This window comes from Haliotis rufescens, unplaced genomic scaffold (genome assembly GCF_023055435.1).
Source record: "Haliotis rufescens isolate VD_foot unplaced genomic scaffold, xgHalRufe1.0.p SCAF_12, whole genome shotgun sequence".
In the NCBI taxonomy this organism is placed as follows: domain Eukaryota; kingdom Metazoa; phylum Mollusca; class Gastropoda; order Lepetellida; family Haliotidae; genus Haliotis; species Haliotis rufescens.
This window is the reverse complement of record NW_025963802.1, coordinates 18,831,569-18,975,747: the sequence shown is the minus strand read 5'-3', so window position 1 is coordinate 18,975,747 and position 144,179 is coordinate 18,831,569. Positions and strand designations below refer to the sequence as shown.

General features: G+C 40.5%; 2 protein-coding genes across 5 annotated transcripts; one reads left to right on the top strand and one right to left on the bottom strand.

Moving 5' to 3' along the window:
• Nucleotides 1-67,794: 67,794 nt before the first annotated feature.
• LOC124145657 (exocyst complex component 4-like) lies at nucleotides 67,795-105,909 on the top strand. 4 transcript variants are annotated; one of them, XM_048393428.1, is made up of 30 exons: nucleotides 67,795-67,860; nucleotides 68,133-68,173; nucleotides 68,560-68,648; nucleotides 69,427-69,489; nucleotides 70,794-70,932; nucleotides 71,649-71,737; nucleotides 72,570-72,646; nucleotides 73,394-73,526; nucleotides 75,353-75,501; nucleotides 76,069-76,139; nucleotides 76,643-76,772; nucleotides 78,620-78,643; nucleotides 84,269-84,340; nucleotides 85,241-85,378; nucleotides 86,591-86,671; nucleotides 87,814-87,898; nucleotides 88,295-88,364; nucleotides 89,290-89,381; nucleotides 92,166-92,192; nucleotides 95,190-95,263; nucleotides 96,384-96,522; nucleotides 97,918-97,999; nucleotides 98,302-98,512; nucleotides 99,021-99,110; nucleotides 99,586-99,617; nucleotides 101,357-101,471; nucleotides 102,013-102,131; nucleotides 102,547-102,642; nucleotides 102,811-102,922; nucleotides 103,729-105,909. In XM_048393428.1, exons 1-30 carry the CDS (start codon nucleotides 67,828-67,830, stop codon nucleotides 103,903-103,905), a joined length of 2,850 nt encoding a protein of 949 aa, XP_048249385.1. In that variant the 5' UTR covers nucleotides 67,795-67,827; the 3' UTR covers nucleotides 103,906-105,909. The 4 variants fall into 4 exon arrangements, with proteins under 4 accessions (XP_048249385.1, XP_048249383.1, XP_048249384.1 ...); XM_048393426.1 differs by having other exon boundaries at nucleotides 92,130-92,192; XM_048393427.1 differs by lacking the exon at nucleotides 78,620-78,643 and having other exon boundaries at nucleotides 92,130-92,192.
• A 9,177-nt stretch (nucleotides 105,910-115,086) lies between these two features.
• Nucleotides 115,087-137,282, bottom strand: LOC124145658. The gene is made up of 4 exons (XM_048393425.1): nucleotides 136,908-137,282; nucleotides 120,232-120,443; nucleotides 117,712-119,218; nucleotides 115,087-116,440 (listed from the first exon to the last, which is right to left on the bottom strand). Exons 1-4 carry the CDS (start codon nucleotides 137,134-137,136, stop codon nucleotides 116,187-116,189), a joined length of 2,202 nt encoding a protein of 733 aa, XP_048249382.1. The 5' UTR covers nucleotides 137,137-137,282; the 3' UTR covers nucleotides 115,087-116,186.
• Nucleotides 137,283-144,179: the final 6,897 nt, after the last annotated feature.

Sequence of the window (144,179 nt, the reverse complement as noted above, 5' to 3'; positions counted from 1 at the left end):
AAGCATCAAGCGTCGGGTCTATGCCCGGATTTGGGGTTCATGTGCTTCGTGGGCCAAATTTACGCTCTAGATCGTGAAATCATCAACTGTATCTGATTTGTTTGTCTCATGAAAGAAATGAGAGATTCTCATTCTCCGGAAAAAGTCTTTAAGATCTGTATATATTTTGCTAAGATCCATATCTAACGGTGTCAGGCTAAAAGTAAGGCCATTGCTAAGAACACTAAGTTCTGTCTCATTAAGTTGATAATCAGACAGATTGACAACAAAGGCGTTTTTGTAAGGTTCAGGATTTTTATTTGAACTATTATTGTTCAGATTCAAATGTGAAAATTCATTGCTATGTATTGTTATTGCCGCTCACATTGAGGGCATTGGCGAGCTGCCTGAGGACTTTTTCCAGTTGGAGATTTCCTGACTGGTTACGAGTCTTCTTTTTGAATGTCTGTGTAGATCTATTGTTGAACCGGTTGAGAGGCCTGGAGTTTCTGGGCTCTTGGCGGTGAGGTCTCCCCGTGGGGTTACATGGGGTGGTGGTAGGTTCCATGAACAGTTTGAGATCATATGGATTCCTATCGTTGAACTCTATTTTGAGTTCGTTAAAACGTTTATCCAGTTTGGTGTGCCAGTTGGTGGATTCTCGAGTGGATATTGTTTGGCACGCAGCAAGTATAGTATCCAGTGATGTTTTGTCAGCATCCTTTTGGAGTTTGTTCTTCTCCATGGTGGCTAGGTCTCTAAGCTCACATATGTTGACTTGTAATTGGGAAATATGTGTTTCCATAAGTTTTAAGGCGCATGTTTTTGCTGCCTCACTTCTGATGCTGTCCAATTCTGGGTTGTAATTGGTCTGGTGTTGTTGAATAAATGGTCTAAATAACCTTGGAATTAGACTCTTCTCTTTGCATGCAATTGTAAATTCCAGTTGCATATTGTTACGGGCGATTTTGCTCGTGAGATTCCTATATGTTTTATATGGGTTCGACTAGATTGTCGGGTAAATCCACCACTTTTGCGATGTTATCGGTTGATTTGGATTCTGTGGTTCCAAATTCAACCCACTTCCTTTTACTAGATGGTTCTACCTGAACCGCCGTAGAAATAGAGAGGCTTTCTAGGCTGCTGAGGTAGGAAGACAGAGTAATTTCAGCCATTACTCTTGGGTGTTAGGGAGATGTGATGAAGATAGAGAGTTTGGGGCTAAAACCCAAGAGCAATCTAAGTGACTAGTTTCGAGCGGAGTGCTCTCATCAGACCTGGTCTTGCTCTTGGGTTTTAGCCCCAAACTCTCTACCAACATCTAAAACAGCATAACTTTCTATAGCTCCTTCAGGGCCATGAAGTAGTACAGGAATAACCTTCAACATTATACTGTGAGGGCTAGTAGGCTGATCAAGGTATAGTGACCTTGTGACCCAGTGAGACTGAGCGATTGGAATCAGAATTTTTCGTTTAACCTACCTTACTCAAATGTCTAGGGCTGTGAACGGAATTTGTTTGTTCCAAATCAACTTGTGCCGTCTTGATGAAATCGGACTTCTTTGATAACCGAGTCTGACATGTTTAGGCTGTTGTTCTTGGTTACTTGTGTTTGGAGAACTTCAGCAATTGATTGAATGATTTTGAAACAGGAAATTCTCACTCGTTGAAATGAGTGTGTCAAATCTCACTGATGTGTCCAAACAACTGTCTTAAGAACTATAAGACCTACATGGTCTAGTGGATAGAGCGTCTCCCTGGAGAGCGGATGGTTGGGGCTTCGAACCCCAGCTGTGTCATACCAAAAGATGTTAAAAGATGGTCCTTATTGTTACCCTGTCTGGCGCTTGGCATGAAGGGGCTAAAACAAGGACTGGTGGGCTCGGAGTCAGTATACTGTGTCTAGGTGGGGTATTCATGTTAAAACCTGCTTCATGGTAACTCAGTGGGCTAGCACTTTAAAATCGGCATTAGTCCGGACTTGTACAAGCGCACGCACACATACGTGTCACTATATAAGTGCAAAAGTCTTGAGCGCGACGTTAAACCCCATTTCACCTCACTGCACCTAATTAATTGTTCCTGTGTGCATGCAATCTGTATGTGTACAGGTTCCCTTGCTGTGATGCACACTGCATCTGTCTCCGCGCTTGTCAGGGTGAGCGTCTGCACGCTCGGCCACTGCAGCAGCATACACGATGAAGATTACAGACCTCTAGGACGCTGCTATGGTGCACAACACCATCATATATCCATAGGCAAGTAATTATATCAACATAGTAATATAGCAAATTATCAATTGGGGCAAGGATATCTGTACAAAGTCCAGCAGTTGTCGTTCAGTGTCATTGCATTGTGTGTTAGAGAATGAGTGACCCAACTATTTCATTCTCTACTGATCTAATGGCACACTCTCCGTGGTAGAATAGGTTTTCAGCAACCCATGTTTGCCGTGAAAGGTGACTATGCTTGTCGTAAGAGCGACTAACGGGATCGGGTGATCAGGCTTGCTGTGTTGATCGATGATCATGATGTCAATCACTGGATTGTCTGGTCTAGACTCGATTATGGCCACTCCAAAACCAAGGGGCTGGTGGGATAGCCTGGTGGTTAAAGTGTTGGCTTATCACACCGAAGATGCGGGTTCGATTCCCCACATGGGTACAATGTGTGTAGCCCATTTCTTGTGTCCCCCGCCGTGAAATTGCGGAAAATTGCTAAAAAGCGGCATAAAATACAACTCATTTACTACTTCTAAACCAGCATAAGAAATTTATTTAAATATATATAAAGCTTACATAGATCAAGCATAATGGTTTGGAATTTTAGTATAGTTTGGGAATTCAAAGCCACACTGATAAAAGTTTAGTGTTTATCCCGCGATATGCCAAGGAGAGGCTGGGCCACCGAGCCGTGGATGCCCGTGCCTATAATAAAAACAGAAGATGAGATTGGGTTAAATGGCCGAGGGTGTGCAGGTACTAGTGGGCCACTTAGCTGCTAATTGTGTATACCAAAATGCTACCGTTGCCATGGCTGTCCGGCCCCCACGGTAGCATATTTAAACGCTACCATTGCTTGGCAACTCCCACGCTGCCAAAAGCAGCTCCACGCTGCTGGCCTAAGTCAGACTACCGCTGCCTGGCCCCAGGTAGCCGGCCAAAGCAGATCCCACTGCCCGGCCCCATTAGCAAAACCATTGTGCGGCTCCTGCCGCGGACCCAACTGTCAGCTACTGCTTGACAAGACGACTTCTGCCGCCGGGCCCATATACGTGGCAATTGTTTGCCCCAACGTATGTTATTTTACGATTCCCCGGCTGAAGAGTCGGGAAAGACAAGGTTCCCACTGAGAAGCAGGTAACCCCGGAAAGGTTCCCGCTGAAAAGCAGGTAGCCTTAAGCACGAGTATTAATTTGGAAGCAAGTTAATTTGTTACTAGCAGTGTAGCCCACAAGAACCCCGCCACAAAGCACCAGAGTGCTACCCCACACCCACGGCCACGCGATACGCGGAGATAGCATTGTTGCCCGGCTTGCCTATGTACTGAAAGGAAACACTAACCTGTGGAGAAAACGAGCGCCAGGGCATGCAATAAATTGTCCGTAAACACACACAGTCCTTTGTCACTGAGGTGGACGCCCTTCCAGGCGTACCATGTCTTGTCTGATGCTAGGATCTGGGGATGTGGCACCATTGTACCGCCGAGCTCTTTGACTCGGTTGGCCAGTCGGCGGTTGATATTCTTCCGCATCCCCTCGATCTTTAGTGGGTCCCTGGCATCATGCCAGTAGCGCCTGGGCAGCATTGAGGATACGATGATCTTGGTGTCAGGAAGCTGGAGTTGTATCCGAAGGATTGATGCCACCATGTCAAGGTAGAGTTGGCTGCCCTTGACCGAGCACAGGTCGTTGGAGCCCAGGTGAATGATGAGGGCTCTGGGGCTGCGCCGTGTCGCCTTGACCTGTGCATCCAGAATGGTGTCCAGCTCCTTCCACCTCATCCCCCCTCGTGCCAGCCATAGCATCCTCGGTTGCTTCGGACTGGTGCCCTTCAGGAGCAAGTACTGCCGTGCCCTGGCCATGTAGCTGGATCCCACCATCCAAACTGTAAACAATCAGAAGTGTAGTAAGTACCATGAAAGACTATTTGAATTAATTGTGCAACATTGAATTTGTTGGTAAGCATTGTAGCAATCTGATTTCCACCTGCCGTATTGTTGTATGAGGTGTTGGGGCACCCCGGTCATGGCTGCTGATGTAGCTGCCCCAATGCGGAAGGAGTGCGAAGAATAGCAGGCCGTGTTTATGTTGCTGTGTGCTAAGGCCTTTTTTAGGAGTGCCTGGAATTGGTACCTTGTAACGGGGGAATGGTCAAGGTGAACGAATGCATGTAGTGGCGACTACCGGACATAGCGGATTACCTGGTATAGATGACATTGTAACTGTTGTCATTGTAACTGTTGTCTCCATCCTGTACTGATCAGACTTTGAGTGTGGTAAATGGATTGAAAGCTGCTGGGGGTTGCCCGAGAAGCTTAAATTCTGGATGGCGCAACCTGTTTTTGAGGGTCCAGTTTGGACCAGTTCGCTAACCCTAAAGAAACCGAAGAAGGCTGTGCAGTAGACTGCCTTGAACAGCCTGGCTTCATATGCTGATGAGCATACGTGAGGCAGATTGTTGGTTACTACCTGCAGCAGATCTGCAGTGATCGGTTTTCTGGTGTCTGGTCGGCCCGCTGATTTGTGTAAGCCGGTTAAAATCTTGCCTACCAGGAAATGGTTTGTACAGTCGGTGAGCCCGTGGAATTTGTGGTGTGAAGATAGCGCTGCAATGTAAGTCTTGACTGTGTTAGGGGAGTGGTGAGTGACTGACAGATAAGCAATAAAGTTTATGACCTGATCCAGCGGGACTGGCCACACCTCTTGTAGCTGGTGTGCGGACCTGTTTGGTAAGTGGCCCATGTATTAGTAGACAGAGATTGTTGTAGGAGTCTGCCGGCTTCCTGCCTCAGATCAGCCATATGTTGCACGGGATAGGTGTGGGGTTCTGGTCCGCGGCTGGTGCTGCCTCTCGGAAGCGTTTGAGCTGAAACCTCGAGAGAGCATCGGCAATAGTGTTAGCAGTGGAACATACATACTTTGCCTTAAACATAATATTATATCGGAGACACTGCAGGATTAGGCGATGGAGTAGGCTCATCACTCTGGGGGCCTTGGTTGACTGCTTGTTGATTATTGTTACGACGGCTTGGTTGTCGCAGTAAAAGAGGACCTTTTTGTTTGCGAGTTGCTTGCCCCAGATTTGGATGGCCAGTGTGATGGGGAACAGCTCCAGGAGCGTCAAGTCCCGTGTAGTTCCATCCGTCACCCACTGGGGTGGCCATGCACCGTTAAACCATTTGCCCTGCATGTAGGCCCCAAAGCCGGCGCCACCCGCTGCGTCTGAAAACAGCTGGAGGAAATCGCTGTCCACCCATAGTTGGTCCTGAAACACTGAAATGCCGTTATAACTCGTGAGAAATGTTAACCACATTTGTAGGTCTTCCTTGACCCAGCTGGTAATCCTAATGTGGTGAAATGGTTGCTTACCTTTGCTAAGCAGATCGATTAGCCTGCGGCTGAATGCCCTTGCCATTGGTATAGCCCTGCACATAAAGTTAAGCTTGCCTATGAGGGACTAAAGGGCCCTTTTTGTGACCTTGATGTTACCTGTTGACAGGATGTCTTGGATTTCCCTTGTTGCCTCCTTGATCTTGGGCTCTGGGATTCTGATCTGCATTGCAATAGTGTCGATTTCCAGCCCTAGGAATGTCAGTTTGGTTGTGGGGCCCACCGTCTTGTCGTGCGCAATAGGAACCCCAAGCTGTTCTAGTGTATTCATGCATCCATTGAGGTTGTCTGAGCAGTGGCTGGTGCCTGCTGTCCCCCCCCGTTAGGAGGTCATCCAGGTAATGCATTATCGGACACGTTGGAAGATGCGATTGCATGCACCATTGCAAGAAGGTACTAAACGTTTCAAATATGGCGCAAGATATGGAGCAGCCAAATGGTAAGCATTTATCGAAATAGAACTCACCTTCGAATCTGATGCCTAGCAGCTCGAAATCGGATGGGTGGACTGGTAGAATTCTAAAGGCCGACTGAATGTCGAATTTTGCTAGTAGTGCTCCCTTTCCCAGTTGTTGGACCATATGGGTAGCTTCATCAAATCTGGAGTACACAACGGAGCAGGCCTCTGTGTCTATGAAGTCATGTAAAGATTTACCCCTGGGATAGGATAGATGGTGAATTAGAAGGAATTCCTCCGCATGCTTACCCAGGTGCTGGCCATATCCTGGCTGCTTCTTGGGCACCAGGCCTATTGGGGATACTTGGAGGTTGTCTAGGGGGGTGTCCTTGAAGGAGCCCGCCATCCTGCCAAGGTCGACTTCCTTTTGTAGTTTTGTTTCACGTAGCCTGCCGTATCTTGGTGCGTGGCTGATCGCAAGTTTCGTGCCAGGCGACCCGTGCGGCTTCCCTGGAACTCGAGCTTAAAGCCAAAGCTAAAACCTACCCATAAATAATTTGCATCTCTGTAATTGACCCTAGCATATTGGCGTAACCAGGGTGCCATTTCATTGAGATCCACGGGGGAAGGGGCCATTGAATTTACCTGCCTTGACGGCTGGTTTTCTGTTAGGAAAAGGCTGATTGGGCTTGTATGGGGTCGGTTGGACCCCATTCCCTCGAAAGCAGGTCCTAGAGCTATGGGAATGTTTGCCACACTTACCGCATTTGTGAGTGTACTTACAGTTGACCCTGCTACAGCCAAATTTATTCAAATCCCAGCATACCGGACTGGCGATGTCCCCCTGTACGCGTGTCATTGCGCCCCGTCCGCCTGATTCTGGTTGTAGTACCAGCTGTGTTACCATGTACTTCAGCCACAACTCCCCGTCGATGTTGTCCCAGCGTCGTGAGGGGTCCCTTGACATTCTGTGTCGGAATTGTTGGTCGTAGGTTGACCAGGCATCCCCCCCGAATCGAAGTGCCGCCGTTCTTATGGTTTCTATGTAGGACAGCAACCCCTGGGTTATGCGGACCTCGGAGTGCCTACTAACATATATACACATGAAAATGTGGAAAGCTGAAGTCCAGCTTGCCAGTGACAGGCGCTTTGGTTGCTGCTTCATTGGTTTAAAAATTACCTTACCTGAGGAGTCATACGCCATGGTAATCGTACCGTCCTCGTGACTTCCCTCGTTGTTTGGTAGTATTGTGCCGAGGTCGACATACTCGCCACGCCAGATTTTTTCCCTCACCTGTTGTCTATTCCGTCTGCACGGAAGGAAAGGGAATCCCCGTATCCTGCGATGTGATTGGCTGGCCAAGCCGCATCACCGTCGGCCTTGTTGTTAGCATCGGGGATTCTCCCTATGTTGGGCGAAATGGAGGGAGAACTAAAACCAAGCCTTACCTGTTGGTTTGCGCTAACCGGGCCGGGCGCTGAATGTTCCAGCAACTGGAGTATTTTTTCCAGTTGCTCGTTTACCTGGGTAGCCGAGTTGGCAGCCTGCGCGGCATTTACAAGCTGCGCCGATTGTACGTTAATTCTGTTGCCACCTTCGATATTTCCGTAATTGGCACACTCACCATCAGCTGTTGCCTCCTGTACAATGTGTACTCCCGGGGTTTGTCTTCTGGTTGTCCTGGCCTGCTTGGCTCCCCTCACAAGCTTGTGGTTGACGGCTGCTCTTCTCTTGGGAGGCATCACGAAAGGTCGAGGTGGTGAGTTGGTATTCCACAAGCGTAAATTGTCCTGAGGGTGAAGTTCGGGAGTAGAACGGAATAAATGCGTTGCGGCGAGTGCTGAAATAGATGGTATTCAAAGCGTAATCGGCGAAACGGTCGCGATTGTGTAAATGCGATACGGCGAGTGTTGGAATAGATGGTATTCAAAGCGTAATCGGCGAAACGGTCGCGACTGGGTACAAAGGAAACATACAAAGCGAAAGCGATTAGATACAGTGACACACGTGTGTACTTGGGGAAGGGCTGTTCGCGAATGACGGACTAACAAAGGGCGGGATGATGCTTGCGCGGGATTATTCCCCGGGCACGGTGCCGAGTGGTGGCCCAGGGGTGATTGAGTTACGAGGGGTGATTGGGTTACAGACGTAATTAGCCCATGGTTTGGATACGCGCGACAAAGTCATTTAGTAGTTAGTACTAAATGTAATTATAGCTGTGAGGGTACACGTAGGTTTCTGCCATGTTTCAAATTCAGTCTGCCTTTGTCATATTAAATTTGAAAATCTATTTCGGCCTGTCACGAGAATGGATACATACAGATGTGGTTGAGCCATGCTGCTCTGGATGTATTCATTTGATACTTCTAAACAAGCCTAGGATTCTTCAAAGAAGGAGTATAGACAGTATTTTGTTAATTTAAGAATTTATTCAATTACTTCCATTAAATGCCGATCAATTCACATGTGTGTGCCACCCTCTTTGAAGTTTTGTTGCGTAGTGGATGGACGAATATCAATTAAATTTAGGCACCAACAATGACAGCTGTTCAAGTGAGATTTAGAGTAGAAACTGTAGATATTGTACATAAAAATTTATTCCTATAGTGTTAATGATTCGTTTAAACCTTCTGTAAAATAGGGTCAAATAGGTATCAAAAGGAATCACACGCCTCATGGAAGTTGCCATTTATTCGTCTAAAAATGGGATTTACAAAAACTTAGAATCAACAGGAATCAGGTAATCAAAAAACGGAATAGGAATCAAGGTGCTTCAAACACTGTAACAAAATTTGGGGGCGGCTGTGAGAAAAATTTGAGGTGCAAAGTCACTTGACATTGTCTATTGCGCGATACATCAGTAAACATAAACAATCAATTGTTGTCAAGGTTTGGAAGTTTGACTAGTCTTGACACGGGTCTGGTGTATTCCTTATCAACCCCGAACTTTTGCAGTTCGAACTCTACCATCCGCGCTCACACAGGTCTCAACTACACGACCAACCAACCGTTGAGCCCGAATCTGCTTAGAATCAATGATTAGCACCACATCATCACCACACAAGTCACTTCTTCTGGTTCTCCATTTTTGTCGAATTTGAAGAGTGGGCAAATAGTACCTCACATATCTCTTCCAGAACTGATCGGCAATCACCTGACTGTACGGCCAGCGCTTCCTTCCCAAAAGCCCCTCATACACTACCTGTGGCAGTGCGGGGTCAAGCCCCCCAAAAAGGAGGGTGTTTGGTGTCACAGGATCAAGGTCACTCACATCGGTCGGGACATAACCTAGAGGTTTTGAGTTCATTATGGCTTCAACTTCTATGAGAACAGTTGCCACCTGCCTCAGTTGCCACCAGCATCAGTTCCCGCCAGCCTCAGTTATCACCGGCCTCAGTTGCCACTGGCCTGAGTTGCCACCTGCCTGAGTCTCAGTTGCCACAAGTTACCTGCCTCAGTTGCCCCTAGCCTCTGTTGCAACCAACCAGTTGACAACGAAGAAATTTCACACATCTGATCTATAGTGGAATTGGTTGTTTTAAATCTGTATCGATTTTTGTTTCGCTACAACATGGTCTGTATGTAAATGAAAGCCACAAAAACCTTTTCATAATCATACAAAGTCTTTATCAAAAGCAGAATTGATTGTATGTATTTAGTGATTCATAAACACATGCTTTTGATATGGTCCGAAATATGAAATGGACTCTTCTTTTAGTAGAGATTTCTTATGATTATGGAATTGATTTTGTCGCTTTTGTTTACATTCAAGTCATCAACACATCAGGGTCCCTCCACATTGTAATTTCGACGGTGGAGGGAGTTCCATGAAGGTGTGTTGATGACTTGACATCACCTCAGGGTCCCTCCACATGATATTTCGACCATGGAGGGAGTCCCATAAAGGGGTGCTGACAACAACCTGAATGATCCAGGTCTCCTCCACATTGTCATTTCAATGGCGGAGTGAGTCTGTTCCCACCTGTCTCAGTTGCTACCAGCTGCCATCCCCAGTTGCCAGCAGCCTCAGTTGCAGCCAACCTGAGCTGCAGCCAGCCACAAGCCTCTGTTGTCACAAGTAACCTGCCTTAGTTGCCACAAATAACCTGCCTTAGTTGCCACAAATAACCTGCCTCAGTTGCTACCAGTTGCCGCCACTCTCAGTTGCAACATGCCACCACCTCAGTTGCCACCCGCCTCAGTTGCCACAGTCTCAGTTACCACTGCCTCAGTTGCCACAGTCTCAGTTACCACCGCCTCAGTTGCCACCACATAAGTTGTCACCTCCTTCAGTTGCCACCGGCCTCAGTTGCCCCCACATAAGTTGTCACCTCCCTCAGTTGTCACCTCCTTCAGTTGCTACAGGCCTCAGTTGCCACCCGCCTCAGTTGCCACCAGCATCAGTTCCCGCCAGCCTCAGTTATCACCAGCCTCAGTTGCCACTGGCCTGAGTTGCCACCTGCCTGAGTCTCAGTTGCCACAAGTTACCTGCCTCAGTTGCCACCCGCCTCAGTTGCCACCAACCAGTTGACAACGAAGAAATTTCACACATCTGATCCATAGTGGAATTGGTTGTTTTAAATCTGTATCGATTTTTGTTTCGCTACAACATGGTCTGTATGTAAATGAAAGCCACAAAAACCTTTTCATAATCACACAAAGTCTTTATCAAAAGCAGAATTGATTGTATGTATTTAGTGATTCATAAACACATGCTTTTGATATGGTCCGAAATATGAAATGGACTCTTCTTTTAGTAGAGATTTCTTATGATTATGGAATTGATTTTGTCACTTTTATTTACATTCAAGTCATCAACACATCAGGGTCCCTCCACATTGTAATTTCGACGGTGGAGGGAGTTCCATGAAGGTGTGTTGATGACTTGACATCACCTCAGGGTCCCTCCACATGATATTTCGACCGTGGAGGGAGTCCCATAAAGGGGTGCTGACAACAACCTGAATGATCCAGGTCTCCTCCACATTGTCATTTCAATGGCGGAGTGAGTCTGTTCCCACCTGTCTCAGTTGCTACCAGATTTAAGCAGATTTAAAACAACCAATTCCACTATGGATCGGACGTGTGAATTTTCTTCTTGTCAACCTGCCACCGGCCTCAGTTGCCACCACATACCGGTAAGTTGTCACCTCCCTCAGTAGTCATCTCCTTCAGTTGTCACCTCCCTCAGTTGCCACAGGCCTCAGTTGCCACCAGCATCAGTTCCCGCCAGCCACAGTTGTCACTTGCCTTAGTTTCCGCCAGCCTCAGTTGTCGCCTGCTTCAGTTGCCACCAGCCTTGGTTGCAACCAGACTCTGTCGTCACCAGCGTTAGTTAACACTAGCCTCAGATCCAAGCCACTGCCTCAGTTGCCACCGTCAGGGACCACGTCAACCTGGTGTTACCTCTCCACATGCAGTAAGTAAAACTGAAGATATAAACCTATAATTTGTTCTATAGGAATGATTTTTTAATGTGTAATATTATATTTTCTACTCTATATCTCACTTGAACAGCTGTCATGTTGGTGCCTGCATTTAATTGATATTCGTCCGTCCACTACCCAACAAAACTTCAAAGAGGGTTACACACACATGTGAATTGATCGGCATGTTATCGAAATTATTGAATAAATACTTAAATTAACAAAATACTGTTTCGTCTTCAGGTGTGATGACAGGTTACCATCTCCGTCACCTCTGCCAATTACACTGCTTCATGTACAGGAATTGACACCCTCTGATACACTCACCATATCATATTGGTATTTTGTTAATTTAAGTATTTATTCAATAACTTCGATAACATGCCAATCAATTCACATGTGTGTGTAACCCTCTTTGAAGTTTTGTTGGGTAGTGGACGGACGAATATCAATTAAATGCAGGCACCAACATGACAGATGTTCAAATGAGATATAGAGTAGAAACTGTACATATTATACATAAAAAAAAATCCTATAGAGTTAATGATTCGTTTATACCTTCTGTAAAGTAGGGTCAAATTATCAAGGTCAGCCTTATCGGTCGGGACATAACCTAGAGGTTTTGAGTTCATTATGGCTTCAACTTCTATAAGAACAGTTCGCAGGACTGGCTCAGCCACTGACTGATCTCCGAGGACAACTCTAAGGCCATGTATAATATACTTTATTTCACTCTCCCAGCAGCCACAAAAGTGAGGTGCATAAGGTGGATTATACTTGAAGCGTATCTTCTGCTTGGTCAACTGCTGGGCGATCTCAGGGCTCATTGAGGTAAATGCTTCAGTCAACTCAAGGTCACCATCCTTGAAGTTGGTACCACAGTCTGAAAGTATTTCATAGGGTTACCCTCTGCGGGCTATGAATCGTCTCAAAGACATGAAGAAAGCATCACTGTCCATACTCTCGAGCAGATCCAGGTGAACTGCCCTGGTTGTGAGACACTTGAAGACTATATCCCAATGCTTTCCTCTTCTGCAGCCAATCTTGGTCCAGCCACACTGGTCCAAAACAATCCACGCCAGTCAAACAGAATGCAGGTTTGTACAGTCGAAGGCGTGATGGGGGGGAGATCTGCCCTCTGGGGTATCTGAGGAGATGCACATGATCTCTGACATGCTGTACAAAGTCTCTGATGGCGTCTGATTGCTTCCCATCCCCTCAGTATCCATAACTTTCATCGAACTTCTGCGAAGTAGTATTCTGGTCCATAATGGTGCAAGATTTCATCAAAGTCCTTGATGTTGAGCCTTGTTATGGGAAGTTTAGGGTCAAGGACTTTAGGGTGTTTGACATTGTCTGGGTGTCCCTCAGCCTGTCTGAGTCTACACGAACTCCTACCATGCCATCAGATGGGTCATATTTTGGATTGAGTTCTATAAGTTTGCTTGTACGGGTTATTGCTTTGCCTTCTCTTAATGATGCAATTCCATCAGGAAAGCATTCCAGCTGAATTTGTTGAAACAACAGTGTTTCCACTTTCTCTATGAGTTCAACTTCATCAAATTGATCACTTATGGCTGCCCTGTCAAGGCACTCCATGGTAGCCTTGACTAGTGATTCCCAGTTGTTGTACTGAGAACAATCAGGAAGGTTCACAGCTGAGATATTGCCACAGAAACTTTTCTTCAGTTCAACTGCTACCTCAGCAGCTAGAAAATGCCGCGAAAGTTGCGCTTATGCTGCGAAGTTTCGCGTAAGTGGCGCCAAAGTGCCGTGATAGTGCCGCGATAGTGCCGTGAAAGTGGCCCGATAGTGCCTTAAAAGTCGGTAATAGTGCCGAGAAAGTGGCGCCATATTGGTACACTGCATGTACACTTCAAAAATGCTGTCGTGCGTTACTTCCCCATGTATGTTGGATGTATGTTCAATCTAACCTGGAGCTATATAAGCCTGTTGCTCATATTATATTAAAAGAGGTGTAGGTGGTAGGTCCATTAACAGTATAAAGCTTTACATGGATATGTTCTTAAAACTGTATTTTTTCCACAAGGATGCATGACCTATTCTATATTAATCAATAAGAAATTCATTGACAAATGTTTATATTCCCTGATGTGTGTAACTCATTTGTATAAGTTGTCAATAGTCTTCCGAATTGGGAGTAGTGTATGAGAACGCAATTCCCAGTGGTGCCTGAATACACTTTTTTTCTAGATTCACCCCGATTTTGGTCCTCAGTTCATCTGATTCATACACAATAAGGACTTGGGTTCGTCCGTAAATGCCTGAAATGCTGAGTGTTAACAGTGGCCATCACAGTCTCTGTTTAGCATTTAGCATTCAGGATTAGATATATGAAACTACATTTCGGTTTGATGTGCTTATGAAAACGGAATAACTTTCCTCAAAACAAAGTAGAAACCAGGTGATACACGGATGATACATACATGTAAGGAAAAGAATTTATGGATGGTAACTTTATTATGAGGAACACAATGTTTCGAAGTAATATTTACTCCTTCATCAGGTGAAGGAGTAAGTATACACTCTGAAACATTGTGTTGCCCAAATTAAAGATGTCTTCCTTATGTGTTGAACTTGTAAATGATTTTCAAAGACATGATACATAGACGGTTTTAAAATGATAGGTCAAAGATGAGTTTCTGCTCGTTAATCAGACAAACAACTGCTACACTTGGTTTGTGCAAAAGTTGATGCACGTATACACATGTCGAGTGTCTCAAATACGCGGGGTCTGCTTACTTACTTACTTAAATTGGGACTTTCACGTGCGCTTTCCGACACATGCGTATTTCGCGCACGGGCCCGCCAGGCCATTTAGTGTTTGGTCGAAAAGGGTATGTCCGAGAAGGTGGGGCAACCTAGGGGGGGGCTTTTAGGGTTGTTTACTTAATTTGGATAACAAATTTGGAATTTTGAAATATGCCATGCAAAAGATGGAGGGGGTACTAAATGTAGTTTTAGTAGTTGTAGTTCTAAGTATGTTTTTGTAGGTTTAGAATTTTAAGGTTTATTGGCAGCTTGTTTGTTGTACTTTGTTAGATGCGGCCGAGTAGGCCTGTTTTGATTAGATATATGCCTAGTGCTTTAAAGGTTTGTAAGTCATTTAGGGGGTTTAGTACCGTTGCTAGTGTCATTTGATTGTTGCAGTTTAGTGTGGATTGGAGTGTTGTTCTATGTTGCTGGTACTGTGTGCAATATAGTATGACGTGTTCAGGAGTTTCTTTTAAGTTGCAGTGGGGGCATTTCCTGGATTGGTGTTTTTTTTAATTTTGTGTAGGTGGGAGTTTAACTTATTGTGGCCTGTTTGTAGTTTAGTTATTTCTGATAGTTATTTTGCCACTTTTGTGTTACTTTTAATTTATTTTTTTTACATTGGTAGGTTGATGCTTACTTCTTCTAATGTTAGTGCTGATTTGTCTGCGTGTTTGTTGCCAAACACTCCAACGTGGGCAGGGATCCGTACTATTTCTATGTCTTTTCCTAGTTTACGTAGATTGTTGGCGCTTTTAATAATCTGTTGTATTAGTTTTGGGCGCTTTTTGTGATTTAGTTTTTTTTATAGCCTGGAGCCCACTTAATGAATCTGAAGGGATTAGGGTTTTTGGTGGCGGGGTCTGCAGATATAGTTATGATTTGATGAATTCTTTACTCTCTAGACATTCGAGAGCAAACCAGACTGCAGCATTATTCACAATGAAAAAAGCACCCCACAGTTTATTATGTAACTTATAGCGAGACAACTCAGATAGTTGATTACATTGTCTTCTCACAATGCTAAGCAGGTGCACAAAATAACAGGAAGAGTCATGTGTTATATAACATCATAAACATGGAGGATGAAATCCACCTTCCAGCAAATTGTATTCATTAGGAGTAGAGTAGAATCAGCTTTGCAGACAATTGAATACATGTAGTAGCGTTAACCAGTGGCATTTAAGACGTTTTTACATTTAAGAACATATGTAATACTCATGGTCATTAGGACGGAAGCGCAACAGATATGAACGATATCGATAGGTTTGTGCGAGGATCAAGGATTACCATCTATTTGCGACACAAGATCTATACTGTATTTTTCAGTTTGTGGGCCTATGGCCTTTATACTGAAAAATAAAGAATTGAATTGCATTGACACACGATCATATTTCTTCGTCAGCAACATCTCACATATCCTGTGGTATCGTGTTTGCTTAGAATATAGAACAATGACTTCAAACACATTACACTATGCAGTCATTTTGTCATCTTGTTCTTAACATTCCTTTACTGAAATAGGATTGCTACGCAGTATTTAATTAACTTGTTACGTTGATTCGAGACCAGAGAATATGTTATGTATTGATACCGGTTGTTCATTAATGTTCACTAAAGGAGGGAGGGCTACAATTGACAAGGACCTCTTGGCTACAGGTCATGAAAATATGTTTCTCATGTCGTTGTGTTTAGTTGTACGTGTGCGCCTTCACTAATGAAGTAAGTGAATGTTAGGAAGACGAGATAACATGTACCTGTATCATCCATCACACAAAACAATGTAGGTATGGTTTGACACTGTTTTATATCGTTTTGTAAAACGGATAGGACAAAACAAGCAAGTGGTGGCTTCTGTTTCTGCCTCTCCGAAGATCTGAATAAAAAGGTTATCATACTCATTGCCACATATTACGTTCTAAAATAGGAACATTTACAACGCGGGATTGTTGGCTCATTTTTTATGTACCACACCATATATTTAAGGAGTGTGGGACATTTCCCCAACACTGACAGTCCCCTACTCGGACAATATCCCGTACTGACATTTCCTCACATTGAATATATTAATAATTTATATTACAGTTTCATTTACAGTTTGACAAACTATTATAATATAAACATGAAAAGTCATCATCACATGTCAAGTTCACTTCATGTCACCAGCTGGAAGTGACATGGGAAATAGATTTTACTCTTTGTTCAGCTGTCCTTCATTTAAAGACATATTTGACAAAAAAATGCACAAACTGGTTGAGTGACCTCCTTTCATCAGGTTGAAAGGATTACCCACAGAGAAAGAAAGGATTAGAAATCGACATGCTATTACGTATTCACTACCACCGTCCTCTAATATTAAACTGATACCCTTGGTATCCCCTAATGAGACCAAGTATACTTTGTCACACCCGGTAATTGTTAAGATCACAAATCCTATCTACAGCCAGGCAGTCTATACATGTTTGCAATATCCTGTTATAATTAGTGGTGAATGCTAGAAAACACATCATGAAAGATATCCTGAGACGCCTCCAAATGTCCACTTCATAATTCTTACAAAAAGTGATATTCTACAGTAATAACATTTGAAGGCTAATCCACAAATACCATCGCATCAATTGTTACGGAGGATGGAATGCACTTTAAAGCGAGCTGCAATCTTCTTTGAATATTAGATATTCGTTAAGGAGATATTCATGATAATAAAAATTATTATCGAAATAAAATCAACTAAATTATCATTTTTAAAGCCTTAAATATTCTAGATTATGTCCCGAACTTACGTTTAGCATCTGACAGTTATAGTTATAATTCACCCAATATGCTGCTGATAAGACAATAATATTTGAATGCGCCCCGGATTTAATCGGAGCATATGTTAATGTTGTATAGAGATCTGACGTAAATTGTCTATGGGTCCGCTTATAGCACCTGGTCGTGTTTAAAGAACAGTTAACATTTTAGATATAATGGAGGGTTTACTACCGCTACGCCCGAACATAACAGTTGTCACAAGCATGATGATCATGTCAAGGATACATAAGCGATAATTCAAATACGAATGTACATATGTTGCTCTTTCTAAATAAGCACATTTACATTTACAAGCAGACATAATTTGACACAGTGTCATGATATTGCTGAATGGTTGCTTGGCCATCCATAGCGGGTGTTGGGTTGTCTGCAGGGTGTTATCAGGCGCCCTAATTTTTCTTCTTAGGTGTCAGGCGACCCCCGGCATTCAGCTGCATGATCAGGGTTTCTGTAGCTTTTTGTTCCGTCTATAAATGCGTGTCTGGTCGGACCCCGCTTACTTTTATTAGAATGTCAGCCTTCGACCTGGTTGGTTGTTTGGAATCCTGTGGAGCTGAAACCTCTGCTCACCATGCAGAGCTTCGCTCACTTGCCTGTGAGACGGCCCCTATAATCCTCTATTGTTTTACAAATCAACAGGCTTCATTGGCTATCGTTTCACAAAAACGCTTTTTGCAATAGAGTGATTTGGTTTTCTTTTGACACTGTTTCTGGTAAATATTCCCTGGATAGAGAAGATATTGGCGACATGGGTTCCATGCATCGTTTGATATTTGTAAACAATTCATTTCATTAATTTGAGCTCGAACATATCTTTAAGAAAGTAAGAGAGGTTCTGATTACTCGCGAGTGTGTTATCGGATATGTCAAGTTGGCTTGTTATTAGCTATAAGCTATAAATGTTTCGCCGACAAATAGATTCAAACTTCAAATGGTATATTTCGAAATTCAAGCGTCTATACTGACTGCACTAACACCCGCCAACAATGTTAGTGAATTATTTAATATGCTACAGTTTCATAATAAAAGCGACACAATCCTTTCCATATTCAAAAGAAAATCTCTGCTAAAAGCATTCCGACTGTATCGTGAGCATGTGTTTATAAATCACTATCAAATAGTGATGGTATCGGGCGTTCGTGAAATGTTTATTCCATGTAAGAGGAAAATTATACAACACAATCGTCTTGCCACCTACCATCCCAGATAATATTTCCCCCGGGCCCCTTTCAAGGATGTTCTTTTAAACACATACATGCGTATCTAAAGAAAGAAGTCTGTGTATTGCTTTAATAATAATATTGCATATAATTAAGGCAAAGCCCGTACGTTATATACCTACATTAAACTGACACTTTTGCTATGTACACATGTCACAAAATGAACCCGTTAGACCACTTCAGAAATTGATTTATGAAATTGCGAAATGTCCGCGTCCAACGGGTCGATGAGTATGTGAACCAACTATTTAATTATCTGTTTTAGAACATTGAAATGTTTCTAAGACTGACAACAGGTATAATAAGTGAATAGTTAGAAGGGGCACTACTTATCAGAACGAATCACTGAAATCAGTGAGTGACTTGGGTTTAAAGCAGCTAATCTCTAGCTTCTTCTCGGCAGTCTGACATTGGCCGCTTGGGCACACTAGCTGCCGTGAGTCGATTTTGCTCGCTAGCGCAACTGAGCGTGACAAGAGACTGGGCTATCGTCTGTTTTACTCATTTTTCAACACTGATTTGGACAAAGGGCGCATGTAAATAAATTTCTTCAGCCTAAACAAACAGACAAAAAGAACGACTGAAGCTCATCGGATGTCGTTATTTGGAAATACCCCTGGTGGTTATAGTTTATAATAAGAAAAGCATCCCTGCAGTGAAAGCATTTTCGGATTTCGTATTGCGTGGGTTAACTACTCCCTTGTTGTCATCCATGTTTTCTGGTATAACCCTACACTTGTGTATTTGTCGTCATTCAATTGATGCTCAGTTAATTTATTACAGGTATAATTACTGGAGGCACCACACAGATTACCTGATAAAGGTTCCCATTAGGCATTTCGTGTGTCTGGGGTATTTATTCAATTCAAATCCAGGTTTAAACCGAACCCCGGTTTGAAGTGAGGTGAAATGTATGTTATATAATATGCACGTTTCAGCCCAGCAAGAGGAGTGATCACCATCATTCCTCGCCATCAAAGGATCAGCAGAAATTACGTTGATTGAATAATGACTGTTATTTTGCACAGTGGATTTGTCAAAAGTAAGCGTTTACATGTGTGTTTACTTAAGCAGATGGAATACCCCAATATCTGGGCGTGAAGTGCCTATGTGAAAACAACATACTTTGTTCAAAGCCGATATAACCTTGATTGATTGCTCATTGTTATCTAACTCAATGGATTTTTTTAAAGAACTGTGGACATTATGAAAACAGTTGTCACGCGGGCTTTCTCAGCTGACCTTCTAGACTTGACACCTATGTGAAACAAATGAAACAAACTAAGTGATCAGTTGAGAAACCAAACACGGGTTATAATATCCCGAAACGATAAATATATTTTGAAATATTTGATTGTTACAGAGACACGTGACATCCAATAAGTTTCTTTGTACAGCTGCAGATGTGTGGAATATTGTTCCTTTATGTGAATATTTACGGTTGCATTCCTCGAACAAGGCAGCTCACTAAAAATATACATATAACTTTGATAGGTTGTAATTATGATATTTGCATGTTGTTTTCATTCATTTGCTGTAGCATTGAACAGACACATTCATGTTCCTCTACGTCTTGGTTGGGAAGTTCTTCGATGCGCGATAGACGTTGTTTGCACAAGTCTTTTCCTTTGAATGCGTGTATATGTTACAGTCAATGTGTAAAATATGATTCACTCAGGCAATCTATAGAATGTCTAAATATTTCAGGCGATTGACTGAAAAATCTCTTCATTTATTTAACAGATTGACTAAAAATGACCAAGACGGTCAAAAGGGCTTAAAACATCACAATGGATTAATTATGCTGGGATTAGAGTCCAAACAATATAGAAATGTACTTTCAATATCCTTACATTTTCAGTCACTTGGTGATGATATTAAACATAAAAATGTTTGGAATTCGTCATCATAATAATACAGATGGGCATATTTTTCAGTCAATTTGTGAAATAACTGAATATTTAGGCGTTTAATAAATTTCCTAAGTGAAACTTTTGCACATTTTGACTGTAAAAATATAAACACCATAAAATAAGCAATGAGCAGGTGAAATATTTTCTTTGTGTTGCAAGTCAAAATAGTGTAAACGAAAATCACACAATTACCAAGCAAGTGACTTATCAAAACACCGTCACCATTAATGATGCTACCCACAAAGATACCTACATTTCCTTATTATTTCCAAAACTGTATTTCATTTTGTTGATAAATGTGACCATACGCCCTTATACTGTCAATAAAAGTGACAACTGTGTTTACGAATGGCGCAGCACAGGTCGCGAACTAGTCTAGATCTCTGCTATATCATCCGGGTACTCACGGGGAAAAACAATAACAAAGGCAACAACTCTCGGGGAATTGCTTTAGGTAATTGCCCATTTAACTGTATTCCAGTTATATCACGGCGTGTCAGCTTAATGTGGGAGGAAAGCCCGAAGTGATGCAGGTCTCAGACGTTTACCATTTCGACGAACCCCACGAGCACGGGTATGGTGCTGACAAACCTAGAAACTTAATTGGGGTGAACCGTGTTACGAACCCACAATTAGAGGTTTCTAGCGTGCCCAAGGGATGCAACTATGTACAGCGAATCGCAGCGCCTAAGACGACTGGGCCACCCGTGCCCCCCACTGAAATCAAAATCGGGGCACCATGTTATAAATCCCGAAGACGCTCAAATAGCAGTTCATGGAAGATTTACATCTACTCATCAATTCTAAGAAAAATACGTCTGATTGATAAAAATTTCTCAATCAAATCTAGTTATAATCAGCCTGATAAGTCTATGTAAATACATACACGTATATTCTAGTGTCTTCCTCTAAAACACGAAACCAGCTCTTCCCTAAGTTTATTTCAGAAGCTTCTTATAAAGTTGTGTTATTTCAATGTGGTAACTGTACATGTATGTCCTTGACTTGCAAATACCTGACTTGCATTTGCATGTGTTTGTGGTGGATACGCTCTAACCTGATTCATGAGTATCATTCATTAACACATGCTTATGATATAGTCGGAATGGAATGGAAAAGAAGTAAATTATTGAAATGGTTTATTTTGTTTCCAATAAAAAGCCTCAAGAACAAGTCATTGTGTAATACAAATACCTAACGACGTAATATTTGTGAAGGACTTCGTTTATCATAGGAAATCTTTAATAACACCAAACGATTTTGTCCAGACTATTTCACATTATATTCAGAATGAAACTTATCACGAAACATTATGGGATACTAGACATGCACAAAACATTAGTTGGTTATGAGGTTTCCTGACGGTCATTTTGGCCGACACATGATTGTGTTTGATTCTGTTCTAACTTATTACGTGCCGTGAAAATCATCTCAGCTAATGTGTGTACGAGTATTTGTGATTGGAGTCATGACCACAAGATCACCTTACATTTGCAGTCTAAATAAAGTATAGATATCGGTATTTGTAAAAGGAAAAGAAGCTTTACACTATGATCTTAAATAATGCAGACTAGCATGCCATGGAAAATGGAACTCAAAATCAGTCAAGGAAAAAAGTAATACAATATATTGTACTGTACCTTTAGCACAAATGTCACAAGATAGCGTGACTATAACTTAATATGGTCCGATTTTCACAGGAGTGGTGTTGCATAGTGCTTACCATCGCTAACTTTCACTCGCACTGTTTTAGCTTCAAGTTTGGATATAACGTCTTGATCCTGTTTGGAAAGAGTTACTTTTCGCTCATTGAAAGGCAAAATGTCAACTTGCCATAGTCTTTCAACATTGTTCATCACCTGATCTGGACTGGAACCTGCCGTGAAATGGCATTGCATGTCTTTGGGATTCATGAATAGCTGACTTGGTCCCTGGAGGGCCCAGTCCAGCTTGGTATGCACTGCCACTGGAGCTTGTTCCGGATCATTAGATTGGTTGGGTTGGCAGTATGAGATCTGCATGATCAGAACCCATGAGGATAGTAGTGATAGCTTTGTCGATCATTGGCAAAGGTGTATTTCTCAAATGAAGGTAGTGCGTCTTGAGGGCTTCCACTGGATACAAGTACTCTGACAAGGATAGCTGATCTGAGGTGAAAGCGTTGAAAATCGGGAATCTAACATCGGGTCTGTCTCTGGATGAGATCAGAAGGTTCACGCTGTGACCTTGGCAGTTGAAAGGTCCTTCATGAACTGTCGTGAGCATGATATTATCTGGCGTCTTCAGAAGGTTCAACTGCTTCACCACAGAGGTCAGTTTCATTGTCCTCATCGAACCAACATCTAAAACAAAAAAGGTAAGTGGGTTGGGAATTCCAGGATTAGATCTTGTCGTTCATGCCTTGCGGGTGGATGGTTTTCAGATCGAATATCCATTTGAGTTCAATGGATCGGCGTCTAGCCGTGCTCTGAGCTGACTCAGGGTCTGTTTTGAGCTGTTGTATGATTTGATAGTGTAGGTCTCTGGTTGAGTGACCTACAGACTTGAAGTGTTAAGCGACAGGTTTGTCCCTCTGATGGTTTGTGTCTGCAGAATGTTCTTTGAGTCTGGTGCCGAGGTGGCGTTTGGTTTCGCCTATGTATTGTTTACCACATTTAGTGCAGCTTAGCAAGTATATTATGTTTCTGCTTTTGCAAGTGAAATGCGAATGGCATTTATATGTCTTGCCTGTTGTGTGGCTGGTGAAGGTGTTAACTGGCTTCATATTTATGCAGATTTTGCATGATTGTTTGTGACAGCTGTCATCTAGGTTTGGTACAGTGCGGCCACTGATTTGTGGTTTAGGTGGTGGATATGTGATTGCCGCTCTCATGAGGATATCTCTGAGTGTGCGGTTCTTCCTATATGCTGTGATGTGCGGGATTTGGAAGGTCTTTGCAGATGTCTGTACCATGAAGTAGGTGCCAGGACTTTTTTATCATAGAGCTAACCTTGAGTGCAGTGGGGTTGTAATCTGTGATAAAGATCACTGGTTTAGTGTCTTCTGAGGGTGTCTGTTTTTGTATTAAGAGGGACATTCTCTCTTTAGCGTTAGCTTTCGTTTCGTTGTCCAAGAGAATTTTCTTGGGGTAACCTCTCCTGAGGTAGTATTTTACTAGATTGTTGCTATGGAACTCATATTGTGACTGGGAGCTGTATATCTTTTTGAGTCGGAGGAATTGGCTGTATGGTCCTTTGACTTTGATGTGACGCAGGTGGCAGGAGGTATATAGCAGATAAGAGTGTGTATCTGTGGGTTTACAGTATAGGTCAAAGTCCAGTTTGTTAGTAGCTTGGTTAATGTGACCCATGTATCTGAGAAAGCCAATTTTTCCCTGGAAAATTCGGCCGTGAATTTAATGGTGGGATGTGATCGGTCCATTTCTTCGATGAAAGATTCTAACCTAGTGTTACCCAGAGTCCAAATGTGGAAAATGTGGTCTATAAATCTTACGTATAAGTTTGGACTATCGGTGATTTTTTTTAGAAGTTTTTCTTCTAGTTCTCACATGAATATGTTTGCGTATGATGGGGCTAGTTTGGTACCCATGGCCGTTCCTCCGGTTTGTACAAAGTGTACATTGTTGAAGACAAAATTGTTTTTGTATAGCACAAGTCTAAGTAAAGAAAGTAAGCTTGTGGGGCTAATGGACCAGTCAGGTTTGAAGCCCCTAATGGCCTGAGCTACTGAACGAAGGCCTTCCGTGTTTGGTATTTTGGTGTAACGGGATGTGACATCCATAGTGACAAGAATGATGTCACTATTGGGTGGGAGGTTGAAAGTGTCTACGGTCTGGATAAAGTAGGTGGTGTCCCTGATGTAACTGGGATAATGTTTGACGAACTCTTTTATGTGTTCGTCAACGAAGCTGCTAATCAGTTCAGTGGCCGTACCGTTCCCCCTTATGATAGGGCGGCCCGGTACTTTACCTAGTGTTAGGTTTTTATGAATTTTGGGCAGGAGGTAAAACTGGCCGGGTTTGGGGTGTTTGGGTAACAGTCCATTGAATATTTTGTAAGTGATCTCTTCTTTGGTGAAGAATTTGTTGAGAAGTTGTGTGATTTCATTGGCAAATTCCATGATGGGGTCATGGTCTATTTTGAGATAAAAGTTGGGAGTCAGTGAGTTGACGTGTGGCCTCTTGTATGTAGTCAGTAGTGTTTAGAATACCGACTGCTGATCCGTTATCTACTTTTTTTATCACGATTTCTGAGTTGTTTTTGAGACTGTTGATGGCTGTTCTCTGTGCACGTGTAAGGTTGTTGCGTATGAACGGGATGGTGTTCATTTTGAGAAATTGGTGTTTGACTGATTTGATAAAAGCATCAAGCGTCGGGTCTATGCCCGGATTTGGGGTTCATGTGCTTCATGGGCCAAATTTACGCTTTAGATTGTTGAAATTATCAACTGTTTCTTATTTGTTTGTCTCATGAAAGAAATGAGAGATTCTCATTCTCCGGAAAAAAGTCTTTAAGATCTGTATATATTTTGCTAAGATCCATATCTAACGGTGTCGGGCTAAAAGTAAGGCCATTGCTAAGAACACTAAGTTCTGTCTCATTAAGTTGATAATCAGACAGATTGGCAATGAAGGCGTTTTTGTAAGGTTCAGGATTTTTATTATACCCCTGACAAAATGTCGGGGGTATATAGTTATACCAAGATTCCGTCCATCCGTCCGTCTGTCCGTCCGTCCGAAAACTTTGTCCACGTGATTTCTCTTAAACTATTCAGTGGATTTATCTCAAACTTAGTACATATAATCTGTGTCATATGGAGGGGTGCAGTCAAAAGAAAAAAATAGTTTTATTAATTTTCCATTTTTTTATGAATTTTTTAAACCCTAAACGTCCGTCCGAAAACTTTGTCCGCGCGATTTCTCTTAAACTATTCAGTGGATTCATCTCGAACCTAGTACATATAATCTGTGTCATATGGAGTGGTGCAGTCAAAACAACAAAAATTGTTTTTATTAATTTTCCATTTTTTATGAATTTTTCAAACCCAAATGTCCGTCCGAAAAAACTTTGTCCGCACGATTTCTCTTAAACTATTCAGTGGATTCATCTCGAACCTAGTACATATAATCTGTGTCATATGGAGGGGTACAGTCAAAAGAAAAAAATTGTTTTCATTAATTTTCCATTTTTTATGAATTTTTAAAACCCTAACGTCCATCCGAAAACTTTGTCCGCGCGATTTCTCTTAAACTATTCATTGGGTTCATCTTAAACTTAGTACATATAATCTGTGTCATATGGAGGGGTGCAGTCAAAAGAAAAAAATTGTTTTTATTAATTTTCCATTTTTTTATGAATTTTTCAAACCCTAAACGTCCGTCCGAAAACTTTGTCCGCGCGCTTTCTCTTAAACTATTCAGTGGATTCATCTCAAACTTAGTACATATAATCTGTGTCATATGGAGGGGTGCAGTCAAAACAACAAAAATTGTTTTGATTAATTTTCCATTTTTTTATGAATTTTTCAAACCCAAACGTCCGTCCGAAAACTTTGTCCGCGCGATTTCTCTTAAACTATTCAGTGGATTCATCTCAAACCTAGTACATATAATCTGTGTCATATGGAGGGGTGCAGTCAAAACAACCAAAATTGTTTTGATTAATTTTCCATTTTTTTATGAATTTTCAACCCAAATGTCCGTCCGAAAACTTTGTCCACACGATTTCTCTTAAACTATTCAGTGGATTCATCTCAAACCTAGTACATATAATCTGTGTCATATGGAGGGGTGCAGTCAAAACAACAAAAATTGTTTTTATTAATTTTCCATTTTTTTATGAATTTTTAAAACCCTAAACGTCCGTCCGAAAACTTTGTCCTCGCGATTTCTCTTAAACTATTCAGTGGATTCATCTCAAACTTAGTACATATAATCTGTGTCATATGGAGGGGTGCAGTCAAAACAACAAAAATTGTTTTGATTAATTTTCCATTTTTTTATGAATTTTTCAAACCCTAAACGTCCGTCCGAAAACTTTGTCCTCGCGATTTCTCTTAAACTCTTCAGTGGATTCATCTCAAACTTAGTACATATAATCTGTGTCATATGGAGGGGTGCAGTCGAAAAAACAAAAATTGTTTTTATTAATTTTCCATTTTTTTATGAATTTTTCAAACACAAACGTCCGTCCGAAAACTTTGTCCTCGCGATTTCTCTTAAACTATTCAGTGGATTCATTTCAAACCTAGTACATATAATCTGTGTCATATGGAGGGGTGCAGTCAAAACAACAAAAATTGTTTTGATTAATTTTCCATTTTTTAATGAATTTTTCAAACCCAAACGTCCATCCGAAAACTTTGTCCGCGCGATTTCTCTTAAACTATTCAGTGAATTCATCTCAAACCTAGTACATATATAATCTGTGTCATATGGAGGGGTGCAGTCAAAACAACAAAAATTGTTTTGATTAATTTTCCATTTTTTTATGAATTTTTCAAACCCAAACGTCCGTCCGAAAACTTTGTCGGCGCGATTTCTCTTAAACTATTCAGTGGGTTCATCTTAAACTTAGTACATATAATCTGTGTCATATGGAGGGGTGCAGTCAAAAGAAAAAAAATTGTTTTTATTAATTTTCCATTTTTTTATGAATTTTTCAAACCCAAACGTCCGTCCGAAAACTTTGTGCGCGCGATTTCTCTTAAACTATTCAGTGGATTCATCTCAAACTTAGTACATATAATCTGTGTCATATGGAGGGGTGCAGTCAAAACAACAAAAATTGTTTTTATTAATTTTCCATTTTTTTATGAATTTTTAAAACCCTAACGTCCATCCAAAAACTGTCAACGCGATTTCTCTTAAACTATTCAGTGGGTTCATCTCAAACTTAGTACATATAATCTGTCATATGGAGGGGTGCAGTCAAAAGAAAAAAATTGGTTTTATTAATTTCCATTTTTTTATGAATTTTTCAAACCCAAACGTCCGTCCGAAAACTTTGTCCGCGCGATTTCTCTTAAACTATTCAGTGGATTCATTTCAAACCTAGTACATATAATCTGTGTCATATGGAGGGGTGCAGTCAAAACAACAAAAAATTTTTTATTAATTTTCCATTTTTTTATGAATTTTTCAAACACAAACGTCCGTCCGAAAACTTTGTCCTCGCGATTTCTTTTAAACTATTCAGTGGATTCATATCAAACTTAGTACATATAAACTGTGTCATATGGAGGGGTGCAGTCAAAAGAAAAAAATTGTTTTTATTAATTTTCCATTTTTTTATGAATTTTTCAAACCCAAACGTCTGTCCGAAAACTTTGTCCGCGCGATTTCTCTTAAACTATTCAGTGGATTCATCTCAAACCTAGTACATATAATCTGTGTCATATGGAGGGGTGCAGTCAAAACAACCAAAATTGTTTTGATTAATTTTCCATTTTTTTATGAATTTTTCAAACCCTAACGTCCATCCGAAAACTTTGTCCGCGCGCTTTCTCTTAAACTTTTCAGTGGATTCATCTGAAACCTAGTACATATATAATCTGTGTCATATGGAGGGGTGCAGTCGAAAAAACAAAAATTGTTTTGATTAATTTTCCATTTTTTTATGAATTTTTCAAACACAAACGTCCATCCAAAAACTTTGTCCGCGCGATTTCTCTAAAACTATTCAGTGGGTTCATCTCAAACTTAGTACATATAATCTGTGTCATATGGAGGGGTGCAGTCAAAACAACCAAAATTGTTTTGATTAATTTTCCATTTTTTTATGAATTTTTAAAACCCTAACGTCCATCCAAAAACTTTGTCCGCGCGATTTCTCTTAAACTATTCAGAGGGTTCATCTCAAACTTAGTACATATAATCTGTGTCATATGGAGGGGTGCAGTCAAAACAACCAAAATTGTTTTGATTAATTTTCCATTTTTTTATGAATTTTTCAAACCCAAACGTCCGTCCGAAAACTTTGTCGGCGCGATTTCTCTTAAACTATTCAGTGGGTTCATCTTAAACTTAGTACATATAATCTGTGTCATATGGAGGGGTGCAGTCAAAAGAAAAAAAATTGTTTTTTATTAATTTTCCATTTTTTTATGAATTTTTCAAACCCAAACGTCTGTCCGAAAACTTTGTCCGCGCGATTTCTCTTAAACTATTCAGTGGATTCATCTCAAACCCAGTACATATAATCTGTCATATGGAGGGGTGCAGTCAAAACAACAAAAATTGTTTTTATTAATTTTCCATTTTTTTATGAATTTTTAAAACCCTAAACGTCCGTCCGAAAACTTTGTCCTCGCGATTTCTCTTAAACTATTCAGTGGATTCATCTCAAACTTAGTACATATAATCTGTGTCATATGGAGGGGTGCAGTCAAAACAACCAAAATTGTTTTGATTAATTTTCCATTTTTTTATGAATTTTTCAAACCCTAAACGTCCGTCCGAAAACTTTGTCCTCGCGATTTCTCTTAAACTCTTCAGTGGATTCATCTCAAACTTAGTACATATAATCTGTGTCATATGGAGGGGTGCAGTCGAAAAAACAAAAATTGTTTTTATTAATTTTCCATTTTTTTATGAATTTTTCAAACACAAACGTCCGTCCGAAAACTTTGTCCTCGCGATTTCTCTTAAACTATTCAGTGGATTCATTTCAAACCTAGTACATATAATCTGTGTCATATGGAGGGGTGCAGTCAAAACAACAAAAATTGTTTTTATTAATTTTCCATTTTTTAATGAATTTTTCAAACCCAAACGTCCATCCGAAAACTTTGTCCGCGCGATTTCTCTTAAACTATTCAGTGAATTCATCTCAAACCTAGTACATATATAATCTGTGTCATATGGAGGGGTGCAGTCAAAACAACAAAAATTGTTTTGATTAATTTTCCATTTTTTTATGAATTTTTCAAACCCAAACGTCCGTCCGAAAACTTTGTCGGCGCGATTTCTCTTAAACTATTCAGTGGGTTCATCTTAAACTTAGTACATATAATCTGTGTCATATGGAGGGGTGCAGTCAAAAGAAAAAAAATTGTTTTTATTAATTTTCCATTTTTTTATGAATTTTTCAAACCCAAACGTCCGTCCGAAAACTTTGTGCGCGCGATTTCTCTTAAACTATTCAGTGGATTCATCTCAAACTTAGTACATATAAACTGTGTCATATGGAGGGGTGCAGTCAAAACAACAAAAATTGTTTTTATTAATTTTCCATTTTTTTATGAATTTTTAAAACCCTAACGTCCATCCAAAAACTTTGTCAACGCGATTTCTCTTAAACTATTCAGTGGGTTCATCTCAAACTTAGTACATATAATCTGTCATATGGAGGGGTGCAGTCAAAAGAAAAAAATTGGTTTTATTAATTTCCATTTTTTTATGAATTTTTCAAACCCAAACGTCCGTCCGAAAACTTTGTCCGCGCGATTTCTCTTAAACTATTCAGTGGATTCATTTCAAACCTAGTACATATAATCTGTGTCATATGGAGGGGTGCAGTCAAAACAACAAAAATTTTTTTTATTAATTTTCCATTTTTTTATGAATTTTTCAAACACAAACGTCCGTCCGAAAACTTTGTCCTCGCGATTTCTTTTAAACTATTCAGTGGATTCATATCAAACTTAGTACATATAAACTGTGTCATATGGAGGGGTGCAGTCAAAAGAAAAAAATTGTTTTGATTAATTTTCCATTTTTTTATGAATTTTTCAAACCCAAACGTCTGTCCGAAAACTTTGTCCGCGCGATTTCTCTTAAACTATTCAGTGGATTCATCTCAAACCTAGTACATATAATCTGTGTCATATGGAGGGGTGCAGTCAAAACAACAAAAATTGTTTTGATTAATTTTCCATTTTTTTATGAATTTTTCAAACCCTAACGTCCATCCGAAAACTTTGTCCGCACGCTTTCTCTTAAACTTTTCAGTGGATTCATCTCAAACCTAGTACATATATAATCTGTGTCATATGGAGGGGTGCAGTCAAAACAACAAAAATTGTTTTGATTAATTTTCCATTTTTTTATGAATTTTTCAAACACAAACGTCCGTCCGAAAACTTTGTCCGCGCGATTTCTCTTAAACTATTCAGTGGATTCATCTCAAACCTAGTACATATAATCTGTGTCATATGGAGGGGTGCAGTCAAAACAACCAAAATTGTTTTGATTAATTTTCCATTTTTTTATGAATTTTTCAAACCCTAACGTCCATCCGAAAACTTTGTCCACGCGCTTTCTCTTAAACTTTTCAGTGGATTCATCTGAAACCTAGTACATATATAATCTGTGTCATATGGAGGGGTGCAGTCAAAACAACAAAAATTGTTTTGATTAATTTTCCATTTTTTTATGAATTTTTCAAACACAAACGTCCGTCCGAAAACTTTGTCCGCGCGATTTCTCTTAAACTATTCAGTGGATTCATCTCAAACTTAGTACATATAATCTGTGTCATATGGAGGGGTGCAGTCGAAAAAACAAAAATTGTTTTGATTAATTTTCCATTTTTTTATGAATTTTTCAAACACAAACGTCCATCCAAAAACTTTGTCCGCGCGATTTCTCTAAAACTATTCAGTGGGTTCATCTCAAACTTAGTACATATAATCTGTGTCATATGGAGGGGTGCAGTCAAAACAACCAAAATTGTTTTGATTAATTTTCCATTTTTTTATGAATTTTTAAAACCCTAAACGTCCGTCCGAAAACTTTGTCCTCGCGATTTCTTTTAAACTATTCAGTGGGTTCATCTTAAACTTAGTACATATAATCTGTGTCATATGGAGGGGTGCAGTCAAAACAACAAAAATTGTTTTGATTAATTTTCCATTTTTTTATGAATTTTTCAAACCCTAACGTCCATCCGAAAACTTTGTCCTCGCGCTTTCTCTTAAACTTTTCAGTGGATTCATCTGAAACCTAGTACATATATAATCTGTGTCATATGGAGGGGTGCAGTCAAAACAACAAAAATTGTTTTGATTAATTTTCCATTTTTTTATGAATTTTTCAAACACAAACGTCCGTCCGAAAACTTTGTCCGCGCGATTTCTCTTAAACTATTCAGTGGATTCATCTCAAACCTAGTACATATATAATCTGTGTCATATGGAGGGGTGCAGTCGAAAAAACAAAAATTGTTTTGATTAATTTTCCATTTTTTTATGAATTTTTCAAACACAAACGTCCATCCAAAAACTTTGTCCGCGCGATTTCTCTAAAACTATTCAGTGGGTTCATCTCAAACTTAGTACATATAATCTGTGTCATATGGAGGGGTGCAGTCAAAACAACCAAAATTGTTTTGATTAATTTTCCATTTTTTTATGAATTTTTAAAACCCTAACGTCTATCCAAAAACTTTGTCCGCGCGATTTCTCTTAAACTATTCAGAGGGTTCATCTCAAACTTAGTACATATAATCTGTGTCATATGGAGGGGTGCAGTCAAAACAACCAAAATTGTTTTGATTAATTTTCCATTTTTTTATGAATTTTTCAAACCCAAACGTCCGTCCGAAAACTTTGTCGGCGCGATTTCTCTTAAACTTTTCAGTGGGTTCATCTTAAACTTAGTACATATAATCTGTGTCATATGGAGGGGTGCAGTCAAAAGAAAAAAAATTGTTTTTTATTAATTTTCCATTTTTTTATGAATTTTTCAAACCCAAACGTCCATCCGAAAACTTTGTGCGCGCGATTTCTCTTAAACTATTCAGTGGATTCATCTCAAACTTAGTACATATAATCTGTGTCATATGGAGGGGTGCAGTCAAAACAACAAAAATTGTTTTTATTAATTTTCCATTTTTTTATGAATTTTTCAAACACAAACGTCTGTCCGAAAACTTTGTCCGCGCGATTTCTCTTAAACTATTCAGTGGATTCATCTCAAACCTAGTACATATAATCTGTCATATGGAGGGGTGCAGTCAAAACAACAAAAATTGTTTTGATTAATTTTCCATTTTTTTATGAATTTTTAAAACCCTAAACGTCCGTCCGAAAACTTTGTCCTCGCGATTTCTTTTAAACTATTCAGTGGATTCATCTTAAACTTAGTACATATAATCTGTGTCATATGGAGGGGTGCAGTCAAAACAACAAAAATTGTTTTGATTAATTTTCCATTTTTTAATGAATTTTTCAAACACAAACGTCCGTCCGAAAACTTTGTCGGCGCGATTTCTCTTAAACTATTCAGTGAATTCATCTCAAACCTAGTACATATATAATCTGTGTCATATGGAGGGGTGCAGTCAAAACAACAAAAATTGTTTTGATTAATTTTCCATTTTTTTATGAATTTTTCAAACACAAACGTCCATCCAAAAACTTTGTCCGCGCGATTTCTCTAAAACTATTCAGTGGGTTCATCTCAAACTTAGTACATATAATCTGTGTCATATGGAGGGGTGCAGTCAAAACAACAAAAATTGTTTTGATTAATTTTCCATTTTTTTATGAATTTTTCAAACCCTAACGTCCATCCGAAAACTTTGTCCGCGCGCTTTCTCTTAAACTTTTCAGTGGATTCATCTGAAACCTAGTACATATATAATCTGTGTCATATGGAGGGGTGCAGTCAAAACAACAAAAATTGTTTTGATTAATTTTCCATTTTTTTATGAATTTTTCAAACACAAACGTCCGTCCGAAAACTTTGTCCTCGCGATTTCTTTTAAACTATTCAGTGGATTCATCTCAAACTTAGTACATATAATCTGTGTCATATGGAGGGGTGCAGTCGAAAAAACAAAAATTGTTTTTATTAATTTTCCATTTTTTTATGAATTTTTCAAACCCAAACGTCTGTCCGAAAACTTTGTCCGCGCGATTTCTCTTAAACTATTCAGTGGATTCATCTCAAACCTAGTACATATAATCTGTGTCATATGGAGGGGTGCAGTCAAATCAACAAAAATTGTTTTGATTAATTTTCCATTTTTTTATGAATTTTTAAAACCCTAAACGTCCGTCCGAAAACTTTGTCCTCGCGATTTCTTTTAAACTATTCAGTGGATTCATCTCAAACTTAGTACATATAATCTGTGTCATATGGAGGGGTGCAGTCAAAACAACAAAAATTGTTTTGATTAATTTTCCATTTTTTAATGAATTTTTCAAACCCAAACGTCCGTCCGAAAAATTTGTCGGCGCGATTTCTCTTAAACTATTCAGTGAATTCATCTCAAACCTAGTACATATATAATCTGTGTCATATGGAGGGGTGCAGTCAAAACAACAAAAATTGTTTTGATTAATTTTCCATTTTTTAATGAATTTTTCAAACACAAACGTCCATCCAAAAACTTTGTCCGCGCGATTTCTCTAAAACTATTCAGTGGGTTCATCTCAAACTTAGTACATATAATCTGTGTCATATGGAGGGGTGCAGTCAAAAGAAAAAAATTGTTTTGATTAATTTTCCATTTTTTTATGAATTTTTCAAACCCAAACATCCGTCTGAAAACTTTGTCCGCGCGATTTCTCTTAAACTATTCAGTGGATTCATCTCAAACCTAGTACATATAATCTGTGTCATATGGAGGGGTGCAGTCAAAACAACCAAAATTGTTTTGATTAATTTTCCATTTTTTTATGAATTTTTCAAACCCTAACGTCCATCCGAAAACTTTGTCCGCGCGCTTTCTCTTAAACTTTTCAGTGGATTCATCTGAAACCTAGTACATATATAATCTGTGTCATATGGAGGGGTGCAGTCGAAAAAACAAAAATTGTTTTTATTAATTTTCCATTTTTTTATGAATTTTTCAAACCCAAACGTCCGTCTGAAAACTTTGTCCGCGCGATTTCTCTTAAACTATTCAGTGGATTCATTTCAAACCTAGTACATATAATCTGTGTCATATGGAGGGGTGCAGTCAAAACAACAAAAATTGTTTTGATTAATTTTCCATTTTTTTATGAATTTTTCAAACACAAACGTCCGTCCGAAAACTTTGTCGGCGCGATTTCTCTTAAACTATTCAGTGGATTCATCTCAAACTTAGTACATATAATCTGTGTCATATGGAGGGGTGCAGTCGAAAAAACAAAAATTGTTTTTATTAATTTTCCATTTTTTTATGAATTTTTCAAACCCAAACGTCCGTCCGAAAACTTTGTGCGTGCGATTTCTCTTAAACTATTCAGTGGATTCATCTCAAACTTAGTACATATAAACTGTGTCATATGGAGGGGTGCAGTCAAAAGAAAAAAATTGTTTTTATTAATTTTCCATTTTTTTATGAATTTTTCAAACACAAACGTCCGTCTGAAAACTTTGTCCGCGCGATTTCTCTTAAACTATTCAGTGGGTTCATCTTAAACTTAGTACATATAAACTGTGTCATATGGAGGGGTGCAGTCAAAACAACAAAAATTGTTTTGATTAATTTTCCATTTTTTTATGAATTTTTCAAACCCTAACGTCCATCCAAAAACTTTGTCCACGCGATTTCTCTTAAACTATTCAGTGGGTTCATCTCAAACTTAGTACATATAATCTGTGTCATATGGAGGGGTGCAGTCAAAACAACAAAAATTGTTTTTATTAATTTTCCATTTTTTTATGAATTTTTCAAACCCAAACGTCCGTCCGAAAACTTTGTCCTCGCGATTTCTTTTAAACTATTCAGTGGATTCATCTCAAACCTAGTACATATAATCTGTGTCATATGGAGGGGTGCAGTCAAAACAACCAAAATTGTTTTGATTAATTTTCCATTTTTTTATGAATTTTTAAAACCCTAAACGTCTGTCCGAAAACTTTGTCCTCGCGATTTCTTTTAAACTATTCAGTGGATTCATCTCAAACTTAGTACATATAATCTGTGTCATATGGAGGGGTGCAGTCAAAACAACAAAAATTATTTTTATTAATTTTCCATTTTTTTATGAATTTTTCAAACACAAACGTCCGTCCGAAAACTTTGTCCTCGCGATTTCTCTTAAACTATTCAGTGGATTCATCTCAAACTTAGTACATATAATCTGTGTCATATGGAGGGGTGCAGTCAAAACAACAAAAATTGTTTTGATTAATTTTCCATTTTTTTATGAATTTTTAAAACCCTAACGTCCATCCAAAAACTTTGTCCGCGCGATTTCTCTTAAACTATTCAGAGGGTTCATCTCAAACTTAGTACATATAATCTGTGTCATATGGAGGGGTGCAGTCAAAAGAAAAAAATTGTTTTTATTAATTTTCCATTTTTTTATGAATTTTTCAAACCCAAACGTCCGTCCGAAAACTTTGTCCGCGCGATTTCTCTTAAACTATTCAGTGGATTCATCTCAAACCTAGTACATATAATCTGTGTCATATGGAGGGGTGCAGTCAAAACAACAAAAATTGTTTTGATTAATTTTCCATTTTTTTATGAATTTTTCAAACCCTAACGTCCATCCGAAAACTTTGTCCGCACGCTTTCTCTTAAACTTTTCAGTGGATTCATCTGAAACCTAGTACATATATAATCTGTGTCATATGGAGGGGTGCAGTCAAAACAACAAAAATTGTTTTGATTAATTTTCCATTTTTTTATGAATTTTTCAAACCCAAACGTCCGTCCGAAAACTTTGTCCGCGCGATTTCTCTTAAACTATTCAGTGAATTCATCTCAAACCTAGTACATATATAATCTGTGTCATATGGAGGGGTGCAGTCAAAACAACAAAAATTGTTTTTATTAATTTTCCATTTTTTTATGAATTTTTCAAACACAAACGTCCATCCAAAAACTTTGTCCGCGCGATTTCTCTAAAACTATTCAGAGGGTTCATCTCAAACTTAGTACATATAATCTGTGTCATATGGAAGGGTGCAGTCAAAAGAAAAAAATTGTTTTTATTAATTTTCCATTTTTTTATGAATTTTTCAAACCCAAACGTCCGTCCGAAAACTTTGTCCGCGCGATTTCTCTTAAACTATTCAGTGGATTCATCTGAAACCTAGTACATATAATCTGTGTCATATGAAGGGGTGCAGTCAAAACAACCAAAATTGTTTTGATTAATTTTCCATTTTTTTTATGAATTTTTCAAACCCTAACGTCCATCCAAAAACTTTGTCCGCGCGCTTTCTCTTAAACTTTTCAGTGGATTCATCTGAAACCTAGTACATATATAATCTTTGTCATATGGAGGGGTGCAGTCAAAACAACAAAAATTGTTTTGATTAATTTTCCATTTTTTTATGAATTTTTCAAACACAAACGTCCGTCCGAAAACTTTGTCCGCGCGATTTCTCTTAAACTATTCAGAGGATTCATCTCAAACCTAGTACATATAATCTGTGTCATATGGAGGGGTGCAGTCAAAACAACGAAAATTGTTTTGATTAATTTTCCATTTTTTTATGAATTTTTAAAACCCTAACGTCCATCCAAAAACTTTGTCCGCGCGCTTTCTCTTAAACTTTTCAGTGGATTCATCTGAAACCTAGTACACATATAATCTGTGTCATATGGAGGGGTGCAGTCAAAACAACAAAAATTGTTTTGATTAATTTTCCATTTTTTTATGAATTTTTCAAACCCAAACGTCTGTCCGAAAACTTTGTCCGCGCGATTTCTCTTAAACTATTCAGTGGATTCATCTCAAACCTAGTACATATAATCTGTGTCATATGGAGGGGTGCAGTCAAAACAACAAAAATTGTTTTTATTAATTTTCCATTTTTTTATGAATTTTTCAAACACAAACGTCCCTCCGAAAACTTTGTCCTCGCGATTTCTTTTAAACTATTCAGTGGATTCATATCAAACTTAGTACATATAAACTGTGTCATATGGAGGGGTGCAGTCAAAAGAAAAAAATTGTTTTTATTAATTTTCCATTTTTTTATGAATTTTTCAAACCCAAACGTCTGTCCGAAAACTTTGTCCGCGCGATTTCTCTTAAACTATTCAGTGGATTCATCTCAAACCTAGTACATATAATCTGTGTCATATGGAGGGGTGCAGTCAAAACAACAAAAATTGTTTTGATTAATTTTCCATTTTTTTATGAATTTTTCAAACCCAAACGTCCGTCTGAAAACTTTGTCCGCGCGATTTCTCTTAAACTATTCAGTGAATTCATCTCAAACCTAGTACATATATAATCTGTGTCATATGGAGGGGTGCAGTCAAAACAACAAAAATTGTTTTTATTAATTTTCCATTTTTTTATGAATTTTTCAAACCCTAACGTCCATCCAAAAACTTTGTCCGCGCGATTTCTCTTAAACTATTCAGAGGGTTCATCTCAAACTTAGTACATATAATCTGTGTCATATGGAGGGGTGCAGTCAAAACAACAAAAATTGTTTTTATTAATTTTCCATTTTTTTATGAATTTTTCAAACACAAACGTCCGTCCGAAAACTTTGTCCTCGCGATTTCTTTTAAACTATTCAGTGGATTCATCTCAAACCTAGTACATATAATCTGTGTCATATGGAGGGGTGCAGTCAAAACAACAAAAATTGTTTTGATTAATTTTCCATTTTTTTATGAATTTTTAAAACCCTAAACGTCTGTCCGAAAACTTTGTCCTCGCGATTTCTTTTAAACTATTCAGTGGATTCATCTCAAACTTAGTACATATAATCTGTGTCATATGGAGGGGTGCAGTCAAAACAACAAAAATTGTTTTTATTAATTTTCCATTTTTTTATGAATTTTTCAAACACAAACGTCCGTCCGAAAACTTTGTCCTCGCGATTTCTTTTAAACTTTTCAGTGGATTCATATCAAACTTAGTACATATAAACTGTGTCATATGGAGGGGTGCAGTCAAAAGAAAAAAATTGTTTTTATTAATTTTCCATTTTTTTATGAATTTTTCAAACCCAAACGTCTGTCCGAAAACTTTGTCCGCGCGATTTCTCTTAAACTATTCAGTGAATTCATCTCAAACCTAGTACATATATAATCTGTGTCATATGGAGGGGTGCAGTCAAAACAACAAAAATTGTTTTGATTAATTTTCCATTTTTTTATGAATTTTTCAAACACAAACGTCCATCCAAAAACTTTGTCCGCGCGATTTCTCTAAAACTATTCAGTGGGTTCATCTCAAACTTAGTACATATAATCTGTGTCATATGGAGGGGTGCAGTCAAAAGAAAAAAATTGTTTTTATTAATTTTCCATTTTTTTATGAATTTTTCAAACCCAAACATCCGTCTGAAAACTTTGTCGGCGCGATTTCTCTTAAACTATTCAGTGGATTCATCTCAAACCTAGTACATATAATCTGTGTCATATGGAGGGGTGCAGTCAAAACAACAAAAATTGTTTTGATTAATTTTCCATTTTTTTATGAATTTTTCAAACACAAACGTCCGTCCGAAAACTTTGTCCTCGCGATTTCTCTTAAACTATTCAGTGGATTCATCTCAAACTTAGTACATATAATCTGTGTCATATGGAGGGGTGCAGTCGAAAAAACAAAAATTGTTTTTATTAATTTTCCATTTTTTTATGAATTTTTCAAACCCAAACGTCCGTCTGAAAACTTTGTGCGTGCGATTTCTCTTAAACTATTCAGTGGATTCATTTCAAACCTAGTACATATAATCTGTGTCATATGGAGGGGTGCAGTCAAAACAACAAAAATTGTTTTTATTAATTTTCCATTTTTTAATGAATTTTTCAAACCCAAACGTCCGTCCGAAAACTTTGTCCGCGCGATTTCTCTTAAACTATTCAGTGGGTTCATCTTAAACTTAGTACATATAATCTGTGTCATATGGAGGGGTGCAGTCAAAAGAAAATTAATTGTTTTGATTAATTTTCCATTTTTTTATGAATTTTTCAAACCCAAACGTCCGTCCGAAAACTTTGTGCGCGCGATTTCTCTTAAACTATTCAGTGGATTCATCTCAAACTTAGTACATATAAACTGTGTCATATGGAGGGGTGCAGTCAAAAGAAAAAAATTGTTTTTATTAATTTTCCATTTTTTTATGAATTTTTCAAACACAAACGTCCGTCTGAAAACTTTGTCCGCGCGCTTTCTCTTAAACTATTCACTGGATTCATCTCAAACCTAGTACATATAATCTGTGTCATATGGAGGGGTGCAGTCAAAACAACAAAAATTGTTTTGATTAATTTTCCATTTTTTTATGAATTTTTCAAACCCTAACGTCCATCCGAAAACTTTGTCCGCGCGCTTTCTCTTAAACTTTTCAGTGGATTCATCTGAAACCTAGTACATATATAATCTGTGTCATATGGAGGGGTGCAGTCAAAACAACAAAAATTGTTTTGATTAATTTTCCATTTTTTTATGAATTTTTAAAACCCAAACGTCCGTCCGAAAACTTTGTCCGCGCGATTTCTCTTAAACTATTCAGTGAATTCATCTCAAACCTAGTACATATATAATCTGTGTCATATGGAGGGGTGCAGTCAAAACAACAAAAATTGTTTTTATTAATTTTCCATTTTTTTATGAATTTTTCAAACACAAACGTCCATCCAAAAACTTTGTCCGCGCGATTTCTCTAAAACTATTCAGAGGGTTCATCTCAAACTTAGTACATATAATCTGTGTCATATGGAAGGGTGCAGTCAAAAGAAAAAAATTGTTTTTATTAATTTTCCATTTTTTTATGAATTTTTCAAACCCAAACGTCCGTCTGAAAACTTTGTCCGCGCGATTTCTCTTAAACTATTCAGTGGATTCATCTCAAACCTAGTACATATAATCTGTGTCATATGAAGGGGTGCAGTCAAAACAACCAAAATTGTTTTGATTAATTTTCCATTTTTTTATGAATTTTTCAAACCCTAACGTCCATCCAAAAACTTTGTCCGCGCGCTTTCTCTTAAACTTTTCAGTGGATTCATCTGAAACCTAGTACATATATAATCTGTGTCATATGGAGGGGTGCAGTCAAAACAACAAAAATTGTTTTGATTAATTTTCCATTTTTTTATGAATTTTTCAAACACAAACGTCCGTCCGAAAACTTTGTCCGCGCGATTTCTCTTAAACTATTCAGTGGATTCATCTCAAACCTAGTACATATAATCTGTGTCATATGGAGGGGTGCAGTCAAAACAACAAAAATTGTTTTGATTAATTTTCCATTTTTTTATGAATTTTTCAAACCCTAACGTCCATCCGAAAACTTTGTCCGCGCGCTTTCTCTTAAACTTTTCAGTGGATTCATCTGAAACCTAGTACATATATAATCTGTGTCATATGGAGGGGTGCAGTCAAAACAACAAAAATTGTTTTGATTAATTTTCCATTTTTTTATGAATTTTTCAAACCCAAACGTCTGTCCGAAAACTTTGTCCGCGCGATTTCTCTTAAACTATTCAGTGGATTCATCTCAAACCTAGTACATATAATCTGTGTCATATGGAGGGGTGCAGTCAAAACAACAAAAATTGTTTTTATTAACTTTCCATTTTTTTATGAATTTTTCAAACACAAACGTCCGTCCGAAAACTTTGTCCTCACGATTTCTTTTAAACTATTCAGTGGATTCATATCAAACTTAGTACATATAAACTGTGTCATATGGAGGGGTGCAGTCAAAAGAAAAAAATTGTTTTGATTAATTTTCCATTTTTTTATGAATTTTTCAAACCCAAACGTCTGTCCGAAAACTTTGTCCGCGCGATTTCTCTTAAACTATTCAGTGGATTCATCTCAAACCTAGTACATATAATCTGTGTCATATGGAGGGGTGCAGTCAAAACAACAAAAATTGTTTTGATTAATTTTCCATTTTTTTATGAATTTTTCAAACCCAAACGTCCGTCTGAAAACTTTGTCGGCGCGATTTCTCTTAAACTATTCAGTGAATTCATCTCAAACCTAGTACATATATAATCTGTGTCATATGGAGGGGTGCAGTCAAAACAACAAAAATTGTTTTTATTAATTTTCCATTTTTTTATGAATTTTTCAAACACAAACGTCCATCCAAAAACTTTGTCCGCGCGATTTCTCTTAAACTATTCAGAGGGTTCATCTCAAACTTAGTACATATAATCTGTGTCATATGGAGGGGTGCAGTCAAAACAACCAAAATTGTTTTGATTAATTTTCCATTTTTTTATGAATTTTTAAAACCCTAACGTCCATCCAAAAACTTTGTCCGCGCGATTTCTCTTAAACTATTCAGAGGATTCATCTCAAACTTAGTACATATAATCTGTGTCATATGGAGGGGTGCAGTCAAAACAACCAAAATTGTTTTGATTAATTTTCCATTTTTTTATGAATTTTTAAAACCCTAACGTCCATCCAAAAACTTTGTCCGCGCGATTTCTCTTAAACTATTCAGAGGGTTCATCTCAAACTTAGTACATATAATCTGTGTCATATGGAGGGGTGCAGTCAAAACAACCAAAATTGTTTTGATTAATTTTCCATTTTTTTATGAATTTTTCAAACCCAAACGTCCATCCAAAAACTTTGTCGGCGCGATTTCTCTTAAACTATTCAGTGGGTTCATCTTAAACTTAGTACATATAATCTGTGTCATATGGAGGGGTGCAGTCAAAAGAAAAAAAATTGTTTTTATTAATTTTCCATTTTTTTATGAATTTTTCAAACCCAAACGTCCGTCCGAAAACTTTGTGCGCGCGATTTCTCTTAAACTATTCAGTGGATTCATCTCAAACTTAGTACATATAAACTGTGTCATATGGAGGGGTGCAGTCAAAACAACAAAAATTGTTTTTATTAACTTTCCATTTTTTTATGAATTTTTCAAACACAAACGTCCGTCCGAAAACTTTGTCCTCACGATTTCTTTTAAACTATTCAGTGGATTCATATCAAACTTAGTACATATAAACTGTGTCATATGGAGGGGTGCAGTCAAAAGAAAAAAATTGTTTTGATTAATTTTCCATTTTTTTATGAATTTTTCAAACCCAAACGTCTGTCCGAAAACTTTGTCCGCGCGATTTCTCTTAAACTATTCAGTGGATTCATCTCAAACCTAGTACATATAATCTGTGTCATATGGAGGGGTGCAGTCAAAACAACAAAAATTGTTTTTATTAACTTTCCATTTTTTTATGAATTTTTCAAACACAAACGTCCGTCCGAAAACTTTGTCCTCACGATTTCTTTTAAACTATTCAGTGGATTCATATCAAACTTAGTACATATAAACTGTGTCATATGGAGGGGTGCAGTCAAAAGAAAAAAATTGTTTTGATTAATTTTCCATTTTTTTATGAATTTTTCAAACCCAAACGTCTGTCCGAAAACTTTGTCCGCGCGATTTCTCTTAAACTATTCAGTGGATTCATCTCAAACCTAGTACATATAATCTGTGTCATATGGAGGGGTGCAGTCAAAACAACAAAAATTGTTTTGATTAATTTTCCATTTTTTTATGAATTTTTCAAACCCAAACGTCCGTCTGAAAACTTTGTCGGCGCGATTTCTCTTAAACTATTCAGTGAATTCATCTCAAACCTAGTACATATATAATCTGTGTCATATGGAGGGGTGCAGTCAAAACAACAAAAATTGTTTTTATTAATTTTCCATTTTTTTATGAATTTTTCAAACACAAACGTCCATCCAAAAACTTTGTCCGCGCGATTTCTCTTAAACTATTCAGAGGGTTCATCTCAAACTTAGTACATATAATCTGTGTCATATGGAGGGGTGCAGTCAAAACAACCAAAATTGTTTTGATTAATTTTCCATTTTTTTATGAATTTTTAAAACCCTAACGTCCATCCAAAAACTTTGTCCGCGCGATTTCTCTTAAACTATTCAGAGGATTCATCTCAAACTTAGTACATATAATCTGTGTCATATGGAGGGGTGCAGTCAAAACAACCAAAATTGTTTTGATTAATTTTCCATTTTTTTATGAATTTTTAAAACCCTAACGTCCATCCAAAAACTTTGTCCGCGCGATTTCTCTTAAACTATTCAGAGGGTTCATCTCAAACTTAGTACATATAATCTGTGTCATATGGAGGGGTGCAGTCAAAACAACCAAAATTGTTTTGATTAATTTTCCATTTTTTTATGAATTTTTCAAACCCAAACGTCCATCCAAAAACTTTGTCGGCGCGATTTCTCTTAAACTATTCAGTGGGTTCATCTTAAACTTAGTACATATAATCTGTGTCATATGGAGGGGTGCAGTCAAAAGAAAAAAAATTGTTTTTATTAATTTTCCATTTTTTTATGAATTTTTCAAACCCAAACGTCCGTCCGAAAACTTTGTGCGCGCGATTTCTCTTAAACTATTCAGTGGATTCATCTCAAACTTAGTACATATAAACTGTGTCATATGGAGGGGTGCAGTCAAAACAACAAAAATTGTTTTTATTAATTTTCCATTTTTTTATGAATTTTTAAAACCCTAACGTCCATCCAAAAACTTTGTCCTCGCGATTTCTCTTAAACTATTCAGTGGGTTCATCTCAAACTTAGTACATATAATCTGTCATATGGAGGGGTGCAGTCAAAAGAAAAAAATTGGTTTTATTAATTTCCATTTTTTTATGAATTTTTCAAACCCAAACGTCCGTCCGAAAACTTTGTCCGCGCGATTTCTCTTAAACTATTCAGTGGATTCATTTCAAACCTAGTACATATAATCTGTGTCATATGGAGGGGTGCAGTCAAAACAAGAAAAATTGTTTTTATTAATTTTCCATTTTTTTATGAATTTTTCAAACACAAACGTCCGTCCGAAAACTTTGTCCTCGCGATTTCTCTTAAACTATTCAGTGGATTCATATCAAACTTAGTACATATAAACTGTGTCATATGGAGGGGTGCAGTTAAAAGAAAAAAATTGTTTTTATTAATTTTCCATTTTTTTATGAATTTTTCAAACCCAAACGTCTGTCCGAAAACTTTGTCCGCGCGATTTCTCTTAAACTATTCAGTGGATTCAACTCAAACCTAGTACATATAATCTGTGTCATATGGAGGGGTGCAGTCAAAACAACCAAAATTGTTTTGATTAATTTTCCATTTTTTTAATGAATTTTTCAAACCCTAACGTCCATCCGAAAACTTTGTCCGCGCGCTTTCTCTTAAACTTTTCAGTGGATTCATCTGAAACCTAGTACATATATAATCTGTGTCATATGGAGGGGTGCAGTCAAAACAACAAAAATTGTTTTGATTAATTTTCCATTTTTTTATGAATTTTTCAAACCCTAACGTCCATCCGAAAACTTTGTCCGCGCGCTTTCTCTTAAACTTTTCAGTGGATTCATCTGAAACCTAGTACATATATAATCTGTGTCATATGGAGGGGTGCAGTCAAAACAACCAAAATTGTTTTGATTAATTTTCCATTTTTTTATGAATTTTTAAAACCCTAACGTCCATCCAAAAACTTTGTCCGCGCGATTTCTCTAAAACTATTCAGAGGGTTCATCTCAAACTTAGTACATATAATCTGTGTCATATGGAGGGGTGCAGTCAAAAGAAAAAAATTGTTTTGATTAATTTTCCATTTTTTTATGAATTTTTAAAACCCAAACGTCCGTCCGAAAACTTTGTCCGCGCGATTTCTCTTAAACTATTCAGTGGATTCATCTCAAACCTAGTACATATAATCTGTGTCATATGGAGGGGTGCAGTCAAAACAACAAAAATTGTTTTGATTAATTTTCCATTTTTTTATGAATTTTTCAAACCCAAACGTCCATCCGAAAACTTTGTCCGCACGCTTTCTCTTAAACTTTTCAGTGGATTCATCTGAAACCTAGTACATATATAATCTGTGTCATATGGAGGGGTGCAGTCAAAAGAAAAAAATTGTTTTTATTAATTTTCCATTTTTTTATGAATTTTTAAAACCCAAACGTCCGTCCGAAAACTTTGTCCTCGCGATTTCTCTTAAACTATTCAGTGGATTCATCTCAAACCTACTACATATAATCTGTGTCATATGGAGGGGTGCAGTCAAAACAACAAAAATTGTTTTTATTAATTATCCATTTTTTTATGAATTTTTAAAACCCAAACGTCCATCCAAAAACTTTGTCCTCGCAATTTCTCTTAAACTATTCAGAGGGTTCATCTCAAACTTAGTACATATAATCTGTGTCATATGGAGGGGTGCAGTCAAAACAAAAAAAATTGTTTTTATTAATTATCCATTTTTTTATGAATTTTTAAAACCCTAACGTCCATCCAAAAACTTTGTCCGCGCAATTTCTCTTAAACTATTCAGAGGGTTCATCTCAAACTTAGTACATATAATCTGTGTCATATGGAGGGGTGCAGTCAAAACAACAAAAATTGTTTTTATTAATTTTCCATTTTTTTATGAATTTTTTAAACCCTTACCAGGGTTTCCCCTGACGTAGAATTCTTGCGTATATGACTCTCAATTAAGGAAAAATACGTCCAGAAATAAAGACTGCGTCATGACTGATGCAATTTCAAAATATCTATGTTGTTGTTTACCAGCTTTGGAATGAAAATATTACAACTACTCACCTGAACTTAATTTATAAACATTTTCTGAAGACAATATATGCAAAAATCTTAAAATTTACGTCTAGTTTTAATTAATCGTCGTTTTTAGAAGTAACATAACTTCGCATAACACCACTGCCACGGGCTAATTTGCTTAGCCTGTCACATGACCAGACTTTTCTCTCGTTTTAAAACAAACGCTCAAATCAGAACAGCCGGGGGCTTTACATATTGTTTTGCATAATTATATAGATATGCTACTAAAACTGTGCGACTGTTAGGTACAGGACAAAATATATTTATTCATCAAAGTGAGCATAACTCTCACACTCCGTGTGGCTTCGATGACAGCACGTGATGTAAACAAAGGAAAACTCTGCAAATGGACAAGGTTTTTCACGTTTCGGCATATTTTCTCACTAAAAGTTAACCATGACATATGTTTATCTAGATGTGTAGACTCGTAAAATATGAAACAGAAGAAAATATTATCATTGTTGCGGAGAATAATGTGATTTTGCGCGGTCACAGTATGTGGTTAAACGGAACCTATGGAACGGGGTAAACTGAAGTTGTAAGTATCAGAGGGACACATGTTTTTGCCAAAATTTAGGTAAACATTATTAAATGAAATTTTAAATAAAATTAATAAAATAGATGACAAACGTAAGGTCAGACATACAGAGAACACATTTTTATTACCAGATAGTGTAACAAGAGGATTAACTTGCGTAATTCAATTCGGATTTGTTATGCTATTTCCGATGACGAATCATGACAGCCTGAAATGAGACTGAAGAAAAGTCTCTGCGTATTATACATGAGATATTTTTATCAGGATTTAATTGCCCATAATTAGGGGTGCGTATTATACACGAGTGTGTATTATACACGAATAAATATGGTATATACGAAATGTAAAGCTTTGGGCGTTTTTGTTGTTGCTAATAAACTGTATTCAACCAGAAAATATTACGAGTGTTCACAATTCTTCAGTTCAACTTCACTGTTGATAGATAATACAAGATAACTAGATAAAACATGTAAATTGGTTAGTGGTCTTAAATTATAATCTGACATGAAATGTATTTTAATATCCATCCATGATTAAAAATTATGTCTCACAGTTGAGACTGATGTTATTTATTCATCCTGTATTAGTGTCACTGTAAATTGTTTCATGAGCTGTGAAGTAATTAAAGATTGTGAAAAAATATAACCAACAAACTTTGTTTTTCATTCATATATCCTTTATTTCTCTGTAGTACAATCAGCTGAGAACATTAATTAGCACTTGTTAACTTAAACTAAAGACATATAATATTTAAAAGATACTTAGCTTTAAGTGTAACATTAAAGTGAACACTTTAAATTTCATTAATCATACAATAAAACATTTGACTCTCAAAAAATATTTTTGACTCCCAAAAATTCATAGGCTGAGTCAAGGTGACTCTCAGATATTGGAGTCTAGGGGGAACCCTGGCCTAACCCTATCCTAGCTATTTAATTTGTAACTACTGACACACTAGGCGGGTCGGGGATATTAGTGAGCCACGCTCACTTTTGCACTTGTTTGAACTATTATTGTTCAAATTCAAATGTGAAAATTCATTGCTAATGTGTGTATTGTTATTGTCGCTCACATTGAGGGCATTGGCGAGCTGCCTAAGGACTCTTTCCAGTTGGAGATTTCCTGACTGGTTCTGAGTCTTCCTTTTGAAGGTCTGTCTAGATCTATTGTTGTTGAACCAGTTGAGAGGCCTGGAGTTTCTGGGCTCTTGGCGGTGAGGTCTCCCCGTGGGGTTACATGGGGTGGTGGTAGGTTCCATGAACAGTTTGGGATCGTATGGATTCCTATCGTTGAACTCATTTTGAGTTTGTTAAAACGTTTATCCAGTTTGGTGTGCCAGTTGGTGGATTCTCGAGTGGATATTGTTTGGCACGCAGCAAGTATAGTATCCAGTGATGTTTTGTCAGCATCCTTTTGGAGTTTGTTCTTCTCCATAGTGGCTAGGTCTCTAAGCTCACATATGTTGACTTGTAATTGGGAAATATGTGTTTCCATAAGTTTTAAGGCGCATGTTTTTGCTGCCTCACTTCTGATGCTGTCCAATTCTGGGTTGTAATTGGTCTGGTGTTGTTGAATAAATGGTCTAAATAACCTTGGAATTAGACTCTTCTCTTTGCATGCAATTGTAAATTCCAGTTGCATATTGTTACGGGCGATTTTGCTCGTGAGATTCCTATATGTTTTATATGGGCCGACTAGATTGTCGGGTAAATCCATCGCTTTTGCGATGTTATCGGTTGATTTGGATTCTGTGGTTCCAAATTCAACCCTCTTCCTTTTACTACATGGTTCTACCTGAACCACCGTAGAAATAGAGCGGCTTTCTAGGCTGCTGAGGTAGGAAGACAGAGTAATTTCAGCCATTACTCTTGGGTGTTAGAGAGATGTGATGAAGAGTTTGGGGCTAAAACCCAAGAGCAATCTAAGTGACCAGTTTCAAGCGGGGTGCTCTCATCAGACCTGGTCAAATTTTCAGCGATACTTGATACTCAGAGTTCAAGATGGATTTTCCTAATCAAGTGCGGTGCTGTGGTAGGATGTTGGCAGTATGAGGCAACCACTGAGATGGCTGTTGAACAGAACTAAGTGACAAGGTGAGTTTCAGACTGCACTTATTTGATGGTTGAAAGGTATGAGACTCATTTGTAGACAGACTCTTCCAAACAACTGTCTTGAGAACTACAAGACCTCCTATCTGTCTTTTCCTTTACAGAACACTCCTTCAGTCAATTCAATTCTAGTTATTTGTTCAACCGCCTCTATGGTCTAGTGGATAGAGCGTCTGCCTGGAGAGCGGAAGGTCCGGGGTTCGAACCCCAGCTGTGTTATACCAAAAGACGTTAAAAGATTGTATTTGTTGTTACCCTGCCTGCAACTCGTCATTAAGGGGCTAAAACAAGAACTGGTGGGCTCGGAGTCAGTATACTGTGTCTGAGAGTGGGGTATTCATGTTAAAAACCTGTGGCACGGTATCTCAGTGGGCTAGCACTTCAAAATCAGCATTAGTCCAGACTTGTACAAGCAGGCGCACACACGTGCATGCATGTCGCTATATAAGTGCAAAAGTCTTGAACGCGACATTAAACCCCATTTCACCGCACCTAATTAATTGTTACTGTGTACATGCAATGCCATTTGATCACAATCTGTATGTTTACAGGTACACTTGCCGTGGCAGCACACTGCACCTGTCTCCGCGCTTGTCAGGGGGAGGGTCTGCACACTCAGCCACTGCAGCAGCATACACGATGAAGATTACAGACCTCTAGGACGCTGCTATGGTGCACGACACCATCATATATCTGTAGGCAAGTAATTATATCAACATTGTAATATAGCAAATTAACCATTGGGGCAAGGATATTGGTACAAACATTTTCATTAGATCTCACTGAGCCAGTCAGCATGGATTAGCAATTATGATGTTTTGTAATTCCATTATCCAATTGTTTTTATTATTTGCGAAGCGTCCCATAGCAATGCCACGTCATATCAACGTATTGTTTGCATATAATTAATGACGTCATCCATTGTTTATGACAAGTAGGTTCTCCAAAATTTTCTTCATCATTTTTCACAGAAAATATTGAAAAACATGTATTCAGTTCTGTTCCAATAATCTGTTAAATGTTTTGGTGAAGATAATAAAGACATGACTATATACATGTACGTTTAACCGTCCCCTCTCTGGATTAATATAGAACAAATGTATCTTTCTCTCCAACAGGCATTTCCTCCGAATATCAATGGACTAGTTTTGGACTCCGATTCTTTCATCCACGATGGACTGAAGTGTCCCAATAGCCATGCTGCTCCCACCTGTGTGTGATTGTCACACTGAAGACTCCAACATGACAATCAGTATAATTATAGTCAGCACGTTGTAGTTAACTGTATCATTTCATATCAATGTCGTCATTGTCCTTCATAACTAAGTCTTCAATTCAAATCCCTCTTCCTTGATCAGTTGTAATGTCCTTGCAAAGTCAGCTCCTGTATGTTCGCTACCTTAGACATATATTGAAAATGTTTATGTAACTATGATTTTCAAACATTAGGGGAATTTATATGTACATTCAGATATTTCTCATGTATTTATGATCATTGTTGCCTCCCCAATAATTGTACACAGCTTGTTGTAATCTTTAATGATACCGCTGAATAGCTTATGTTCAGTGCTTTATTTTGATACTTTCATCATCGGTATAAATATGGTAGTTTCTGATTCGTGTTTTCCCCAGGTTTTGAAACACGCTTTGGTTAAGTTTTTGGTTTTGATTTGTTGTTTAACGCCGCACTCAGCAATATTCCAGCTATATGACGGCGGTCTGTAAAATAATTGAGTCTGGGCCAGACAATCCAGTGATTAACAACATGAGCATCGATCCACGCAATTGGGATCGATGACATGTATCAACCAAGTCAGCGAGTCTGACCACCCGATCCCGTAAGTCGCCGTAAAAAGCGACTATGCTTGTCGTAAAAGGCAAGTATGGGTTGCTGAAGACCTATTCTACCCCGGAATCTTCACGGGTCCATTGGTTAAGTGCCTCAGACTATTGTATTCCCCGCGGCCGGCAGTCAAGGAGAGACTGACCTCTACATGAGTGGGTTAAATGGGCCTCCAATGACCATCACCACATAGCAACCCAACTCTGCTTTGGAAAATGCATCTCCCATGTTGTGTTACGGTAAACTCCAAGACCGAGGTGCCTGTGGGATAGCCTGGACATTAAAGCATTCGCTTGTCACGCCAAAGACGCTGGTTGGATTCCCCACATGGGTACAATGTGTGAAGCCGATTTCTGGTGTCCCCCGCCATGATATTGCTGAAAATTGCTAAAAAGCGGCGTAAAATACAACTCACTTACTACTTCTCAACTATTTTTATAATGCGTACATAGATCAAGTGTTAATGTTTTGGAATTTTAGTATAATTTGGGAATTGAAAGCCACAATGATAAAAGTTTAGTGTTTATAGCTGTGAGGGTACACATAGATTTCTGCCATGTTTCAAATTCAGTCTGCATTTGTCATATTAAATTTGAAAATCTATTTCGGCCTGTCACGAGAATGGATACATACAGATGTGGTTGAGCCATGCTGCTCTGGATGTATTCATTTGATACTTCTAAAACAAGCCTAGCATTCTTCAAAGTATGAGTATAGACAGTCACGAAGTTTAAATCGTTTGACATATCTGGGTCACATTTTGCCTCTGTCATTGCAAATTCCAGTGACAGTAATGACAATACCAATGTATTTCATATCGATAGCCATACATTCACACATGCATTAAGTATTCAATAAGTATAACAGTTTTTACCTTGAGGTTACCCAATTGCGTGGATCGATGCTCATGATATCAATCACTGGATTGTCTGGTCTAGACTCGATTATTTACAGACCGCCATCATTTAGCTGGAATATTGGTGAGTGTGGCGTTTAACAACAAACCAACCAACCAACCTGGGTTTGCTAGGTTGGGTTCCATTCCTCATGTCCCTGCCTCTGTGGTTTAGTGGACAGAGTGTCTCTCTCTACAGAGCGGATGGTCGGGGTTCGATCCCTGGTTGCGACACACCAAAAGACCAAAAAGGGGCTAAAATAAGGACTGGTTGGCTTGGAGTAGGTATACTGTGTCTGAGTGAGATTTTCATGTTAAACTGCGATACAGTATCTCAAGTGGGTTACCACTATAAAATCGGCATTAGTCCAGATGAGTACAAGCTCACAAACACGTACATGCACGTCGCTGTATAAGTGCAATAATCTTGAACGACGTTAAACCCCATTCCACCTCACCTTCTCAAATGTCACAATGTCTGACCTGATATTCTTGAATAGTGCTGAAAGCAGTCAAAATCCACAAGCCCATGATAAATATTTTAATAGTTCTTGTCATGTGTCATATATTGCCTTCATTGTCTGAGTGATTGTATACAATCATTTGTCACCGAGACCGCCTCCGTAGTCTAGTGAGAGAGCGGAAGGTCCGGGGTTCGAACCCCAGCTGTGTCATACCAAAAGACATTAAAAGATGGCATTTGTTGTTACCCTGTCTGGCGCTAGGCATTAAGGGTCTAAATTAAGGACTGGTCGGCTCGGAGTCGGTATACTGTGTCTGAGTGGGATATTCATGTTAAACTGTAGCATGGTATCTCAGTGAGCTAGCACTATAAATCTGCATCAGTCCGAACTAGTACAAGCAGCCACACAAACACACACACGTACATGCAGTCGCTATATAAGTGCAATAATCTTGGTCCCAACGTTAAACACCATATTCACCTCACCATTTGTCACCGGGTCATTAAATCTACCCTTGTCAAGGTCTAGTGACTGCACCGCTCCCCGGCTATATTTTAGACACCGCTCAGAAATGTTCATTGCATTCTGTGTTAGAGAATTAGTGACCCAACTATTTCATTCTCTTGTGATCTAATGGCACAGGGTAGAATAGGTCTTCAGCAACCTATGTTTGCCGTAAAAGGTGACTATGCTTGTCGTAAGAGCGGCTAACGGGATCGGTTGATCAGGCTTGCTGTGTGGATCGATGATCATGATGTCAATCGCTGGATTGGGTGGTCCAGACTTGATAATTTACATACCACCGTCATATAGCTGGAATATTGCTGAGTGCGGCGTATACCAACAAACAAACTACACATTTATGAACATTCAGATATTTCTCATGTATTTATGATCGTTTTTGCCTCCCCATTAATTGTACACAGCTTCTTGTAATCTTTGATGATACCGTTGGATAGCTTATGTTCAGTGTTTTATTTTTATGATTTCATCATCAGTATGGATATAGTAGTTTGTTATTTGTGTTTTCCCCATGTTTAGACACACACGTTGGTTAAGCGACTCAGACTTCCATTCGAGACTGACCTCTCTGAGGTCTGCGCCCTGTATGTATAAACATTTTCAAGATCTTGTATGTTTATCCCCCAGGATTCGTTAGGCTGTTTTAAGGGTCGGTTTGCTACGGGATCTCGTACGAGGACTGACTCGGTTGTATTGAGCTAAACTTAGTACATGTCACTAGGGTTTCCAATACTCAAGTTTTTCTAGTAATCCGTGGATAACCAACCTTTCCGAGATTGTCTAGCTTTTGGGGAATTTTAGTATTTCCTTGCTCGGTCAAAGTGACTGAATCTTTAGTCTATTAGACTAGTTTGATATTATGATGTTCTCCACTATTTTATTGTCAAAGTGACTTATTTTAGGGATATGCCCTCTGATGAGTGAATAACCTCTGCCAGGTTAAATACAGGGAAATAAACACAGAGTGTTGAGTTAATTAACTCAGGTGTTAACTGGTTGCAGCCGACTTAAATGGCTGTCTATGCATCTGGTCGGTATCTTGTTAGAACAGAACAGCACTTTGTTTCCCTCGGCATATGAGGTACAAACAGTATTTTACACTGCGGTGGACAGAGGTTAACCGGAACTTTTACAATTTTTATTGTATGTTAACAAATTTACATTGTTTCTTTTGGCAGTTAAATAATTGTTGGAGTTGTAAGATATTTGGTTGTTTCAAATAGTGTTTAGGGATGTACTTGTCCCTTTGTTCATCGGGATATTTACATTTGAAGATATACTGGAATTCATCTCCAATGTCAACACAATCACACAACTTGCATAAATGTTTAGTCAACGGAGTGTTTTTCCATCTTCCGGTTTCTATTGGCAGACAAGATGTCTAACAGAATAGCAATTTGAATTATATATTTGGGGAGGGATGTTTATTAAATATGTTTCAAGTTTATAGGCGATTTTAAAAATTGATATCAGGAGCATTTACTTGAATTTGAAATATCCACTTTCCAAGATGTCCAGTATGTATCGGAGAGAGTTTTAGAGACATATGATTTCAACCAGGAGGATGATATAAATGTTGTCTTTTATCAAAACTATTTTGGATGAATTGTGTATTTCCAAAGTGTTGTTTTAGCTGCTCTCATTTTATTACTGTAATACAGTTGCTTAGCTCAGCCGCTTGTGCATTTGCTCTGATTTAATTAATCAGATCTTTGTCAGTGCAGATTTGGCTCATTTGATCATTTTTATTGTCGTCTATTGGTAGAATTAGTTGTTAGTAATGAACCTGTGAACCTATTACCATATTTTCATTATTACTTCTTCTTGTTTAATGACACCCCTTATCATCGGAGCACTTGAGAATAAATAGTTGTTAAAACGATTACTTGGTGCTTTTCCTCATAACGTTTGTAAATTTGTTTTGAATAAAGTTTTATAACAATAAGCTTTATCATGTTGTCAACTTGTCACCTGGATTGTAGGAACCACGTCGGTGCTGACTGGTTTCACCAGTGATGAACCTGTACCTGCATCACTTTCCTTTCCTCCCACATGAAGTTGATACTTCCTCCAGGGGGTCTTTGACTGCAATGGAGAGCGGTTTTCACTTTTAAAAACAAATGAAAGGATCAATACAACCTTTCCTTTATACAGCAAAATAGTATTGTTACTTATGCCACGTACGGCGATGTAAAATTATAACTCACTCACTATGCCCAAACGGTGATGTAAAATTATAACTCACTCACTCACTATGCCACGTACGGCGATGTAAAATTATAACTCACTCATTATTCCACGTACGGTGATGTAAAATTGTAACTCACTCACTCACTGTGCCATGTACGGCGATGTAAAATTACATCACACTCACTCACTATGCCACGTACGCCGATGTAAAATTATAACTCACTCACTACACCATGTAAAGCGATGTATAATTATAACTCACTCACTCACTTTGCCCCGTAAGGCGATTTAAAATTAATACTCACTCACTCACTCACTATGCCACGTACGGCGATGTAAAATTACATCACACTCACTCACTATGCCACGTACGCCGATGTAAAATTATAACTCACTCACTACACCATGTAAAGCGATGTATAATTATAACTCACTCACTCACTATGCCACGTACGGCGATGTGAAATTATAACTTACTCACTCATTATTCCACGTACGGCAATTTAAAATTGTTACTCACTATGCCACGTACGGCGATGTAAAATTGTAACTCACTCACTAAACCATGTAAAGCGATGTATAATTATAACTCACTCACTCACTATGCCACGTACGGCGATGTGAAATTATAACTCACTCACTCATTACTCCACGTACAGCGATGTTAAATTGTAACTCACTCACTCACTATGCCACGTACGGCGATGAGAAATTGTAACTCACTCACTCATTATTCCACGTACGGCGATGTAAAATTGTAACTCACTCACTCACTATGCCACGTAAGGCGATGTGAAATAATAACTCACTCACTCACTATACCATGTAAAGCGATATAAAATTATAACTCACTCACTATACAATGTAAAGCGATGTAAAATTATAACTCACTCACTCACTATGCCACGTACCGCGATGTAAAATTATAACTCAACTCACTATGCCACGTACGGCAATGTGAAATTATAACTCACTCACTCACTATGCCACGTAAGGCGATGTTAAATTATAACTCACTCACTCATTATTCCACATACGGCGATTTAAAATTGTAAACTATGCCACGTAGGGAGATGTAAAATTATAAGTCATTCATTATTCCACGTAAGGCGATGTAAAATTGTAACTCACTCACTCACTGTGCCACGTACGGCGATGTAAAATTATAACTCACTCACTTTGCCACGTAAGGCGATGTAAAATTATAACTCAACTCACTATGCCACGTACGGCAATGTAGAATTATAACTCACTCACTCACTTTGCCACGTAAGTCGATGTAAAATTATAACTCACTCACTCACTATACCATGTAAAGCGATATAAAATTATAACTCACTCACTATACCATGTAAAGCGATGTAGAATTATAACTCAACTCACTATGCCCAAACGGTGATGTAAAATTATAACTCACTCACTATGCCACGTACGGCGATGTAAAATTGTAACTCAACTCACTATGCCACGTACCGCGATGTAAAATTATAACTCAACTCACTATGCCACGTAAGGCGATGTAAAATTATAACTCACTCACTCACTATGCCACATACAGCGATGTAAAATTGTAACTCACTCACTCATTATTCCACAAATGGCGATGTAAAATTGTAAACTATGCCACGTAGGGAGATGTAAAATTATAAGTCATTCATTATTCCACGTAAGGCGATGTAAAATTGTAACTCACTCACTCACTGTGCCACGTACGGCGATGTAAAATTATAACTCACTCACTTTGCCACGTAAGGCGATGTAAAATTATAACTCAACTCACTATGCCACTTACGCCAATGTAGAATTATAACTCACTCACTCACTTTGCCCCGTAAGTCGATGTAAAATTATAACACACTCACTCACTATGCCACGTACGGCGATGTAAAATTATAACTCACTCACTCATTATTCCACGTACGGAGATGTATAATAGTAACTCACTCACTCATTATTCCACGTACGGCGATGTAAAATTGTAACTCACTCACTATGCCACGTAAGGCGATTTAAAATTATAACTCACTCACTCACTATGCCACGTAAGGTGATGTAAAATTGTAACTCACTCAATATACCACGTAAAGCAATGTAAAATTATAACTCACTCACTCACTTTGCCACGTAAGTTGATGTAAAATTATAACTCACTCACTCACTGTGCCACATACGGCGATGTAAAATTGTAGCTCACTCACTCATTGTGCCACATACGGCGATGTAAAATTATAACTCACTCACTCACTATGCCACGTAAGTCGATGTAAAATTATAACTCACTCACTATGCCACGTTCGGCGATGTAAAATTATAAGTCAACTCACTATGCCACGTAAGGCGATGTAAAATTATAACTCACTCTTTATACCATGTAAAGTGATGTAAAATTATAACTCACTCACTTAGCCACGTAAGGCGATGAAAAATTATAACTCTCTCACTCATTATTCCACGTACAGCGATGTAAAATTGTAACTCACTCACTCATTATTCCACGTACGGCGATATAAAATTGTAACTCACTCACTCACTATGCCACGTACGGCGATGTAAAATTATAACTCACTCATTATTCCACGTAAGGCGATTTAAAATTGTAACTCACTCACTGTGCCACGTAAGGCGATGTAAAATTATAACTCACTCACTCATTATTCCACGTACGGCGATGTAAAATTGTAACTCACTCACTTTGCCACGTAAGGCGATGTAAAATTATAACTCACTCACTTTGCCACGTAAGGCGATGTAAAATTATAACTCAACTCACTATGCCACGTAAGGTGATGTAAAATTGTAACTCACTCACTATACCGTGTAAAGCGATGTAAAATTATAACTCACTCACTTTGCCACGTAAGGCGATGAAAAATTATAACTCACTCACTCATTATTCCACGTACAGCGATGTAAAATTGTAACTCACTCACTCATTATTCCACGTACGGCGATGTAAAATTGTTACTCACTCACTCATTATTCCACGTACGGCGATGTGAAATTGTAACTCACTCACTTTGCCATGTAAGGCGATTTAAAATTATAACTCACTCACTCACTATGCCACGTACGGCGATGTAAAATTATAACTCACTCATTATTTCACGTAAGGCGATGTAAAATTGTGACTCACTCACTGTGCCACGTAAGGCGATGTAAAATTATAACTCACTCACTATACCATGTAAAGCGATGTAAAATTATAACTCAACTCACTATGCCACTTACGGCAATGTAGAATTATAACTCACTCACTCACTTTGCCACGTAAGTCGATGTAAAATTATAACACACTCACTCACTATGCCACGTACGGCGATGTAAAATTATAACTCACTCACTATGCCACGTTCGGCGATGTAAAATTATAAGTCAACTCACTATGCCACGTAAGGCGATGTAAAATTATAACTCACTCTTTATACCATGTAAAGTGATGTAAAATTATAACTCACTCACTATGCCACGTAAGGCGATGAAAAATTATAACTCTCTCACTCATTATTCCACGTACAGCGATGTAAAATTGTAACTCACTCACTCATTATTCCACGTACGGCGATATAAAATTGTAACTCACTCACTCACTATGCCACGTACGGCGATGTAAAATTATAACTCACTCATTATTCCACGTAAGGCGATTTAAAATTGTAACTCACTCACTGTGCCACGTAAGGCGATGTAAAATTATAACTCACTCACTCATTATTCCACGTACGGCGATGTAAAATTGTAACTCACTCACTTTGCCACGTAAGGCGATGTAAAATTATAACTCAACTCACTATGCCACGTAAGGTGATGTAAAATTGTAACTCACTCACTATACCGTGTAAAGCGATGTAAAATTATAACTCACTCACTTTGCCACGTAAGGCGATGAAAAATTATAACTCACTCACTCATTATTCCACGTACAGCGATGTAAAATTGTAACTCACTCACTCATTATTCCACGTACGGCGATGTAAAATTGTTACTCACTCACTCATTATTCCACGTACGGCGATGTGAAATTGTAACTCACTCACTTTGCCATGTAAGGCGATTTAAAATTATAACTCACTCACTCACTATGCCACGTACGGCGATGTAAAATTATAACTCACTCATTATTTCACGTAAGGCGATGTAAAATTGTAACTCACTCACTGTGCCACGTACGGCGATGTAAAATTATAACTCACTCACTATACCATGTAAAGCGATGTAAAATTATAACTCAACTCACTATGCCACTTACGGCAATGTAGAATTATAACTCACTCACTCACTTTGCCACGTAAGTCGATGTAAAATTATAACACACTCACTCACTATGCCACGTACGGCGATGTAAAATTATAACTCACTCACTCATTATTCCACGTACGGAGATGTATAATTGTAACTCACTCACTCATTATTCCACGTACGGCGATGTAAAATTGTAACTCACTCACTATGCCACGTAAGGCGATTTAAAATTATAACTCACTCACTCACTATGCCACGTAAGGTGATGTAAAATTGTAACTCACTCAATATACCACGTAAGCAATGTAAAATTATAACTCACTCACTCACTTTGCCACGTAAGTTGATGTAAAATTATAACTCACTCACTCACTGTGCCACATACGGCGATGTAAAATTGTAGCTCACTCACTCATTATTCCACGTACGGCGATGTAAAATTGTAACTCACTCACTCATTATGCCACGTAAGGCGATTTAAAATTGTAACTCACTCACTTTGCCCCGTAAGGCGATGTAAAATTATAACTCACTCACTCACTATGCCACGTAGGGCGATGTAAAATTATAACTAATTCATTATTCCACGTACGGCGATGTAAAATTGTAACTCACTCACTCACTGTGCCACATACGGCGATGTAAAATTATAACTAACTCACTCACTATGCCACGTAAGGCGATGTAAAATTATACCTCACTCACTTTGCCACGTAAGGCGATGTAAAATTATAACTCACTCACTATGCCACGTTCGGCGATGTAAAATTATAAGTCAACTCACTATGCCACGTAAGGCGATGTAAAATTATAACTCACTCTTTATACCATGTAAAGCGATGTAAAATTATAACTCACTCACTATGCCACGTTCGGCGATGTAAAATTATAACTCAACTCACTATGCCACGTAAGGCGATGTAAAATTGTAACTCACTCACTATACCATGTAAAGCGATGTAAAATTATAACTCACTCACTCATTATTCCACGTACGGCGATGTAAAATTGTAACTCACTCACTCATTATTCAACGTACGGCGATGTAAAATTGTAACTCACTCACTTTGCCATGTAAGGCGATTTAAAATTATAACTCACTCACTCACTATGCCACGTACGGCGATGTAAAATTATAACTCACTCATTATTCCACGTACGGCGATGTAAAATTGTAACTCACTCACTCACTGTGCCACGTACGGCGATGTAAAATTGTAACTCACCCAATTTGCCACGTAAGTCGATGTAAAATTATAACTCACTCACTCACTACGCCACGTACAGCGATGTAAAATTATAACTCACTCACTCACTGTGCCACATACGGCGATGTAAAATTGTAACTCACTCACTCACTATACCACGTACGGCGATGTAATATTAATACTCACTCACTCACTCACTATGCCACGTACGGCGATGTAAACTTATAACACACTCACTCACTATGCCACGTACGCCGATGTAAAATTATAACTCACTCACTATGCCACGTACGGAGATGTAAAAATAAAACCCACTCATTCAGTATGCCACGTATGGCGATGTAAAATTATAACTCACTCACTATGCCAAGTACGGCGATGTAAAATAGTAACTCACTCACTCACTATGCCACGTACGCCGATGTAAAATTATAACTCACTCACTCGCTATGCCACGTACGTATCCCAAGTATAGTTGAGGAAGTGATGGCGTAGCAAGGTCAGACTGACCATATGGGATCGAACATAAGACATAATAAGTCTCATTGTTTGTAGAGCCTTTATCACACAGACACTGGTAGGAATCGACCAAGCGTGTGACCGGGGGATCCCAGGACCATAATGTTATCGCACTATTTTTTATGAAGTCCTCTTAACTTAACATATGTTGCCAACAAGGTTTAAATATATCTTATAACTGTCTCTCTGTTGATACAGGTTGTGCTCGGGGAAGATATCGATAAAACCTGTTCAAGTGCCAAGTTGAAAATAATCTGGAAAATTTAACACAAAAGTACATGTAAGAATATTATATATATCTATGTTAGCTTAAGGTGTGCAATATTATGATGGGTTTGAGTTACTCATCTAGTGGAGACATGTATATTATAAAATGGTCAACTTAATAAACAGTACTAAGGTGGTAAGAGTGAGAGAGTGAGCATGTGAATTAGTTTGGTTTGACGCCGCTTTTAACAGTATTCCAGTTATATCGTGGCGTGTCAGCTTAATGTGGGAGAAAAACACGAATTGATGCAGGTATTAGATGTTTACAACTGTACAGCTTATTGGGGCGCCTTTGACAACTGGCCCTCCCGTGCCCCCTGAGGAGGCATGAAGACACACACTTATGTTCAAAACCTCCTCCGTGGGGTCCCTGACTGCAATGGAGAGTGGTTTTCACTTTTAAAAACAAATGTAAAGCTCAATGGACAAATTGCTTTCCTTCATACAGCAAAATAGTGTTGTTACTTATGCCACGTACAGTGATGTAGGCACTCGTAAAGAGCAACCTCCCCGTGGTGAGTGCTGGGTTACGCTAATAGCTCTTCCCCAGTGTGGAACCGGGGCAGAATGTGTCCACAGCACCCCATTGCTGGTCGTAAAAGGCGACCGAATTGGGCAACCTGTTTGCCGTGGGTTGCGCCCCTGTGTCGGTGGAGGAAGGGAGTCTGGTGGTTGAGGGAACCAGGAACCAGTGTTCCATTTGCCCAACACACCACTTCGACCCTAACTTCACCAAGACGGGTGGTAGAATGGGCCCGATTCTATCAATCGGCTGGTCACGCCAAGCCCTGTGCATAAAATTGTGAATGCACAAACGCGATTTTTGTAAATGTGTTATTTACACTTGGCCATGTATAACATGTTTACATTCTCATATTATTTATGTAACTATTTGCCTATAGTGCAGCGGCATAGCAAGCCAATTGTGCGTTTTGTGATACAAGCACCAAATTTGGCACACAGTTACTTTAATATGTTGCAAACATTTTTGGATATGGAGCCACTTGAAATTCAATATGCGTGAGACGGTCATCAAAAATCTATAATTGTCAATATTTCTGGATCTTTGTCAACTATAAACTTCTTCTTGGTGCCTAATTCTACATTTTGGGGGTCAAGGAATCCAATAGTGTCAGTTACAAGTGCCTACAACTGCCACCATATTGAATGATGTTTACAATACTATCTAACATTACTCAAAAGGGAAGATAATTGAGTGATCATGGATGTGTAGCATTCACACATGTTCAACAGTAACTGATACTGATTAAGTGTTACATTCGCCCTCACAGGTGCATTTGAGGGCTGACTTCTTGCATATGTATTTCCCACTGCATCCCTTCTTGCATCCACATGATATCAGTTCATAGCATGACTTTGCAACTTCTGGTAGTGTTGTCTTCAAAAGGCGACTATACATATGTTATGCCTCATGCACTGTGCACCGCATTATTCAAGTAGACTGTTGGTAATAAGTTGTTCTAAGTGCGATAGAAAGGTCGCAGACTGTAAAGGTAAATAAATAGTTGACCCCGGTGTGTTGTGTGACTCTTATAAAGTCACAATACCAGGAGCGCACGAGTCATCTACTTGTCTAAGATGCCTCAATTCGCTGAGAACATACCTATGATCATTGCCTGGGTTGGAATCCCAACTCGCCCTGATTATGTTTCTAGGTTTGTCATTAACATTTCAATATTGCTATAAAATCATTGAATTAAGTTAAAATGAATTAAATTGGGTGTCATGATACATGAAAGAAATACATTTATTTATTTGCTGCGAAACAAAAACATGAGTTTTGAGTAAAGGAAGATATTCTCGCCCATGGGCCAAACCCTTTTCTCGCTCATGGGCGAAATATTTCAATATCTCTATAAAATCGTTGAATTAAGTTAAAATTAATTAAATTGGGTGTCATGATACTTGAAAGAAATACATTTATGTTTTTGCGAAACAAAAACATGAGTTTTGAGTAAAGGAAGATATTCTCGCACATGGGCTTGCCCATTGGGCCAATCTTTGCCATAGTGTAAATATTGAGTTTTTGAACATTTCTTTTTTCATTTTTTCTTCCTTGGTATGTTCCCATGAAAACAGCATGTTTATTTTTGTAAATACCTTTGACCGAGTCTACACTGACAAACGATAATAACCAAATACATGTATAACCAAATATAAAACACCAACGCCAGAAAATATCAGTCTGGACATCTGCCGAAACACATCCCATTGGGCGTCAAAGGCAAAAAAGTGGCGAATAGTATATGAATAAATGAATGAGTGAACAGACTGATTGATTTTATCCAAGGATGGAATCAGATTGTACCTTCAACCGCTACTGATTTGGAATGTGATCAGGATACTGCTATTTTCCGCTCACACCTGTGACGTCACAATGATTTTACGGTCGTATCCATATAGCATTGTGACATAGCTGTAACTTCAAAATGTTTGAGGTCCATTTTTTTCAACGATCAACCCTTTCTGTCCCAGATTGGAATATGCAATTAATGACTTAGGGTATCCTGCTTCATCTCTATCGCAATAAAAGGAACAAAACAATTGAAGAGACAAATCCCTAACCCTACAATGTGAATGATTGTACCTTACAAAGATGACACCAGGTGTTCATTAAAATTCTATACCGTCGTGCATACAACATTGTCTTTCACACACTTACAGTTGGAACTTCACATACACACGCCTGGCATCATGGTAGACCACAAACAGTGAATTCTATTTCAAATGTGTATTCCACACAATGCTAAATATGTAAAATGGGAACACACTTAATTGCTGCTTTCAGTATGATTTGTCAACAAACTGCTTTCAGTATTATTTGTCAACAAACTGCTTTCAGTAGTATTTGTCAACAAACTGCTTGCAGTATTATTTGTCAACAAACTGCTTGCAGTATTATTTGTCAACAAACTGCTTTCAGTATTATTTGTCAACAAACTGCTTTCAGTATGATTTGTCAACAAACTGCTTTCAGTATTATTTGTCAACAAACTGCTTTCAGTATTATTTGTCAACATACTGCTTTCAGTATTATTTGTCAACAAACTGCTTTCAGTATTATTTGTCAACAAACTGCTTTCATTATTATTTGTCAACATACTGCTTTCAGTATGATTTGTCAACAAACTGCTTTCAGTAGTATTTGTCAACAAACTGCTTGCAGTATTATTTGTCAACAAACTGCTTGCAGTATTATTTGTCAACAAACTGCTTTCAGTATTATTTGTCAACAAACTGCTTTCAGTATGATTTGTCAACAAACTGCTTTCAGTAGTATTTGTCAACAAACTGCTTTCAGTATTATTTGTCAACATACTGCTTTCAGTATTATTTGTCAACAAACTGCTTTCAGTATTATTTGTCAACAAACTGCTTTCATTATTATTTGTCAACAAACTGCTTTCAGTATGATTTGTCAACAAACTGCTTTCAGTAGTATTTGTCAACAAACTGCTTTCAGTATTATTTGTCAACATACTGCTTTCAGTATTATTTGTCAACAAACTGCTTTCAGTATTATTTGTCAACAAACTGCTTTCATTATTATTTGTCAACATACTGCTTTCAGTATGATTTGTCAACAAACTGCTTTCAGTATTATTTGTCAACAAACTGCTTTCAGTATTATTTGTCAACATACTGCTTTCAGTATTATTTGTCAACAAACTGCTTTCAGTATTATTTGTCAACATACTGCTTTCAGTATTATTTGTCAACATACTGCTTTCAGTATTATTTGTCAACAAACTGCTTTCAGTATTATTTGTCAACATACTGCTTTCAGTATTATTTGTCGTCAAACTGCTTTCAGTATTATTTGTCAACAAAATGCTTTCATTATTATTTGTCAACATACTGCTTTCAGTATTATTTGTAAACCTACTGCTTTCAGTATTATTTGTCAACAAACTGCTTTCAGTATTATTTGTCAACAAACTGCTTTCAGTATTATTTGTCAACATACTGCTTTCAGTATGATTTGTCAACAAACTGCTTTCAGTATTATTTGTCAACATACTGCTTTCAGTATTATTTGTCAACAAACTGCTTTCAGTATTATTTGTCAACAAACTGCTTTCAGTATTATTTGTCAACAAACTGCTTTCAGTATTATTTGTCAACAAACTGCTTTCAGTAGTATTTGTCATCCTACTGCTTTCAGTATTATTTGTCAACAAACTGCTTTCAGTATTATTTGTCAACATACTGCTTTCAGTATTATTTGTCAACAAACTGCTTTCAGTATTATTTGTCAACAAACTGCTTTCAGTAGTATTTGTAAACCTACTGCTTTCAGTATTATTTGTCAACAAACTGCTTTCAGTATTATTTGTCAACAAACTGCTTTCAGTATTATTTGTCAACAAACTGCTTTCAGTAGTATTTGTAAACCTACTGCTTTCAGTATTATTTGTCAACAAACTGCTTTCAGTATTATTTGTTAACATACTGCTTTCAGTATTATTTGTCAACAAACTGCTTTCAGTATTATTTGTCAACAAACTGCTTTCAGTATTATTTGTCAACAAAATGCTTTCAGTATTATTTGTCGTCAAACTGCTTTCAGTATTATTTGTCAACAAAATGCTTTCAGTATTATTTGTCAACATACTGCTTTCAGTATTATTTGTCAACATTCTGCTTTCAGTATTTTTTGTCAACATACTGCTTTCAGTATTATTTGTCAACATACTGCTTTCAGTATTATTTGTCAACATACTTCTTTCAGTATTATTTGTCAACATACTGCTTTCAGTATTATTTGTCAACATACTGCCTTCAGTATTATTTGTCAACAAACTGCTTTCAGTATTATTTGTCAACAAACTGCTTTCAGTATTACTTGTCAACAAACTGCATTCAGTATTATTTGTCAACAAAATGCTATCAGTATTATTTGTCACCATACTGCTTTCAGTATTATTTGTCAACAAAATGCTTTCAGTATCATTTGTCAACAAACTTGTCAATCATTATTTGAAATAAGAATACGTCACTGGAGTAGTATAATACCAACACATATGTGTTTGGCATGATGAAGGATGACACGGGCACAAACACTGTACGCAAGGAGTCAACACACGAGCCACAAGATAGTGTTTACGGTTTAAATGCATATTTTATATCTTACTGTTACGTATACGTGTTCTTGATATGAATGATGTGCCCATGATTATTATGATCATGTTTATTACACAGTCGGATACCCTTGAGTAAGATTAAAATGATGTCACATAATCTGTCAGTAACTGGTTATATTCATCACTTCATGCCAATGGTGTCTCGGTGTGACCTTATGCAAAACCCATCGAATTGGCAGTCTTTAACGCATTATCACATAAAACAGCATCATATTACACAACACAAGCCTAAAACCTTACGAGCATCATAGCAGCATTCAACTGATGCGCTGGACAGTAATTGAATGAGCGAGTTAGGTTTTTAATATTATATTATAATCGACCATTACAGCACGTGGTTAGTGTATGTGTGAGAGAGAGAGAGAGGGTATATGTATATATATACTGTATATATACGCTATACACATTAACTGTCCTCCAATCGTTTAATCGTAATCTCTATACGATGCATGTGTCGCTAAAAAAATGCTACATATTCTTTCGATATCAACTGTTTCCTTACTCAATGACTTCTGTCGCTGTCGACATCCCCTGCAGAATGTGTCCTATCTGTGCTTACTCTGTATGGTATTACTGCAAGGAAAGCACATTCTCAACGTTTTTATATCTTTCTCCCGTTATGCAATACGGTGCCAGTTGGATGCTAAAACAAATACTCCCTCCTCTCTCGTCGAGTCCAGTGTTTTAATTACTGGAACTGTAAATCGAGCTTTATATTCCCATAGATGACACCACACAGCTTAATGCACATTATGATGAAGCATTTCAAGATCATGGTCTCATATTCCTTTATCAAAACGTCTTCTGTTTGGTTTGTCTGTACCAGATCACGCAGGTTAACTGATGGCGCCGGTGCTTTTGTCTTTCCGGTTCCCTCCCTTTATCATATATGCTTTAATGGCTAAAACACAATCGTTAGGCGATATTCCATCCAACTGGGCTATTTTCACCAAAGCGTTATTTCCGAAATGTTCCGTAAAGACATTTCCCTTTTGGCAGGTGAGAAATTCGGATTTTAGAGTGGCTGAGTGTGAATTTCATGCCACTCCAAATTTGTCAACTGTATAAAACGGTCATCCATCTTGAATTCTAGCTATTACTCGCCCCACCCGGGTACCCACTGAAGGTCTCAAGCGTTGGGAACAAAATGTCTGATTCGGAATTGTTTTACCGCAGCACTGGCAAAAACTATTAAGATACATGTATCAAACGATCAGATCATGCGTACACTGAAGTTGACTGAAGCTTCGTCTTTACTCAAACATATACAAGTCAAAGGAATGTCTGCATTTTTTCTGTCATTAAACAATATATCACGTGACTAACCACGTGTCCGGGTAGTCCAGTGGGTATACCCGAGTTCTATACTCAGGACCCACCCGACCCGAGTTACCCGTCCCAGCCCTATTCACCATGGTTCATTCGCAGAACGGCTCCAGAATAATTTTATACTAATCCCCTTCTGGACTAATAGGGGGTCGGCTTCAATTAGTTTTGGTCATCAGGTCGACGTCCTGCGAGGATCCCGTTCACCATACGGGGATCCAAGGACAGGGGGTACACTAATCATATGTTTACGTAATAAAAAAGACCATATACAACTGAATCATTTCGTGACATCTAACATTTATGCATGCAAATACTTTTTAGCAAACACACGCAAAATTTACATTCAGCTAACATATATAAGTGCATCCCGCAAACCAACAACCCCCCCCCCCCCCCCCTGCTGTGTAAGGTCTACGCGCTTGTTCATGTTATTTCTTTAAAACAATTCTTATCAAAATTGGGTATTGGGTGACTGCATCCATGGGTGTGTACGTGTTGGGGTGTGGTAATGCATGCATGATAATAAGTTAACTCAAAAGAGTTATTTGCTTATTTGATGTCTTATATTGTAATAACACTTTCAGTTTTTAATAATTAATTTTCTTCTGGGTTTGAAATGGGTAATTTATACCGGTTGCATGATCCAACGCTATATATATATATATATATATAAACACATGTATCCATACGCTATAGCTTATAATGACATCGCCATTGCTATGGAAATATTTTGTGTAGTTATGTGAATCTTAAATTAGAACTACTAGTCGTACAAGTGGGTTATTTGAAAGTACGTTGTACCCTTGTTATGAATAATACTATTATTAGTTGTACATTTGTGAGAGCAAGTAGTACTTTATAGCAGCCCGTCTGTTATTAGCCATTAGGGAAATATTACACGGAAGCAAGATGGCGGATGACAGGACGCCTCCTTCTAATAAGGTTGGGCCGTCTTTCTTTTATTGGTGTTTTGAATTAAATTCACAGATGATCCTAAGTCGAGTTTGATGATTTCGCCAGAAATTGCAATTAGGAATAATTGTATGTGTATAACATAGTGTAAAGCATATGCAAACATTCAATATTTGCTTATCACGAAGTAACACGCACTTGCAAGCTGGAAAAATGATGAATGTATTGAATACTAGTATTTCACAAATGTGTCATAACATCAGGATATCTTAAAGCTGGTCAAATGGATGTTTATATTTCAGTCTGGCTTTTTGATGTCCATTGTCAGGACTTTATCATCAAGGTATGTAAAATTGTTATCCAGATCTACTGGGAGACATTCCCCGATATCATTTGATTTATGCATGTTATATGAAGAGTATGATATAGTGCATCATATATTTTTTATAAATAACATTTGTAGGTTTAAACCCTGACACTTAATAAAGTAGTGTTTAGTTCAGTGCAAGTTTTATGTCATGTAGAATATATATACGTTACATGAACATGATGAAAGAAATTTGAAATTTATGCATTTATTAAAGCCACCTGGCCACACTTGCCTTACAGATGAAAATAGGACACACTGTTTTATTCCAGATCTGTATTGTGTATTACTCATGGAATCATATTAAAAGTCAGTTGGATGTTGAGTGGAGACATTTAGTTTCCTTCATGTTATGCCTACAGCGCGGACTTCGAACAAAGAGAGAAGGAGAAAACGCGAATTGAGAAAGCCTATCGAGAAAGTGACAAGAGACTTTCTGAACATGTGACAAGTAAGTTTAACAAATATAACAGATAGTCTTTTATGAGCTCCTAATCTGAATGATATGTATTAGTTAGTTCTGTTTATGCACATATTATTGTATGATTAAATGTGGATGTTGATTCTTTATTACACATTATCTTTGCTTATATTCTTATTCCGTTGTCTAATGAGTCATTCCCCTACCTACAGCATAAGGGCCATGATGGAAGTATGATGATAGTTAAGATGCTGACATGGTAATGGGATAGGAATCTCTACCAAATAGATGTGTTATGCATTGGTAATCATCTTGACATCCTCATCAATCATATCATCCCCGACCCATGAAGATCCGGGGCAGAAAAGGCCTTCAGCAACCCATGCTTGCCGTTAAGCCGACTATGCTTGTAAGAGGCGACTTACAGGATCGGGTGGTCAGATTCGCTGACTTGGTTGCTGCATGTCATCGTATCCTAATTGCGTGGATCAATGCTCATGACATCAATCACTGGATTGTCTGGTCCAGACTCGATTATTTACAGACCACCGTCATATAGATGGAATATTGCTGAGTGCGGCCTTAAACAACAAAGAAACGAAACAATATCATCCCCCGCAGCGGTTCAGCTGTTTGTATCATTAACATGATTAATATGTTTTGTTCAGGCAAATTAAATATTCATCTGTTAGATCATATCCAAAGATATACAAAACATGTCTTAATAACAGTCTTATGCATGTCATCTTGTCCTAAACATGTTAAAGATATAATTCTGTGGTTACATCATTACACATTTTGTTTTCAGATCATTATGATGACATCATCAAGGTCATGACAGCTTTCAGTGCTATGACCAAAAGCATCAATGGTACGTTTATGTATGAATAATCCCATTGGGAATTCAAGTGAATAGTAGTCGTCTTTGTGTTAAGAGCTGACTAAAATGAGAATGGGGTGGTTATAATGTTTAGCTGCTTGTTAATGCTATCAACCACTAGATCACCAGTCTTGATTATTTGTAGGCTATTTGATACATGATATGTCTGAATTTTATTAATACTTTATGTCGTAAGTATTCCATCCGTTTAGTCCCTAGTATTTGTTTTTTTTCTTCAATCCAGTGATTGATAATGTGAACAATGTGCCATTGTACCGTTGCCGTTGGTATGGTTTTACACCGCTTTTAGCAATATTCCAGCAGTATCACGGCTGGGGACACCAGTAATGGGCTTCACACATTCTTACCATGTCGGGAATTGAACCTGGATCTTCGGCATGACGAGCGAACCCTTTAACCACTAGGCTACCCGGCCATCCCGCATTGGTTACTGGGGACCAGTTCTTACCCAGAGTCCCCATGGGGTAGTCATGTGTGAAGTGAATTAAGGTGGATCAGGTGATTAGGCTCTGTGTTTTGGCCAACTGCGTGTCATCGCGACCCGATGGCATGGATCTTTGTTTGATATTCACAAAGAAGCAATCACTAGTATCCTAGTTACAGACATGATTATTTACAGTCTGCCTTGGTAAACCTGGAATATTGCTGATGGGGATATAAAACACCTCACTCAAATTATACACTCAACAAAATAAAGAGTCTCACATGTAATAATTTCATTTGTCTAGTCTGCCCATCACAACTTTCAATTTTCTGCTCCTGATTAGTGCTTACTGGCTATGGAAGCATTACCGTATTCAACGTAATAAGCGCCCAGGGCGCTCTCAAAATTAGAAATAGGGGGCTCTTATTAGAATATTATTTTGGTGAAAAAACAGAGTTGAAAGATAAATTTCGTTGTTTATGCTGACAGCCTGAAATGTTTATATACAACAGATATATGTTTCCAGAATTTAATTGCCAATAATAAAGGGTGCATATAACACACCAATGCGTATTATACGCGAATAGGGGAAGGAAGCGGTGCGTATTATATGCGAATAGGGGTCAGAAGGGGTGCTAATTGGGATTGTTCACTAGCCAATCTATCAACAAATCTCGCCGTGGTCGCTTATTACGTCGAATATGGTAATCAAAAGATGAATGGAAAATTGATACTCCGATGATATTCTTGAAATTCATTAATGGAAACAATGACAGTGGAAAAGTTCATACCCAGAATTACTTTGTAATGCCCAAGCTACAGTGACATGACATCTAATTCAACTTTCCAGAATCTCGAGAGAAGATCCATAAGATTAAAGATGACCTCAACTCCTGTAAAACTCTGCTCCACTTCAAGCGGGATGAGTTGCGGAAACTGTGGCGAGATGGTGTCGAACACAAAGCTGTACTTGCCATGCTTGACCAGATGTAAGTATATATGTTGTGTAACCATGGTAACAATACACTTTGTTAAAAATATTCAGGGTATGAACTGTGATGGCCAAGTGGTCCCAAGATCCTGCAGTTTGCAGCCTTCGAAAATTCACGCTAGTCTGCTAGCCAAAGACAACTAAATTGTGCTAAGGACAAATAAAAATACAATAATGGCAGTCCTCATTGACATGAAGAAATTTCTTGAATTTAGTTTATATATTTGAATTGCAAATTGAAGCAGATGACAGCCATCTCATCAACCAATCTCATTAAAATCGGATCTTTTGCTCAATATGATACTTCTCTGCATGAAGATCTGACAAATCCTCCACATGAAGTGGAAGGGGGATATAGGAATGGGTGCTGTCCATCCATCAGGTTTTGTTTCCGAAGAAGAACTAAAAAACCATGAGAGATATCTTAACCAAACTTAGCACATGGAGAGGTCTATTGGTGGTGAACTGGGGCCATTTGATAGTTTGGGTTTTTAAAAAAAATGTTTTTTAAGTTTCCATGGCAACAACATTGACTTATACTGAAAATGCCGTTAGTGCTCATTCTGGAGCAGATCTTGAAAAACATACAATATTTCTTGCCTTGCAAACAACTGGCCATGTCATCATATTTGGCGGGGGATATGAGTATTTCATGCTTGTCAATAAAAGTATTACGGAACAAATGCTGACAGAAATATTTACTTGATATTTTAGTGAACAGATGAAGGAGGTTCCAGATAAGATGGACAACTACCTGTCGGGGAAGCATTACCTGCATGCCACGGACCTCATTGTTCAGTCAGGTAGAAACAGTTTTCTATCATAGGAGTTGATTGTTAATAACAAACAGGTGACAAAGGCCCCACAGTTGTTTTGCAGAATGTTCAAGATTCATACTAATTATGATCATTGGTTTGCCAGAACAATTCCTGGGTTTCAACAAGATTGTAAACTCCTGTGTAACTTTGGGCTTTCGGTGCCCCAGCCGTCTGTCGTGCCGCAATTCGCTGTGTGGAGTTATGTCCCTTGGGCATGCAAAAAACCTATGATAGTGGGTTTGAATCTCAGTTCACCCCGATTATGTTTCTGGGTTTGTCTGCACCATACCTGTGTTCGTGGGTTTCACCGAAGTGATGAACGTCTGTGACCTGTGATATACCCTGAAATGACTGAAATTCTGTTTGAAGAGGCATAAAACCCAACCCACTCATAATATAATTTAATAGCATATATATCTAATCATGGTAATAGTTATGTCATATCACAATTAAATATTTTATTCACATGTACATCATGTGCATAGGCCTATTTTATTCATTTGTTTTATTTTGGGATTGTCGATCTATAAAATTCAGTGAGAGAAGGTTTCTCCTTCTGATAAGGTGTTTACAGTGGTCATAATTTGTTATGATGAACATTGCTCTTGACCCGTTATCTTAAAGTTATTAATTACTTAAGTGTTGTTTTTTTTCATTACATCATAGAAAGACAATCACCCAAGTATATGACATTTTTTATTTGTCTTTTTGGGGTTTAGTCAGTTATCAACCTCCAGAAATAAAAAGCGATCAAGAAGCATGTAGTTATTAAAATAGCCCCGCTTGAGCATTTTCACTGTATTGCTTTGTTTGTCAGTGGCCAAGTTGGACACCAGCCTGTCAACGGTGGAGGCATTACGGGACTTGAGATCGGAGCTGACAGCCAGGAAGGAGGTGAGACACTATAGAGCTCCAGGTACACTGTGTCCTTGTGTAAAATATGAGTAGAAGTTATGTGGAGTCCCGGCCATGTGACACTATAGAGCTCCAGGTACACTGTGTCCTTGTGTAAAATATGAGTAGAAGTTATGTGGAGTCCCGGCCATGTGACACTGTCCCCATATCTCTCATTTTATACAGTAAGTCCATATTTGTGAATATTTTATAGCTACGCAATAAATTGCAATGAACCATGAAGAGTGAAGTCTGGTTTATTTCACGATAGAACATCGTTCTATCCTGACATCCTTTCTTGAGATTTGTACACATAAATTGGACGACGTTATTTTTGATAAGGAAGTGTCGAGTGAGTAGTTCATTATATATGTAGCTGGGCAATGTACATAAATGCATTCCTCGAACGATTGTATCCAAACGGGGAAGAGATATGACAATTGGTATTGGGAGAAAGGTGACAGATGATCGACGTGAAATTTTTTAGAATATCTGGGAAATATCAAACTTAACACCCCTGTTCATAAAATGTACTTTTTTAAAACTATTGGATGTCGCATTTTTCTAAATCATGCAAATTTTCATTTTGTTGGTAAAGTTTAAATAAGTGACAAGTCGTATTGAAATAATGAAAATATCAGTTGATTCCTGTGATCTAAAGACCCCAAAACTTGTTCTTGAAGACACCATTTCTTCATAAATGTTGATTTGAAAACACTATATCTTCATGGCATGTGTTTTGTTCAGCGCCTACACGAGGTGTTGATAGAGGAACTGAACAGGCAGATATACGAGAAGTCCGCTGTTGCTAGAAGCCTGGGACGGCGTGGTTCCTGGAGGCGAGGACAGAAAGATTTACTGTTCCTCAAGTCGTGTTCACGTATGTAGTAGAACTCAGTCACAGTCAATGTTCTGTAATCAAAGGCAAGGTTATAAGGATTTGTCATCTGAAAATTAATAATACATGTAAGGACAATGTGGATCAATTGTTTCGCAGATTGATTACCCTCCTAACTAGTAGTGAAAGTCAAAATACTGTGTCACAACTCAATTTCTTTTTATATTTGAAACTACTGTACATCTCAGACTGTGACATTTTACATAATTTGTACTTGAAAACTGTTGACTTGAAATTTGAAAATTGTTCAGGCCATGAGAGATGATAGTGAGTGAGTGATACGGTTTTTCGCCGCTTAAATCAATATTCCAGCAAGATGGGGGACTCCAGCAATGAGCTTCATGCATTGTACCCACGTGGAGATTCAAACCTGGGCCTTCAGCATGTTGAGCCAAAGCTTTAACCATTAGACTACCCGACTGCCCCCATAAGAGATGTTAGAGTTTTAGTATTGTTAATTTTTAGAATTATTTGAAAGCCAGATAATTTTGACTCCAATTGGAAACAGTACACTTCAAAGAAATTGAGAGTAGAATTAGATTATGAGGTTCTAAAACTGGACTATTGGTCACTGTTTGTCTAAAACTGGACTATTGGTCACTGTTTGTCTAAAACTGGACTATTGGTCACTGTTTGTCTGAAACTGAACTATTCATCACTGTTCCTCTGAAACTGGACTATTGGTCATGGTTTGTCTAAAACTGGACTATTCATCACTGTTTGTCTGAAACTGGACTATTCATCACTGTTCCTCTGAAACTGGACTATTGGTCATGGTTTGTCTAAAACTGGACTATTGGTCACTGTTTGTCTAAAACTGGACTATTGGTCACTGTTTGTCTAAAACTGGACTATTGGTCACTGTTTGTCTAAAACTGGACTATTGGTCACTGTTTGTCTAAAACTGAGCTATTGGTCACTGTTTGTCTAAAACTAGACTATTGGTCACTGTTTGTCTAAAACTAGACTAATGGTCACTGTTTGTCTGAAACTGGCCTATTTGTCACTGTTTGTCTAAAACTAGACTATTGGTCACTGTTTGTCTGAAACTGGACTATTCGTCACTGTTTGTCTAAAACTGACATATTGGTCACTGTTTGTCTAAAACTTGACTATTGGTCACTGTTTGTCTGAAACTGAACTATTCATCACTGTTCCTCTGAAACTGGACTATTGGTCATGGTTTGTCTAAAACTGGACTATTCATCACTGTTTGTCTGAAACTGGACTATTCATCACTGTTCCTCTGAAACTGGACTATTGGTCATGGTTTGTCTAAAACTGGACTATTGGTCACTGTTTGTCTAAAACTGGACTATTGGTCACTGTTTGTCTAAAACTGGACTATTGGTCACTGTTTGTCTAAAACTGGACTATTGGTCACTGTTTGTCTAAAACTGAGCTATTGGTCACTGTTTGTCTAAAACTAGACTATTGGTCACTGTTTGTCTAAAACTAGACTAATGGTCACTGTTTGTCTGAAACTGGCCTATTTGTCACTGTTTGTCTAAAACTAGACTATTGGTCACTGTTTGTCTGAAACTGGACTATTCGTCACTGTTTGTCTAAAACTGACATATTGGTCACTGTTTGTCTAAAACTTGACTATTGGTCACTGTTTGTCTGAAACTGGACTATTCGTCACTGTTTGTCTAAAACTGGACTATTCATCACTGTTTGTCTGAAACTGGACTATTGGTCACTGTTTGTCTAAGACTGGAATGTTGGTAACTGTATGTGTAAGACTAAAACTAAAACCAATCAATTTATTCAAAGACCACACCTGTACTTGAACTGTTAATGTACAGGAGATGGGGACTTTGTATCGGAAGATGGCCGTCTCCTGCATGAAGTGAAGGAAGATCTCAGCTCCAGCCCTGAGGAAAACCTGCCGAGGTTCATCTCCATCCTCATAGAGTCTCTGGCAGTTCTCAAGAAACTCCCCGAAGCTGTGGAGGTAAGGACATATACTGAGATATCTGTCTTTGACAGGAGACCAATCTGCTGATGTCTGCAGTGTATTCAACAGCCTTACTCAGGTATACATAGATGGCCTAATCAGTCATTAAATATGATTTTTTTTATCCCCTCCTGCATATAATGTGTGGGGATATAGTCATCATCTTGTCCATCTGTCAGTCCCTAGTGGTTTCTGGAGCCTAACTTGAAAACTATGAAAGATGTTTCATCCACACTTGGTACATGAATTAAGCATGGGCTGAAGTGGTGCCTTTGGCATCAGTTCTTCTGATGACTCTTGTTTTTTGTCTCTTTTGTCCTTGCAGACAGTCCATACTATCTATGTCTAGAGTTGTGTCCCTTGGATGCCATGTTCCAATGGCTGTAGATTGGAATCCAATGTTATCAATAGTGATGAATATCATTTCCAAGACTGTTGTTATTTACAGCATGTACAGAAAAATGTCTTTTTTTATGAATTACTGAAAAAGAAACACATAATAGTTTCTTTAAATACTTCCATGCTGTCAAAAAGTGAGGAGATTCCATGCTTCCATGGTTTCAGGGCATCAAGATGAGGATTCAACCGGGGCTGCTGACTCTGGTGGCGAAGGCCTCACAGCAGGTGCTGGAGAGGTAGGTGCAACATGCTCATCGGGGGTCCAGAGGGGGTCCAGGAGGTCCGGACAATTCCCCCACCCCACCACCCCATTCCTTTTGAAAATCAAATGTGATGTTTATGTGATATTATCTACTTGCAAATATTTTCGTGTTTAATCTGTATCAGCTGTAAACAGGATTCCTAAAATGCAGTTTACTTCACAGACCTGCAAGAGAAGCATGCATGATCTTGCCAGAGACAGTAAATCCATAGTTAGATTACCAGTCATGATGATATTATCTATTTGCAAACAGATGTTCATGTATCTTCTGCATGATCTCCAAACAGGCATCTGAAACACAAAAATGGATTGTTTTATGTCAACAATCCACTTTTGTTCACTTTTTCCTTATTTTTGATGTTTAGAGATCAATTTACCGTAAGTAGAATAAAACAAGTTTATTGTGACCATAGACCCAACATGCTTAGAGAATATTTTTAATTCAAGTAATTACAATCTGAGGCCATGTTTGTTCAGTGGAGGGGACAGCCTGGCAAGTCAGAATCAGCCGCGGTACCTTCTGGACCTGTTGGAGACCATCTTCCAGCAGTTCCGCAGCGTGGCCCAGATGCACGAACTCGTCCTCAAGAATGTCCACCATAGTATGGTGAGTTTTCTCCCCTTCCAGACCTTCACCATGCTCATATCACAGCTCAATCACACACTCTTGTAGGCATTTGTAAAGTCCAATATGGAAATTATGTGGTTAATATGACACATGCTTTTATTGGTGTTATATTCAGTTGACTCTTTTCTGCAATATTCTGCAGAATTCTGGCAATATCTTGGCAATATTCTGGCAAGATTCAAAGTCAGACGGTGTCCCCATGCATTCCATGACATTGAAGAATGCTTGATTCTGATTGGTTCAATTTGATACCTCTAAAATAAACCTGTTCACCAAAAACATGCATATGAATCCATTGATAGCCTCCATTTTGATCCGTTAAAATTGCTAAAGTGGTTGGTTCCACTAGAACAAGAGGTATCAAATCCACAGTGAGACCACCTTAAATTTCATAACACAGCTGCTTTATCACCTAGTTATCAAATAAGACTCATTTACAGGAGTCAAATCCCACCGAATAGTCCCCATAAGATGAGTCATATGTAAATGTAGTGTTCATTCATACCGGTACATATCACAAACTTCATATTGTGAAGATAATCATTTGAAACCCCACTTTCATCTGTATTTGATGTTATTTGACCTAAATGCCTTCCATCGAAAGTTTTCATCTTAATATGTTTGAATCTCTATTTATGATTTACCCCGGCTGTTTTGCTTATTAAATCATCAGAGTTTGTGTCGTTTGGGTCTGTCAGATGTTTATATCCTTAACACTAAGTTTGTGCTGGAGTGGAATGCAATGGTTCTGCACAGCATGGAATAAAAGACAGTATGATTATTTTATTCCACTCTAAACGCATTGCCAGTTTTTGTAGGTACCACTGTCAAGGTATGCTGACATGACATTTTGAGACACAGGTTACCTTGGAAACACATGACAATTTACTGCATGTTTTTCACATTCACATTATCACATATTTTAATTGTTTGCTGTTACATAAAGCATGATATTAATGAAATCAAATTGGTTGATCTTGTTGATCAATATGTCACAATATATGCTTTCTAGGAATTCACTTGCAATGTTGAAAAAGACTTGTAAAATACATTTTGTTTTGAATGTACAAAGACTTGGCTTGTAGATTTGTTTTTTTATAACTGTAGTGTCAAGTGGTACAACTGAAAGTTAAATAGCTATAATATACTACTCAAAAGAAGTTAAAGAACACCTTTCATATTGCTATTGTTAATGTGTCATGTGTCGTCAACTATGGTAATGTAAAAGAATTGGTGTTCTTTGACTTCTTTTGAGCAGTATATATTTCTTTCCATGATCTCTTAAATATGTTAAAAGTCTGCTCCGTAGGAGGAGAAACATGTAATTAAAGAAAATTTGTTTATTTGGATGACAAGTCCCTTTTCAAATGCCATCTACTATTTCACATTTGTTAACAGACTCAAAATGCTCAATGTGAATATTTTTTTAAATTTATTTTTTAAATTTTATATTCAATACATATATACTATTCAAAAGAAGTTGAGGACCACCCTATTCTTTCATATTACTATACTTAATATGTCATGCCATGATAGGTTCGATTCCTGACATGGGTACAATATGTGAAGCCCATTTCTGGTGTCCCCCGCCGTGATATTGCTGGAATATTGCTAAAAGCATGGTAAAACCATACTCACTCACTCACTCATGCCATGATAAATTAGCTACAGTAATATGAAAGAATCGGGTGGTCCTTAACTTCTTTTGAACAGTACATAACAAGTTTTTTAGGTTTTGGTTGGCATGTCTGTAAAATATGGTAAAAGAAGCCAAATGACTGAGTGAATGTTGATTAAATGTGGGGAATGTCAACTTTTGTTTCAAGCAATCTGGAGAATCTCAGTCGGAGGTACTATGAGCATCCAGTAGTTTTATGTGTAGTTCACATGGACGTAGTTGTCTTGATGCCTGTCTTCTGTCATCGTCATAGTTTCACAGGTTTGTATACACTCGCTTCCTGCATCACCAATAGATACATACAGCCGCAATCCAGTGTAGTCTTGATTGCAGTGTCGTCACATTTTGAGCAAAGGCCAGGGTCAAGTGGGAGGGTAGCAGAGATTGATCAGGCCATTAAGGTCTCTGCTTGCCCACACAAACAGCAATGTTTCTCACTTGACAACATGGGAAGCATGTGACACAGCCCTGTGGCTGTCTGCTCTACTCATTGCATTAATACCAGGCAATAGTATGCTTGGCATAGAGATTAGGATGCGTGTTACCTTCCATGAGTTCTAAACGTTCGTATTCATTTTACTTTCAATAGACGGGAGCACGGGGGCACTCTGTGCAGAGTTGTGTCCCTTTGGCCTGAGAACCTACGATCGTGGGTTTAAATCTTTGCCTGACGATATTTCTAGGTTTGTCAGCACCATACCCGTGCTTGTGGGTTTCACCAAAGTGGTAAATGTCTGAGACTTGCATTACTATGGGCTATCCTCCAACTTTAAGCTGACACAATGTGATATAACTGGAATACTGATCAAAGCGGTGTTAAGCCCAACTCTGTCCTCCAATACCTTGAATAGACACACGCCACTCCTACACCGCACAGCGTTCATATGTATTCATGGATGAGATTCCTCCACCACCGTGAATACATAATGTTACTATGCAGTGATAGGCATTTAATTGATACATTATTTAACAGTGGGCACGAGTGGCCCAGTTGTCTAAGGTGCCGAAATTTGGGGTGCAGAGATGTGTCCCTTGGGCATGCCAGAAACCTATGATTGTGGGTTCGAATACCATTTCGCCCCGATTATGTTTCTAGGTTTGTCATCAACATACCCGTGCTTGTGGGTTTCACCAAAGTGGATAACGTCTGAGATCTGCATCACTTTGGGCTTTCCTCCCACATTAAGCTGACTCGCCGTGATATGACTGGAATACTGTTCAAAGCAGCGTTAAACCAAACTCACTCACTCACATTGGTTACCATAGCAACCTACTGCACACAGCGTTCATATGTATTCATAAGTGGCATTCCTCAACGACCGTGAGCACATATGCAGTGGTAGGCCTTTGATTGGTTGTCAACATAACGACTAGCGGCTGTATGTATTCATGGGTGATGGAGGTCCGTAGTGTGTACAAGCTGTGAAACATTGACGATGGCTTCTGTTGTGTCTGTCCGCCATGTTTCCACACTGCATGGTTTGACCTCTCTGTCTGTTGTACATTTTGATTATGTTCTTCCTTTGCTCTGTTGACATTTATCATTGTTTATTTCTCATGTTTTTATTTGTATTGTAGTCAAGGTAACCGTTGATTCTGCATGTTGAATGTGTTCTGTTGATACGTCAATAGATATGCCCTGTTACCATGGTTACCATGGTCTTGTTTTAGTGGCATTTAGTACTAGTGAAGCTCGTTAGTTTGGCTTCATGCAGCTTGGAGTAGTACTGGAGCAGTGTGAATATAGGGTCCATACTTTTTGTTTCTTTTAATGTCCCAAATATTCCATGCATTTAGTCCCTAGTATTTGTTTTCTTTGTCGTTAAATGCCACAATCCGCATTATTATAGCTATGTGACAGTGGTCTGTAAATAATAGAGTCTGGACCAGACAATCCAGTGATTGACATCTCATGAGCATCGATCTATGCAATCATCCATGTCAGCGAGCCTGACCACCCCATCCAGTTAGTTGCCTCTTAAGTTCAGTATAGATTGCTGAATACCAATTCTAACCTGAATCTTTACAGGAGTCATTCTTTAGGTGAATGTTGTGTTGTAAAGCAAACTGAGCCAAGATGAGTGATCATCCAACAATCTGTAAGGTTTACTGAAAATTGTGCTGCATGACAAGACCATTTTATTACAGGGGAGAGCTTGTGTTGAGTTTAAAGAGCTTTTTCATTTTAGGGAGAAATCTCTCCTTTAATCTCTGGTGTTGATAATCCTGAGTGATTGAATGCAGTGTTTCATGACAGTCAGAATAGTCCAGCTTTGTCAATGATGCCTGTAATTGAATCTGGTTGGAAGAAACCAGTGGTTGACAACATGAGCATGATGAGCTTCTGTTGGGGAGATGACACACACTTAACCAGGTCACACTTAGTAACCCCCGGATCCTTATCAATCAACTCTAATGAAAAGAAAGAGGTACCGAGGAGCTATTGACCTATCTGGGATGTTGATTTCTTCATTTGAAAAAGACAGCATGTGCAGGGATGGACCTGTTTCTCTCTTTTGCCATGAGGCTATGGTTTTTTAAAATAAACGTTTACTTCTATCAGTATGTTTTACTTATATCTTGTGCTGGGTACTGGTGGGGCATGAGACACTTTGTATTATCATCCAAAACTGGCTTCCATGGGAGATATCACTTGCCTAGTAGTAAACTTTAATTGACTCCTGTTGATATATACTACTCAAAAGAATTTAAGGACCACTTGATTCTTTCATATTACTATAGTTAATCTGTCATGATTCTTTCATGTTACTATTAGTCACTCTGTCAACACCAGAGATCATCAAGTGATGCTTAACTTTTGTGAAGTATTTTTTATGTTAAGAGGCACGTGGGTGAGATTCAGCAGTAGCAGAAGAGTTCATTTTATACAGGTCTTAGATGAACACTGCATCAGCTTGGGGTAACAGTAAGATGCTGTAGTATCTTCACTATTTCTAGGATACCTGATGGGGTGTATGTGAGGTGATATTTGAATGTTGTTCAGCACAGTGACCTTTAAGTATTTGAGACTCGGCCAGGCAAGTGAATGTTTGGTGTAACATGGAGAGCAGATCACATCTCACTCTGGCCAGCTGATTGCCAGTTGAGTTGGTTCTCATGCCCACCTTTGGGTAGTGGATTTTGTCCCAGGGTCCCCACATGGTGACAAACATTGGGTAGTGGGGATGAGTTCTACCCCAGAATCTCCACGGGTAGACAAGCCTGGATGTAGGTGACCTTTTCTGCAAAGGAACCCCACAGGGAGACAAGCTTGGCGGGTAGAGGACTTATTCTGCCCAGGAATCCCCACATGGTGACAAACATTGGGTAGTGGGGATTAGTTCTACCCCAGAATCTCCATGGGTAGACAAGCATGGAAGTAGGAGACCTTTACTGCAAAGGAATCCCCACAGGGAGACAAGCTTGGGGTGTAGAAGACTTATACTGCCCAGGAATCCCCACAGGGAGACAAGCTTGGGGTATAGGGGACTTATTCTGCCCAGGAATCCCCACAGGGAGACAAACTTGGGGTGTAGAGGACTTATTCTGCCCAGGAATCCCCACAGGGAGACAAACTTGGGGTATATGGGACTTATACTGCCCAGGAATCCCCTCAGGGAGACAAGCTTGGGGTGTAGAGGACTTATACTGCCCAGGAATCCCCACAGGGATACAAACTTGGGGTGTAGGGGACTTATTCTGCCCAGGAATCCCCACAGGGATACAAACTTGGGGTGAAGGGGACTTATTCTGCCCAGGAATCCCCACAGGGATACAAACTTGGGGTGTAGAGGACTTATACTGCCCAGGAATCCCCACAGGGATACAAACTTGGGGTGTAGGGGACTTATTCTGCCCACAGGGATACAAACTTGGGGTGTAGAGGACTTATACTGCCCAGGAATCCCCACAGGGATACAAACTTGGGGTGTAGAGGACTTATACTGCCCAGGAATCCCCACAGGGAGACAAGCTTGGGGTGTAGAAGACTTATACTGCCCAGGAATCCCCACAGGGAGACAAGCTTGGGGTATAGGGGACTTATTCTGCCCAGGAATCCCCACAGGGAGACAAACTTGGGGTGTAGAGGACTTATTCTGCCCAGGAATCCCCACAGGGAGACAAACTTGGGGTATATGGGACTTATACTGCCCAGGAATCCCCTCAGGGAGACAAGCTTGGGGTGTAGAGGACTTATACTGCCCAGGAATCCCCACAGGGATACAAACTTGGGGTGTAGAAGACTTATTCTGCCCAGGAATCCCCACAGGGATACAAACTTGGGGTGAAGGGGACTTATTCTGCCCAGGAATCCCCACAGGGATACAAACTTGGGGTGTAGAGGACTTATACTGCCCAGGAATCCCCACAGGGATACAAACTTGGGGTGTAGGGGACTTATTCTGCCCACAGGGATACAAACTTGGGGTGTAGAGGACTTATTCTGCCCAGGAATCCCCACAGGGATACAAACTTGGGGTGTAGAGGACTTATACTGCCCAGGAATCCCCACAGGGATACAAACTTGGGGTGTAGGGGACTTATTCTGCCCAGGAATCCCCACAGGGAGACAAACTTGGGGTGTAGAGGACTTATACTGCCCAGGAATCCCCACAGGGATACAAACTTGGGGTGTAGGGGACTTATTCTGCCAAGGAATCCCCACAGGGAGACAAACTTGGGGTGTAGGGGACTTATTCTGCCCAGGAATCCCCACAGGGATACAAACTTGGGGTGTAGGGGACTTATTCTGCCCAGGAATCCCCACAGGGAGACAAGCTTGGGGTGTAGAGGACTTATTCTGCCCAGGAATCCCCACAGGGATACAAACTTGGGGTGTAGAAGACTTATTCTGCCCAGGAATCCCCACAGGGATACAAACTTGGGGTGTAGAGGACTTATTCTGCCCAGGAACCCATTCTGTGGGTGGGGTGCAGTATTTGAGGGTGTGGTCACACACTGGCCCTCCCTCAAGACTTTTTCTCAAGTTTGAAGTAAATGTCCATTTATACCAGTTGCTATCTCTTCTTGTGAACCCTGCATAATGACATATATCTACATTTACCATCTGTGTACTGAACCTAGCCTATTAACGCCTGCTACAGATCCAGTGATATAAGTTATCGTAATGAAACCTTCAAACTGTGTACATGTCATGCAGATGCTCTGTTGTTTATTCCTATTCTCTTGGTTTATTGATAAATGAGACCTCATTAAAATAGTGCTGTGGTTCCGATTAATTTCAAAAGAGGGTATTTCTTTCTTTCCTTCTGTTTTATGTGTTCGAGAACTACTGTAAAGTTAGGAGTGATTTATGATGGTGTTTATTTTCATCCTTGTCCTCCTGTCATGAAGAGTGACTCCCACTGAAAGCAAGTTTGGGTTGGCATTTATTTTTGGGTAGTTGGATAATCGGAACCGCATCACTTTTGGGGCCTAATACTAATATCTCAACACTGTCATATTTAGTACCCTGCTCTTGGAATGGAAATTCTGTAAGTGAATAACAGTTTCAAGTTGATTGTATTGTATGCAGTAATGGTGAGGAACATAGGCATGCATCCCTAATGATGTGCAACATTTGTCAAGTGTTTAAACTGAAAGATCTTAATTTGTTGGAACAAACATACTACTGCGTAACATCAGTTTTTTAGGAAAATAGTTTTATGGAACATTTCTGTGAACGATAAAGACTAGAAAATTTTGCTTTCATTCTCTGTGAACAACGGCTGGAGTGAGATTTTAACTGCTTGATAATTTTAATGTTATAAGACACCATGAATGCTGTCTGTTCCAGGCGTCGGGGATGCCGATGAGATCTGACCTGATGTACGACATGAAGGATGTCTGGTCAGAAATACAAGCTGTGGTAGGTGTCCTTTTGGCTATGGTGATATGTTCTTGATTCCTAGGCTTTGATTCAAAAGCAATGACCATCCAGATAAGAGCATTTTCAATTCTATGAGACAAAATAGAGACTTTTTCGAAAGTCCGAGTCTTAGGAACACTTGTAAGTTTTCAACCCAGTCTATGTCTGCATTACTAAAAGTTAACATTGTAAATACCACAAGCCATCACTGTGATGTCACTCACACGATTGACAGACTTGGAACCTCCTGATTCTGCTGACCATAGTTTTGCATCCAAGAGTTAACTGATTATGGTTCTATGTTTGTCAGCTTATCAGCACAACACCTTGTAGGTTTCACCCAAGTGGTAAAAGATTAACTGGAATACTTGAATTGGCTTTAATCCCAGGTCACCACTCTGGTCATGGGTTTCAGTTCCCTGATTTCTGTATCACCTTGGGCTTCCGTCATTAAGAATTTTAAACCTGTCATGCTGTGAGTGAGATACATATACTTTTAAAAAAATGTTAAGGAACACCTGATTTTTTTCATATGACTATAGTTTATCTGTCCTGGCTGGAGGGTTTAAAAAACAGCCTTCCAACTGTGGGTGTTCTTTAACTTGTTTTGAGTAGTACCCCGGTATATATACTTGAATTATATTGGATATAGTCTTCACATTAATCAAACTGAGTTGACTGTAGACGGCAAGTGCCTGTTTGGATCCCACATGTTGGTCAGAAGCTGAACTGACTGCTGTTTTTAATTGACTGTTGACACCTTTGGTGGAAGCGCTCACCTTTTAGGTGGCGAAACTCTTTTCTTTTTTATATGACAAAGAGTATGAAATTCAATATTCTTGGTGTGGTTTTGTAAGTATGCAGGATGGATTGGTGTATATGACAGCTGTTGTGATTCAGCTGCAAGTGTTGCTGAGCCAGTATCTGGACGTGCGGAACTCGCTGTCCAACAGACAACAGGCCCCGAGCGGCTTCGATGAGCCCAGCATGGACATCAGCCAGTACTTCAGCAAGAAGAGACAAGCCAAGCCCAAGAAGGTTAGTTTTGTCTCCTCGGCAGTTTGTATTTTTATAAGTTTCATTTTTATCCCCCGCCGGGCCAGAATGGCCGAAGGGGGATTATGTCTTGGCGCAGTCCGTCCGTCCGTCCCACAGAGGGTACTAAGCTTGTGAAATCAACTCCTCCTACAGTTTCCAGAGAATATCCCTGAAACTCTACACACAAGATGTTGACATGTTGATGATACACATATCGCAGTCCCGTTACGTTTCGACTAATTTTGACAGAGTTACTGCCCCTGTTTTACGGAGCTTCATTTGCCTTATTGTGAGAGAGGGTACTTAGCTTGTGAAATCAACTCCTCCTATAGTTTCCAGAGAATATCCCTGAAACTCTACACACAAGATGTTGACATGTTGATGATACGCATATCTCAGTCCCGTTTCATTTGGACTAATTTTGACAGAGATACTGCCCCTGTTTTACGGAGCTTCATTTGCCTTATTGTGAGAGAGGGTACTAAGCTTGTGAAATCAACTCCTCCTACAGTTTCCAGAGAATATCCCTGAAACTCTACACACAAGATGTTGACATGTTGATGATACGCATATCACATTCCCGTTACGTTTCGACTAATTTTGACAGAGTTACTGCCCCTGTTTTACGGAGCTCCATTGTCCTTATTGTGAGAGAGGGTACTAAGCTTGTGAAATCAACTCCTCCTACAGTTTCCAGAGAATATCCCTGACACTCTAAAAACAAGATCTCGACATGTTGATGATACGCATATCACATTCCCGTTACGTTTTGACTAATTTTGACAGAGTTACTGCCCCTGTTTTACGGAGCTTCATTTGACTCGTTAAAAAAATTCATGCGGTGGATTTTGTGCTCTCAGAGCACTCTTGTTGTTTTCTGGTCTTTGTTTTTTTGACTAAAGTGTTAACATTCTACAGTAGTGTGGCTTTTTCATAGATAAAAGGGGCGGTGGGGTAGCCTAGCGGTTAAAGCGGTCATTCATCATACCGAAGACCCGGGTTTGATTCCCGACATGGGTACAATGTGCTAATTTCTGGTGTGCCTCGCCGTGATATTGCGGGAATATTGCTAAAAGTGGCATAAAACTATACTCACTCACTCACTCTGATAGACTTTCCTTGTGTCAGGCTGCCAGGAGATGTTGTAATTGTTCGTTCATATTATAAATGTCCTTACTGTCTTTGAACTATGAAAATAAAACTGGGTTTCAGATAAGCTTGTTCCGGTTTGATGCTTCACTTCATGCCCTCAGTACCAACAGTTACATCGAGGACAGTCGGCAGTTTGATGCAGTGAGTACCAGCTGGACATTGATATAGAGCATCCTTAGGCACATCACCTGTAACACACCTAAAAGATCACCTGTAACAGCACCTGTAACAATAACCTGTAACACACCTGTAACATTCACCTGTAACATCACTTGTAACGTCACCTGCAACACACCTGTAACAATCCCCTGTGACCAGTGAAGATCCGGGTTAGAATAGGTCTTCAGCAACCCATGCTTGTCACTAGAGGCGACTAATCGGATCAAGTGGTCAGACTCACTGACTTGGTTGATGCATGTCATCGATCCCAACTGCTTGGATCGATGCTCATGATGTCAGTCACTGGATTGTCTGGTCCATGCTTCATTATTTACTGACCGCCGTCATATAGCTGGAATATTGCTGAGTGCGGCGTTAAACAACAAACAAACACCTGTAACACACCTGTAACAATCACCTGTAACAATCACCTGTAACAATCACCTGTAACACACCTTTCACAATCACCTGTAACACCTGTCAAAGTAACCCGACAAGGTATTAACAGTGAACATAGAGACATAGAGCACACCCACACCCACACACACACACACACACACACACACACACACACACACACACACATGCACATGCACATGCTAATGCACATGCACATGCACACACGTCGAGGGACATGAAGATTATTAGTTGAATGTGTTCAGATATAACTTTTGTTCCTAATACACAGGTAATCTGTATATATGCGAGAGAGGAAATACATGCGCGCAATAATCTTTTTGCCATATGGCATTTTTAACTTCTTGTGTAAGTAGGCATGGAGCTTATTAAAAGTAGTTCCTGCGAGGTGACCTCATTTATCGGATCATGATACCAAGTTTTTCGGTTTGGTTTATCATAATAATGTGAAAATAGAACTGTGAGAGCAAGTAATGTGTTGAAGTGATCACCAGATGTGATCATCAGTGAGGCTCTGTAAAGCCTTACTGTGTAAATAAAACAATGAGAAATTTCCTGACTATGAAGTGATTTGCTTCTTCTTTCTCATATATGATGACACAATACCTGCCCTTTTGAATGTATTAAGGCAATGTGGGTTGTAAGCTGTTTGTTCCATCATGGAAGTTGCATGTGATTTTTACTTCTGGTTATTTCCCCTTATCCAGGCTGGTTACCTTGGTGACCAGGGTCTGCTAGCTGGACTGAGCAAGCATCAGCTTGTGTGTAAACCTGCAGCCAATAATGTGACAGGTGAGTTAAACTACCTACCTATGTGTGGCAGCCATTGTGACATACAAGGGAGGCTACTCTTGGATACAAAACTCCCTTAGCAGTATTAACAGAGTAACCTCCCTTGTCAATACTACACCATGATCAACTTAGAAATGTATTGTTAATTTGGATTCTTTGTGCACAAGAATTTCAGCCGTGCAACATCTGATACATCCTGACAAAGAAATAAGTATTATGTCACTTTAATCATAAAATATCAGGGGGCATGGGTGGTTGTCTAAAATCCTGTAGACATTGGTTTGACTCCCAGATTGGTCTTAATGATGGTTCTGGGTTTGTCAGACCCATACCTATAATTGTGGGTTTCACCAGAGCCCATGGGGACTATACTAACTCTGTGATCCTCTGTTCCAGCCATCTACAAGCCTCTTCGCAGCTTTATCCAAGAGATCGAGAAGGCAATGGAGATGGAGAGCCCATCAAGGTAGGTAACCATGGCAACCTATGATACTGTATTCGACGTAATAAGCGCCCCGCTCTAATAAGTGCCCACGGCGATAATTGCTAACATATTGGCTAGTGAACAATCCCAATTAGCACCCCTTCTGATTGATCAATGTACACAAGACTTATTTATTTCGCGTATAATACGCACTCGTGTGTTAAATGCACCCTTAATTATGGGCAATTAAATTCTGGAAAAATATATCTGTCGTACATAAACATTTCAGGCTGTCAGCATAAACCACGAAATTTATGTTTCAACTCTGTTTTTTCCACCAAAATAATATTCTAATAAGACCCCGCTATTACTAACTTTGAGAGAGCCCTGGGCGCTTATTACGTCGAATACAGTATCTGGGATTCCAATTCTGACTCTGGACAGAAATTGTCCTTCAGGTATGACTTTATGTACAGGCATGTCATTATATCAGTGCAATAGTCTTGCATGCAACATTATTATATCCCCCGCCACGAAGTGGAAGGGGGATATAGGATAGTGTGCTGTCTGTCCGTCCTTCCGTCCATCCATCCGTCCCTCCATCTGTCATGTTTCTTTTCCTAGGCAGAACTGAAAAAACATGATATATATCTTAACCAAACAAAGCACATAGATAGGTCCAGTGGTGAACTGGTGCCTTTTGATAATTTAAAATTTTTTTAGAAATTTTTTTTCGAGTTTAAATGGCAACAACTTTGACTTAGACTGAAAATGGAGGTAGTGCTCCTTGCCTGAGCAGTTCTTGAAAACCATACAATATATCTTGCCTTGCACACAACCGGACACGTCATATTTGTGGGGGATAATGCGTTACTCATGCTTGTTAAACCTTGTATCACCACTTCATTCTTTTACATTGTTGTTTGCAATCCACCATAGTGTGAGTGTGTAACTGGTCGTGTTGCAGCCTGCAGGAGTTTGTGACAGACTTTGTACAGAATGCCTTCCTCGGCCAGGTCCATCTGAAGGTGTCCCAGAGCATCGATGCTGCCACAAGAGGTACGTCTATGGTTTAAAACAATCAACAAATGATACCCTATGGTGATATGTTATATGAATAACTGCCTGTGGAAAACACATTCTGAAAGAAAGTCACAGAAGTCTGGATATGTGTGGGGAATTTCATTGTACTTTTGGTGAGAACCATGTGAGGTGGGACGCTAACTGTGTAGGATATATTTTCAGCAAGGAGATTTATCAGTTTGGTGGCCAGTGGCCCATGGTCTTGGGTCAGATCACAATGCCAAGATGTTGTCTTTAAAGTAAGGTCAGGCTTTTGGGGGGATTTACAGATTTTTGTCCAAATTGTTCAGGTTGGTAAGTCGATTTTTAAAAAAAATAAAATCCCATTTAATTTTTTGGTTGATTTCCACTTGTGATTCATCAAAATAATTTGTGTTTTGAAATCTTTAAGACAAATTTTCATCAGGCTTTAATTGTAGTACTTTTAATGATTAATGTATATTGATAGTGGGATAAAAAACACTGCTTTTCATTTTTGTAAAGAATTTTCCCGTTTCAATTTTTATGAGTTTGTGGATTCTTGAACCAAGTTTGAAAAAATATCTGGTCTAAGGGCAACCAGCATCTCCTACTATGTCAGTGTCTCAGTGGTTCTAAGGTGTTGCACAGGTTTGTGTCCCTTGGCTGCCCCTTATGATCAGTGATCTGTCAAAACTTTTTGCGACCTGCAGTACTTTAAACTTTTCTCCAACATAAAGCTGGGATGCCATGAGATGACTGAAAGACTGTTTAAAGCAGTGGTTACCTCAGCTTATTCTTTCCCTCGCATTTACAGTTTCCATGTCTGTCCATCATCATCTTACAACATTATCCTATCTTGCATATCTATGCTTCTGTCTGTTTGGATATCACCCTGCTGGATGTCAGTTTGAAGTTTGACAAGACCTTGTTGACATGACTCGTTTTCTTTCAATATTGTCCCATTGTTAAAGTTTGGAGGGGGGAATGCTATTTTAATTCTTCATCAATAATCATTGAAATGATGATGGTACAATAAGGTCTTCCATGAATGACCCGATACAAGTCAGGGGTGTGGAAATATCAAAATGCTGAACTTGCCCCTGGACAAGTAGACAGTGAAAAATCACTTTCCAGAGACACAGTCTATGTGTTCATATTATTGACCTAAAATTGTGTTTTTATCGTTTTTATTTTTCACTGCCTGCAATATTTCAGTAACGCATTGATCAATTTTTAGTCCGTAATGAAAAGAATAAATACGTTTTGAGCAGCCAGTGTGTCCTGCCCTGACTTCTTACAAGATGTTGTGCAATTGGCTACATGGTATTGAATCTACCAATCAGAGAGCGTATCTAAGGTGTGATCGAAACAGAACAAGGAAGTAAATGGTACTGCTGTCAGTTGGATTGGTCATACTCATGATATGTACACTCTTCAAAGCTATATTTAGTACAAATATGTAATTTTCATGATAAATATTGACATTTTAAAGTTGTCCCTGATATTTTTGTTTGTCCAGCGATCTCACGTAACGAGTTAGGCAAGTCAGGCATTTATATCCCACATCCCTGTAAATCCAGCCATTATTGCAGAAAATGGTTATCAGGGTTCCCATTGGTCAGGTGCTTTAGAGGTCAGGGGTGGGGGCAGAGAATTGTAGATTTTCATTGTAGATTTGATATGATTAAATCAGATCAGATCCCAAGCAACCTGTGCTTGTTTTGAGAAACTCGTGACTTGGCTGACTGCTTGTCATCATCCTCCGACAGTGTAAATATTTGCTCATCAGTGATTTCAATCAAACTTATGAAGACAGCCAAATGGCCTGTCCCACTTCCTCCTGTAATAATTGACCGACTCTGTGGTGTAGTGGATAGACCGCCTCCCCAGAGAGCAGAAGGTCGTTGTTTTAATTTCCGGCCATGTTAAATGAAAAGATGTTAAAAAAGGGCACTTCTTGTTACCCTACCTGGTGCTCCTCATTAAGAGGTTAAAACAAGGACTGGTCGGCTCGGATTCAGTATGCTGTGTCAGAGTGGGATATCAATGTTAAACTGTGTCATAGTATCTCTGTGGAATAGTACAAGGACACACACACACTTGCATACATAATGTAACTGCAATAATCTTGAACGTGACAACGTTAAACCCCATTTCACCTCACCTCACCCTTAAATTATTCAGATATGGTGGTCAAAACGGGCCCCTATCCGACCTCACCCTTTAGCATGTTAAGTGGTACCTTGTTGGAATCCTGGTAATTCAACAGAGTTAGATGTACAAGCAAGTCTGGAACTAAATACCAGGGCCCCGTTCCACTAAGTGATCTTTGCTCTACAACAACTGTTAATGTGACCCTGAAGATCGGGGTTAGAATTGATCTTCAGCAACATATGCTTGTCGTAAGAGGCGAATAACAGGATCGGTGGTCAGACTTGGTTGATGCATGTCATCGTATCCCAATTGCGTTGATCGATCTTTTTGGTGTACATGGTCATGTTTCAATAGTAGATTGCTGCTTAAGATGTCAGTCACTGGATTGTCTAGTCCAGACTCGATTATTTAAAGACCACTGTCTTATAGCTGGAATATTGCTGAGTGCGGCATTAAACAACAAACAAACAAAATGTTGTATGAGAGTTACAATTGTCTGAGCACTTCGTTGAACGGAGACCCAGGAGAAACATTGTATTGTCTTTGGAATACTTGTTATGTATGTATAATGTCATGACTAAGCTATCAGCATCATCATCATCATCGAAGGTCTGATCGTGTTGCCGACTTTCTCATTACACTCAGTCATTGAGGAGGAGGATGGTCACAAGTGTAAGTGATGGTTGTCATGGAAACCACACCAGTTGGTTACTGTAGTAACCAGTAACTGGCACATCACCTCTACCACAGCCCTGTTCGTGTCATGTCTTGTATCGACGGCCTGTATTGTGATGTCATCAGCTTGCCTTTCATGTCTCTTCATTTCTCGACTTATTGTGTCTCATTTTCTGTCAGTTCCCTTGTAATGGATGTGATATGTTGTTCAATTTCCTTGTTTATGATGACATCTGTATTTCAGGAGCCTGAAAAATATATATTGGAAGTTTTTAGATTGCTATTGTCATGATTACTGTTTATGAATTATACATGTTATATCGCCTTTGTTTTTTGGCTTTGCTTACACACCTTTCTAAATTTTTTTTTGGTTTTGCGTTGGATAACTGGGGGTATTCTGGGGCAGAATAGGTTCTCAGTGTCACATGCTTGACTTAAGACCTGACCTGTGAGAATTGGTCTTCAGCAACCATGCTTGTCATAAGAGGCGACTATACGTGTCGTAAGAGGCGGGTCTGATGGACAGACTCGCTGACTCGGTTGGTACATGTTATCATACCCTAACTGCATAGATCGATGCTCATGATGTCAATCACTGGATTGTCTGGTCCAGACTCAACTATTTACAGACCCCCATCATTTCTGAGTGCGGCATTAAACAACAAACAAAGAAAACTTAAGAGTTGACTAAAACAGCGATTTATTGCTGTTGAATTATTACCAGCCTGATTGCACCATCCTGGTCTCGGATCACATCATACACCATTTGTATCTTTTTATCGGAAATTGCAATTATATGATGCTGTGATATTGAGGGAATAACTTATTGCAATGAATGTTCCCTCACTCTATTAAAAACTCATTTACATCGGTAATGTAAGGGGCACAGAACAGAATGCATTCACTTGACATTGGTTTGATTTCCACCTACAATTAAAGTGTGAAGCCAGATGTAATATTGTTTGGAGATGTGTAACCCAAAATGTGAAGTCAGACATAATATTGGTTTGAAATAGTTCAGCCCAAAATGTGAAGCCAAACATTGTTTTTACCCGATTTTTCAACCCAAAATGTGAAGCGGGGCATAATATTACTGTGAGATTGATAGCGTGTCAATGGTTGACCTCGTCCTGTCTCAATTATTTACAGACCACTGTCACACAGTTAGACAACCAAACAAACAGACAACTTCAGAAATTGACAAGAAATGTTTGACATTTGTGGGGGGTGTTTTTCTAAGAGATATTGATGTACATGTATTCAGTATTGTAGTCATAGAAGTGTTCTTTCCTCCGAAGATTCCCACTTGATGTCACTTCATTGTAATGATTGTAGAAGAATTCACAATCCTTATTTTCATTCTAGACATTCCTGTCGGTGCATGTTTTATTTGTCACCTTCTGAGTTTTATTCAAAATATTTGTACATTGTATCCAATAGTTGAGACTGCATTACCTTCAAATGCCTGGCTTAACTCTCGGCTTGCTGATAATGGCACCTCCTTTGAAAGCTTGACAAATCCATGAGATATCTATGAATGCAATCTTTCATTCTGATTCTTGATGCTGTATTACCTAAATATTGTCTGTGCAACATGACACTCTTGCACCTTTTTGTTCATGACCATGTTCTATGCACAATGATGTATTGTAATAGTGTAATGTGTATTACAGTACCCCTTTGGGAAGCTAGGGTTAACTCTGATCCCCAGCAACCCTGTCGTAAGAGGCGACCAGTGGATCGGGTGGTCAGGCTGGGTGACTTGGTTGAAAGCGTGATGGCGCGGATCGTTGCTCGCAATATCATTACTGGATTGTCTGGTCCAGGCTCGCTTATTTATAGGCTGCCGTCATATAGTTGGAATATTGCAGAGTGCGACATTAAACAAAGAAACTATTGTAACCATTGTAACATGAATTTGTAGCCTAGTGGTTAAAGCATTGCTTGTTATGCTGAAGGCCCGGGTTCCATTCCTCACATGGGTGCAATGTATGAAGCTCAATTCTGGTGTTCCCCGCCATGATATTGCTGGAATATTGCTAAAAGTGGTGTAAAGCCATACTCACTCAAAACACCATCATCATACATCTAAGTCACACATATTCATGATAATGTTGAGGATATGGTTCTGGATTGGTTATAAAGAACCAAAGGTTTTAAATGTAGTAATTGTATATCAATTGTATTTGTCACTATAGGTATGTTTATACTGAAGGGAAAATATTGACCCATAAAGATCTGGGGTAGAATAGGTCTTCAGCAACCCATGCTTGCCATAAAAGGCAACTATGCTTGTCGTAAGAGGCAACTAACGGGAGCGGGTGGTCAGATTTGCTGACCTGGTTGATGCATGTCATCATATCCCAATTGAGTGGATCAATGTTCATGATGTCAATCACTGGGTTATCTGGTCCAGACTTGATTATTTACAGACCAACATCATATAGCTGGAATATTGCTGAGTTTGGCATTAAATAACAAACAAACAAACACACAAAAGCATATGTACAAAGATGTCCGATTGTCTCAGAATGCGCAGCAATTGGCAATGCAGAGTTGAGTCTTGTAGGCATGCAAGAAACTTGTAATCAGTGTTTCCAATCCAGGTTTGGCCTGATTCTGTTGTTAGGTTTGTCAACAACATTAACCGGTCCACGAGGGTTTCACCAAAGTCTAAGAATTCCAGGCTATCCTCCCACATTAAGTTTCCACAATGTGGTGTAACTAAAAGCCTGTTCAAAGTGCATGTGCATTGGTTTGTCTGGTCCTGATCTGATTACATAAAAAAAAATGGCATGACAGTAATTGGTGTTAATGGTGTATTCCCTCAGTACTAATAACTATATGACATTGGTGCTATCTCGTGTTCATGGTATATAAGGTTCAATGCATGTGTTCACTCAATAGAAACACGATGGCCATATTTGGCATGATGACACCTGTGTCATGTGATACTGATGTGTCAAGCATATAGAATGGATATTTCACTTCCAGGTTTTGATGCTTTGCGGAATGTCATTGATGATAAGATTAGACGGGAACTTGGTGTGCCTCGCCCACTTCTACAGGTAATATGCTCTTAACAAATAACAAAAATCAAATTCCAGATTTTAAAAAAAGCAAGGTGACCAAGTTATTTTCCTGTTTTTACCGCTTTTTTATGAAATGGTCATGTTTCAAGCAGTGAATGAAAGTTTACAACCAGAGACACTTAAATAACAGTGAGTTATTCAAACAATGAAAGTGTTAAAAGTACATTAAAAGATACATGATGCATGGGCATGAATGGCATGAATGTATCCAACATGGCAGCAACACAGGAAACATGGTCAAGGAAAGATAAATCTTAATTAAGGAGAAAAATCTAAAATGCGGATTGTTAGGAATGGTAGAAGTCAGAACTTTGAAAAAAAATCTATAACCTGCAACATCTTAAATGACCCGCAGGCCAATGAGAACATTTCTATATTTTCTTTATTGTTTGGTTTTTGTAATTACTGCTACCTCTGTGTTGATTTTGTAATGAATCTCAAATTGGTCAAATGACCATGTTGAGATGTAAGCATAGTAAGATTACAACCAGATGACTTAACATACCAACTCTGTATGTCTGTAATGTTAACTTGTAATGCATTTGTCATACAGTCACAAAGATATGTGTAATATGCTTCAACCTTGAGAAATAAATTTGTTTGAATTTGTCATTTACAAGCTGACATGTCTAAACAACATCTGTACTTGCTCTATAAAAAATGACTAAATAATCTACTACCGGTAGGTTACATGTATCACAGAGACTTATTTTCGGTGAAGTTTGTTTGTGTGACAATATCATATCTGCCTTACAACTGCCAGTGGTCTCAAAATGTGAACAAAGTCTGTGTTGACATGACAAGCACATGATGTCTTTAGAAACAGTGACGTCATGATCTCCTTGCAGGACGGACGACCTTATGGGTTTTTACAAGATGGCAACTGGCCAGTTTGATATCTGAGTTATATTACGAGTAATGAAACTATTTTTTACAATTAATTTGGACTTGCATGTCATACTCATACCTCAGTACTGTGGGTACCCGACATGGGTACAATGTGTGAAGCCCATTTCTGGTGTCCCCCCACGGTGATATTGCTGGAATATTGCTAAAGGCGCGTAAAACCATACTCACTCACTCCTCTCTACTCCAGAGCACCGTGACAGTGGACCGCAACATCCAGGACCTGCAGGAGCTGATGCATGATCTGCCGGACTATGCAGACCAGTTCCTCAACATGATCTGCAACGTCCTCCGCGACTACCGCGACAAGTGCCACTCCGCGTACCGAGGTAAACTTAACTACTCACTTCTTGAAGACAAGGCTGGAATGAGTCTGTAAGACACTACCATACCAATATAAAGTACACTCCATTCTGTATTGTATACATTTTGACACATATTGGGTCACAATATGTTTTTAATTATATGCACATCACATGATCTACAGAATGATAGTCATGTATATTTTGGTTACGTATTTCATTGTTCAGCGTGTTTTTTAAAATTTGAAATAACATGAGCATTTGACATCAAAAACTTTTGAAAAGTTTATGACAAATCTAAATAATTTTGTATTGGTAAAAAATTGTTCCATATATCATGTGTATGGTAAAGAGAATGTTGACAGACAATAAAAGGTACAATAAAGAAGATGAAAGCGTGAACGTGGACACTTCATAACATCCTGTGCCACCAATACAAGCTACTGTACATTACTGGCTATAACAATAATCCTCTCTCCCAAGGAACCTGTGTGTTAAGACCTGTATAAGGCTGACATGTCATATAACACAGCCTATATTTGGCAAATTTTGTTGATGGTATGGTATAACTGATGGTTTTGTATAAATGATGGTATAGTATAACTGATGGTATGGTATAACTGATGATTTGGTATAACTGATAGTATGGTATAACTGATGGTTTGGTATAACTGATGATTTGGTATAACTGATGGTATTGGTTAGTTGATGGTATGGTATAACTGATGGTATGGTATAACTGATGGTTTGGTATAACTAATGGTTTAGTATAACTGATGGTTTGTTATTACTGATGGTATGGTATAACTGATGGTTTGGTATAACTGATGGTATGGTATAACTGATGGTTTGGTATTACTGATGGTATGATGGATGGTATGGAAAACTGATGGTATTGCATAAGTGATGATATGGTATGACTGATGGTATTGCATAAGTGATAGTATTGTATAACTGATGGTTTTTGCATAACTGATGGTTTGGTATAACTCATCGTAAGGTACAACTGATGGTTTGGTATTACTGATGGTATGGTATTACTGATGGTATGGTATGACTGATGGCATTGCATAAGTGGTAGTATGGTATAACTGATGGTATGGTATAACTGATGGTATTGTATAACTGATGGCATGGCATAACTGATGGTTTGGTATAACTGATCGTATGGTACAACTGTTGGTTTGGTATTACTGATGGTATAATGGATGGCATGGTACAACTGATGGTATAACTGATGGTATTGTATAACAAATGTTGTAGTATAACTGATAGATGGTATGGAAAACCATGGTATAGTGTATAATGGTATTAATGATGGTATTCTATAACGGATGGTGTGGTATGATGGATGGTGTTGTATAACGGATGGTGTTGTATAACGGATGGTGTGGTATAATGGATGGTATGGTATACCTGCAGATATTGTCCAGCATGGATCTGATGAGAAGCGAGTGATCAGTGCCCAGTGGGCAAAGGATGAAGACATCAGCCGCTTCCTGAGGTGAGACTTTACGGTATCTCCTGACTCTCACTGTGATGTTGCTGCCCTTTGCTATTTTCCATGGTTGTCTCATTGATCAATACAGCATTTCTGCAGAAACTCATCCTGTGGGGATTCCGGGGCACTGAAGGTCCTCCATATCTATAATTGTGTCAGGTTTTGTCCACCACTGGTTTTCAGATCCAGACAATATTATGTAAAGATTATTGTGATATAGCTGTAATATTGCTGACTGACTTTTTAATTGTTAACTTACTGGCATTTTGCTGTCATGCATCTGAGACTGACTCCCTCCACACCAGGTCTCTGCCAAGCTGGAGGACTCTTCAGCCTGGGGAGGGGCAGGAGCTGGACCGGACGATGTGCTCGGAGGAGGAGATGCGCGCTCTCAACTCAAAGGAGGCGGTCATCTTGATACGGAACCTGTCCTCGGATGAGACCTTGATTCCTCAGCAGGAGATCATTACTGATGTCACTCAGATGAGGACTGTGGCCAATGTACATGAGAGTCTGGTGAGTTGGTGTCTGGGAGGAGATATGTTGGGTTGTTCCCAAGCAGGAGATCATTACTGATGCCACTCAGATGAGGACTGTGGCCAATGTACATGAGAGTCTGGTGAGTTGGTGTCTTGGAGGAGATATGCTAGTGTTGTTCCCAAGCAGGAGATCATTACTGATGCCACTTCAGCGGTAGAAACATTTTTAGTCCACTTGTCCATATAATGACAACATAGAGCAAAACCCTTAAACATGTTAAAAATGGCAAAAATCTACTAGTCCTTGTGATACTTTAACTATAACTATTGAGCAGTTTGGCAGGGACTTCTAATGCTGCACTCAGTTCTGGACAGTTCTGGAGAGTTGGAATGCTGCTTATTGATTATTGCTCACTGAGGAAACTTACAGCATCATCAAACTTTGACAAGGCCCCATTGTCTGTGTTAGAGGTTTCCAAGTATTCCAATATCATAGACAGAGTGGACATGTTGCCATCTTGTGATCAGTGCTTTCTGTTTATCAGGAATGGTTCGCTGGTCGTCTTCAGCAGTTCACAGACAGTTTGTCTGGTAGGTCCACCAGCAACCTCGGACCTCCCTCCACTAATCCAGCTGTAAGTAAAACTAGAACACTTTTTTTATATGTTAACACTAATTAATGTTGTGTTAATGTTGATCAATATGTTGGTGTTGCTGATATCTCAATATAGACCTGATTCAAAATGGATTCAGCACTATTTTCTTTTTGTATAAAGTCAGCAGAAGCACTCACACTATTACACATATTTTTTATATACAGACAGATGTGTTTATGTATTTCTATGGTGTAGAGACAGAGAAACAGTCCATTAAAAACATGAATAGGAACTATGTTCAATGAATTTTGTATTCTACCCTCATGAAATCTGGGTTAGAATTGGTCTTTAGCAACCCATGCTTGTCATAAAAAGCGATTGACATTATGAGCATCGAACTTGGCAATGGGGTAACATGGACATTGGGATACGATGACATGCATCAACCAGGTCACTGTTTCTTGTCTGTAAGAAATCATTATTTAATCATAGTGTTCTCTCTTTACTTTTTCAGGACATTCCACCAGTATCAGAGAAAACATTAGCGTGAGTACTCTCCAAATGAAATAATGATATTCCTAAATTACTTTGTTCGTTATATTTTCATTTAACATGTCGAAATAATATACAAAATCGCCGCCCATGTGCTCTTCCTCAAGTGAGTAGATTGTTTGGATCACTTGATCAGTTCCAGATAAGCTGCCTATTTGTATAAAATACACACAAAAGTCACTGCAACCCAATTGATAATGAGCTTCTTGCGTACGAACATGCATGGAAAAATATAAAAACAGTAGTATAACGACACACTGTTTGCTGTACAAGGTGACTGGGTTGACTTCATGTCATCATAGACCGACGTGTGTGTCAAGGGCCGCCTGAAAGAGGGTAAATGCATTTTGACATGAAAACATCTGAACAGTCCCAGTGGAGATTATGGGCTAGAATAGCCTCTCTGTACCTTTGCTTGTCCTAGTAGGTGAATGAATGGATCAGGCTACCAGTAAGAGACTTGGCTGATTGCGTGTCCTTGTGTCATCGTACACCGACGGCATAGGATGTGGCTCATGATATCAACCCCTGGTTTGTCTGGCGCTGACTTAAGTACTGACTATGGTCAGAATGTAGCTGACTATCACTAAAGAAGAATTCATTCTCTCATGTCCCTCCATCCTCACGTCGTGGGCATCAAGATGTATTGAAACAGTGTCTTGCTGTCTCTAGTTAGTTGGATGTGATCAGACTGAGAGGTTTGCCACACTGAGCAATATTCCAGCTATGTGATGGCTGCCTGTAAATAATTGAGTCTGGGCCATGCATTCCAGTGATTGATATTGTTAGCAACGATCCACAGTGTCAACCAAGCCACTGAATCTGACCACCTGATACATGTAGTCGCCTCTAACAACCAGGGGGCGCGGGTGGCCCAGTCGTCTAAGGCGCTGCGATTCGCTGTGCAGAGTTGCGTCCCTTGGGCACGCCAGAAACCTATGATTGTGGGTTCGAATCCCGGTTCGCCCCAATTATGTTTCTAGGTTTGTCAGCACCATACCCGTGCTCGTGGGTTTCACCGAAGTGGTAAACGTCTGAGACCTGCATCACTTTGGGCTTTCCTCCCACATTAAGCTGACACGCCGTGATATAACTGGAATACTGTTAAAAGCGGCGTTAAACCCAACTCACTCACTCACTCACTCACTCAGCATATATATAGGCTGCTGGGGATGATTTCTAACGCAAAATCCACCACTTGACTCAGAATGAGAAGTGCCCTTAACACCATTTACATATTTTTAATTTTGATGTGTTTATGTCTGTATGGCTTCTAGTAGGGCTGGAATGGGTAACTAAACTCGGGTACCCGGGTCGGGTGGGTACTGAGTAGGACCCGGGTACCCACAGGACTACCCGGACCCGTGGTTAGTCATGTGATATATTGTTTAATTATCGAGAACTCTATGGTAACACAAGTCAATAATGTTCTCATTTCTTTCTGACTCACATTCCTTCAGATTTTTCATATGGTTGAATAAAGATATAACTTATTTCAACTTCAGTGTATGAATGACTAGATTGTTTAATACATGTATCTAAATACGTTTTGCCAGGGCTATGCTAAAAATCTTCCCAATTAGACATTTTGAGACATCTCCTGAGACCCACAGTGGGTATCCGGGTAGGGTCGGGCAATAGGGAGGTGGGTACCCAGGTAGTCAATTTGGACTCGTCCCAGCCCTAGCTTCTAGTTATTGGGTTTGATGTGTTTATGCATTTGTATTTTGTAGAGCCATGAACACACTTGTCCAGGATTTCCGCGACCTGGCCGAGATATGTATGTTGCTGTTGCACCTGGAGGTCAGAGTTCACTGCTTCTACTACCTGCTGCCGGTAGCTAAACAGGTAAAGACTTGGCTAGCGCTTACAAAAGAAAAAGAATTGATTCTCAGGCAATTACTTTTGAAAATATAGTGTGGGCAGGCAGTGTCTTTTTTTTTCGTTGTTCAAACTAGTATGTAAACAAACAACATTTGTGTAACCAAACAAACAATTGTGTACAATGAGCCTGGGAAAGGGCCTCTCGACAAATGTATTCCTTGATTAGTAAAATACTGGAATTCAGTATTTGACTACCATTGGACTTTTTGAGGATTCTTTTTTTTTGGAAATACAACGAACCGTACAGCAAACTTTATGATGATGCAAGCGGTGCCTGAGAACCAAGACTATTATTGTTATTAGCCAAGTTTGTGGTGCTTTGCAGGTTATACACTGGAAGTAACAGTTACCCTGATTGTGTTTCGAGTTCCTGAAAGGAGGTGCATTGTGTTAAGATTTAAAGGAACAAGATATCTTGATATCATCAACCAATTAATGTACAGCAGACATTTAAAAATACACAATCAGAATCATGATAATGCATTTGTATTTTTTCCCCTTTCAGTCGAACTATGCAGGGCCGATTGATGACCTTGACCCTGATTCGAATGTCCTAAAGCTGAACAAGGACCTGACCAGCATGGAGGAGGTCCTGGCACACAGTCTGCAGCCCAAGAAGTTCAAGTCAGTACACCAAACTACCCGTGAAGACCCGGGGTAGAACAGGTCTTCAGCAACCCGGGTTGCCTTAAAAGGCGACTGTGCTTGTCGTAAGAAGCGATTAATGGAATCGGATGGGCAGGCTCGCTGACTTGGTTGATGCATGTCATTGTATTCCAATTGTGAGGATTGATGCTCATGGTGTCAGTCACTGGCTTGTCTGGTCCAGACTCGATTATTCACAGACCGCCGTCATATAGCTGGAAATATACATAGTGCATTAAACAACAAACAACAAACAAAAAACAGTACATCACACACTGAATGCCCCCTGGTGTCAGTTGTTCTTTTGAAAGGGGAGATAACTTTATATTCCCCACTGTTTGCATGTAAGTCATATAAAGGAGAGAAGAGAACACTGAATGTATATTCCTGACAGGTACATCTTCGAGAGTCTGGGCTACCTTGTATCCTCCATCCTCATCAACAGTGTCCATTTCCTGAAGAAAATCAACGAGAATGGTATCAAGAAAATGTGAGTGTTGGTGTGATAGAACTGCAATACTGCTGACAGAAAACATTTACTCACTCGTTAATCCTTGTTCAGTCAATTATCCTGTAGGAAATACTCATGACTAATAACTAAGTTTTGTGAAGTTCTGCTTAAGAGAATGTTGTCACTAGCTCTGTGCTCTGGCTTCAGGTGCCGCAACATCCTGGCCATCCAGCAGAATCTGACCAACATCACGTTGACCCGGGAGTCGGACCTGGACCGGGCCCGGCTGTTCTATGAGCTGCTCTACCTCACCCCAGACGTAAGTAGAAATGCACCATGACTACTACTACTACTACGATGACGATGATGAATATTTCTGCTACCCAGTATTAGTACTTCTACTGCTACTATGACGAAGCGGAGGTTTTTTGTTAATATGTCATCAAATGAAACTATGGGCCTAGTAGACAAAGCTCTCACAGAGCGGTATGTGTCTGAGTGAAAGAGCTGATTTTGTATTAGATTAGGTACATATAATATGCATTGCAGAGGAAACATGAGAAACATTTTCAAGGTATTCACGTGTGATTCGATAATGAATGTCATAATTTCCCTCACAAGATCAATTTTTTAAATCAAAATTAATATAAATTAAATTAATAATTTCACTATTAGGCAGAGTTGCATCCCTTTAACAGTCTGTGCCCAAAACGTTTTAGTCAAGGAGCCCAAACCCTTGAAGATCCGGGTTAGAATTGGTCTCCAGCAACCCAAGCTTGTTGTAAGAGACGACTAATGGGATCAGGTGATCAACCTTTGACTTTGTTGATGCCTGTGACCATATCCCACTTGCGCAGATCGATCCTCTGATAATACATGAGGAACAAATGTCTCTAAGTCTATTCTTTGTCTCCAGGAAATTTTGACCTCAAGCAGGGTGTTGGGGTAGCCTAGTGGTTAAAGCGTTGGCTCGTCACACTGAAAGAGACCCCGGGTTCAATGCCCCACATGGGTGCAACGTGTGAAGCCCATTGTCCAGTGTCCCCCACCATGATATTGCTGGAATATTGTTAAAAGCAGCATAAAAGTAGGTTTGTCACAAATGTTTTGTTCTTCTGTGTCCAGGACATCTTGAACTCTGTGGCAGAGAAAGGGCCACAGTTCACGGGCACGGAGTACACCCAGCTCATCCAGCTGTACCACCGTAGCCACCCCGGCATCAAGATGGCGGTGCAGGACGGACACATGCAGAGGCTGCTGCAGATCATTGAGAAGGGACAGAACGAGACTATCAGCACCTGAACGAGACCATCAGCACCTGAATGAGACCATCAGCACCAGAACAAGACCATCAGACCCTGAACTAGGACTATCAGACCCTGAACTCACAGTCCTGGGCACTACATCAACAATGTTGCACATTGTTATATCAGTGTTCCTGAAAATCATTGTACACTTCATGAACAATGTTGCACATCACTAGTGTTAAACAGCTACAATATTGCAGCTGTTTCACCACCAGAACAATCAAGATGATGTACAATGTTGCAGCTGTAGAACATCAGAACAACCAAGTTGATGTACAATGTTGCAAATACAGTGTTCATCAAAATGATTAAAAATAACATTTATCAGGCTTAGCACATGCTTGACACAACTTTAGGTAAATGGGGAGAGAATTCAGTCCTGAAGGCTACAATGAACAACCCCTCCGTAGCTTGCTCTAATCATTCAGTGTTATGAAGTTACATCACTTGAGTACTTGTATGTTAGGGTGAATGTGGGCATGTCTTCATCTTGCCAGAGTTTTATCTGACAAATGGCATCCGTTGGTCACAATCCTCTGAGATACCTGCCCCCCTATGTGGTGCTTGACAAAATCATTAATGTATTGACTTGTATTGAATGAAAGTATGGAAGGAATTCAATGAAAAGTTGTTTCTTTGTTTGTTGTTCCCACACTTCCAAATATTCCAGCTATATGTAAATCATCGAGTCTGGACCAGACAGTCCAGTGATTGATATTTTGAGACTGGGTGGATTATTGTGTACATTATCAATACCTTGGTAGCCTGTCTGTTGGTTGTTTTACATCGAACTCAGCAATATTCCAGCTATATGATGGTAGTTTGTAAAGAATCAAGTCTGGACCAGACAATCCAGTGATTGACATCATGAGCAATGGTCCATAGCATTAGGGTATGATGACACATCATCAAGCAAGTCAGTGAGCCGGACCACCTGATCCATTTGGTCGACTATTATGACAAACATTGGTTGCTGGGGACCTATTCTATCCCGGAATCCCTAAGCAACAAAACAATGTAATACCAAACAAGCCTCTATGCATGTTTGAGCTTATCGGTGATACTGTAGATACATGCATGTATGCTATGACGTATAATATTTGGCTTGTTTGGGTGCTATTCATGATCACCACTTGCCCGGAATGAGCTGTGGCTAAATTTTGAAGATGACCCATGGTGTCTACCACTGTTATCCCTACTGTTCAGCTAATATTAATATTTCAAGTGTTTAAATATTCGAGGCATTAAGAATAAGGATGTATCCACATATGTTTTATGTAATTATATTTTTTAAGAACAAAGACAACCTTGACCTGTTATTTTGGTGTTACAATGTCAGTTGGAGACTTGTCATGTTCTAATTCCTTGCGATAGTATAGATGCAGTGTGGATGCTCTAGAAGGGAGAAGTGCAATATATGTGAAGCATCTTGAATCATTTTCCATAATTGTGTTAATGAAGTTTGAAAGATGTATATTTTGTCTAGTCAAACCATTTTTTTCCAAGAGAATCTGAGTTAAAATGAGTAATTAACAGTGCTTCACATCAGCTTGTGATCAGTACCTAGATAGGCAGTTCTTTAAGTAGCGCTGATTGTGACAAGCGTTCAATGTACCACTGTATGTCATAACGTGTGACCACGGCTTTCAGAAACACTGTCACCAGTGCTTTAAGTACCACTGATTGTACACAGTGCACCACCAACAGTTCCTATAGCTGTAAGCACTGCTTTGATTTACATTGCCTTAACTAGCAGTCATCTCCTTTGCTGTGAAGTGCTCATGCAGCATTGCTGCTACAGGTAGTAGTGTGCATGATAACATACTCATGCTTTCTTTTGTTACAAGGGTCATGCATGTTGTGATGAATGTTATTAATGTAAAACTATTATATTAAGAATTTTGTAAATAAATGTTTATTTTGTTGTACATATGTAATAGCTATGTATGATGCTTTCTACACAAACTGATACTGCCACATTAAACATAATATCAGGAACCATCTGTGTTGAAGTATTAAGTATATACGTGTGTGCCAGGGCCTTCCTGTAAGAAGATTTAAGCATCTTGACAAGAGAGCTCCTGAACAGACTCAGAGGGGATTCTCCGCTAGAAAAGATCCACAGTAACTTGGCATGTCCAAGGATTAAATGGACCAGACTTGGTGACTTGGTTGATTGGTATCATAGTGTCATCTTACATCAACAGCATGAGATGTTGATCCTGTCAATCCAGACACTATAATTTAGAGGCTGCCTCCATACAGGTGGAATATTGCTGACTATGGCCTTCAACAAACCCAACATCTGGGCTCTACAATTCCACAATGGAGATTCCTCAAACCAAAGTTCTCTTTGGGATTCTGGTCCATGTTTCAGGAAGTAACAGCTGCCACTGTCCTAAATATTACTTTAAAGGGCAAGTTCACACGGAAATGAACCTATTTTTCTTGTACTTTTTCCACATTAGAAGTGTTAACCTAGAAGTGTCATAGACAAAAATATAAAAATATCATAATTAATCAACATATTTTTCACATTTACCAAGTGTTCTATTTCCAGAACAAAAACACCATGGCTTATGCCCCTTGCAATATGACGTCATTGGTGCCAATTGATAAACATTATGACGTCATCATGCTTTGTTAGAGCCGCTTCACGTGGTGTAGGTACATGTGTGTGATTCTTGCGTCTCAGATGCCAGCCAGCATAGTGTTATGCTGAGTCACCATTGCGCCGGAGTGTGTCGTAGGCCATGTTGTTTTACCGCAAACTGGTACTTGATATCTTTTGCGTTGAGAATAGACAGGGACCCAGTTGAATTGGCACCAATTACGTCATAATCTAAGGGGGATAACTCAGGCCTGTTTAGCTCGAAAAACGAAGGACTCATAACGGCATATCATTTTCACATTATTGTGAGCTTCCTACTTTCATTGTGAAACAATGAGTTTATATTTTCAAACACAGATACTAACTAATTCTAAAATTGCGTTTTGTTTAGAAAAAGAAAGAAAGTAACTTTTGCGTGTACACTTCCCCTTTAACCATCGAGAGTTACCACATACCCTTAGCTGGGCACGGATGGCCCAGTTGTCTAAGGCGCCGCGATTCGCTGTGCAGAGTTGCTTCCCTTGAGCATGCCAGAAACCTATGATTGTGGGTTCGAATCCCAGTTCGCCTCGATTATGTTTCTAGGTTTGTCAGCACCATACCCGTGGGTTTCACCGAAGTGGTAAACGTCTGAGACCTGCATCATTTCGGGCTTTCCTCCCACATTAAGCTGACACGTGATGTAACTTGAATACTGTTAAAAGAGGCGTTAAACCCAAATCACTCACTCACATACCCTTAGCATAATAGATGAAACTTGCCCTGGTGGAAGAATATACCACCAGTACACATAATTTTGTGATGGCCGACTTGAATGAGGATGAGTTGTTGCAATCTATAGCTGGTGTGCCATGACTCTGCCGTTGGGCCTTTGCTCATGCTTTCAACCACTGGTTTACAATGTCTCATGGCTGACGTGATATTGCTGAAGGTTCCATACATATTCCATACACAGCATGGATCATACCTGCATTTTAGCCATTAGACCAACGATTATACTTTTCTAGCTGGAAAACGCATATTTAAAACCATATTGTGTATGCCCACAAGAGGAAGAGACCTCAACTGCCCCCTTTCCTCTTGTACAGACATACTGTTACACATGACTGGGTTATCCCAGTTCCCATGACAACATCTAAACAGTATGGACTTACCTGTAACCTGTTCTAACTCCCATGTTGTAGTGGATAGAGCGAAGTGGATAGGCAAAGGATTTAACTTGAAACGTGACTTTCGGAGTCCGTTAACTCCCTTGCCTCGGGAAGATGGACATTCTGATTTGTAGGGTGAATTCAGACATGTGTTTTTGAAATTTGTGTTACTTGGTATTCGGGATTCAGAGGTGAGCCAGTGATACTCAGAGTGAAAAATTTAATGGTATTCGGGATTCATGGGCGACAGGGTTGGCAAACTGCGACTTTCAGCAACAAACAAACAAATTTTACATCAGTATATTGTTCTCTCCTAGGTGATCACAACCATGTTGTGGTCCTGCTCGGTGATACGCTAATCTATCAATCGCCGGGCGTCTTCAGATTACCCTAAACTATCTGGAACTACGCACCGCAGTTAATGATAAATTAGCATGATAACAGGACCCTCAGCGTAAAGACAACACACAAACTATTCATCCAATACTCGGATATCTGCGAATTTCAACATGTGGTGTTTCCGTGAGGTTCAAATAACGAATAACGCGTTACAGAAATAATTGCCCCATTGTCTAAACCTGCGAAGAACTTATATTACGTATCCTGCTCGTGCACAGCCGGTCGTTACAGCACGTGGCCTCGACTTTCAAGTCGTTTCTTTCCAGCTGGAGATTATGCTGGCACGCAATAGGCTGTTACGAAAGGTCACTTTCTGCCCTTTTGTTGTGAGACCCACAGGCAAATATCGAGCCATCTTCTAGGACTGCTTATAGCAAGAGAAACGCGAAAGTGGGCGGGTACTGGACTCGTCGTTCTCTAAAGCAGCTATGGGGAAAAATGTTTTACACTAAACGCCCCTGGCGTCCATCAAATGTTACATGTACGGCTAACTCTGCAACAACACGTTGTCTACACAGTCAGCGACGACACACACAACGGCAGATCTAAAGGGTCGAGAATTTTTAACATTTAAGCTTTACCTACTGTGTCAAATACTCAACCTTGTAACAGTTGAAAAGCTTTTTAAACACTATTTCCTTCCTCAAATATTTACATACTCTAAGTGGATTTGAAAAGTTTCTATTCTGGGTGCATTCTGAATGTCTCGAGAACAATTCGTGTTGTGAGAGAATTGTTGCTAGTTGTGGTATGGGTTTGGTTGTTTTCCAATGAAGTTTGCAGATTTTATTCACCCAGTGTGATGTTGGACTTAGGCTGGCGGCAACATAAGCTGCATGGCACCTGTCACGGTGCAGCAAGAATGGTGTGAAAACGTCACCGGGACTAGATCTATCCCGGGTTAGCGTGGGCAATGCAACATTATCTATTGTCGATAACTAAAGACAAACCCATATCACACTGTGACGCCAATAACAATGTAATGGTTGACAAGAATTCGTACCTGTCAAAAAACAGACATCGCTTTTCTGTATCTGTGTACACTACGCTGTCTGTACCTTGTCCTTTAACAGGTCATGTACCATGTCGCGCACATGGCCCTGAACAATGTCCTAGTACAGACACAGTACCATGCGACCTCCAACAAACCCTGTACCATGTCCTATAACAGTCTCTGTACCATGAAATAAAACTGTATCATGTCGTGCAACAGTCTCTGTACATTGTTATTTAACAGTCTTTGTACCATGTCCTCCAACAGTATCTGTATCATGTCCTACAACAGTATCTGTACCACGTCCTACAACTCTATGTAACATGTCCTACAACAGTATCTGTACCATGTGCTACAACTCTATGTAACATGTCCTCCAACAGCCTCTGTACCATGTCCTACAACAGTATCTGTACCATGTCCTACAACAGTATCTGTACCATGTCCTACACCTCTCTGTACCGTGTCCTACAACATTATCTGTACCATGTCCTACAACAGCCTCTGTACCATGTCATACAACAGCCTCTGTACCATGTCATACTACAGTCTCCGTACCATGTCCTACAACAGTCTCTTTACCATGTCCTACAACAGTATCTGTACCATATCATACAACAGTCTCCGTACCATGCCCTACAACCGCCTCTGTACCATGTCATACAACAGTCTCTGTACCATGTCCTACAACCGCGGTTGTACCATGTCATACAACAGTCTCGGTACCATGTCATTCAACAGCCTTTGTACCATGTCATACTACGAGTTCTCTACCTTTTTGTTTGAAGGTTCTGTACCATGTCCTACAACAGTCACTGTACCATGTCCTACAACAGTCTCTGTACCATGTCATTCAACAGCCTCTGTACCATGTCCTACAACTGTATCTGTACCATGTCCTACAACAGTCTCTGTACCATGTCCTACACCTCTCTGTACCATGTCATACAACATTATCTGTACCATGTCATACAACAGCCTCTGTACCATGCCATACAACAGTATCTGTACCATGTCATACAACAGTCATTGTACCATGTCCTACATCAGTCTCTGTACCATGTCATTCAACAGCCTCTGTACCATGTCCTACAACAGTCTCTGAACCACGTCATACTACAGTATCTGTACCATGTCATACAACAGTCTCTGTACCATGTCCCACAACAGTATCTGTACCATGTCATACTACAGTCTCTGAACCATGTCATACAACAGCCTCTGTACCATGTCCTACAACAGTCTCTGTACCATGTCCTACAACAGTCTCTGTACCATGTCCTACAACAGTATCTGTACCATATCATACAACAGTCTCCGTACCATGCCCTACAACCGCCTCTGTACCATGTCATACAACAGTTTCTGTACCATATCATACAACAGTCTCCGTACCATGCCCTACAACCGCCTCTGTACCGTGTCATACAACAGTCTCGGTACCATGTCCTACAACCGCCGTTGTACCATGTCATACAACAGTCCCGGTACCATGTCATTCAACAGCCTTTGTACCATGTCATACTACGAGTTCTCTACCTTTTTGTTTGAAGGTTCTGTACCATGTCCTACAACAGTCACTGTACCATGTGCTACAACAGTCTCTGTACCATGTCATTCAACAGCCTCTGTACCATGTCCTACAACAGTCTCTGAACCATGTCATACTACAGTCTCTGTACCATGTCCTACAACAGTATCTGTACCATGTCATACAACAGTATATGTACCATGTCCTACACCTCTCTGTACCATGTCCTACAACATTATCTGTACCATGTCATACAACAGCCTCTGTATCATGCCATACAACAGTATCTGTACCATGTCATACAACAGTCATTGTACCATGTCATACTACAGTCTCTGTACCATGTCATTCAACAGCCTCTGTACCATGTCCTACAACAGTCTCTGAACCATGTCATACTACAGTATCTGTACCATGTCATACAACAGTCTCTGTACCATGTCCCACAACAGTATCTGTACCATGTCATACTACAGTCTCTGAACCATGTCATACAACAGCCTCTGTACCATGTCCTACAACAGTCTCTGTACCATGTCCTACAACAGTCTCCGTACCATGCCCTACAACCGCCTCTGTACCATGTCCTACAACAGTCTCTGAACCATGTCATACTACAGTATCTGTACCATGTCATACAACAGTCTCTGTACCATGTCCCACAACCGCCGTTGTACCATGTCATACTACGAGTTCTCTACCTTTTTGTTTGAAGGTTCTGTACCATGTCCTACAACTGTCATTGTACCATGTCCTACAACAGTCTCTGTACCATGTCATACAACAGTATCTGTACCATGTCCTACAACAGTCTCCGTACCATGTCCTACAACAGTATATGTACCATGTCCTACAGCAATATTTGTACCATGCCCTCCAAGTCTCTGTACCATGTCATACAACAGTCTCTGTACCATGTCCTCAAAGTCTCTGTACCATGTCATACAACAGTCTCTGTACCATGTCCTCAAAGTCTCTGTACAATGTCATACAACAGTCTCTGTACCATGTCCTCAAAGTCTCTGTACCGTGTCCTCCAAGTCTCTGTACCATGTCCTACAAGTATCTGTACCATGTCCTACAAGTATCTGCACCGTGTCCTACAAGTATCTGCACCGTGTCCTACAACAGTCTCTGTACCATGTCCTCCAAGTCTCTTAACCGTGTCCTCCAAGTATCTGTACCATGTCCTACCAGTCTCTGTACCGTGTCCTCCAAGTATCTGTACCATGTCCTACAAGTCTCTGTACCATGTCCTACAACAGTTTCTGTACCATATCATACAACAGTCTCCGTACCATGCCCTACAACCGCCTCTGTACCGTGTCATACAACAGTCTCGGTACCATGTCCTACAACCGCCGTTGTACCATGTCATACAACAGTCTCGGTACCATGTCATTCAACAGCCTTTGTACCATGTCATACTACGAGTTCTCTACCTTTTTGTTTGAAGGTTCTGTACCATGTCCTACAACAGTCACTGTACCATGTGCTACAACAGTCTCTGTACCATGTCATTCAACAGCCTCTGTACCATGTCCTACAACAGTCTCTGAACCATGTCATACTACAGTCTCTGTACCATGTCCTACAACAGTATCTGTACCATGTCATACAACAGTATATGTACCATGTCCTACACCTCTCTGTACCATGTCCTACAACATTATCTGTACCATGTCATACAACAGCCTCTGTATCATGCCATACAACAGTATCTGTACCATGTCATACAACAGTCATTGTACCATGTCCTACAACAGTCTCTGTACCATGTCATTCAACAGCCTCTGTACCATGTCCTACAACAGTCTCTGAACCATGTCATACTACAGTATCTGTACCATGTCATACAACAGTCTCTGTACCATGTCCTACAACAGTCTCTGAACCATGTCATACTACAGTATCTGTACCATGTCATACAACAGTCTCTGTACCATGTCCCACAACAGTATCTGTACCATGTCATACTACAGTCTCTGAACCATGTCATACAACAGCCTCTGTACCATGTCCTACAACAGTCTCTGTACCATGTCCTACAACAGTCTCCGTACCATGCCCTACAACCGCCTCTGTACCATGTCCTACAACAGTCTCTGAACCATGTCATACTACAGTATCTGTACCATGTCATACAACAGTCTCTGTACCATGTCCCACAACCGCCGTTGTACCATGTCATACTACGAGTTCTCTACCTTTTTGTTTGAAGGTTCTGTACCATGTCCTACAACTGTCATTGTACCATGTCCTACAACAGTCTCTGTACCATGTCATACAACAGTATCTGTACCATGTCCTACAACAGTCTCCGTACCATGTCCTACAACAGTATATGTACCATGTCCTACAGCAATATTTGTACCATGCCCTCCAAGTCTCTGTACCATGTCATACAACAGTCTCTGTACCATGTCCTCAAAGTCTCTGTACCATGTCATACAACAGTCTCTGTACCATGTCCTCAAAGTCTCTGTACAATGTCATACAACAGTCTCTGTACCATGTCCTCAAAGTCTCTGTACCGTGTCCTCCAAGTCTCTGTACCATGTCCTACAAGTATCTGTACCATGTCCTACAAGTATCTGCACCGTGTCCTACAAGTATCTGCACCGTGTCCTACAACAGTCTCTGTACCATGTCCTCCAAGTCTCTTAACCGTGTCCTCCAAGTATCTGTACCATGTCCTACCAGTCTCTGTACCGTGTCCTCCAAGTATCTGTACCATGTCCTACAAGTCTCTGTACCATGTCCTACAAGTCTCTGTACAATGTTCTACCAGTCTCTCTACCGTGACCTACAACAGCCTCTGTACCATGCCCTACAACAGTCTTTGTACCATGTCATACTACGAGTTCTCAACTTCGTGTTAGAAAGTTCTGTACCATATCATACAAGTCTCTGTACCATGTCCAACAACAGCCTCTGTACCATGTCATATTACGAATTCCCTTGTTTGTTCTTTGAGGGTTCTGTACCATGTTCTACAGCAGCCTCTTTACCATGTCATACAACAGCCACGGTACCATATCATACAACAGTCTCCGTACCATGCCCTACAACCGCCTCTGTACCGTGTCATACAACAGTCTCGGTACCATGTCCTACAACCGCCGTTGTACCATGTCATACAACAGTCTCGGTACCATGTCATTCAACAGCCTTTGTACCATGTCATACTACGAGTTCTCTACCTTTTTGTTTGAAGGTTCTGTACCATGTCCTACAACAGTCATTGTGCCATGTCCTACAACAGTCTCTGTACCATGTCATTCAACAGCCTCTGTACCATGTCCTACAACAGTCTCTGAACCATGTCATACTACAGTCTCTGTACCATGTCCTACAGCAGTCCCTATACCATGTCCTACAACAGCCTCTGTACCATGCCCTACAACCACCACTGTACCATGTCATACAACAGTCTCGGTACCATGTCATTCAACAGCCGTTGTACCATGTCATACTACGAGTTCTCTACCTTTTTGTTTGAAGGTTCTGTACCATGTCCTACAACAGTCATTGTGCCATGTCCTACAACAGTCTCTGTACCATGTCCTACAACAGCCCCTGTACCATGTCCTACAACAGCCCCTGTACCATGTCGTACAATAGCCCCTGCACCATGTCATACAACAGTCTGTGTACCATGTCCGCCAAGTATCTAAACCATGTCCTACAAGTCTCTGTACCATGTCCTACAATAACCTATGTACCATGTCATACAACAGCCCCTGTCCCATGACCTACAAGTCTCTGTACCATGTCATACAACAGCCTCTGTACCATGTCCTACAACAGTATCTGTAATGTTATACAACAGTCTCTGAACCATGTCTGACAGCAGTCTCTGTATCATGTCCTACAACAATCTCTGTACCATGTCATACAACAGTCTCTGTACCATGTCATACAACAGTCTCTGTACCATGCTACACCAGTCTCTGTATCATGACCTACAACAGTCTCCAACTATGTCCTACAATAGCCTTTGTATCATGTCCTACAACTGTCTCTGTACCATGTCATACAACAGCCACTGTACCATGTCCTACAACAGTCTCTGTACCATGTCCTACAACAATTTCTGTACCATGTCCTTCAACAGTCTCTGTACCATGTCCTACAACGAGTTCCTTACTTTGTTGTTTGAAAGTTCTGTACCATGTCCTGCAACTTGAAGTGTAAGATATCCTCAAAGCGGACACTGGCACGTATCCGTCACTTCACGACACATGACTAAAACGGCACACCATACTGTGAAGACTTGTGTTCCCTCAGGTGCCAGACCCTCTGATGGCTGGTTCGAATCCACGATTCACTCTGCAGCACACCTGCTTTCGCACACGTGATAACTGTCTAAGACCTGCGTCGCTTAGTGTTGTCCTCCAACAAGTTTACACATAATGATATAACTACACTACCTAATAAAGTGACCTGAAACCCATCTCACGTTATTGCAATAAGACACCAGTCATATAAGCGGTAACAAGAAGTCTTTTATTCAAGTATGAAAATTGTACAAAAATTATGCAAAAGATTGATTCACCCAATATGTACAAAAACAAGTATTTGCCCTATGCTCTATATATACATACTATATAATCTACAGCTATCGCTCGGTGGCTCAGAGGTCTCTGTCTTTGTAGTTCCATGTCTAGGTGAATCCGTATACGGTTAAATGCTTCAAGATAACTCGCTCAATACTTCCCTGTAGCAACTGACCCAACACGAATATATCCCCGAGGACGATGCCGTTGGACTGACCAAATCATATGTACCTCATGTCCTGCTATTATGTTTGTAATTAAGGCGTTTTTTTTAAATCAGGGTAGCGTTTTTTGTGAAGATGACTACCTCGTTTGGTTTTATTTTCTTGACAGGGGTCAACAAAAACAAACTATGGTATAACCTTTCCAAATGAATCCAGATAAGCACAGTATTTTGCCAATCTTGTGAATTGCTGTTTTTCTGATTTCGAGGACAGCATCGCTTGAACCACCGAGTCTGTCAAGGTTAAAATACACATAGCATCGGTAACATGTATAGTTAAAACTATGTACAACGCGAACTAATATTCATCCAAGATATCAACGATGATGTATCTTTTGATGTATTACATGACCTAGATGAAGAGTAATGTCATTTTAGAAAGTACACAAGCTTTGTGTCTTTACTTCAGTCTCTTGAGTGCCAATATCTCGGAAAAAGAAATCTTGGTACGTTTTTTCTGACTTTCATTTGTGCTTCAAATATCTGATTGCCGCATAGCGGCGTGATACGTGTTTCAAACACATCCGGAATCAAAACAACCGGAAGTGAACTTCGCCCTCTTCCGATAAAAATGTAGATGACTTGTCTTATGGTGATGTGAAACAGAATGCATCTATTCTACATGCGGATGTCGCTCTGGCACCGCATCGGCTTCCTCGCTCCTTCATTTGTCTCTGTGTTCCGTGTGAACTCTGACACATTCGTTACGTCAACAACGGTGAACACGACGTCGCGCATACCAAAAATGGAAACCACGGTTTCCATGGTAATCATAACCAGTTCTCGTTCAGATCTCGTTTACGTGTCTTCAGCCATGATGGTGTCTCCTCCTTCTCCGTCGTCGACGTCCGCCCCTGTTCCTGTTGAACATGCTGTTGAAATAGTTCCATTTACACGTGCGCATGCTTCCACATATTTTTTCAACGGAAAGCCTTGGGCAGTTCATGCCGCCATTACGAGCGTGCTGTGTGACCTGACGTGTCCTTGTATTGACGCCGAAGCCACACGTTAAGCTGCACGCGCTCCACGGTGACCATTCAGTGACCAAACAGTCTAGTTGTTCTGAAAGATGAAAATACAGGATTATAACATTGACTTAGTAACGTATAACGCCCCTTAAAACACACATCAAGCATATTTCGGGAGCACATCGCCATTGGTTTCACGGTACCAATCGAACACAGATCTTCGGCATTACGTGAGCACACATTATATCAAAAGGATACTCCCCTCGCCTCACAGGACTATTATGTGAGGTGAGGTGAAATAGGGTTTAACGTCACGTCCAAGATTATTGCACTTATATAGGGATGTGCATGCACGTGTGTGTGTGTGTGTGTGTGTGTGTGTGTGTGTTTGGCTGCTTGTACTAGTCCGGACTGATGCCGATTTATAGTGCTAGCTCACTGAGATACCATGCCGCAGTTTCACATGAATACCCCACTCAGACACAGTATACTGACTCCGAGCCGTCCAGTCCTTGTTTTAGCACCTTAATGCCGACCGGCAGACAGGGTAACAACAAATACCATCTTTTAACGTTTTTTTGGTATGACGCGGCCGGGGATCGAACTACGGACCTTCCGCTCTCCGGGCGGACGCTCTACCACTAGACCACGGAGGCGGTCAGGAATATTACGATGACTTCTCAATAATCTGTCGATATGGTACCGTCTTTTTCACCGCTTACGGATATAAATCACCTCACTCATTGTTGGCTTAGTTTGTTTGTTGTTTAACGCCGCACTCAGTCATATTCCAGCTATATGATTGCGGTCTGTAAACTATCGAGTCTGGTCCAGACAATCCAGTGATTGAAATCATGAACATCGATCCACGCAATTGGGATACGATGACATGCACCAACCAAGTCAGCGAGCCTGACCACCCGATCCCGTTAGTCGCCTCTTACGAAAGTGATCAGTGCTTTAAGCGTGTTGGATTTCCAAAATTGATACAATTAGTTCAGTTTGTTGTGGGTATGATGCGGCTTTAATCATATTGAATACCTTTCAAATACCAACCAGGCTAGAGGTTTCAAGTGTACGAACATAAAGCTCCCATTCTGTTTGGAGCTGTTATTGTTAGAGACACGAATATGAAGGCACTGGCGGTTCTCATTGAATTCAGCGACCTCTTATGAAAGCGTCGTCAGATCTTGATGCAGAGAGGTATTGGGCCGGAGTAAAAAGGTCAAATAATGATTAGATTGTTAGATTGATCATGATACATCCATCTACTTCACATGCACTATGTACATGCATATTCATATATAAATATTACGAAATGTTTTACTAACCCTAGGACATATTGACTAGGATAGACCAACTCACCATCTGTTTTCCTGCCTCTCAGTGGAGATTTCACGTGGAAGATGCCCAGTGTTTCTAAAGCCTCTTTCTGGTCTGTCTCTTTCTCGACGTTGTCACCACGACTTTCACTCCACGTGTCTTTCTCGACGTCATTATCAGCACCGCCTCGGACATAGGTAGGAGCGTTGTTGTCAACGTCGCTGTCCACTGGTTTGCCCACTAGTGGTGTCTGAGTGTGGGGCCTTTCAGTTTGACCGCTCCGGACAATGTCTTCGACGTGCTGGTTGACCTGGTGACCTTGAGTGGCGCCCGTCTTAACGCCTCCAGACGAGTATGCAGCGGCGTAGTCCGGGACAACGTCCTCGTCTTTTTCAACGTCTTCTTTCACCTGACTGTCGATAGTGTGATCAAACATAATAGGCTTCCCTGTCGACCTTGTGTTCACGCTTTGATCAACGTTGTCGTGTCCGTAGTGCTGCTCTCGATCTACACTTTGCTGTACTTGACTTCCGGTATTGTACTTCTGTGTGATCTCATGGCTTTCCTCACTACGGTCTGAAATCTGACTATTTGATTCTTTTGCTTCTTCGCTGTCTACACTGTTCATGTTCAGATTGCCCTGCTCAACACTCACATCTTCACCTTCGTCTGACTCCTTTGACATCGGGAACGTCGGCTGCAGCATCAGTCTAGCCTTGGCAGCTTCTTCAGAATCGTTGTCCTCTCCCATTGTGTTTTTTACCGTCTCAAGCCCATGCTCCCGTGTTAATGAATTAACATTATCAACTGGGCGGTACATCTGTGTAGTTGTTGTAGTTGGAGCTGGTGTTGTAGGATTTTCAGACGTCGTTGAGACATCGGCATACGGATCCCTCCCGGCGAGAAATGACTCCACAGCTTTCTCTTCAGTACGTTCAATCTTAGTTCCGACGTGAGGTCCCTCTTCCTCTTCCTCAACCTCTTCCGAGCTCTGGTCAGCCAGGACTTGTCCTCCCCTTTTCACCATTCTCTGAAGGAAGAAGGTACGTCTTGGTGACGTCTTCAATCTGTTCTGGATATCATTCTCTAGCTTCTCCCTTAGTGCCTGGTCGATCTTGGTGTTGATCGCGATCTCTTCCGCGCCTGCCTCCTGCGGGGCCCACGATTTGTGTGACAGTTCATGGGGCTGCTTCTCAACGACCATGTTAGGCATGGAGTTGAATTTAACATCCGTGGACCGTCCCTGTTGCTGGTATTCCACAACCCTCTCCAGAATGGCATGAGCTATCCGGGGCAGCTTATTTCTGTCCGGGTAGAAGAAGGAGCTGGCCGGATGGTCGGGGTAGCTGGGTGTAATCTCAAATATTTTCTGTGGCGGGTGAGAGGGCCAGTTGGGGGACGTGTAGGTGAGACCTTTGTCAGTTCCGGCGTCCATTGGGCGGAGGTGGGCGTACACCTTCCTTCTCCAGCGGCCATTGCGGCACAGCTCCAGTCCATCGACGCCAACAAACCAGTCAGGACTCGGGATGATCTTCACCAGGAAGGAAACCTGCAACATGCATAGAACGTGAGTCAAAGGGTGTTACTCTCAGCCCGGAGATCGGAAGGTCCGGGGTACGGTACCTGGCCGCGTCATACCAAGAGAAGTTTAAAGATGGTACTTGTCGTTACCCTGTCTGACGCTCGGCATTAAGGGGCTAAAACAAGGACTGATCGGCTCGGAGTCAGTATATTGTGTCTGAGTGGGGTATTCATGTTAAAACTGCGGCATAGTATCTCAGTGAGCTAGCACTATAAATCGGCATCAGCCGGACTAGTACAAGAAGCCACATACACACACACGTGCATGCACGTCACTATATAAGTGCAATAATTTTGAACGCGACGTTAAACTCCATTTCACCTTACCTGTTACTCTCCCTAAACGGTTCTTACGGTTATACTGTATGTCAAAGGTTATTATTAAGGGCGGTGGGGCAGCCTTGTTGTTTAAACATTCGCCCATCACGTCGAAGACCCGGGTTTCGATTCCCCACATGGGTACAATGTGTGAAACCCATCTCTGGTGTCCTCCGCCGTGATTTTGCTGGGATATTGCTAAAAGCGGCGTAAAACCATACTCACTCACTCACTCCAATGTTATTTTCCCCTACCACGTCATACCCACCTGCCTGCCAGGATGGCACGTCGCTATACAATTGCAGGGGCGGTCAAGTAGCCTAGTGGTTAAAGCGTCCGCTCGTCACGCCGAAGACCCGGGTTCGAATCCCGACATGGGTACAATGTGTGAAGCCCATTTCCGTTATATTGCTGGAATATTGCTAAAAGCGGCGTAAAACCAAACTCACTCACTCACTATACAATTGCAATAATCAAGACGAACCATGCACCGGATTGTGCATCAACTGGCACAAAGACATCACAGAGCTTCGACTTCTGTCACAGAATGTCAAATGTCTATGTTAAAGTATGAGCGTTAAGATGGCCGTAGTGCAAAGATCGCTTTGTGCAGATGGGCCCTGATCCATCTGATATAATTACTCCTCGCGATGTTATACATACCTTTGAATGTTTTCCATCAGCGAAGATTCTTGCCGACGTCCGACCCACCCCTCCTCGGATTGGTGCAGCGGTGAATATATCAAACGTGTCATTGTATCCTTGCGCATGCCTGTCCAGTAATATTGTGCTTCTTTCTTCAACAAATTTCTTAACAGCATGAGAGGCCAGCTCACCCACAGACCACATCTTATGCGTCCGCCCATGAGTTAAACCTGAAAAAAATAGTCCAGGGATCAGCATAATTTTGTAAAGAAACAACAATTTTCTTTCTGCATACTGCTACAGATAGCGGACAGAGGAGTAGGCAGAAGTCTCCAGTAGCTGCTTGTCGTAAAAAGCACGGGGGCCGAAGAAATAGGTTCACATAAACCTCTGTGGGGACTAGAACCTGAGCATTCGGCATGACGAGTGAGTGAGTGAGTGAGTTGGATTGAACGCCGCTTTTAACAGTATTCCAGTTATATCGCGGCGTGTCAGCTTAATGTGGGAGGAAAGCCCGAAGTGATGCAGGTCTCGGACGTTCACCACTTCGGTGAAACCAACGAGCACGGGTATGGTGCTGACAAACCTAGAAACATAATCGGGGCGAACCGGGATTCGAGCCCACAATCATAGGTTTCTGGCGTGCCCAAGGGACGCAACTCTGCACAGCGAATCGCGGCGCCTTAGACGATTGGGCCACCCGTGCCCCCTTCGGCATGACGAGCGACCACTTCAACCACCAGGCTACTCCAACGCCCCGAGCTGAATTGCATCAATTCTACATGTATGTCTGTCGTGCAGATGTTGTCCTATATTCTTCCCCTTATTTAGCAGAATGTATAGACTATGATTAACAGCGAACCTCACGTTAACGTTTGCATGCTCAGCAACCGCCTGTTTACACACTGAGAAATGTACACAGTTGAATATCCCTCATGTGATTCGTTCCAGGTTTGGTTGTTAAGACTGGAAATAACAATGTCCTCAAAGTTTTCCAGTGTCGGGTCATGACACAAATGAGACTACTTCTGCTAGAAGTGTATTTATGAAAAGTGCTTAGAGTTGAATCAAGGGGACTCGACTTGGGCGATAAGGCGGTAACTCGGAGTTAAATCTTGGTAAGAATTTATCGTTCATTCAGTGAATTATTTGCTCAAACGGGTGCACGGGTGGCCCAGTAATCTAGATCTCAGCAATTCTCTCTTCTTAATTCTCCCCTCGGCCGTGTCCAGATTAGTCCTGATTATAATCATTGGTTTGTCAAACAAGTTTGAAAAGTCTAGGACTTGCGTCACCTCGGGTTTTCCTCACACACCATGATAAACTAAGTACTCTACAAAGCGGCGGTCACCTCAACTTGACCCATGGGCGAATCTGGGAATGAGCTTACAATCAGCGGATCCTGGCACACCTCAGGGCCCTAACTCTGCAGTGAACTGCGGGGCCTTCGACTTTTGGGCTACTTGTGTAGTAGTAAACCCTCAAGCTGTGACCTGAGTTGTGATATATCGATATATTGCTGTGGGTGCTGTTACCGTTGTGCTGTTACTTCTTTGTTGAGGTTTGGCTGTTGGTATTGTCGTGATGTTGCTGCTGCTGTGTTTGTTTGTTGCTTAACTCCGCAATGTTCCAGCTCTATGACGACGGTCTGTAAATAATCGAGTCTGAACCAGACAATCCAGGGATTGACATCATGAGCATCTATCCACGCAATTAGGTTTCGATGAGATGCATCAAACCAAGTCAGTGAGCCTGGCCACCCGATCCCGTTAATCGCCACAAGCATAGTCGCCTTTTACAGCAAGCATGGGTTGCTGAAGACCTATTCTACCCCGGATCTGCTGTTCCTGTAATATTGCTGTTGGTATTGTGATGTTGCAATGTGTTTATGTAATGTTGATGGTATTACGGCGCTGTGCCATTGTTGTGCTGTTGCTATTTTTATTGCATATTGCTGTGTTGTTGGGATGCTGTTCATGTAAAATGGATGTCGTGCTGTTGCTGTTGTTGATGCGATATTGCAATGTTGTTATTGCCGTGGCTTTGCTATGACAATGTTGTAATATCATTGTCGTGTTGTTGCCGTTTCCTCTCCATAATTCTCACACCCCAATACAGCATTTCAACCGATGGCATTTCAACCTATGTTCGTGAGTATAGAAGGAAGTAACACCACCACAAACAGTTGTAAGATGGTGGTCAGGTGCTATTTTGGCAGGTTCGAAATGCCACTGATAGGATGTCCATCTGTTATGCGTTTCGTTACATACACAGGAACGAGGCTGGACACGTGTTGTCTATCTTCACAAACAGTGTTTATTGGGGGATGTTTTCCCATTATCTCGACTACCAGTCTCTGGACCAGATGTTACAATGTATCATACACTGTGATGACAACTCCTTAGCACAACCCTAAACCGGTCTATCCTAACGAACACGCCGACCCAGACGCCCCGCATGCACCCGGAGCGGCCATGTTGATGACCTCTTACGCGCAGACGTTGGTAAAAGATCAATCTTCCTGCGATATTTCCCCAACAACTGGTCCCAGGTGCTGTCTGTAGACGATATGTATGAGGCAGATTGAGGGAGCAATAGCCAACGTATGTTTGTTGTAGAACACCGGGTCAGGCTGCAGTATATAGAGCAGAGTGGAAACCGTGTCTAGGACAAGTATTGTGCAACAGTCGCGTCCGCTAGTCGGTCTTGCTGAAATGTCAGAGCTCCAGTTGTGGGGGAAACATTATCAGTTTCTGGGTTTGCGCCACCCGTCTGTTTTTGATGTACTTACTTTCCATAGCACGATCACGCATTGGCCCGATTTGGTGAGTGTGGCCTTGACATTGAGGTATGATTCACTCGCATCGGGGAGAACTGAACTTTCATATATCTACATACGTTACAGATGTAGACGAGTCAATCTCAACCAGATGACTTGATTGTCAACACGGGCAGTGGGTTAGTCTAGTGGGTGCTCCGTCCACTTGAAGCGCTAGGGACACGGGTTCAACTCCCATGATGAGTGCATTTGTGAAATTGTAAGATGACGTTACAAACGTTGCAAATCCACTCACTCACTTTAAGTGTCTAAAATAAAGCTGACACCCAACTATTCATTTCAATGTCATCGTGAGTGAATATGGTTTTATTCCGCTTTTAGCAATATTCCAGCAATATCACGGGGAAAACCAGAATTGGGCTTTACACATTTTTTTGTACCCGTGTCGGAATTCAAACCCGGGTTACCAAAAGACGCTAAAAGATGGTACTTGTTGTTACCCTGTCTGGCGCTCTGCATTGAGGGGCTAAAACAAGGACTGGTCGGCTCGGAGTCAGTATACTGTGTCTGAGTGGGTTTTTTATGTTAAACTGCGGCATGGTATCTCAGTGAGCTAGCACTATAAATCGGCATCAGTCTGGACTAGTACAAGCAGCCACACACACACACACACACACACACACACACACACACACACACACGTATATAAAAGCGCTATATAAGTGCAATAATCTTGGACGCGACGTTAAACCCCATTTCACCTCACCTCTAACGTACTGTACATCTAACCGAGACTATTTCAAGTTTGACCTAGAACCATTTTCCAGTCTTCATCAGTGATATGTGTGCGTTTGGTTAACTGTTTTTCAAGTCAGATCGAAATATATCTGAACTTTACAATATGTCGATAAGGCAGATCCACACACAACGGTGGCCTGCTTTTCAAGTGATCCGAGGCGAAAAAACTCGCCGCAACCTTAGCTGCCAGAATCGAGTGTCAGATTCAAACAGATCGTGAACTTTGGTTTGGCAGCATGTACCCGTTCTCGTGGGTTTAACATAGTAACCATCTGGGACTTGCTTCCTCTTCCCAAACATAAAAAGGTGTTTCTGAAAGACGGTCATGGGGAGGCATTCAACCCTCCACGACTTCTCACAAAGGACACTGCAAAACTACCCCTTGTCCTGCATGCCAGATGAAGCCAAGTACATGTCTCCCTGCACCCGGGTCAGTCCGCGTTCTTTACTACTTAGAAAACTATCCAGCTCTCGTTTACATTCAAAGACATTGCAAACGCTCGACGTTTCCCACAAGCGGGTGTGTTTACTCGGGGTTTGACTTCCGACATTAACTGCTCGTCCCTGCTTGGGTATCTCGGCAGCTGTCATGCTCCGCTATTGTTAGATGCACGTGGCTGCATACATCAAAGCAGGTGCGAGTTGAAACCTCTTATATCATACTTAGCACCGATACCACGCTCAGTGGGGTTGTATTGTTGAGTTGTTGGTTCAGAGCTACCGCTAATTCTTCCATAGATGTGTTCAAAGAGTACCACTGGCACGAGGAGATCCTAGTTTCATTTCTGAAACATCGGTGGTGGTAACCAACTGCTCGTGGCAATGACCAGCCAGCCATCCTTGAGGAACATAGCTAGGGGAGGGTGTTAGGATTGCTGAGGCAACGTATCTACGTAACATCCCGCTAGCCTTCAATATGTGGAAGGGGTCATGTTTATTTTTCGTTTGTTGTTTAACGTCGGTATGTATGTAAGTAATCGAGTCTGGACCAGACAATCCCGAGATTGACATCATGACTATCGATCTAGGCAATTGGGATACGATGACATGCATCAACTAAGTCGGCGAGCCTGACCACCCGATCCCTTTTGTCGCCTCTTACGACAAGCATAGCCTCTTACTACAAACATTGTCGCCTCTTACGACAAGCAATAGTTGCCGAAGACCAATTTTAACCCGGATCTTCAAGGGTCGGAAAGGGTCATGGAATAGCCAAACGATGGGAAGGGTAGGTGGGAATCGGACCGCGTGGCCAGTGAACAGACATGCGTAGTAGATGAGAAGTCTTTCTATTTGTTCATTTATTCATTTAACAGAATACGACAACATCAAGCTCGAGAGACCATGCTAAGTTTGACCAGTTACGACTCCCACCTTACACCCAGGAACCCAGTCTGCCATTCAGGACCGGAAACAAATATTCTAATACAGCCCATGCTAATCTATAATAGTGGTCAAGTCTTGATTACTGCAGTTTTAGGATATGAAGAGAGTCTCTGGGCTCCTTTTTATTGTATTTTATTCAGATACTTCAACATTTGTTTTTTCTGTACAATATTTTCATTTCAGGGACTAGTTGTTAATCTACTGGAAGCCTTTCAGAGCACCACCGACCCCTACCAGCCCCCCCCCCCCCCCCCCCCCCCCCCCAGCCCCAACACACACACACACGCACGCACGCACGCACGCACGCACGCACGCAAGCACGCACACACTTTTTTAGATCCCCTAGCTTACAGCCGTTTTCGCATTATGGTGTAAATAAATCAAGTACATATAATAACGTTTTCTGTCTGTTCTACTATAACATGACAAAGGGTGGACACAATTAAGCACAGATGACCGTCGGGACGCGGACAAGCCGGCAAGCGGTTAATGGGCAGGTTGTCAACAAGGTGGGGTCAGGACCAGGTGAGAGCATCAAGCAGCAGCATCTATAATGGGAACTGTCAATGTTGCCTGATTGATGGGGCTGCCGATAAATACAGTGAGAAATCGAATATCTTATTTTGAACGACTGGCGAGTCAGTATGGCTGGAGTCATGTGTCACACATCAAAGCAACCCATGTTGTTTGTGAACCTCTGCTCACGCACACCAGTGAAGTCCGTTTCCGTCTATCTGATTTGTTATTGGGGTAGGACATGCATTGTTTTATGGCATAAGCTTATTTCATTGGTAAATGCTTTAAGTGCAACGGAAGTCGTTTTATATTTCGTTCCGTCGTACTAGCGTTGTGCCATGCCATGTTTCCGTAGTGTTATTGTTATACTATAGTGTTATATATTGGGCGTCTATAGTGGTATCTATAGTGTCACCATAGTTGTTATCTTCAGTGCCACCAACATTTTATCTATAGTCCCCTATAGTGTTATCTATAGTGCCACCCTGAATACAATCCGACCTCAGCGACGTCCATTTTAAGGGGGGTTAAGTTTGGTATTTCATGTATATTCTCAAAATCCTCATGTCGATCACCTGTACATTTTCCCGCAATACCGATCGTCATATCTCTCCAACATTTGGATGCGATTGTTCGACCATTGCGTTTATCTAAGTTGCCCAGTTTCATCTATGGGGAACGACTCGCGAGACTCTTCCCACTCAAAAATAACGTCGTTCATTTTACCACGTCACCTCGTTGCCAGCATATTCGAATCTCCAGAAATTACATCATGACAGAACAATGTTTCATCGTGAAATAAACCAGGCTTCGTTCTTCATTGTTCTTTGCGTTTTATCGCATAGCTATCGTATAATGACATTTACAGTGCCAACTTAGTGTTATCTATAGTGCCACAGTAGTGTTTTCTATAGTGCCACCGTAGTGTTATCTATAGTGCCACCGTAGTGTTATCTATAGTGCCACCGTAGTGATATCTATAGTGCCACCGTAGTGATATCTATAGTGCCACCGTAGTGTTATCTATAGTGTCATCGTAGTGATATCTATAGTGCCACCGTAGTGTTATCTATAGTGTCATCGTAGTGATATCTATAGTGCCACCGTAGTGTTATCTATAGTGCCACCGTAGTGATATCTATAGTGCCACCGTAGTGTTATCTATAGTGCCACCGTAGTGATATCTATAGTGCCACCGTAGTGTTATCTATAGTGCCACCGTAGTGATATCTATAGTGCCACCGTAGTGTTATCTATAGTGTCATCGTAGTGATATCTATAGTGCCATCGTAGTGTTATCTATAGTGCCACCGTAGTGTTCGCTATAAGGCGATATGGATCTTCAGAACTGGAATTATCTTCTTTCGAGAGGTCATGTAGCAACTGGCTCCCTGTATTACATCTCTACAGATGACAACAATGGAGACATCTTGTAAACCTTTGATGAGAGAATGACAATGATTTTAACCTTCGACAGCAGCAAACATGCGACATTTTATTATCCTGTAGTCCTGTGAACAAGGGTGGGTGTTGCTACGGTTCATATCATAGTTTGTCTCAGGTTACCTTGACCTCTCGCTCGAAATAAGTCAGACGTGCTGTAGCCGCATAGCAGACATCATGGCACTAGGGCTTGGACGAGTCCAAATTTCCTACCCGAGAACCCGAGTTACCCGTCCCAGACCTAGATGGCACTATGGTGCTTACTATAAGACTGAATTGGTTTCCCTTAAATAACGAACTGACACCCATATGGCCTCTAAATATGTCATTGATACTTATCCATATAGTCTTATAATATCGGGCGCGTGAAGATCCGGGTTAGAATTGGTCTTCCAGCAACCCATGCGTGTCGTAAGAGGCGACTAACAGGATCGGGTGGTCAGGCTTGTTGAATTGGCTAATGCCTGTCATCGTATCTCAGATGGTTAGATCGATGGTCATGATTTCAATCATTGGATTATCTTTCAGACTTGATTATTTTCAGACCGCCGTCATATAGCTGGACTATTGCTGAGCGTGGCGTTAACAAACTGAAAAAACAACAAACCAAACATCGCATTGATACCCAGATGGCCTCCAAACCATAAACGGATTCCCATTGGCATCCATATATAGCATTGATACCTCCAAACATCGTATTGATACCACATAAACATCTAACATGGCACTATTTTTACACATCATATTATACCGAAAATCCGAGTGAGTGAGTGAGTATGCTTTTACGCCGCTTTTAGCAATATTCCAGCAATATCACGGCGGGGGACACCAGAAATGCGCTTCACACATTGTACCCATGTCGGGAATCGAACCCGGGTCTTCGGTGTGACGAGCGAACGCTTTAACCTCTAGGCTACCCGACCGCCCCCCGAATATCCGAATACAAGCCACTTAAAGACGAGTATTGAATATACCGTTATGCAAGATTTACGGTAAATGTGACATATTGTTCTTGTTACTGTTATTGCCGTATAATGTCCTGCACATACATGTACTCCGGGACATGGTCGCGTGCTGTAAACAAAGGTAAGTAAATCATGACCACACTGTTCACACTGTAAGAAATGATCACCCTCTCACGTTCTCAAACAGAGGGTAGCTTCACGGCGTTCGAGAAAATCCCACCAGTCAGTCCCCCGTGATTCATCAAAGATGCAAACTGGTTTCATTGTTAAAAGGCGCTGCGCAACATAACCCCAACATCTCGTTTTACAAAGGACTCCATTTGACCTTGGAGGTCAGGGAAGGTCATAAACTTAGTTCAGACACAAACACAAAAACGAGTTGCACGTGGAAGAACAATATTTCGGGTTTGATTGGTTTCCGGACAGGAAAGGACAGTCTATAAATAGCCTCAACCACAGATGACATCCGTCCTGTCGTGTTGTTGCACAAGCCTCTGTGATTACAATGTAAACTATCATAATGTATGAGAAGGAAATAGGCCACATCACACCAGATCAGCTCCTATGCACCCATCATTTTCACCATCGTGAACACTAATGTTTGTTTTTAAATGGGCGTTTGTGAGTTTCAAGAAAACTGCAAAATTACTAAAAAAACAGAGCATCCAGTCAGATCTTGACAAATGCCATTACTGATTACAATGCTAATCTCGCACGCTCCGGACGTGGCCTCTACTTTTTTTTTATAGTTTCTATAACAAATGTAAAAAGCTCTTATGTTAGGAATAATGTGGCTCATGACCCTGGATTGAGATAATGACGTCGAAGTACCCTAATGCAGACCTCAGCAGGTTTCTAACGCTGGCGAGGACACGTGTGGCCTTGACCTTCAAGCGATCTCTGGTACACTCATCCGCCGACGGGGAATTGGGTTTCGCTGATTGAGCAAATACGCAAATACAGGAATCATATGAGTGTTTGCTTATCTGGCATCGATAGAGGGTAATGAACTGATTTGATGTGCATATTATTCTTTTAAGGCATCAGAAAGTATAATTCCTGGAGCTAATGTCAATGGCAAACACATTTTCGCCACCTAGTCATTCATTTCTGGTGTTCGGAGGATTTCCAGATTCATGGCGTGTATTGACGGGTTCGGGTCGTAGTATTGGGTTGTCCAGCCTTAGAAAGTTATTTTCTCAAGGCGGATCGTGGCACGACTTAGGGACGCATTTCTGCAAAGCAAATGTTGGTCCTTTAGACACTGGATCACCTTCGCCAGCATCACTTGGATGAAGGCAACGAGTGCTGCTATGATGTTGACGAAACAAACTCTTGGATTCGAAACTCGTTACTATTAATAATAAATGAGTGTGCGAGTTGATCTGGCACCCCTTTGGGGGGGGGGGGGGGGGGGGCAAATATTTGTACAAGTATCACTTGTCCCAAACTTGTATTTACATTATTCAAATAAAAGTGTTTTCTATAAAAAAATTCAACTGCCCGTTCCCCCCGGCTGCCTACGGCACTGGTGACGCAGGTCTTTAATGGCGTTACCACTTTGGTAAACACGTACGAGCACGGGTATGGCGATGACAAACCTAGAAACATAATCAGGGCGAACCGGGATTCGAACCCACGATCATAGCTTTCTTGGGACGCTGTTCTGCTCAGCGAAGTGCAGTGTCTTAGACTACAGGGTCATCTGAGCACCCTACAGTTAATCAAATGGCTTCAACATTAACATTCAATTTAAAGTGAGTGAGTTGAATTTCATAAGTATTTCATTTTTATCATGGTGTGTCAGCTAAATATGAGGTAGATATATATACGACAATATAAGCATGCAGTGGGGTAGCCTCGTGGTGAATCGTTCGCCTGTCACACTTAAGATCCAGGTTCCTTTCGCAACAAATTACAAAATGTGGCCGCAACTCACCTACGATACGATCTGAGGATCAGATTCAACAATCGTAATAAAACAAGATGTGTCTATCTTTGCATTAGAGGTGCCGTGTGATTCATTAACCAAACAAGGATTACATGACGGTGTGACGGTGGGATACAACAGTCCAGAAGCTGATGTCATATGACTCACAGTCTAAACCCGTGTTGCTAAGAGACATCATGGCGGCAAGCAATAACGTTCAAACACGGTCTGAATGAAAGGAATTATGAAAAAAGACCTAATGGTTCATTTGCGTGGGCGCCAGTGTCTACCTGTCGCCCACTTGAGGGCAACAACTAGACCTGGCGGTCAGCACCAACACGCGGAGGATTACATGCAGGCACTACGGCGGGAGGCGGTTTACACGCGGATTAATACATCCACAACCTTTACAGAAATAGAATCAAATCGGTCTAAAAACAGACAAGAAAATATAAGGTTGCCATTTTGGAGGCGGTGGGCGTGTTTATCTTTCGGACACTCACAGGGTGGACTTGACCGCGGCGATCGCGTGACTCACGGTCACAGGGTCTGTGTGTTGAAAATATTGCCAAAAACACGCGAAGTTAAACGTATTTGTGGATGCAACATATTTGATTGTGAATTAAATATTCATATATTACAAAATGTATCAATTACCAAGGAAAGTGTGCTACGGATATATGCTACTCAAAAGAAGTTAAAGAACACCCGATATTTCATGGCATAGTAATATCAAAGAGTACGATGTTCCGTAACTTCTTTTGAGCAGTATATGTAGAACCACTCGACACACAGTCTACCCATTAGGTTCGTACTGAATTGAACCATGTTCAGTGTTGTTTCTAAAGCCTTAACTAACAAAAATAATTGATAGCTCATATTTATAGCCTCGACATTGTGGTAGTTTAATGTGTGAGTGAGTTTGGTTTTACACCACTTTCGCAACTCTTCACCTCTACAACGGCCGTGGACGTAAAGTAGACTTTGTTCTGTTCTGGAGCATCGAACCCGGTGTTCGGCATAACGATCAAACGATTTAACCATTTGGCTACTGCATTTCTGCATATTCACCCCGGCGACCTACGACGCTAACGGTATTCTTCATAAAGTTTTGGTTTGGTTTGTTGTTTTACGCTGCACTCAGCAATATTCCAGCTATATGACCGCGGTCTCTAAATAGTCGAGTCTGGACCAGACAATCCATTGATTGATATCATGAGCACCGAGCCACGCAATTGGGATGGATGACATGCATCAACCAAGGCAGCGAGCCTCACCACCCTATCCCGTCAGTCGCCTCTTACGACAAGCATTGTCGCCTTTAAAGGCAAGCATGGGTTGCTGAAGACCTATTCTACCCCGGATCTTCACGGGTCCTTCATAAAGAACGGAAATGCGGGTGTCTTTCATACCGTAGAGAATTCATAACCAAAACATGTGACCAGCGTGAGTGAGTTTCTGTAAGTGTGTGTGTGTGATGGTTTTATGCCGCTTTTAGCAATATTCCAGCAATATCACGATGGGGGACACCATATTTGGGCTTCATACATTGTACGCATGTCGGGAATTGATCCCGGGTTTTCGGCGTGACGGGCGAACGCTTAAACCACTAGGCTACTCGACCGCCCCCGAGGGTGGACGATAGAAATGGGCTTCACACGCCCATAATGAAAAAAATGGGTCTGTGTGTTATACTAGAACTACACTTCTCTACGTCCCTAGTTGGGAGCGTTGGGAAATGAATAATGTTTTCGTTCGTTTAGCAAAACCCACAGGTTCGTGGTGCGTTGGCTCCACAATACTGGACTATGAAACCAGAAGGACGTCTATTATTATGATCAAGTTTGTTGGTGGTTATCCCAGGAGGGAACCACCACCACCACCATCATCATCATCATCATCATCATCATCATCATCATTTTAATCATAGTTCGTTATAGCCGGAGTTGACGTCCTTACAAATCTTCGACTGAGACAACATGTGACCACCCTCCTGCAGCATGTACGTCTCGCCCACGTGATCTGGCATCGTGCAGTGCATGAATGACATTGCCCTAAAGACTTAAAATAATACTTATGTTGCCAGTGGGTCTCTGACGACTAATGTTGACACTGCCTTTGGGAGGGCGGGAAGGGGCACCGGATAATCCCCTCTGCGTCCCCGACGACACGTCTCTCGCACATGCGTTAAAGTGATTTACAGGTGTACGGACATTTTTAGCCGACAGAGACATTGTTAAACTGTAACCTTTTTTTAATTGTGTTTGTGCTTAGTTTGCTAGTCTTCCTACATACCCGAAACTCAATCTTTATGGGCGTCGTAACTCTAGTGCTTCTAAACATAGATTTGGGTGACGTGACGGATTGTTGCACATTATATCATGTACCTGTTTTGGCTTCAGCTGAAGTCATGAACGGGTATCAGTCTGCGAACATACGCACGTATGTACACGACTTCTTTGGTATTATCGTGCACCATAGAATTATCGTTTTTTCTTTCTGTGCTTGTAGGGACGTAATATGTGGACAGTGCGTGAGTGAGTTGGGTTTAACACAGCTGTGAATAGTATTTCAGTTATATCACTGCTCGATGTGGGAGGAAAGTCCGAAGTGATGCAGGTTTTTGACGTTTTCACTTTGGTGAAACCACTAGCACGGGTATCGTGCTCACAAACTTAGAAACATAATCGGGGCGAAACGGGATTCGAACCTACGATCATAGGTTTCTGGCGTTCCAAAGGGACGCAACTCTGCACAGCGAATTGCAACAATGAGCAACAGCCAATCAACCAAGTCACCGAGCCTGATCACCACTTCCATTTTAGTAGCCTCCTACGACAAGCATAGGGTAATGGGGACCCATTCAAACTGGGAATCCCCACGGGAGTGCGCCTTTAAAACGAGTGGCATCGATAACCTGGGTATGAAGGCATTAAGGAGTGGGATGATACTATCGACAGTACGTCCCTTATGAAGGTATCATTGGATCGACAGTGCACGGTAGATGTCATCATACCGACTGTGCACTTTTAAAGGTGTCATCATACCGACTGTGTAGTTTTAAGGGAGGTGTCATCATGCCGACTGTGCACTTTTATGGGAGGTGTCATCATGTCGGCTGTGCACTTTAATGGGAGGTGTCATAATGCCGACTGTGCACCATTAAGGAATGTGTCATAATGCCGACTGTGCACTTTTAAAGGTGCCATCATACCGACTGTGCACTTTTAAAGGTGTCATCATACCGACTGTGTAGTTTTAAGGGAGGTGTCATCAAATGTGCACTTTTATGGGAGGTGTCATCATGTCGGCTGTGCACTTTAATGGGAGGTGTCATAATGCCGACTGTGCACTATTAAGGAATGTGTCATAATGCCGACTGTGCACTTTTAAAGGTGCCATCATACCGACTGTGCACTTTTAAAGGTGTCATCATACCGACTGTGTAGTTTTAAGGGAGGTGTCATCATGCCGACTGTGCACTTTTATGGGAGGTGTCATCATGTCGGCTGTGCACTTTAATGGGAGGTGTCATAATGCCGACTGTGCACTTTTAAGGAAGGTGTCATAATGCCGACTGTGCACTTTTATAGGAATGTCATAATGCCGACTGTGCACTTTTAAGGAAGGTGTCATCATGCCGACTGTGCACTTTTATGAGAGGTGTCATAATACCGACTGTGCACTTTTATAGGAGTATCATAATGCCGACTGTGCACTTTTATAGGAGTGTCATAATGCCGGCTGTGCACTTTTATGGGAGGTGTCACCATGCCAACTGTGCTTTTTTAAGGAGATCGTTACGATGCAGTGCGTTCGCACTGAAATAGGATGAGATCATTTCGACAATTCACCTGATTAAAGTTATTCGATTTACATAATGTCTTTAAAGGCAAACTGGGACATATTGAGCTCCACCAGAATATGACAATGATTCAGCTACATCGAAATACGCCGTGAGTTGTGTGACCTTTGCCTGTGGCAGCCATGACAGACCGCCATGGATTTGGGGGGTGTGATGTGTCAACCGCATGCATCTAACATGCACACACCGGGGATGAAAACAGACTGTTTGCAAACAGTGACAGCGTTCATTGCCCTTTACATGAAGTGCACAGACAGGCCGGATACAGCTTCCCATTGTCTGAATCGTATGCTGATTTGCTGAACCTGCTTCAAAATACGTGATGTTTTTGGTGCATCGACGCTACAGCAAAAAGGAAAACTGAAACATCTCTAAAAGTGACATGGATCAGATGAAAAAATGGAATTCTTGAAATTTAAATATTTTTTGTATGATTTCCAGGTCAGTGGGCATACAACGCAATGTTGTTCAAAATAGTCATGCCGCTCCGCGATGTGCGCATTGGGGGCGTCAAATTGACGTCAGTTTGCGAATCACGCGCAGTGCAGTCACGTGTCGGCACGCGGTGGTGAAATTAGGAACCTGTTGACAGGAGAATTATAAATAGCTGCATTTTACAAATACCGAACATTAATACACACTTTCTTCTATCAAAGGGCTCAAAACAAGAAAGCTTGGATGTAAAGAGAATTTATTAAGACAAAACATTTATTGCAACTATTTATTGCACCCAATGCCTCTTAAGCAGCACCAGCGGAATGTTTGGTGCAGGTAAAACCAGTGCATTGTCAATTTATAACGCGTTGCTGCAAAACGCCATGGCGTTGTTTCACGTTGGACGCTATTTACATGCAATCACATTATGCAGGATTCTCCAGAAAACATTCGGACCTCGGATAACACATCAGTTTTTGCTCATCTCAATCACAAGCCCCCCGCAAATCTGATCCCAGTGTGAAATAACGCTGTTTGGTGCAAGTGCGTTCTGTACTGAGTCTCCTGTCCTCGCCTTTACTTTTCGCAGCGATACGTGGTGCGTGGAGCTCAGCCACCGACACAGAAAGGTGAAGGTTGTGATCTGAACCTGTCTGTTGGGAGATGAAATGGGGGTACCCACCACTTTTGTGATGCTGTGAATGCTTACAGCGAGACTAGAGACCATGGTCTCATGCCTTGTTTCTGCGTAGGCCTAGACGTAAGAAGTGTTGTGAGGTAACATCCACATATGTAAGGCAGTGCATGTTTATAGCGAGATTAGAGACATTGCTGACAATCCGGAGCCCTGTACCGCTTGAACACTGCCGTTTCACTGGAGCCATGTACCGCTTTAACACTGCCGTTTGACTGGAGCCCTGTACCGCTTGAACACTGCCGTTTGACTGGAGCCCTGTACCGCTTTAACACTGCCGTTTAACTGGAGCCCTGTACCGCTTTAACACTGCCGTTTGACTGGAGCCCTGTACCGCTTTAACACTGCCGTTTGACTGGAGCCCTGTACCGCTTTAACACTGCCGACTGACCAGATCTCTGTCCTCCTTTAACACTACCGACTGACCGAATTTCAGCCCCCTTCTTAAAAATATCTAATGATAAAATAGATACGTCTTAGAACGAGTTAGATTTTGAATCGCAATTAGCAATATTGACCGGAGCCCAGTCGCATTTAGCAACAGTGACGCCATATATCATTGTAACCAGACTCAATTCTTCTACAGCCCCACCCAGGGATCTATTTAGTGTGAGTCTCTTCATCTCAACCGATGTCCGTGTTGTGGACTCCAACATTGAATATTGAAGAACTGTTTTAGGAAATATGACAGTTGATGATTCCTCTTATGATACAGATACAGTAAACTACGGTTGTAACGAACTAATTTTAGTTCGTTATCACGGTAGTTCGTTATATGCCTATATACAACAAATATACAGCAAATGGCCGGGACCAAAAAGTAAGTTCGTTATATCTGTCAGTTCGTTATAAGCGTGTTCGTTATAAACGTATTTTACTGTACAACGTTTGAGTTCGAACCAGACACAGCGTCTAGACCCCCCCCCCCCCCCCCCCCCTCCCCGACTCCCCCTGTTTCTGGGATATCCTCATAACTTTGCATTCTTACAACGTGTAACGTGTAATTTTCAGCTGTAATTTTACAACCACTTACACGTGGTGTCCTGTTCTAATTGCATATTGAGGAGAGTGAGATTCAATGTATCCACGCAATACTCACTGATAATAATTTGCATATCATAATGCGCCAATCCCACACCATATAGTATGCTCAAATAGCTACATCATTACCCAGGTCAATGAATCAGTGTTCCTCTCGGTTTTCATTCTCAGCTCCCTTGGGAATATACAACCCAAGCTACATGTGTATATCTCAAAGCTGACATCTCCAGTGCATTTTCGTATGCCAAAGTTGTACCAGTTTTTTAGGAAAAGAAACCCCCTAAATGCAACACAATCATAAGGGCATGACGTTGGGAACTGCAGCAACTGTGTTAAAGTTAAACATATGAAAAAGAGGTGAGGTGAGGTGCGGTGAGGTGAGGTGAAATGGAGTTTAACGTTGCGTCAAAGATTATTGCCCTTATATAGCGACGTGCATGCACGTGTGTGTGGCTGCTTGTTGTTGTCCGGACTGATCCCTATTTGTAGTGCTAGCCCACTGAGATACGATGTCGCAGTTTAACATGAATACCCCACTCAGACACAGTATACTGACTCCGAGCCGACCAGTCCTTATTTAGCCCCTTAATGCCGAGCGCCAGGCAGGGTAACAAGAAGAACCAGCTTTTAACGTCTTTTGGTATGACGCGGCCGGGGATGGAACCCGGAACCTTCCGCTCTCCGGGCGGACGTTCTACCACCACGGAGGCAGTCTATATGAGAAAGAATATGAGGAACATAACAAATACTTCTAATTGTGCAACAGTCAGAAACTGGTGTACATGGTATGTTGCAAGGATAGTTGCAAGGATAGTATTTCATGCCAAACAAATGGGACTTACCAAACAGTTTGGACCACTGAGCGTGAGGTCTGTACTTAGGGTACATTCTGGGAAATGCTTCTTTCGCCCAGTCCCCGAAGAAGGAGAGGTTGTACTCGGCGAGGGAGTCACTCCCGCACTTGCCATTGCCGCGCTTCGCCCGTCGCCCTCGACGACAGTCCACCACCGACAACACCACGAACACACATACTAGCGTCTTCACGTAATCCAAACTCAGTGAACACTTCATCGTCAGTGACTTGCACTAGGTTTCGCCATAGGGTAGCAATACGTCACTTGGGTCACTGTTCAGTGGGGCCAGAATTGCAGTCGTGTGGTTTATATAGAGCGGACTTAACGGCAGGGCTCCATTCCATTGGTCTGTTCTGGTTTCGTGTTTTTTACTCGCTGTACTGGAGGTGTGCGTTTGATTTTTCACAAACGGTACATCATTGTCACGTGATAAGGCAGATACGACCAGCGAGCGCGGGAAGCAGAGGTGATCTCGTGCCGAGTGTTTTGATCACGTGGTCGGGCTGACCTCGCTGAGCTCTCGCAAAGACGAGAATCTTGTCTTGGCCTGGGTATCTCGATGTATTGTTTGCACTGATGCTGAGGCCATGGCAGCTTGATTACCATATGCAGTAGAGACACCTCGAGGAAGGTGGTGATTACATCGTCTACACCTCCATCCACTGCATCATGTGTACGTGGCTACCAAGGTACGAATGAACCAACCTCATTATCTGAAGTGAGTGAGTGAATTGCGTTCACGACACTTTGATTTGTTTGTTTGTTGTTTAACGCCGCACTCACCAATATTCCAGTTCTATGTAGTCGGAATGTAAATAATCGAGTCTGGGCCAGACAATCCAGTGATTGACATCATTAGCATCGATCTCCGCAATTTGGATAACATGACATGCATCAACCATGTCAGCGAGCCAGACCACCCGATCCCGCAAGACGCCTCTAACGACAAACATAGTCGCATCTTACGACAAGCATGGGTTGCTGATGTGCCATTCTAACCCGGATCTTCACGGGTTCTCGACGCTTTGAAAAGTATTTGAGTTATAATGTAGAAGGAAGGCCGAAATTGACGCAGTAGGAAGACAGACGTTTACCTTGTAAACCGTCTCCGGGTCTAGTGGTAGAGCGTCTGTCCGGAGAGGGGAAGGTCGGTGGTTCGATCCCGGGCAGCGTCATATCAAAAGATGGTACTTGTTGTTACCCTTCCTGGTACTTGTTGACACCCTTCCTGTGTCTGAGTGGGATATCCATGGGACCACAGTGTGCAAGGAAGCAAATCTTGCAAGGAGAACAGGGGCCCTTGTCTACCGCGGTTCGTCCACGGGGTTAGACTGTACCATGTTGAGCGTTGAATACCATTTACGCTAAAAGATAATCGTATGGTTTGAGACGTTAGGTAAGTCATAAAGAACATGTTACGAAGTAAGCACCGTGCGCCCCCCTCCACCCACCACACCAAACAGCAACACCACGCCCCCCCCCCCCCCCCCAACTTAAAAAAACCAAAACCCCAACAAAAAAAACAAAAAAATACCCCCCCCCAAAAAAAAAAAAAAAAAAAAAAAAAACACCCCAAAAAAACAACCCACAGAAACAAAACATATATGAAAAAATAAATTCAAGCAGTGTCTCGAAATATGTGTGATTATCATGACCAAAGTAACTATTTTTGACAGAAGAACTTTCAAGATCATCATGTATCTCCTAATGTTTAGACAGAATATGTTCTCGGCCACTGCTCCAAGATACCCAATATTTTTCATCTTTTCTCAGGGAAAAATATTTTTGAATAACAAGTGACCGATGTCTTGGTAGTGTTACACAGTCGTGTTGATCGACCTCGACTAACCGTGCCCAGGCTGCCAGCTGGCTCGATGAGAATCCCCCTTTAAGATATCATACACACGACAAGCAAGAGAAAAAAAAACAGGTGGGCACTTGAAAGTTCACAATACCATACAAGCATACGTCGATCCTTTCGTCCGAAACATGGAATCTGATAGCACTGCATAAATATTGTTCAACATAGGCCAGGGAGTTTACCTGGGTTTCACAATTTATCGCTGACCAATAATCTTTCGTGACCCTTCTCTTGTGTTCTCCTGGCAGACATACAAGAAAATATTGATGTAAGGGAACAGTAGTTTCTGAGGGGAGGGGCGGAGATTTTTCTCCCATGACTGTACAAAAGCAGTGACCCTCCCAAACGCTTTATTTTTTTTACGATCTATCGAAACATTGTGTAGTGACAGCATTTTAAAAACTATTTTCTTTTTAATTTTTAAAAATATATATAGCATTGTTAATATATTCGGACAGTTTGACTAAATTATTCTTCCGATATGCATAAACTTGTACATTGTATGTTGTTTTTTATTGAGGCAATCGACATTGGCGCGATCTTGGCTTAGTTTTCGTGTGGTACACAGAATGCATGACTTGTACAGACTGGCACAAGAACGTAACCTCTTGAGCAAGCGAAAGACACACATGCATAATTAAGACATTTCTTCGTTTATTGTTTAGTGAGAAAGTTTTATTTTTACAAAAAAACCTATCGTTTATTTATTCAAGGTAACCGGTTTGGAATTTGGACGTTATTTAACACTGTGACGTTAAATTTATGTCCACATTGTTAGCAAGCTTGTAGCGACGGTGGGGGTAGAGTTAGTTCAATGTAAGCAATGCGATTGTTAGCCGTACATATTCGCCACGCATGTCAATGGATTTGATTAATTCCAACCTCTGTAAAGTAAGGGGCTCACCGCACGTGGATGTTTTGTATGAAACACACATATCGTCATGAATCGAGCAAATATCGCCGCTTGTGCGGCACTCGGAAGGGTACACTTATGCTTGTAGTGACACTGACGCACTGGTGTTTTGTGTGAAGAGCACGTCTAACGCTGCCCCAGTCTTTTGATGGGGGGCACCATGGATGTGACAATCCCCCCAGGGGGACACTAAATGTTTGTACAAACTAATGTGTAGGGGGGTCAGGACGGGAGGGGTGAGATTTATCCGGGTATCCCGTTAATCAAGTCCACCCGCAAAATGTTAAGACGTGCTTTTTTCGTTCAGTTTGCCATAAAAACAACCAGATTTACATTATTGAGCTAAGTACATGTGTATTTGAAACTAACTCTCTCGGAACAGGGGGTTTGAGTAAACAGTGAAACATAAATCAGAATGCTTAAAATTAGTCCCAGAAAATTTACTGATGCTAGCTGCCGTTTTTATTCAATTCGCAATTATTTCGTGATAAATGGAAAGTTAATTACTGACTTACACCTAGATGTATGTGTATTTCAGATCTGACGCTGATTATGATATAAATTGAAGCCAGACTGTTTATTTCGTTAAAAACCCGTGTGTATTCTGGGTAAGAATTGGTCCTTAGCAACCTATGCTGGTCATTCAAGAGGTGCCTCAATGGATCGGGTGGTCAGGCTCGCTGACTTGATGGATGGCGTGTTCGTTTCTCACAATATCAATCACCTGATTGTCTGGATTATTTAAAGGATGTCATATAGCTGGAACATTGCAGAGAGCGTCGTTTAACTATGATATTATGAACCATATATACTACTCATAAGAAGTTAAGGACCACCTGATTCTTTCATATTATTATAGTAATCTATCATGGCATTACATATTAACTATAGTAATATGGGGGAATCGGGTGGTCCTTAACTTCTTTTGAGCAATATACACGACGTGGACAGACGGACAGCTCAGTCTGTTCGCTTCCGTTGTTTAGGGTATTTCAGTGGGTTGTCATGCACAGAGCACGGTATAAATCATCGTCGATTATCCAGGGAATTATATCTCCATTCTATTACGTTAAATACCCTGGACCCCGTTCCACAAAGCGATCTTAGCGCAGAAAGTAGTAAGTCTATGTTAAACTATGGGAGTTACGATCGCCTTGGCGCTACAGTAGCTTTGCGGAACGGACCACTGCATGGACCTATTCACTACCATAGCTTTGTTTCGGAAATGACGTCACCGCCTGTATCTCGCTTATTTCTAGCAAAGAATTTCTTTCGCTCGGGACAGTAATTTGATTGGACGGCTATTGTTACCGACGAGTCATACGAATGGGGCCCAAAACACAATGATGGCAATAGAGTACAGGGAAGTTATCATAATAGGATGGGGATAGAATGCACTGGTTAATCGAGGATGGGTATGAATCTTGGGTTGCTTTTTGACAAGTTTCGTAAAAATATAATATATGTTCTTTATACAAGTGTTTTTCATGTTTATAGGTTTCTTTCATTCCATTTACGTCAATGGAGCTTATAACAATAATTACGCCGAAACCTCGTTAATCCGGACAAAAGCATCCTCAGGCAATCTTTCGGAATAACAAGTATCCGGACAAACGGAATAGTGGTTATCGAGTAATGTCATGTTGTATTTAGACAACAGACACCAGTCGGAAGGCGCTGGTCTTGGAACTAACGGGATCAGGGCTAACGGTGGAACTAACGGGATCAGGGCTAACGGTGGAACTAACGGGATCAGGGCTAATGGTGGGGCTAACGGGATCAGGGCTAACCGTGGAACTAACGGGATCACGGCTACCGTGGGGCTAACGGGATCAGTGCTAACGGTGGGGCTAACGGGATCAGGGCTAACGGTGGAACTAACGGGATCAGGGCTAACGGTATCAGGGCTAACGGTGGAACTAACGGGATCAGGGCTAACGGTGGAACTAACGGGATCAGGGCTAACGGTGGAACTAACGGGATCAGGGCTAACGGGATAATGGCTAACGGTGGAACTAACGGGATCAGAGCTAACGGGATCAGGGCTAACGGTGAAACTAACGGGATCAGGGCTAACGGTGGGGCTAACGGGATCAGTGCTACCGGTGGGGCTAACTGGATCAGGGCTACCGGTGGGGCTAACGGGATCAGGGCTAATGATGCGGCCAACGGGATCAGGGCTAACGGCATCAGAGCTAACGGTGGGGCTAACGGGATCGGAACTAGCGAGCCTCCGCTGTTTACTGTTCAGTCAACGGACTGACGGATTCATGCTTAAGGAAAGTCGGGGTTTCATGCTGACTAATCAAATGGTTATACAAAATACTTATATTCGCAAAGAAGCTATTTTTTTTAGACAAACGCCTTTGAAAAGCTTTCATTGACTGCAAGTGGGGATCACAAAATTGACAAATTGCCCCCAGACTTTCATGACTCATTCCCGATTGTCAAGAAACATGCTATACACTGTGTATTTTCTCAGTGCAATTTTAACGGTGAGACATGCACATAATGAATATAACATGCTCTTGGTGCACATGCTACTTGGTCGACAACTGTTTCTAATAGTGTCAAACACCTGTGTACGTCTGGCGATCACGGGATGGAATATCAATAAACACAACAGCTTTGTTTGTTTGTTGTTTAACGCCTTACTCAGCAATATTCCAGCGATATGACGGCGGTCATAAATAAAATTAATAATCGAGTCTGGACCAGTCTAGTGATTGATATCATGAGCAGCGATCTACGCATTTGGGTCACGATGACCTGTATCAACCAAGTCAGCGAATCTGACTACCCAATCCCGTTAGTCGCCTCTTACCACAAACAAGGACTCCAGAACCCAATTCTAACCGGGATCTTCACGGGAACACAATCAGGTGACGATGCCCCTATTGTCCTTGACCTTCTTTCGAGCAAGGGAAATAATCGAACTTCACACAGGTGTTGAAATTGGACTACATTAACTATTCTTTCTCTTGTTAACATAAATATAACCCAAAATGACCGATCAGGTGGCTGTTTCACCCCGATCACCATTGTTTATGTGAATCAGTCGTGAGGAAATGCTGACGTGACTTGGGGCCAGCGCTCCACGATAGTTTCACCGGAAATGAGCTTCATTCGATAGGGAAGTAGGGCTCTGCAACACCCATTACATCCACACAGACCCGGAAATAGCCGCCCGCTCGCTGAGCATGCCGGGATAGGTCCAGACCTATGTTCCTAAAACAGATATACACAGTGTTCTTTCGTGTCCTTGTAGACTAGCACAATAAACCACGACATTATGTATACAAACACGGCGCTAAAAACAGAACACGTACATGTAGACAATGGCGTTTGCCAATCACGGAACCTTTTCCTGAAATCTCCCTCTTCTCGCTCGATCACATGTGAAAGGTTTTGCACTGGATGTGTTATAAGTTGTCTATTTTTGTATCTGGTCTCTTGAAAGGGTCTTTGAGGTGGAGTTGGTGACGTATGCGAGAAAATGGCTTCCTCTGGGATCAAAGTAAATATATATAACACGGAGAATAATACCACTTACGTTTGGGATTTGTTTTTGTTGTTTGAAAAAAGAACCACGTTGTTTGCACGTTTCCAGATGCTGGTGTGAAGTGTTGAGACTGGGTACCTGTCTGTGTTCAGCGTCCTGCCCCCGAGGCAGCTCTTGAAGAAACTGTCGCTCGTCCGCTGTTTCTAACAGTCGACTCAAATGAGGATCGGGTGGTTACATTGTGTGATCATTGTACTGTTTCACAAAGCGATCTTAGCATTAAAATGGTTGTAACACCCATTCATTAACATGGAATTACGACATTCATAGCGCTAAGATCGCTTTGTCGAACTCTGGCCCCCGTTTCACAAAGCGATTTTAGCATTAAAGTGGTTGTAACACCCATTCATTAACATGGACTTACGACAATTATAGCGCTAAGATCGCTTTGTCGAACTCTGGCCCCCGTTTCACAAAGCGATCTTAGCGTTAAAATGGTTGTAACACCCATTCATTAACATGGAATTACGACATTCATAGCGCTAAGATCGCTTTGTCGAACTCTGGTCCCCGTTTCACAAAGCGATCTTAGCATTAAAATGGTTGTAACACCCATTCATTAACATGAAATTACGACATTCGTAGCGCTAAGATCGCTTTGTCGAACACTGGCCCCCGTTTTACAAAGCGATCGTTATCGTAACTCAACAACTATTTTAGCGCTATTTAGTTTAGTGGAACGGGGCCCAGGGCTTAGCGCTATGATGATCGTAACTCCCATTCTTTAACGCAGGCTTACTACAATCATAGCACAAAGGTCCCTTTGTGGAACGGGCCACAGGACTGTTTCGCGATCTTAGATCTACAAGTGTCGTTATTCTATGTTAATGAGCAGGACCCTTGGCGCACATTGTAATCTTCCGATACAATACTTTTACACAAAAATACGATTGGCAAGATGGCTTTGGTGACCCCTTGGCCCCC

What these genes read in the sequence shown, in the direction of transcription:
- LOC124145657 (XM_048393426.1), top strand. Translation starts at nt 67,828, where the DNA reads ATGGCGGATGACAGGACGCCTCCTTCTAATAAG. An exon ending in GGACGCCTCCTTCTAATAAG is followed by an intron (nt 67,861 to 68,132) that starts GTTGGGCCGTCT and finishes TTTATATTTCAG; the next exon opens with TCTGGCTTTTTGATGTCCAT. An exon ending in AGCTGACAGCCAGGAAGGAG is followed by an intron (nt 72,647 to 73,393) that starts GTGAGACACTAT and finishes TGTTTTGTTCAG; the next exon opens with CGCCTACACGAGGTGTTGAT.
- LOC124145658 (XM_048393425.1), bottom strand. Translation starts at nt 137,136, where the DNA reads ATGAAGTGTTCACTGAGTTTGGATTACGTGAAGACGCTAGTATGTGTG. An exon ending in TCAGTGGTCCAAACTGTTTG is followed by an intron (nt 120,444 to 136,907) that starts GTAAGTCCCATT and finishes TATTTTTTTCAG; the next exon opens with GTTTAACTCATGGGCGGACG. An exon ending in GAGAGGCAGGAAAACAGATG is followed by an intron (nt 116,441 to 117,711) that starts GTGAGTTGGTCT and finishes TTCATCTTTCAG; the next exon opens with AACAACTAGACTGTTTGGTC.